This window comes from Periplaneta americana, chromosome 9, assembly GCF_040183065.1.
Source record: "Periplaneta americana isolate PAMFEO1 chromosome 9, P.americana_PAMFEO1_priV1, whole genome shotgun sequence".
NCBI lineage: Eukaryota > Metazoa > Arthropoda > Insecta > Blattodea > Blattidae > Periplaneta > Periplaneta americana.
Window position 1 is genome coordinate 154165187 of NC_091125.1, and position 144179 is coordinate 154309365.

The 144179-nt window shown below is 36.2% G+C and overlaps 3 protein-coding genes across 6 annotated transcripts in view; 1 reads left to right on the forward strand and 2 right to left on the reverse strand.

The window, feature by feature from the left end:
- Positions 1-28694: 28694 nt before the first annotated feature.
- Positions 28695-57700, forward strand: LOC138706627 (uncharacterized). Of its 2 annotated transcripts, none has more exons than XM_069836156.1 (4): positions 28695-28804; positions 43544-43846; positions 47180-47360; positions 53359-57700. In XM_069836156.1, the coding sequence occupies exons 2-4, from the start codon at positions 43545-43547 to the stop codon at positions 53530-53532; spliced, it is 657 nt and encodes a 218-aa protein (XP_069692257.1). In that variant the 5' UTR covers positions 28695-28804; position 43544; the 3' UTR covers positions 53533-57700. The 2 variants fall into 2 exon arrangements, with proteins under 2 accessions (XP_069692257.1, XP_069692258.1); XM_069836157.1 differs by having other exon boundaries at positions 43544-43840.
- Positions 57701-59394: 1694 nt separating this feature from the next.
- LOC138706628 (kinesin-like protein KIF18A) lies at positions 59395-112429 on the reverse strand. Of its 3 annotated transcripts, none has more exons than XM_069836158.1 (12): positions 112280-112429; positions 111746-111947; positions 106218-106453; positions 102683-102840; positions 95398-95770; positions 94075-94274; positions 82537-82860; positions 78141-78329; positions 76987-77193; positions 72900-73422; positions 64036-64260; positions 59395-60577 (listed from the first exon to the last, which is right to left on the reverse strand). In XM_069836158.1, exons 2-11 carry the CDS (start codon positions 111931-111933, stop codon positions 64037-64039), a joined length of 2622 nt encoding a protein of 873 aa, XP_069692259.1. In that variant the 5' UTR covers positions 111934-111947; positions 112280-112429; the 3' UTR covers positions 59395-60577; position 64036. The 3 variants fall into 3 exon arrangements, with proteins under 3 accessions (XP_069692259.1, XP_069692261.1, XP_069692260.1); XM_069836160.1 differs by having other exon boundaries at positions 59395-60608; XM_069836159.1 differs by lacking the exon at positions 112280-112429 and adding an exon at positions 112112-112234.
- A 24363-nt stretch (positions 112430-136792) lies between these two features.
- Positions 136793-144179, reverse strand: part of LOC138706630 (cytokine receptor-like factor 3) — a 17098-nt gene continuing 9711 nt past the window's right edge. Inside the window, exons 5-8 of the mRNA XM_069836161.1 lie at positions 143095-143347; positions 140946-141076; positions 139518-139626; positions 136793-137497 (exon numbers count right to left, since the gene is read on the reverse strand). Coding sequence (XP_069692262.1) covers positions 137271-137497; positions 139518-139626; positions 140946-141076; positions 143095-143347 — 720 coding nt within the window. The 3' untranslated portion in view covers positions 136793-137270. The remainder of the gene's footprint in view (positions 137498-139517; positions 139627-140945; positions 141077-143094; positions 143348-144179) is intronic.

Sequence of the window (144179 nt, forward strand, 5' to 3'; positions counted from 1 at the left end):
ATAATAATTTAGTTGGTAAGTAGGTGTAAAGCCGCTTTTATGTTGTAGTTTCTCGGGCAGTGATAACATGTAGCACAATTAATAAATAGTTTACTTTCCTTGTTCCCTACTAACACAGTCCAATTATTTCGTATCTGATCAGTTTCAACCATTGTCCCTTTTCTGCAGTTGTTACTGGAGGGTGTGCTTCGTGTTTATTTACAGTTCACCAGTTCAGCAGGTAAATTATGCACATTGAGTACTTGACAAATTGCGACTATGACGTCATTTCTGTCCTTATGTTTCGCATCAAAAGAAGTGCAAATCTTCTCTACAGATCCTGCCAGACTTTTCAATTCTCTCCACATACTCCCTCCATGTCTAGACGCACAAGGTGCAGCTCCTTGGTGAATCCAATCTGATGAGAAACGACATTAACATTTTTCAAAGCTCAATCATCATATCGAACTACAAGATCCGCGTAGAAAGCTTATACTCGTACAACTTGAACATTCAAGAGTCTTTAAAAAAAAATTGTTTCTAGCAACTACAAATTAATGCAGCTCTACCTATTTAACAGTGCGCAAATCTTTCTCAATAGCATTGTCGCCTTCGAGATAAGCCGTAATTAAAGTCATCACATCTTACTGTGAAGACTGTAACAGCATAAAACCCTCCTCGTGTCTCAAGAAGTGCTCTTACTAATATAGCTGAAGGTCGTCGCCTTAGCATATGTTTACTGCAGTGTAATGAGATCTCTCGCTTTCTAAAATTGCATAAATGGCGGAATTATAGCAAAGGAAACGGACGCAGTACTAGAAGACTTTGCTCCAATACAGCTTTAGATAATTACAAAATATTCCATTCAGACATTGAGCATTCAGGCAACAATACTTTCAAGAACTTACAATACCCGTCTCATTTTCATGGTAAGAGGGATGAGTATGTGGGTGAGTTGGTGAATACGTAAGAATGTAGGCCTAAGTACATAGGTCTCCTTATTCCACGTCTCTTCTAGACAATAAAAACTATTTAGAGTTGATGATACTGAAATATAGCGATTAAAAAGAGTAACCCAAAGTACTCGAAAATAGCATAACAGACGCTTTGTGAATAAAAGATCTGAGAGCAACAGTCGGTAAAGTAATCGGTAGGGCTGGGATTGTGACGATTTTGCATCTTTTTCCTCTCTAGACAGAATGTTGCTCGATTTAATAAGTCACCGGCGGGGCTCAATCAGTTAAGGCGCTTGCCTTCCGGTCTGAAGTTGCGTTCGGGCGCGGGTTCGATCCCCGCTTGGCCTGATTACCTGGTTGGGTTTTTTCCGAGGTTTTGTCCAACCGTAAGATGAATGCCAGGTAATCTACGGCGAATCCTCGCCCTCAAGTCGCCAAATACCATCTCGCTATCACCAACCTCATCGACGCTAAATAACCTCGTAGTTGATGCAGCGTCGTTAAATAACCAACTAAAAAAATCGATTTAATATTACACAATTCATTAAAAAAATGAAATGAATTAAATCTCAGAGAGTAATGATACATTATCTGTTTGCATTTGGAAATAAAATTCAATACAAATAAAAGAAATAAAAAAGATTAAAATAAAAAAATACAGAATTAATATCACAACCAAAAAAAAATAATATAAAATAATATACTTATAAACAAAATGCTAGCACACTCAACCAAAAAAATTTAAAGCAAATCCACCTCTTCTATATTCAATATTAAAACCACTTTTGTGATTTGAGTGAATTTTTGTATCAATCATATAGGAACTCTCAACAAGGAAATGTACACATTGTCTTTACAGTTCATAATATTTTTAAATTTCATTTTTTAAAATACTCCACAACAAACAAAAATTGAATTATCCTGAAAGTGTGATTTTATCTAACTGAAGCGAACTAAAATAAACATTCGGCGAAAAAGGCACCTTCCGGTATGTAGAAAAGTAAACCCACATAGCTCCCCTGTTGAGGGCTGAGTGGGAAGAATGGCTTACTGTTAGACCACGACGCCACGGCGCGGGACTATTGTTTATATATATATATATATATATATATATATATATATATATATATGTATATATATATTATTTTATTGGGTTATTTTACGACGCTGTATCAACATCTAGGTTATTTAGCGTCTGAATTAAATTAAGGTGATAATGCCGGTGAAATGAGTCCGGGGTCCAGCACCGAAAGTTACGCAGCATTTGCTCGTATTGGGATGAGGGAAAACCCCGGAAAAAACCTCAGCCAGGTAACTTGCCCCGACCGGGATTCGAACCGGAACCACTTGGTTTCGCAGCCAGACGCGCTGACCGTTACTCCACAGGTGTGGACACTATTGTTTACATCTTAGGGATTTATTACATTGTTGAATTTTTGCCATTTTTGTTTATGAGGTCTTTTTTTTTTTTTGCAATTTTATGTGATTTTAGTGTTTTTTCGGTCCTTATAAGGCATCTTTTTATATTTACCTGGTAATTTTATCTCAGTGACAGTGACGATGACTACTGTGAAGTAGAAACGAGTTTTTCAGGGAAGAAATCTTTTTTCACGATAACAGACAATTCAAGATAAAAATATTTGTTGGCTGACAACAGACACTCATTCCCATTAAAAAAAAAATTAAATGAAAGATAACAATGCATAGGCTACCATTATTGTATAAGATATTTGATTTACTTACTGAAAATATTTCTTTACAAATTCGAGCAAAGTCATCTAGTGTTAATTGTCCTAACTACACATGAATGAGAGAAACGACGGAATAATGGAAATATCCATTTTTATTAATAAGCACAATGAAATTTATAGAAGATTGAAATTTAATTGAATATATATTTATGGAAGTGACAATCCGTAAAAGTAAATTCATTGGGCGTACTCGGTGCTGAGGAAATTGATGTCGATTGATTATTTACGAGTTTATTGATAATTACGTTGTGATGTTCCTTATTGATTTTAGAAACAATTATGAATCAATCTTCATCATCTACAAAAGGAAAGTGACAATATGAAATAGACAATATTGGCTTTGATTACCTGAAATTCGACGTATTCTTACACTTTATTGGTGAATTCGTACATGAGTGAAGCTGTGTATGAAACCTTTCCCTAACATTGTTACCTTACTTACTTACTTACTTACTTACTTACTTACTTACTTACTTACTTACTAGCTTTTAAGGAACCCGGAGGTTCATTTCCGCCCTCACATAAGTCCGCCATGGGTCCCTATCCTGAGCAAGATTAATCCATTCTCTATCATCATATCCCACCTCCCTCAAATCCATGATTTTTTTTTTTAATTTTTCCGAGGCTTATTTGAAGGATTCGTAACAAGCTGTTTTTTTATGGTGATGGGTTGTTAGCCCTTCGCCCAACCCCCAAGCTGGAGGACCACCCCTCATCGGCTGTCCGCGACTGCTTATTCAATATATTCACAGCTACCCTCCATATCTGGAGGCCGTATCCTCGATCCGCAACCTGAGGACGCGCCATGCCGTGGTGATAGGGACCCACAATACATGGAATTGTTACCTACAAGAATTAAATAATATATATTTATATTTTATGCCCTCTTCACTGTTGTATGATTTTTTGGCCATAATATTAAATTATTACTTTGTTTTTGGCCAATTTTATAGGTGATTAAAATCCCAGCCTGCGTTATTAAGTACGCGAAGGTCGACAGAGCAGAGTTCTCTCTGTATTCCTTAATTCAGCTTATTAGTTTGCCAAGTTGTCCAGCCCTGGTACAAAGAATACGTTGACATGTGATGAGGAGTAAGATCGATGGCCAAATTACTGCATCATAATGGCGGAGTTGCTAGAAATTTGTCTTACTTATCTCCTTGCATCAGGCCGTTTGCCAAATTAGAGCATGAAAATGTCAGTCATCATGTGAATATACAGTTGAACTGTAATCGCCTCATGTTTGCTCAAACTGCCTGTTATAATAATAGGCACTTTGCCTGTCCACAAAAGCGTTGACAAGGCAGTTCTCTCCGTTCATGAGTAAATTTGCCTAGTCAGTCATCGTTAAGATCGCTATCCTCCGCCTCTCCACAGTTTTTCTACCCCTGCACCGAACTCTCGTGACATGATGTCGACACGGCGCAGGACATCTTATTAATTATACATTCTTCTCCCCGATGGGATTCAAACTACTAACGCAACAAGTAAGTTTTGTTGTAATTAACACCGACTAGTCCACACCTGTGGAGTAACGGTCAGCGCGTCTGTCCGCGAACCAGATGGCCGGGTTCGATTCCCGGTAGGGGCAAGTTATCTGGTTGAGGTTTTTTCCGGGGTTTTCCCTCAACCCAATATGAGAAAATGCTGGGTAACTTTCGGTGCTGGACCCCGGACTCATTTCACAGGCATTTTCACCTCCATCTCATTCAGACGCTAAATAACCGAAGATGTTGATAAAGCGTCGTAAAATAACCTACAAAAAAACCGACTAGAAATATATTAACTATTGCATCTCTTTATGGGGGACGGAGTTTAAAAGTTCCGGCAGGGAAGTGGAAATTTACCCACCTGCCACAGAAATCGGGTGTGTATCTCTTGTCTTAAGAGGTGTTGATAACACGACCAGAGAGTCCTGTCTAAGCAACGTGAATATTTAATATTGCTGTGGAGTAACGGTTAGCATATCTGACCATGAAACAAGCGGGCCCGGATTCAAATCTTGGTTGGGGCAAGTTACCTGGTAGAAATTTTCCGGGATTTTCCCTCAACTCATTAACAGCAAATGCCGTAAAATAAACCAATTAAAAAAAGACAACGGATCAGAAACTAATTTTCATTGATGGTGATGATGATGATGATGATGATTGTGGTGGAAGTGATGGCGATAATGAAGATACTAATGGTATCATGACCGTGGCGATGATGGTGTAAGTGATGGTGACAATAATGGTGATTATAGTCGTGCTGATGATGTTTATTTCATTTTTATTTTAGTAGGTTATTTTACGACTCTGTATCAACATCTTAGGTTATTTAGCGTCTGAATGAGATGAAGGTGATAATGCCGTGAAATCAGTAGCGGCTGCTCCCTACGTGCTAACGTGCTGTAGCACGCCATAAAATTATCGTCGAAATAATATTGTTAAAAAAACGCACATAATACAAATTCTACTTATAATAGTTCACTATTTTCGATAATTTGGTGCTATAGACTCAATGGAATCTATCCTTACTCTACGTGCTAATTCCCAATTTAGCCCGGCTAGCAGTGTCTGCTCATGCGCAGAAAAGCATTCACCTCGCCCCTCCTTGATATTTTGTCCTGCTTTTTCACACAACACCGTGCTCACTATTGTGCAGCGCGGTACGCTCTTCTTCACTTTGTTTTGCTGAAACTTTCTCTCTTCACTTCTATATTCTTTGGTTCGTAGCAGTCGACGGAACAGTGCTGCCTAGACACCGCTAAAGATATAACTTTGAAATAAAGAAAATACGTTTTATATATGTAGCTTATTTTTGCTTTTTGTTTTTTCATAAATATATTGAAATACATTTTTGAACGTTTGTGTAAACAGGTTTACTTTTATATAATCTCAGCAGAAATTTTGAGTTTATTATCTATGTGTTACGGGGTCTATGTTGGCATACCTTTTCGCGGGAGTCCGTTAAAATAGGGATTATTTTCCACTTTCAAAACAGTTTGTGCAAGTTTATGGGATTCATTGTAGTTATATACTCCATCGATTCATTACTCAAAACTGCTTTCTCGAAGCAGCCGTAGAAGATAAAATTAGAATTAAAAATCTAGGGCGGCCAACACCAATATTGTGCAGAAAGTAAAGGATGGTAAAAACTATGTGTACACTAGGAAATGTAACAGAAGAGTTTATGACAACAGTGACTGGATATGTGGATGCGAAATACGAAATGCTCTGTTCTACTTCCCTTGCCTCCTACTTAGTAGCGGTGATTCGTGTCAAAGATCTTAATAATAATAATAATAATAATAATAATAATAATAATAATAATAATGATTTATTTTAGCTGGCAGAGTTAAGGCCGTAAGGCCTTCTCTTCCACACAACCAGCAAAAAGTGTATATACATATGCATGAACTTACAAAGAATTCAACAATTTGATTTAGATGAGAGTTACATGTATACAAGAGTTATTTACGAATTAAACAACAAAATACTATGAACTATTAATTAAACACTGAAATAAACTGTGTAGCAGAATTAAACTAAAATACATAGAATGTTAATATATTTCAAATTATATTAGATAATAGAAAGAGATTATTATGAGACAATTTTGAAAATGCAGCACAATCAGGATGATGTCTAAAGAAAAAAAGCAACAGTGTAGTCTGTAATATTTTAAATCAGTATGATTGGAGTGAAATGCTAATAAGGTTATCTTTTAAGCTGTTCTTAAAGGTGTTTGTTGTCTTGCAGCCCCTAATACTTTGTGACAAGGAATTCCATTGACGCGAGGTGGATATTGTAAAAGATGAGGAATAACAAGATGTTCTATGAAGAGGTATATTTAGCGTGCCACAGATAAGTGATCTGGTATTTACGTCGTGGTTAGAGTATAGATAAGAGAAACGAGACGAAAGGTAATTTGGTGTTGAGGTGTGCAGAATTCGAAAGAGTAAAGACAAAGAGTGTAAAGTTCTGCGTTCTTTAAGTCGGAGCCACGAGAGACTTGCGAAGGACGGTGATATGTGATCATATCGTCGGATGTTGCACACGTATCTGATGCACACATTCTGAGCTCGCTGTAACTTGACTGACAGTTCAGAACTTAGATCACTTAACAAAACGTCACAATAATCGAAGTGGTCTCTGAATGAATATATAAAGAAACATTCACATAGCAAGAAACATAAACTCGTTTGATCTTTGTACGATTTGCACCGCAGCTAATAGAGCTTATCAAGAATCAGCACAGAAACATGAGAAAGTCGAAAAAATCGATATATTTGATCGAAAATAATTGATTGTATTAAATTTTGTGGGAAATTTGAACTAGCGCTACGTGGCCACGATGAGACGGAAACGTCAGATAATCTCGATATGTTCATAGGTCTTACTAATCTGATAAGCAGCGTGCACAGTGTAGTGAGAGATTACTGTACATTGAAAATAGCAAACTGTTTAAAGGCAATTCTAAGTCGATTCAAATTGTCAACGGATGGATTTAACCTTAAAAAAATTAGGAAAGTCTAAAAATATTTTTAGCACGCTATTATTTTCAGGTGCGAGCCGCCACTGCGTGAAATGAGTCCGGAGTCCAGCACCGAAAGTTACCCAGCATTTGCTCATATTGGTTGAGGGGAAACCCCTGAAAAAACCTCAACCAGGTAACTTGCCCCGACCGGGAATCGAACCCGACGGTGAAAGTGATAGTGATAATGAAGATAGTGACCATGATATGATGGTGGTGTAACTTACGGTGATTATGATCGTGGTGATGATGTAAGTAATGGTAGTAATGAAGATCCTGATGGCGATTCTGATTATCGCTTGTGGAAGTAATGGTGATAATGAAGATGGTGATGCTGATTCTGGTTATGACTGAGATAATGATAATGTTGGAAATTTATTTTATTAGGTTATTTTACGACGCTGTATCAACATCTAGGTTATTTAGCGTCTGAATGAGATGAAGGTGATAATGCCGGTTAAATGAGTCCGGGGTCCAGCGCCGAAAGTTACCCAGCATTTGCTCATATTGGGTTGAGGGAAAACCCCGGAAAAGACCTCAACCAGGTAACTTATCCCGACCGGGAATCGAACCCGGGCCACCTGGTTTCACGGCCAGACGCGCTAACCGTTACTCCACAGATGTGGACAGTGATGATGATGGTGAAAGTGATGGTGATAATGACGATTGTGACCATGATGATGGTGGTGTAACTTACGGTGATTATGATCGTGGTGATGATGTAAGTAATGGTAGTAATGAAGATCCTGATGGCGATTCTGATTATCGCTTGTGGAAGTAATGGTGATAATGAAGATGGTGATGCTGATTCTGGTTATGATTGTGATAACGATAACGTTGGAAATGAAGATCGAATTGGTAGTAGTAATGATGTTTATTTCGTGGCGATAATAATGGTGGAAGTGAGAGTGGTAATAGCCACCGGCGTAGCTCAGTCGGCTAAGGTGCTTGCCTGTCGATCCGGAGTTGCGTTCGGGCGAGGGGTCCGAATCTCGCTTGGGTTGACTGCCTAGTTGGGTTTTTCCCGAGGTTCTCCCCAACCATAAGGCAAATTTCAAGTAATCTATGACGAATCCTCGGTCTCACCTCGCGATCACCAATCCCATCGACGCTAAACAACTTCGTATTTCAAGGGAAGAATTGTTCCGGGGCCGGGTATCGATCCCGGGACCTCTGGTTCAACGTACCAGCGCTCAACCAACTGAGCTACCCGGGAACTCCACCCGACACCGTCTCAACTTTTCCCTTTAATATCCACACAACTCGCGTGGGCTGACGAAACGCCAGAGACCCACATCGAGTGCACACAATCTCTGTGTGACTTGGAATTGTGGTTTTCTGTTAACGTACTCAGTGACGTATATATTATGCAAATCTAGTCTTTCAGGTAAAGCTCCCTGTAAAGCAGATTTGAACAATTTTTTCCCTTGAAATTATTCAAATCTGCTTTACAGGGAGCTTTACCTGAAAGACTAGATTTGCATAACTTCGTAGTTGATATAGCGTCGCTAAATAACCAAGTAAAAAGTGATAATGGTAATGAAAATAATTATGGTAATAAGGGTTACAATGATGCTGGTAGTGATGTTGGTTATTTTGGCATTGATGGCGATGGTAGTCATGGTGGTGGCAATGTTGGTGATGATGATGATGATGATGATGATGATGATGATGATGATGATGATGATGATGATGATGATGGTGGTGGTGGTGGTGGTGGTGGTGGTAGTAGCGGTTATGATTGTGAGGATGTCAACAGTGTAGAATGTAGATGATAATCGTTTGGTGCTGGTGACAATTATGACAATGATGTAGGAACAGGATTACGATTATGACTGGGAACTGAAAATTGCTATAGGCTACAGTTGTGGCCCATTTTATAAATTCTACCCTTGTATTCTCCTTATGCATATTCTAAAACCGGCTTTTAAATTCTATACTTAAGGGGCGAAAAGACTATACAGACGGAAATGGTACATAAATAGTAATTTTAATGAACACTGGTAACAGTTTAATCTCCGCAGTGCATATGAAGAGAAGGCATATGTCACTCTTGATAGTAATTCGTCCGTCGGATGGGGACGTTAAGCGTGGCGGCCCTCTTGGTGCTATTCGACAGGAGTAGGCTACGTGCCGGCACCGGGTTTTCCCTTCTCCCTTACTCACTTTCATCATCATCCTCACTCATTCCCTACACTACATTTACACGAACACTTAACATACACTCACCCTAGTACACGAAAATAACTCTTCATACAGATACACATCATGCACAACGTGGCCCGCCGAAGTGGTGTGCAATTTGAATATGGGTCACAGTTCTGCCATCTATCCGCAGTATGCGGAACCCGAATCACGCAAGTGAAGTGGGTAGGCATTGGAAACACATACACACACTTTTGTAATCCATAAGTGTCTAATATTAATTCACTATAGGCTACAATATGCAAAATCGTATGACTGGAAAAGTGAAAAGGGGTGACGCGACGGAATAAGCCTGTAAATCTACTAAGCATTAAAATACTCTGATGTTTTACCTGACAGTTTCCAATAGAAGTGTTCGTAGATCGATCCTCGACAGAACCTATGACAATGTGTGACGGGCAAGTGACTGAAGAATGGGTTTTCTCGAGAAACTTCGGGTTCTGGTGACATTCTTTCCCCATCAGCACATCGATTCTGAATAATGAAAGTAGTTCAAAGTGATAAGCGAAGGACTTCTAACTTGTGCGTAACACAGTGAATTCCTCGACCGAGAAAATCGAGTAATTTAAGTAACATCGAAAGATTTCTTTTCTTCTTTGAGGGGTAAAACGTTATTCTCTAGCTCAAAATATGTTGTATTAAGTTATTTAAAAATAGACCCTAATGTCTTATTAAAATCGAATTCACCAGAAAGAAAATAAAATTTTTGCTAACAGCCAAGTTTCTCAAAAAAAGTCAGTTGATTCTTTCTTAAAAGAAAGAAAGAAAGAAAGAAAGAAAGAAAGAAAGAAAGAAAGAAAGAAAGAAAGGAAAGAAAGAAAGAAAGAAAGAAAGAAAGAAAGAAAGAAAGAACCATTACATTTCTTTGCAGGCACAACAGTGATACAGCATAACTTATTTACTATAAATTGATTGATGCATTATGGCCGTGTTAAATCACAGACTAGACGGAAAAACAACTGCTTAATACAGAATAACGCTATCTATAAAAATATATAGATTTTATTTAAAAAAAATGTGTTTCCATTTATTTTGTTACAGATTAATTCAAGAATTGCTTTTAATATTTAATTCGTTATAAAATTACTGACTTTTACGGTAAGTAAGCACCAGAACGTGTCAGACTTAATAACTTTAATAAGCTACAAAGAGGTTTTCCATATGGCGAATTAAGATGAAAGAGTTTTTTTGTGAAAATTTCATGAGAAAAGTTCCAAGTCTGCTCAAAAAGCATACAAATGGTGATCAGGTTTGAAAGTGTTTAATATGTTTGAGGATAAATTAAGAAGTGGGCGACCACACACTGGCGACAAAAGCATTCTTTCCACAAAACAACCCATTGTAAAAAGTCAAAAGTCAGTACGTAGTACTTCAAAAGAGCTAAATATTCAGTCACTGGCGTAGCTCAGGTGGTAGGCAAGTTTACCTATTGATACAGAGCTGCTTTCGGGCGTTGGATTTTTATCCAAGGCTTTCCCTGACTGTAAGGCAGATGTCAGGGAATCAAATGGCCAGTCTTAGGTTTCATCTTGCCATCACCAATTTCACCGACGTTAAATAAGCTAGTAGTTGATAAACTGCAAACCCAGATTCCTCAAATTTTTCCTATTTTCCGCCTTTCTCTTTGTCTCCTCATATGATAAATATATCTTAATGTTGTCTATCATCTGATATCTTCTTCTACCTCGAACTCTTCTCCAGTTCTCCATTCCTTCCAGTGCATCCTTCAGAAGCCAGTTTCTTCTCAGCCAGTGACCTTACCAATTTCTTTTCTTCTTCCTGATCAGTTTCAGCATCATTATTTCTTCACCCACTCTTTCCAATATAGCTTCATTTCTTATTGTCTCTGTACACTTCTTCGTATCAACATTTCAAATGCTTCTATTCGCTTCTATTCACTTCGTCGTAATGTCCACATTTCTACCTTATACAATGCCACACTTCATACAAAGTACTATTGATTAGACTATATGAATATGTTTTAATTTCTTGTTAAATTAATTGCTATTAACATTATAGGATATGTATATTACTGGTATTGTTACAGTCGCCAATTGCGAAAAGCGAAATACAAGTTTAACAATGTTAATTACATGTACTGCACTTTTTTCTTATTATTATAACATAAATACATTTTCATCATCTGCTGAAATCATAATTTAATTTAACAGTAACAGTGGGGACAGCTACATATATACCAATGCTTATGTATTCACAGCGAGACATGTTGCTACACAGTGAAGCCACGTCTGTATAGATAGGCCTAATTAAAATACGAATTTTATTACGCCATATGGAAGGCAGTTTGATCAAAGACCTTATTATTACTATGCAAGGTGTTTGGGTTTGATATGCGATGATGTTACATAAATTTGAACATCAGACTTTCTATTAATTGTTTCACTTCATTCACAAAATACAAATTTTATCGACTACAATTATAGGTTAAGTTACCTGTGGGAGCTGGACCAATGTCAGCTGTGCCTTATTTCGACCATTACTTACAATCAGTGCTACACGAAAGCATTTTTTATAGCTCGACAAACGCATTCTCGCTGTAGTGTGTAACGGAACTAAAGCTGCATCTACACAGTTCAATATTCCAATCGCGTATGCGTGCGATGTGGGAAGAATATTGCAAGAATCAAGTTTAAAAGGTACGTTCAATTAAGATGCATGAAGATTTTTGTCTACATGGTGCGCCGTTTTGAACGTCGTCTTCACTGCGTAAATATATTAATTAATATTAAATATCAATCTTACATTCATTGCTTTAAAGTTGAAAGAAAAGCTTAACCGTGTAGTTGCATCTTAATGTATTCATGATCATCAATTTACGGGGAAACAGTTGGCGGCAACGACTAAACAAAAGAACGACCATGTGATAAATTGATAGTGATAAATCTAGCTGTAAAAATTATCGCAAAGTGTGACTGTGATTGATTGGAATTCAAAATTTCATTACACTTCATTGGTCGAAAATGGAATGACGTCATATAAACGAAATTGTCAACTTAATTATTACTATTATTATTATTATTATTATTATTATTATTATTATTATTATTATTATTATTTTATTGGTGTTTGACTTATTATTTGTTGTTATTTTTTAATATTGGTTATTATTATGTAATTATTATTTTTGTCTCTATAATATCACTAGCATCATGTTCACTGTGAAACCGTACTTATTGCACTGAACATAATTACTATATTGTGAATTTTATTAGTAACAACAATGTAATTTATTCGTCACAACAATAATTCCTTTCTACAATTCGCCTTAAACGCTCTCGTCAACAATTGGATTTTCACTCAACACAGTATTCGTTATAGCACTCCACCGACGACAATGACAATTTACTCGACTATTACGAACAACAATGAACTGTTAATCTTAACTAATATTTACAAAGCACTATTTACAAATCAGAACTATCAGTTCTCAGTTCACAGTTCTTCTAGCTCAGTCACTCGAGTTCACAGTATCTCGAACCACAGACCTCCAGAGACAGTTCACGGTACTCGAACTCAGGTCCCTCCAACTGCGGTCCACTGCACTCGAACTCAGGTCCCTCCAACTGCGGTCCACTGCACTCGAACTCAGGCTTTCGGATGCTGACGCAGATGCGGACGCACACTCGAGTCGAACTCCGGTTGGCTTGACTGGCTTGCTTGCTCTGGCTTACTCACTGACTGAATAACTGAAAAACTCTCTCAAGTTCGCTGGCGCTTCTTCTTTTATAGCAAAATCATAGTTGCCAGAAATTTCTACAGGTGTGTAGAGAATTATCTGGGTATCTCCACTTCGACGGACTTCTCGAAGAGTCGGGAAGGTCCGTTCCCCATTCGCTGCGTACGCAGCAGTTGCGCGCGCACTCTCGCTCCACTCTCTCGCCGCGTTGGCCCTTTCCCCTCTCCGCCGCGCGCCTTCCTCCGTGCTACGCGCGATCTGCTTTCTTGCGGGACGCTGGTCGTGAGTTCGAATCTCACGTCGCTGTCACAATATGTATGCAATTGGAGTAACTTTTTCTAATTTACAATGAAATTTAGAACTCTTTGCAGCGGACTTGGACGAGAACTTTGCGTCTAATATAAAGTTTTTATTTTTTTATGTTTGTAAGTGACGTCTTCGTGCAATACACATTATTACGTGTATAGTAGTGCATACGACCAGAGTGCAGCACTTCACGTTCCTAGCAGTGAACATAAACTCACGTTGATACTGCAATTTCGTTAGAAAGCTCGCCAAGAGCATCACCGTGAACTGCGTAGTTACTACGGCACTGATGTATGAAATAAGACAGCCATTAATTTTGATTTCTACACAACGAAATGAAACCTTCCAATAAGAAATGTGCTGACATCTAGCGTCAATCCTAAAGATGTGTTGTCTTGTACGGACAAATGACTGATATATGGAAGATTAAAAAAAAAATTATTGTTTTCGTTTTGTTGCATTTATTCTTGTTCTTTCCTCGTTTCAGTCATCTTTCATTAGACTGTCTTCTAAAGCTTGATAATTGTAAGCTACCTTAGTGTGTCCTCTATGATTTCCTTTATATCAGAGATTGCGGATTAAAACTTGAACTGATTTCACTTGACTTTTTTGAGTATGCTCAAAAAATAATCCTCGCATTACAATCTACGAAAGGAAAGAGAGGCGTGGTGGTCTGTACTCAGGCACGTAAAATAATTATGCTTCTGACTGACTGCATTTCAACCTAATTTCACTGGCAATTTCTCGCCCATGCCATTTTCGCCTATTATCGTATCACTGGGAGCAATTAATTAAGACTATAATTTTTTGTAGACCTGTATTATAAGTAGTCTTTATTGTTGTTCAAAATCATCCATAAAATAACAATTTATGTTTATGGCACGCGTGCAATAAAATTGCTATTGCAACAATTACGGCAGTAACTAGTTTGTATTTATAACAATGCTTTCAATAATATCAATATTAATTAAGACAAAGATGTTCTATAAGAGAATAATTATTGTATTAATCAATAACGCAATTTTACTTCTGAATAATAAAAATTAAACGTAAAATTTAATCAAGTAACCTATTCTGATAATCTATACTAATAATAAATCTGTAGCCGAAATTTTTCTGGTAATTTTCGATTTTCCAAAAATAATTGGTCCTAACATATATAATTAACCACCCTGAAACCGAAAATCGCTTTTTTGAAATTTCTGTTTGTATGTCAGTCTATCTGTCTGTCTGTCTGTTTGTTACCTTTTCACGCGATAATGGCTGAACGGATTTCGATGAAAATTGGAATATAAATTAAGTTCGTTGTAACTTAGATTTTAGGCTATATGGCATTCAAAATACATTATTTAAAAGGGGGGTTATAAGGGGACCTGAATTAATTAAATCGAAGTATCTCGCGTATTATTGATTTTTGTGAAAAATGTTACATAACAAAAGTTTCTTTAAAAATAATTTTCGATAAGTTGTATTCTTTGAAAAATTTTGATAGAACTGATATTTAATGAGATAAATGAGTTTTAAAATTAAAATAACTGCCATCTAAGGCCATGTAACGAAATAAAAAACAAATGACTTGGTCTATAAGGGGCCTTGGACAACAACAATCGAAAGCTATGAAAGACAGCCTACAGAGAATGTTTCTGTGTTTGTATGAAGTAATATCGGAAGCTAAATTAACCGATTTGTATAATTAATTATTATTTCACCATTGGAAAGTGTAGTTTCTCTAGATGGACATAATACTATAATGTTATTACAGTAACTTCTGATATAATAATATAATATAATATAATGTAATACTATATAATATAATTTAACTTATTTGAAGGGTTCAGAACCATAGTGGGCCAAGCGCCATTTACTGAATACGTAGAAAACAACAAGGGTTAAAATTAAGTTATTACCATAATTCAATGGAAATATATAGCAAGTAAAATAAAGCATACACATTAAATCTAAATGATGTCAATGTTCATTAAACTATGGTCGCATGTAATAACAATTAAGAAACATGTTAAAGAAATTGTCATTGCACCAAATGAGTGCTTTCTGGACCAAAATGATCGCATTTTAATTATTTAAATACAATTTAAATTAAGTAACATATTAAACGATTTATCCTTCTATCAAACACGAATGTTCCCTGGATCAAACGTCCTATTTTAATTATGTAATTACTTTATATTTATTTCTAACGGGTGCAGCGGAGCGCACGGGTACGGCTAGTATAAAATAAAACTAGCCACCAAGTGAATTTAATCAATTGACATGTTCCAATAGATATGTTACCAAAACCACCAATTATCAAGGGAAATTGAAGACCTCCCTCGAATAAGGATATAACCAACAAATCTGTAATACACGTTGCGGGATAAAGGAAAATAATTTCAGGAAATATTTCAGTAGACCTTATTTACTGCTCTCAAAAATGCTGAAAGTTAGAATTTATAAAACATTTATAGGCTAGAATAACTTTTCTTGGGTTCTCAGCCAGGTGAGTTGGATATTTGCTTGAATCCAACCCTAGATCATTATATACCCCAGATAGATCGGCCTTATAGATATTGAAGTTAACAACTTTTGTCAGGTTTACTACGCTGCCATCTAGTTGTTACATAAGGAGTCACGTCATAATTCCCATTTGAATTGCATTTGCGACTGTACTGCCATCTCGTGTTCTTTTACGGCGGACGGGTGGTGATCCTGGCGGTTGTTCTCTTCAAAGTGCAAACGATTTTAACATAGCGATGACCTATCTGTTACATATATGATCTAGGATCCCTCACCTGGCTGAGAACCCGAGAAGAATTTATTCTACATCAAACGCCGGGAAAGCCTCAAGTCATACATTTATAGGCTATTACCAATAATTATGTATGGTTGTGAAACTTGAACACTCACTTTGAGAGAGGAACAGAGGCTGAGGATATTTGAGAATAAGGTCCTTAGGAAAATAGGCCTCTTTGGGGCTAAGAGGGATGAAGTTACAAGAAAACGAAGAAAGTTACACAACGCAGGACTACAAGCATTGTATTTTTCACCTGACATAATTAGGAACATTAAATCCAGACTTTTGAGATGGGCATGGCATATAGTACGTATGGGCGAATTCAAAGTGTTAGTTGGAAGGCCGGAGGGAAAAAGACCTTTGGAGACGTAGATGGGAAGATAATATTAAAATGGATTTGAGGGAGATGGGATATGATGGCAGAGAATGGATTAATCTTGCTCAGGATAGAGACCGATGGCGGACTTATATGAGGGCGGCAATGAACCTCCGGGTTCTCTAAAAGTAATAAGTATTGTTATAAATGAATACTTCTAAATTACTTTTTGCACCGAATTCATTTATTTAATTAATTTGATGTTACAACCTTTTTCGAGGGAGGTCTTCAAATATGGTGATACTATAAAACATTGATTCCGAAATTTTCACGAAAACACGTCTGCAGTTTCCCTTCAACCGCAAAGCGGCAACATTCCTATAAGCAAGAGATGACTGGCCTAAATCGCAGATCCGCTCGGAGTCTCGGGGAAAGTTTAAGTGAAATGCAAGTTGTAACTCGTAAGTAAAACTAATTATAGTCTAAAATGACACAGAAGCGTTCATTAATATGCCCGGACGAAGTCAACATCGACTTGAATTGTTACCGCCTTAAGAGGACTTCGGTTAGGAAACAAAACACATACCGGTACCGATGTAAAGAAGGCATTGTAAATCCTGATTCTCAGCGACTGATCAATGTTTTTCGGTCAGTGTATGTATGGGTCACAGATACATTGGTCTCTGACATTTGGGTCACGTTTTTTCGCTCAAAGTTATATTTCGGTCACTAGATATTGGTCAGAAATTTTAGGTCACTCAGAACATTTGGGTCACGATTTTTTGGTCACTGAAATCGGTAACTCATTTCTTACGTCAGAATGAAAGAAGACAAAATTTATTTACTGCATTTTATTTTCGTTGTTTGAATACGTAGCACTTATATGGCATAAGCACAAGTTATTCGTGATCGTCTTCGCTATCAGTTTTTTCACAGTTCTTGCTTGGATTGAATTTCAGTGTGTACGCTACATCTGTTAGGTAAATATCTATCTGTCCGCCATCTTTATACTTTTCATATCTTTGCACTACAGTTAGTAGTCGCTTCTGTTGTTAATATACTTCTTGTTCAGACTGGTCTCACATTCCTCTGTCCTCCAAGGAGCCTTGTAATACCTTGTTCATTGTCATGTTGTTCTGCTTTGAGCTTATCTATAAATTTTCAGAGTGAAGGTTGAAGTGTAGAAACTGCTTTCTGGAACTTATTGTGTCAGCCTTCAACAGCATTGTTGGACTGAATTATTTTTGCCATTTTCACTATAGTAATCTATATATATAATTTGAACTGGTAATGGAAATTACGGGAAAACGGCTGAACGGATTTTAATGAGTGACCCCTCATTTTCATGCCTGGCATCCAAAGTTTTTCGGAAAAGTAGTAGTTTTTAGTTAAATGTCAATTTTCCTACATAATTTTCCTATTTTCCAAAATCCATCTGTTGTCAGTTTTGAGAACTAATTTTATGGAATCACGGCCGACTTGATTGAATTTCAGAACAAAACACACACTACAATGAACAATAGGCTATTACACGAAGGCCATGACCTGCAGGATTGCCGACATATTTAGAGCTCAATTCAATTTGTTATTAAAAACTGATTCTGCAGTGTATAATTTTCTGAGTAGAGCTGTGTATTGGATATTAAAATCTACGAAAATTGATGTGGTTTGATGACATTATTATCATTAGAAATTAAATATTATTATAGTTAATATCATGATGCATATATTTTTCATTAATTGTACATAATATTGATGCTATATTGATGACATGAAAGTGAAACGTTTTGAGGTTATGTAAGTAAATGTGGAGAATATCTTAATTTAGATCTTCATTTCTATAATTTACAGAGTGGCTGCTATATCATATAACTACAAAACTTAAGTAAGATAATAATATTGTTATTAAAAATCAAATTTTTTATACTTATTGACCCAGTGGGGTTGGGTCTTTTTCATATACTTAATGGCGGTGTAGTGTAGATATTGATCTTTGTCATTGTCTTCAGTATTGGCTCGAGAGAGCGCAGAAATTACAGTTCCTAAGGAAAGATCAAAAGATATTACTTACTGATAAAATAGGAGGCCTAGAAAATTTTGTACTCTCCAGATCATTTCAGCCAGATCTCTTAGTAGGATAAAATGATTTTACCCTCTACATTTCAAGTTCTACATGCAGCAGCTATACGAAAATGCTATTGTTCGAAAGCTTAGCAAACCTGACATTTTTTTAACTTTTGCCTACAATCCACAATTACCTGAAATAGCTACTGCTATCGTCCTGACATTGATACTTGCGTTTTCGCGTTGAAACTCAAAAACTGAAGATGGATAGGTTCAAGAAAAAGTATTTGGCCTAAAAAAATCCATTCAGAGGGAGTATGTTTCATTATTATGGAAGCAAATAACTATCAAAATGACAAGTATTCTTAATTGAAAATAAATCTGAAAAATTTTTTGATTTGAACGTCTAACGAACTTATTTTGCAGCAGTATTTGCTGCACAAGCCACTAGTTTACTTATAAATCAGGATTTTTTAAAGTAGAGACGGAATGAAAATCAAAGTGACTCTAAACCGAATACGAACGATGTAATTGAGAGTGTTATCACAGTCTAGTATATACAGTCACGAAGCTTGAGTTTATGAGGGTACTAGGAACAATAGACTGTGCAGGTACCATTTCGCATTGTCTGTGATGAGGCGATAGTAGTGATCCTAGTGGTTAGCAACTACCTATGGATGCATATTTACTACGTGTTGAGCTTCGTGACTGTATATACTAGACTGTGGTGTTATGATATAGCCAACACAATCGGATGACCATTATGTCCGTGATACCGAAATGTCGCATTATCCGAGTATCGTTGTACCGTAATGTCGTATTGACCGAAATGTCTTATTGGCCGAAATGTCGTATGACCGAAAAGATTGGTGGCCTAAAAAGAGAGACAAAACTGCCTGAAACGGTAAACCCTACTATAGGCCTATTTATGTGTCATGATTCATCACTGCGTCAACCAGCAACATCATAAACATTAATCAAACCCTAGAATCTTGATCATAACCCATCTACAACACACAATAGAAACAGGAACTCAACAATAGTGAAAAATGGCCTACTTTTATACTCACAGATCCTAAACAAGCGATATGACCACAGACGTTATAGTGAGTCTAAACAGACTTAAGGAAAAAATCCTACAATTGTTGTATAATCATAAGAAGATTTAGCTTGTTTGGCTAGGCTTTGAGTAAGATATTTACTAAAAATAAAACCATCGGCATAGCTCAGTCGGCTGAGGCGCTTGCCTACCGATCTGAAGTTGCGCTCTGGCCTGGGTTGAATTCCCGCTTGGGCTAATTATCTAGTTGGGTTTTTTCCGAGGTTTTCCTCAACCGTAAGGCGAATATCAGGTAATTTCTGGAGAATTCTCGGCCTCATCTCGCCAAATATCATCTCGCTATGATCAATCCCATCGACGCTAAATAACTTAATAGTTGATACAGCGTCGTTAAATAATCAACTAAAAAAATTGAGAATAAATTGAATCAGGAATTTGCAAAAGGGACCAAGTCCGAAAAAGTAAATTTTAAGAAAACAACAAAAAACTTTTTGTATGGATCTAGATGTATGACAGTCCAAACATGTTGATACACAACTTAAATGTGTAGATTCTATAGGACTTTGTTCCATGAGAAGTAATCCAGTAAGAGTGTATGGAGAGCCAGAAACGGGTATAAACTCAATTTGCAAAAAATATGGACTTGGTCCCTTTTGCAAATTCCTGATTCAATTCGAGAAAATGTTATGCCTTATAGGCTACAAAGTTTCCACCGTAAGCCTCCAAGAGTAAAAATTTACTTTTGATATAATGTCAGGATATACATATAGCTGTGATTCTGGTTGGAAAATAATCACAGTCTCAAAACGTTTATGTAACAATTTCGTAGTACACAACAAAGCCATAGTAACGTCTGAAATGTTGAAGGTTCAGGGTGGACATTCTGTACGTCTGAGGTGACATTAATGGATTGGACATGAATTTGGTGCTCCTTGCACCAAAACAAAATTCAAATATCCTAACAGTTTTACGCATTTTTCCTGACTTAGTAGGTAAGTATGAATGACAACCACCACATTTGTACTATTTTCATTTAAGATAAGCCCACGTGCAATAGGCTTAGAAAACTTAATTTAATTTTAATTTAAAACGTGTAGTTGAATATAACTTATGAGAATTTAAGTTTTGCATCTATACTAGCCATTGCGTGCATAACGGCAAGAGGCTTAGTATAAAAATAAAGTGAATGAATAAATTCTTGCAGCAACTGAACCTAGCTGCAAATTCAGTGGACCCGGGTTCGATTTGCGGTAAGAAAATGGAAATTTATTTTCCTTCTACATGTCTGGGTGTTTGTGCTTCATATTGTTTATATCCTTTTTTATCTTAAGCGATGGCCTCACGCGATGCTCACCACTACTTTTGACAGACTAACGTTTGTTTACGGAGTACTCATGTGAGTGAGGAGATGCAGATGATGATAATGATAATAATGACGACGACAATAATGGATAAGATTTTATACTACATGGAAACGATTTGCCAGTTGCATGTGCATCATCATTTGAATGGGATTAAGCCGAAACTGTATCATTTCTCTTCGTACATGGAACTCATCTTCATGAAATTATGTGCAGATAGATATAATGCTGTATAAGAGACAGATATCTTACTTTTTTCCAATGATCTATTCCGACAAAAGAAATTGGAATTAAGTTTCATTATATGAGTTTCGATTTGACCTTTTGCTATCATTTGTATTAAAACTTTGTCCCCCACGGTGACTCTGAGATAGAGTATACGTTGCTCATTCAAGCGGTCAGTGCTTCGATTCCCGGCGTAAAGATATTTGTCGTCCGTCTACGTGACTGGATGATTGTCCTTTGTCTTGTAATTGTCCTGTGATGTCTATGTAGTGGCCCTGCGTCATGCTAATTCTACATCCAGGGAGACCCAAATTTTTGTGTTAATGTGTCTAACGTCGATTCATAGATAATTATCTTCCGTCACCTACACCGTATGCATAAACTTATAAGTCAGCAACATAGGAGAAGTAAAACAGGCAATCCGTTCATTCATAGTTTTCTGCCCAAGGGCAGGTCTTCCACTGCAAACCTAACATTCTCCAATCTTTCGTATTTCCTGCCTTCCTCTTTGTCTCAGCATATGATCCATATAGGGCCTATCTTAATGTCGCCTATCATCTGATGTCTTCTTCTCCCCCGAACTCTTCTGACGTTTACCATTCCTTCTAGTGAATCCTTCAGCAGTTTCTTCTCAGCCAGTGACGCAACCAATTCTTCTTTCTCTTTCTGAACAGTCTCAGCATAATTCTCTGACCACGAAACCAGGTGGCGCGGGTTCGATTCCCGGTCGGGGCAAGTTACCTGGTTGAGGTTTTTTCCGGGGTTTTCCCTCAACCCAATATGAGCAAATGCTGGGTAACTTTCAGTGTTGGACCCCGGACTCATTTCACCGGCATTATCACCTTCATCTCATTCAGACGCGAAATAACCAAAGATGTTGATAAAGCGTCGTAAAATAACCTATTAAAATAAAAAAAAAAATTTCCAGAGGTCCGCAGAAGATGCTCCTTTTTCTATCAAAAGCTTCCTTTCCCATTGCTATCCTCCTTTTGACTCTCTAGCAGCAGCTCATGTTACTGCTTGTAGTACACCCCAAGTATTTAAAGTTGTCCATTTGTTCTACTGCCTCATTTCGAATTCGAACGTTTACCTTCTTTATTTTTCTTCCGATAACCATGGTCTTCGTCTTGTTTGCATTTATCTTCATCACAGCTGTCATTTAGCTCCAGTAGCATATCCCTTAGTATCATCTCCTCTTCTGATAAAATACCTTAGAGGTAAATAAGAAGTATCTAACCGTATCATCCTCGATACATTGCCCAAACAAGTTATAGGCCTACTCGATTATTTTAAGGGGAGAGGACGGTATTTTGATGAAAAATTACTAAATTTAAAAAAAAAAATATATATATATATATATATTCTTTAAAATACTCTGTGATATGTGTGGATCGCCATTTTTAAACTTCCTGCGTTATGGATTTTTAAATCACTCGCCCACTTTTATTGTTGTTTCCGGTAAATTAAATTAAAAAAACATGTTTTTCTTTAAAACACCCTTTGATATGTGTGGAATGCATTGCATAACATTTTGTGGGTATTTGTGCCCTTATTGGATGTTGAGACGTCATTTTTAAACTTCCTGCGCTATGGATTTTTAAATCACACGCCCGCTTTTATCGGTTTCCAGTAACTTCATTTTTTTTTTTTTGCTACATTGCCAGACAAAATGAATATAATTTCTGAACTATTAAAGATACATGCATGAAATTTAGAACACACATTCTTTAGACTATTAGGAAACTTTTCTCTGTAACAGAATTTTGTTAATTGATTTCATTTTAAAAATACGTCCGTTTGTTTGCAAGAAAGGAAATCAGAAAATTGTTACTAAATTTTAATTGTTTATTTTAAAAACGTAGGGACTAATATGGAAATTCTGTTACAGACAGTTTGTAGAACATACTTTTGCAAGTACATTGCAAAAACTGTTTGAATCTATCTTTAAAAACGGTTTAGATATATCGGTTTTAGTACAATCCTGGATTGGGTATTTTTTTTTTCAAATTTGGGCCCCCAAATATATATATATATATTTTTTTATATTTTATTTGGTTGAGTTGCCACAGCTATGAGCTCTCTACACACAAAAAATTAATAATTTACACCAAATAGGAAAAAAGTTTTAAAAAATACCATCCTCTCCCCTTAAGTTCGGCATACTCAAATTTTATCATTAAATTACGTAAAGGAAAAGAAAATTTAAATGTCTATGAACATTAAAGTCAACACAATCTTACTAAGAAAGTGTCTGAGCTCAGCGCTAACAAGTTCGCTGGTTTCATTGAATAACGCATAGAACTTTAACGTCTAGCTAAGACGAATTGAGATTATTATTATTATTATTATTATTATTATTATTATTATTATTATTATTATTATTATTATTATTATTATTATTATTATTATTTAGTAGCAGTAGTAGTCATTCAAATTCAAATTCAAATTTATTTACAATTTACATTTGAATTGAATACATGTGTATATATACCCGAAATGAGCATAATGCTCGTGCTCGGGTACAGTCCAGTAGTCTACATAAATTTTACAGGGTTCAAATAATAATGCTGATGATATAAATAATAATAATAATAATAATAATAATAATAATAATAATAATAATAATAATAGAATAATCGTGACAGAAATGATACAAAGATTGTAATACAAAATAATTCATTAATAATAATAATAATAATAATAATAATAATAATAATGATAAAACAAAAATATTTACAATAATAAAATAAATACTAAGACGGATAAAATAAAATATAAAACCACTAGCGAGAGTTAACACAACTTAAATAAGCATATAATAAACCGGAAAAAATGCCAAACTCGAAAATCAACAGAAAAGTTCGTTGTATCGCAGACGACAGCAACCGCCGTATTGACATTATGTTGTGCATTAATGGTAGTAGTGGGGAGCTGAAAGTCTACGTATCTGCCGTTCTCTTCGAATCTTCTCGTAAAATCATGGGAAGTTAATGCTGAAAAACAAGTGTCTACGAGTCAAACTGTTCATTATTACCAGTATAAATACAAATAATACTGAAATATATTAATCAAGTTTCAGTTATAGATCTCCCCTTTTGTGCAAGAGGTATCATATCAAAATATTTTATGAATGGCGGGGAAAATATAAATTTCAAGAACAAGATATAGTGACAAGTACAATCAAGTGTATCTGTGGCGATGCTAAGGTATCATTTATTGGAGATATACACTGTTATTAATTAAGAAAATGATCTATTTATATTTATTACAATGTTTTATCTTATAGGGTACATGCATCAGATAAATACAATAAAAATTAGTACCATATAATGCTAGTAATTGTATTAGTAAGGTAAAGATAAAGATATTCCATGAGGCAGAGCTCCACGTATTCTTTGACCTCGGCACTAGAATGAGGTGATTTGGTCGTTAACACGTTCCGACCGCCCTTTTCCCCGCCAGGAAAGACCCTGTACTCAATTTGATAGGAGGCTGAGTGAACCTCAGAGCCGTTCTGGAAATTTGGTCATGGGAAAATTTCCATTACCACCGGGGATCGAACCCCGGACCTTCCAGTCTGTAGCCAGCTGCTCTACCAACTGAGCTACTGGAACGCCGCATCGCGACACCAATACTAGTATTTTATTTAATGAAGCTTTCAACCTTAGACCACATGGTCTCTCAAAATCTGAATTCAGCATTCTTGGTTTACCCAGGTTGTGGCGTTCTCATAGTCATGAAATAAATGAATAAATTATGTTAAAACTATGTGCTTATTGTAGGGATTCTTGAATTTGGTATTCCCAAGAAACTAGTTCGAGTAATTAAAATGTGTCTTAGTGAAACATACAGCAGAGTCCGTATAGGTCAGTTTCTATCTGATGCTTTTCCAATTCACTGCGGCCTAAAGCAGGGAGATGCACTATCACCTTTACTTTTTAACTTCGCTTTAGAATATGCCATTAGGAAAGTGCAGGATAACAGGCAGGGTTTGGAATTGAACGGGTTACATCAGCTTCTTGTCTATGCGGATGACGTGAATATGTTAGGAGAAAATCCACAAACGATTAGGGAAAACATGGAAATTTTACTTGAAGCAAGTAAAGCGATCGGTTTGGAAGTAAATCCCGAAAAGACAAAGTATATGATTATGTCTCGTGACGAGAATATTGTACGAAATGGAAATATAAAAATTGGAGATTTATCCTTCGAAGGGGTGGGAAAATTCAAATATCTTGGAGCAACAGTAACAAATATAAATGACACTCGGGAGGAAATTAAACGCAGAATAAATATGGGAAATGCCTGTTATTATTCGGTTGAGAAGCTTTTATCATCTAGTCTGCTGTCAAAAAATCTGAAAGTTAGAATTTATAAAACAGTTATATTACCGGTTGTTCTTTATGGTTGTGAAACTTGGACTCTCACTCTGAGAGAGGAACATAGGTTAAGGATGTTTGAGAATAAGGTGCTAAGGAAAATATTTGGGGCTAAGCGGGATGAAGTTAGAGGAGAGTGGAGAAAGCTACACAACGCAGAACTGCACGCATTGTATTCTTCACCTGACATAATTAGGAACATTAAATCCAGACGTTTGAGATGGGCAGGGCATGTAGCACGTATGGGCGAATCCAGAAGTGCATATAGAGTGTTAGTTGGGAGACCGGAGGGAAAAAGGCCTTTGAGGAGGCCGAGACGTAGATGGGAGGATAATATTAAAATGGATTTGAGGGAAGTGGGATATGATGATAGAGACTGGATTAATCTTGCACAGGATAGGGACCGATGGCGGGCTTATGTGAGGGCGGCAATGCACCTTCGGGTTCCTTAAAAGGCATTTGTAAGTAAGTAAGTAAGTAAGTAAGTAAGTAAGTAAAACTATGTGCTGTCTGTTTTTTTAAAGATACATTCTTATTATATGCGTTGCTTATTCCGAATGAAACAAAACAAATAAATTAACGTGATAGATTGGAGGTAACTTACGTATTAAGATTATGATATTGTCGGAAGTATAATAAAAGAGTAAATGAAGCCACCGGCGTAGCTCAGTCGGCCAAGGCACTTGCCTGCTGGTCCGGAGTTGCGCTCGGGAGCGGGTTCGTCCCTACTTGGGCTGATTACCTGATTTTTTTCGAGGTTTTCCCCAACCGTAAGACGAATGTCAGGTAATCTGTGGCGAATCCTCGGCCTTATCACGCCAAATACCATGTCGCTATCACCAATCCCATCGACGCTAAATAACTGAGTAGTTGATACGGCGTTGTTAAATAACAAACTAAAAAAAATAGCAAATGACTCAATAAAACTCTATCCAACGATACATGTGACTACAAAAAACATTTGAACCGAAAAGAAATATATAATTAACATATCAGATTGACTGCACATGTTTAACATAAAATTATCACATGAACACTAAAATTCGTAACATTCTCTGACGATGTCAGCAGACGTTATAGTCCAGCGATAGGGAACAGCCTCTCTCAGAAAGTTTAGCTTCTGTCGCTATCTTAGTTGCTGTTGTATGTAGGTACTCATGCTGGTTGAACCGTTTACAATAAGAGTTCCTCGTCCTTGTAAGTCTACTCACCCCTGATTCCGCCTGAGAAATCGTAAAATACTTCTCATATATCTCGAGTGGTATTTGGGCTGCCTAAACAAAAATGAACGGCTTAAATCAAATATCCTGTAAATTTAAAAAAAAAAAATCAGGTGGGAAGTTGTCATACAATGATGCAGACTAGATTATATAGTAATAATATTAATAATAATAATAATAATAATAATAATAATAATAATAATAATAATAATAATAATAATACTTACTTACTGGCTTGTAAGGAACCCGGAGGTTCGTTGCCGCCCTCACATAAGCCCGGCATTGATCCCCATCCTGAGCAAGATTAATCCAGTCTCTACCATCATATCCTACCTCCCTCAAATCCATTTTAATATTATCCTCCCACCTACGTCTCGGCCCCCCCAAAAGTCTTTTTCCCGCCGGCCTCCCAACTAACACTCTATATGCATTTCTGGATTCGCCCATACGTGCTACATGCCCTGCCCATCTCAAACGTCTGGATTTAATGTTCCTGATTATGTCAGGTGAAGAATACAACGCGTGCAGCTCTGCGTTGTGTAACTTTCTCCATTCCCCTGTAACTTCATCCCTCTTAGCCCCAAATATTTTCCTAAGAACCTTATTCTCAAATACCCTTCATCTCTGTTCCTCTCTCAAAGTGAGAGTCCAAGTTTCACAACCATACAGAACAACCGGTAATATAACTGTTTTATAAATTCTAACTTTCAGAAATAATAATAATAATAATAATAATAATAATAATAATAATAATAATAATAATAATAATAATAATAATTTGGAACGAAAAACCTAATATTTTAATATTACGATGTACCGAAGTACATACGATATTTCAGTGTAGAAATTCTGCGTCATCATATGATGATGGAAGAGTGGAACAGAGAAAAATTCTCTCCGGCACCGGGATTTGAACCCGGGTGTGGCTTAGTGGATAAACCGTCAGCACGTAGAGCTGAAAACCTGGGTTCAAATCCCGGTGCCGGAGAGAATTTTTCTCTGTTCCACTCTTCCATCATCTAATATTTTAAGGTAACTAAATTTCTTTGTCTGCTTAGAGATATATGTATATATATATATATATATATATATATATATATATATATATATATTTCCCTGGGGGTGAACTTCCCTGCCGGTCATGTCATTTATTGTATTCCATAGATTCTACATTAACAATGAACCTTTAAGATGTGGAACAAGTCAAAATTTTACAAGATTACAATTAAAATTTTTACAATTTCAATTTTTTACAATTTTTGGCGAGATGTAGTGAGATGAGGTGAGGCCGAGGATTCGCCAACAGATTACCTGGCATTTGCCTTATGGTTGGGGAAAACCTCGGAAATAATCCAACCAGGTAATCAGACCAAACGGGAGTCTTGACTTCGGGTAAACGTACGCGAGCTCATGCTTATTTCTGGATTGTCTGTTTATTTACGAGGAAGAAGAAGAAGAAGAAGAAGAAGAAGAAGAAGAAGCCTTGACTCCATCACTGCTCATCAAGCTACGTACAGAATAATTAGCAACACGTGCACGCAGGAAATTCTAGTAATGAGTAAGTTACAAAGTGAATTTGCTCCAGGAAGACTGAGAAGGTATCGATGGGAAAGCGATGTCAAGAAAGTGGATTCTTCTAGGAAGCCGACTGCTAAACGGAGCTGCAGCTAATTTCGCAAAATAGGAGAAATCGAATAATAAGCAAAACATGGAATTGTTGGAAAGTGGTGCGAATATTAGGGTCAAATGTGTATCGAGCAAGATCAGATCGCTGTGATCATGAGGGCCTGTCACGGGGCGGTGGGCACGCCCCGATGTCATGTGGAGCGTAATAATAGTCTATATATAAGCCCGGAGGACAGCTTCTGGCCGTAGTGACATTGACACATGTGAGACGGGAGTCTGGGGTTCAGCTACGGAGGATATTCGCCAAGTACGCCAAGAGTGTCGACTCTACATGCTGTGTGTCGTGTGTCAAGGTGATGTGAAGAACTGCAACAACATTACTATCATTGTTATTATTATTATTATTATTATTATTATTATTATTATTATTATTATTATTTCTGCTGTCCAAAAATCTGAAAGTTAGAATTTATAAAACAGTTATATTACCGGTTGTTCTGTATGGTTGTGAAACTTGGACACTCACTCTGAGAGAGGAACATAGGTTAAGGGTGTTTGAGAATAAGGTGCTAAGGAAAATATTTGGGGCTAAGCGGGATGAAGTTACAGGAGAATGGAGAAAGTTACACAACGCAGAACTGCACGCATTGTATTCTTCACCTGACATAATTAGGAACATTAAATCCAGACGTTTGAGATGGGCAGGGCATGTAGAACGTATGGGCGAATCCAGAAATGCATATAGAGTGTTAGTTGGGAGACCGGAGGGAAAAAGACCTTTAGGGAGGTCGAGACGTAGATGGGAGGATAATATTAAAATGGATTTGAGGGAAGTGGGATATGATGATAGAGACTGGATTAATCTTGCACAGGATAGGGACCGATGGCGGGCTTACGTGAGGGCGGCAATGAACCTTCGGGTTCCTTATAAGCCATTTGTAAGTAAGTAAGTATTATTATTATTATTATTATTATTATTATTATTATTATTATTATTATTATTATTATTACTTTAACAAGTGTCAAACTATTACGATATGTTTGAGAGGGGAATAGCGGTTAAGGGTGTTTGAGAATAAGGTGCTTAGGAAAATATTCGGGGCTAAGATGGATGAAGTTAGAGAAGAATGGAGAAAGCTACACAAAGCACAACTGCACGCATTGTATTCTTCACCTAACATAATTAGGAACATAAATCCAAACGTTTGAGATGGTCAGGGCATGTAGCATGTATGGGTGAATTCAGAAATGTACATAGAGTGTTAGGGGTCGCCGGGTAGCTCAGTTGATAGAGCAGCTGGCTACGGAGTGGAAGGCCCGGGGTTCGATCCCAGGTGGTGACAGAATTTTTTCTCGTTGCCAAACTTCCAGAACGGCCCCGAGGTTCACTCAGCCTCTTATAAAATTGAGTACCGGGCCTTTCCCGGGGGTAAAATGCGGTCAGAGCGTGGTGCCGACCACACCACCTCATTCTAGTGCCGAGGGGGCTCTACCTCCATGCCCCCCAAGTGCCTTCATGGCATATTACGGTGATGCCTTTTACCTTTACATAGAGTGTTAGTTTGAAGACTTGAGGGGAAAAGATCTTTGGGGAGGCCGAGATGTAGATGCTCATGATAGGGACCGATGGTGGGCTTATGTGAGAGCGGCAACGAACCTCAGGGCTCTCTAAAATCCATTTGTAAGTAATTAAGTAACAAATAGTTAAGCCAGCCTCAGATTAGAAGAGAGGGGATTCGATCTCGGAAGGAATCGGAAACTTTTCCTGTAATCATAACTTTCAAAATGGTTTTAGGACCAATTTAGGTTCTTTAAAATCTTACAGAACTCGGAATTAAATTTTTTATAGATTATTTACCTACGCTGTAACAATTGCGAGTTTATCTAACATCCATGGACTTGGTGATAGATAGGTGATAGGCTACTTTTGCAAGACTTTTTTTTTCTAATGGCGGGTACTTGACTATTCGTCATTCACACGTCATGTGAAGTCAGTTGTGTAGACCAATTTCCCAACAGACTGCGCCATAAGTGGCTGGTCTACGCTACATCAGCGATAAGATTAGGTGATGATGGAGATTTGTTAGAATGCAATAGGGGAAACGGAGCCCCGGAGAAAACCCCTGTGTTACGTGGACCACGGGCTTGTCCAACACAAGTTATAAATCGGGGGTACACCGGGGATCGAACCCGGGTCCACAGGATTATAAGTCCTGCGCTCTAGCCACTAGATAGCCGTAGCGGCATTTTTGCAAGATGAAATAGAGGATTCAACAAATTATTGAATATTTTAGCACATGATGGTATTCCAAATCAATTAATAACATCTATTTACAATATACTTACTTACTTACTTACAAATGGCTTTTAAGGAACCCGAAGGTTCATTGCCGCCCTCACATAAGCCCGCCAGCGGTCCCTATCCTGTGCAAAATTAATCCATTCTCTATCATCATACCCCACCTCCCTCAAATCCATTTTAATATTATCCTCCCATCTACGTCTCGGCCTCCCTAAAGGTCTTTTTCCCTCCGGTCTCCCAACTAACACTCTATTTGCATTTCTGGATTCGCCCATACGTGCTACATGCCCTGCCCATCTCAAACGTCTGGATTTAATGTTCCTAATTATGTCAGGTGAAGAACACAATGCGTGCAGTTCTGTGTTGTGTAACTTCCTCCATTCTCCTGTAACTTCATCCCGCTTAGCCCCAAATATTTTCCTTAGCACCTTATTCTCAAACACCCTGAACCTATGTTCCTCTCTCAAAGTGAGAGTCCAAGTTTCACAACCATACAGAAGAACCGGTAATATAACTGTTTTATAAATTCTAACTTTCAGATTTTTCGACAGCAGACTGGATGATAAGAGCTTCTCAACCGAATAATAACACGCATTTCCCATATTTATTCTGCGTTTAATTTCCTCCCTAGTGTCATTTATATTTGTTACTGTTGCTTCAAGATATTTGAATTTTTCCACCTCTTCGAAGGATAAATCTCCAATTTTTATATTTCCATTTCGTACAATATTCTGGTCACGAGACATAATCATATACTTTGTCTTTTCGGGATTTACTTCCAAACCGATCGCTCTACTTGCTTCAAGTAAAATTTCCGTGTTTTCCCTAATCGTTTGTGTATTTTCTCCTAACATATTCACGTCATCCGCATAGACAAGAAGCTGATGTAACCCGTTCAATTCCAAACCCTGCCTGTTAACCTGAACTTTCCTAATGGCATATTCTAGAGCGAAGTTAAAAAGTAAAGGTGATAGTGCATCTCCTTGCTTTAGCCCGCAGTGAATTGGAAAAGCATCAGATAGAAACTGACCTATACGGACTCTGCTGTATGTTTCACTGAGACACATTTTAATTAATCGAACTAGTTTCTTGGGAATACCAAATTCAATAAGAATATCATATAATACTTCCCTCTTAACCGAGTCATAAGCCTTTTTGAAATCTATGAATAACTGATGTACTGTACCCTTATACTCCCATTTTTTCTCCATTATCTGTCGAATACAAAAAATCTGATCAATAGTCGGTCTATTACGCCGAAAATCGCACTGATGATCCCCAATAATTTCATCTACGTACATTTATAATAATAATCATATACAGGTTAGAATTGAAAACAAATATTCAGAATGGAAACGAATAAATCAAGGAGTGAGGCAGGATTGTAGTTTATCTCCTCTATTATTTATAATATACATGAATCACATTATTAAGGAATGGAGATTGAAACCACATGGAAGTATACCGATAAGTCGTTTGTCCAAAATAGATACTTTATTATTTGCTGATGATATTGTGTTCATGGCAACTTCAGAAGATAATTTACAACGTCTGGTTTACAGCTTTAATCAAATGGCAGAAAGTTTCAATATGGAAATTTCATCTGACAAATCTAAAGTGATAGCTTTTTTTAGGAAAGGAATCAGTCCGTAGCATAATTTGCATCAATAATAAGATCATCGAACAAGTTAATAATTTTAGTTATCTCGGTTACCAAATTTCATGTGAAGAAGAAAAGGATTTGAATGAGAAAATTATTAAATTCAACAGAGCAATGGGGATAATTAATCAGATATTCAAACCAACCTTAGTACAAAAACACACGCGCACCAGAATTTATAAAACTTTGGCCAGACCTATACTCTGTTTTGGTAGTGAAGCTTGGACGATTCGTAATAATGATTAACAAAGATTAACGGCGGCAGAAATGAGATTCATGCGTCGTACAGCGGGATACACGAGAATGGATCACATTAGAAATTTTGACATTATGAAAGAACTGCAGATTGAACCGATTACGAAATACCTATAGAAATACAGACAAAACTGGAGATCACATGTCATCAGAATGCCTCGTTCTAGAATTCCACGTCAAATTTTAAATTACCATCCTGTGGGCAAGAGATCCTTGGGCAGACCGTTCAAGCGTTGGCAAGAGACCGTAACGGGCCACTAGGCCCAATACATGCAAGGATGATAAAAAAAATAGAGGATTCGCCGTAGATTGTCTTACAGTTTAAACATGGAGACGGAGATCCTGTCTAGGTGATGTCAAAGAATTAGAAAGAAAATGACATTCAAACCATCCCCATGCTCATGGGCTTGAGTGAGTCATATGGACTCGGAACATATCTGTTAGTGCAGCTTCTGTCAGAGGTGCACAATGCTTTGTTTGAGAGTACAGGTAAGTTCTACAGAGTTTTCGCATATATTGCTATACTTTCTTTTAGTGAAACAACTGATGGCATAGAACTTAGCAGTACAAAATTGAAATGTAACTTAACACCTCCAATAAAATAAAGAAATAAAGCAATTACTAGCGAGCGAAAGTTCATGCTGTGAACCGTAAAATTCAATGGATATCGACTATAGAAGTCCTTCACACATCCAAACAAGTCATATATTCTCAAGTACTGTCGGGTTCAAAAATAGTTGAATCTGACTGAAATAAATACTTACTCGTAGAAGATGCAAATTTAAAGGCATGGTAATAAAGTTATTTGTTGTGTTCAATGAATTCATTTAACGTGTACAAGGACTTTATTTACAATTTACATAGTCTTACATCAATAACTTGATGAGGAACGTGATCAGTACGTGCTCTGTATTATCGATAAAACAGCGACACAGTCGCAAATGAGGCACAAGAAGGACCACTCAAATTACACTAGAGAAAAAAGAAAAAACCTTGTCGATTTCCACCGAACTTTATGGTTTACAGCCTGAAATTCAACTTCACAGTTTCGCTATTATAGGTCATGGAGGCCCACAGGATAGCGGCAGGTTAAGGCTGTCGTCTTCACAAAAATCGATATTAATAGCAGAAGCAATATCAGTCCTACGTGCTTGCCGCCTTTATCCCCAAGGACAACTCCCTGGTACTCATTTATATTAGAGACTGAGCCGAACTCAGGATCAATAATGTAGCCGGAAATAATAGGTCATATAGGAAAATTCATGTTTCTATCTGGAATTGAACCCGTGACCTTCGACTTTGTAACTTAGCACCTTAATAGCTAAGATTTAAAATACATGAAAATGTTATCTTAAAAAATTTTGTATAAAAATGGCAGAATAACCGCTTATTAAAATAAATAATATATGCAAGTTCAATCTAAGGGCTTTTATTAAATTTTTATGAATAGTGAGGCAGTAGTGTTGATAGCAAGTTTTTAAGTATAGTACCTATATATGAAATTGAATATATCGGGTGAGCAAATTATCTCCCGACCGGCCAAAAACTACCAACTTTGGTTACCGGTGGAGTCGTTCCCATACACTGGTTACAGAGACAGTGTACTAGGATAGGTGATTTGATATACAAGGCTCCTACAAAAGTCCTTTCAGGTTTCGAACACATGTAACTTACGTTCTATGAATCCGAAGTGCATGAAAATAGCACCAATGGAAAGATAAACTTAAAACGGTTAGTTGTGGCAACATTGTTTTCCTAGTTTGCCTCATAATAGCGCACATAAACAAATTTGTTCATTGTTGAGATGAAATGGCTGCTATAGAGGACAGAAAAGCTTGATTTCATGTGAACCAGTCGGTTATTAATGTACAACGGCATTACAGAACAAAGTTTGGTGCAGATCCACCCAGTGGGCCTACAATCCGTAATTGGTACACTGATTTTAAGGCAAGATTCTTCGCAAGCGGTTGCAATTTCATCCGTACCGACTGCAGTTGCTGCAAGCCCTAAAACTAGAGGACAAAGTGATACGAAGAAATTCCTGCATATTATGCAGAATTTAATTGAAAACGATGATGAATTTATTCGTTCCGTGGCGTTTTCTGACGAAACCGCTTTTCATCTTTCTGAAAAATTCAAGATACATAACTTCAAAATTTGGGGGTCGGAAAACCCGTGTACTTAACTTGGAACTTTACTATAGGCTTGATGTGTGCCGTGTTGAACATCTTTAAGGGAACATTGAGTTTCTCTTTCCATTGGTACTATTTTTATGCACCTTAGATTCATAGAATGTAAATTGCATGTGTTCGAAATCGGAAAGATCTTTTGTAAGAGCCCTGTATTACTGTAAATTATTACTATCGTTGTTGTTATTATTAAGTCCTGCGCCGTAGCGTAGTTGTCTAAGAGACCATCTCTGGACTCACGTTACGGAATGAGCGCTAGTTCGAGTCTCATAAGGAAGGAATTTTCTCATAAAATGTTGGCTAGTATATGGGATCGGTGTCTACCCAGTATCGTTATGAATTTGGGAACTACGGTAGGTAGCGAAATCCGGTTTCGAAAATGAGCTATAACTGCTGTGAATATCGTCGTGCTAACCACATGTTACTCCCGTACTCCCGTACTGGTAGAATGATCGTTCAGCTCTGCTAAGATATGTGGACGTAAGGCAGCTGGTCGACCTTGACCTTTCATAGGCTGTCGTGTCACGATTATTATTATTATTATTATTATTATTATTATTATTATTATTATTATTATTATTACTTACAAATGACTTTGAAGGAACCCGGAGGTTCATTGCAGCCCTCACATAAGCCGCCATCGTTCCCTATCCAGTCTCTACCATCATATCCCACCTCCCTCAAATCCATTTTAATATTATCCTCCCATCTACGTCTCGGGCTCCTCAAAGATCTTTTCCCCTTAGGTCTTCCAACTAACACTCTACATGCATTTCTGGATTCATCCATACGTGCTACACGCCCTGTCCATCTCTAACGTTTGAATTTAATGTTCCTAATTATGTCAGGTGAAGAATACAATGCGTGCAATTCTGCGTTGTGTAATTTTCTCCATTCTTCTCTAACTTCATCCCTCGTAGCCTCAAATATTTTTCTAAACACCTTACTCTCGAACACCCTTAAACTCTGTTTCTCTCTCAAAGTGAGAGTCCAAGTTTCACAACCATACAGAATAACCGGTAATATAACTGTTTTATAAATTCTAACTTTCAGCATTTTCGAGAGCAGAATGAATGATAAAAGCTTCTGAACCGAATGATAACAGGCATTTGCCATATTTTTTCTGCGTTTAATTTCCTCCCGAGTGTCATTTATATTTGTTACTGTTGCTCCAAGGTATTTGAATTTGCAAGTAAAATTTCCGTGTTTTCCCTAATCGTTTGTGGATTTTCTTCTAACATATTCACGTCATCCGCATAAGCAAGGAGCTGCTGTAGTCCGTTCAATTCCAAACCTTCTATGTTTTCCTGGACTTTCCTAATGGCATAATCTAGATTCTAAAGTAAAGTTAAAAAGTAAAGGTGAGAGTGCATCTCCTTTGTTTTAGCCCGCAGTGAATAGGAAAAGTATCTGACAGAAACTGACCTATACGGACTCTGCCGTACGTTTCACTGAGACACATTTTAATTAATCGAACTAGTTTCTTGGGAATACCAAATTTAATAAGAATATTACATAAAACTTCTCTCTTAACCCAGTCATATGTCTTTTTTTAAATCTATGAATAACTGGTGTACTGTGCCCTTATACTCCCATTTTTCTCCAATATCTGTCGAATACAAAAAGTTTGATTAATAGTCGAACTATTACGCCTAAAACCACACTGGTGATCCCCAATAATTATATCTACATAAGGAGTTAATGTTCTTAAAAGAATATTAGACAAAATTTTGTATGACGTCAATAAAAGTGATATTCCTGGAAAGTTACTACAGTTAGTCTTTTCTCCCTTCTTAAAGATAGGAACAATTATGGACTCCTTCCATTGCTCTGGTACAATTTCCTTTTCCCATTACAGTACCGGTATGTACAAGCTTATAAATTTTACTAGATAATGCGTTTCCACTCTCTTATATTAATTCTGCTGGAATATGATCAATACCTGGAGACTTGTATTTCTTCAGATTTTCTATCGCAATCTCGACTTCGTGAAATGTGGGTTCTGGTAGAAATGGCTCAGCAATTTGTACTTTAATATCGTCCAAATCATTTCTATTTGGGCTATGTACATTTAATACTGGGTGTTCATTTCAAAGTGTGTCATGACGTCACTGTTGTGAGTCAGCGATTTGAAGCGAATTTTAGCTTTTATGTCAGAGAAGTTGCCTATTAATCAAGGCGTTCAATCTGAACTTGAGAGCGTTTATGGTATAACTTGAACGTCGTAGCAACAGATGGCGGTCTGTAAGGTCTGTGTGCTACCATAACCTCTTTCGAACTTTGTTTTGCCCGGGCAAGTCGTACGCAGGGTATTTGTTATTATCGGTTGCGTACGGCAACATTCCACAACACAAATCAAATGCTCCGTGTCCATGTTGACAGTCGAAGTTAATGTCAACAAATACTATACGTAAGTAAACGTCTTAACCATCTCCCTACATCCCGACAGTAAGAAAAAAACTCACCCAGTACGTGTTTCCAAACAGTTCACATTCCTGCCACTACTGGAGTTACCGTACGTATCGGTAAGTACTCTTCAGAATGAACGCCGTACTTGCTAGGCAACTTCTCTGGCACCTAGGTAATACGCCTCTGCGGAAGTGCAGGAAGATTGAATTGTCTAGGCTCATCGGCTAGCAACATGACGGCATACGGCGGGCCATGACACACTTTGAACTGAACACGCAGTAGTTGCCCAAAACAGTTTTTCCATCTATGGAATGAGAGTCTGCAGCAGGTCAATATTCTCATCCTTGATCATGATATCCTTTCTACGACAATCAACTCATAACGTCTGAGGTGATCAACTGATCATAGTGCTGACCACACGATACCTTCATTATGGATGGATGATCGTTCACCTCTGCTGAGGCATGTGGACGTGAGGCCAACAGCCGGCTGGTAGGCCTGGCCCTTCCTTGGCTGTCATGCCACGATTATCATTATTATTATTATTATTATTATTATTATTATTATTATTATTATTACTGCATTTTACTGTAGTGTGACAGTATTGCACATGTTGTGGAGATGACCTTAAAGTTCTGTAGATAAATAAAAAAGTCCAACGCTGCGGAGTAACGGTTAGCATGCCTGACCGTGTAACGAGCGGGCTCGAATTCAAATTCTGATTGGGACAAATTACCTGGTTGGTGAGATATTTTCCGGGGTTTTCCCTCAACCCATTAGTTACGAACAAATGCTTGGGTAGGCCTAACTTTCACCGCTGGACGCTCTCATTTTCATCTCATTCAGACGCTAGATAACCATAGCAGTTAATAAAGTGTCGTAAAACAACGAATTAAAAATAAACATATTATTCTGTAAAAACAGGAAAACCCTGCGGTCTATAATCATATTTCTTACAATGGGCGTTTTAAAAATTGTGACAAGTTCATTTGCACTGCAATACTCCTGTGCACGCTCCATCACTGATCAACTCACTATGCTCAATGTTTCTGAAGCTATTGCAGTAGGCCTACATGCAGCGACAATAGTCTTTTCACTGTAGTTTGAATCTGCTGGTACACCACATTTTTTACAGTCCCCAGAGAAAGAAATCTAACAGCGTTATATTGTGGTTATATCATGCGATCGCGCTGGAAACCTGTGAACAGAACTACCTCTTCCCACCCATCAATTTGGAATAGCAGGTTTAGTGCATTCTGGCCACTAGAGCATTATAAGGACATTACGTCAGAGATTGTTTTTATGTTTACTTTCCCCAGTGACAAACAGCCAGTAAACTACTGGGTGTTCAGTTCAAAGTGTGTCATGGCTCGCTATATGCCGTCATGTGGCTAGCCGATGAGCCTAGAGAATTCAATCTTCCTACATTTCCGCAAAGGTGATTATCTAGGAGGCAGAGAAGTTGCCTAGCAAGTACGGCGTTCATTCTGAAGAGTACATACCGATGCGTACGATAACGCCGGTAGTGGCAGGAATGTGAACTGTTTGGAAATACGTACTGTCGGGATATGGGGAGAGGGTTAAGACGATTACTTACGTATTTGTTGACATTAACTTCGACGGTCAACATGGACACGGAGTATTTGATTTGTGTTGTGGAATGTTACCGTACGCAACCGTTTATAACAAATACCCTGCGTACGACTTACCGGCGCAAAACACAGTTGGAAAGAGGTTATGGTAGCACACAGACCGTACAGACCGCCATTTGTTGCTACGACGTTCAAGTTATACCGTACACGTTCTCAAGTTCAGATTGAAGAACGCCTTGAATAATAGGCAACTTCTCTGACATATAAGCTGAAACTCGCTTCAAATCGGTGACTGAACAACAGTGACGTCATGACACACTTTGAAATGAACACCCAGTAGTCAGTAGTTTTTAGGCATAGCTAACCCAACAATTGCAATGAAAAACATACTGGGTTCCCATGAATCTCATATTCATATCTCGAACATTATTTACGTAAGAAATATTTCGTTAGGTGCATAAGATGCCACATTCGATATAATTTAACCACTATTTGTTGCATTGTGTACAGGAACAACAGTTAAAACGTTATCAGAGGTGAAAAAGTTAAGCGAACTACCCAGTAGGCCTATATTTCAAAATAATTAGATATTGAGGACATGGATTATCCAAAATTACTCCTTAAGGGGGGGAAATATGAAGTGTCAAGTTTGATAAAAGACTAATTTGTGTTAATATTGCTACAATAATCGAAATAAATAAAAATTGTCGTAGGTATATTTAATATTTAATAAATTTTACCTGCTTAATTCCTGGATAAATCAACTCATTTAAGGTTCATCTAGTTATCATCTCGTCTTGAATCCATTTTGTGCGTGCTTGTCACGATTAGAAAGAATGTCAGACATTCCTTCATCATTGCATCTAGTGTCGAGAAATCAAAATTGTGTATGAGAATCAGGGACGTCGCTAGGGGGGTGCAAAAGGATGCGCAAGCACCCCATAAAAAATCGGAGCACCCCTCTCCGCACCCCAAAGGGCAATTTGTTAAAAAAATACTAGGCATAAGTTATTTTGAAGAACAAAAACAAACAAACAATTTCTTGGATGTGAAAAAACTACGTCCCTTAGTGTATCGTTATGGATGTGATGAACAATAACAATAATAATAATAGTAATAATAATAATAATGCATAATAATATTAATAAACAGTATGAGCGCAAGTGCACGAGAGAACACTTTGGATCTTTTATGTACCACATTTTTACAACTCGCACCCCATTTTTAAATCTCAGACCCCATCCGCACCCTTTGCTCTGATCCTGGCGACGTCACTGATGAGAATTAATAAATAGGCCTATTTATATATAAATTAACTTATTATGAATGTATTCAGTGAAACTACACGCCGAATGAAATCTAGGCCTAAATTTAATCAACTGAACTAACTGTTCCACTCTCCAACTGTTTAATAAATTTCTCGTGCTCTTTTCCATAGTTTTAACGAGATTTTTTTGTGAATTAAACGCAGTTCTGCTTTATAAGCTTCTTCTCAAATATATTCTGGTAAATTGATTTCCATTTTAGCAACAATGTCAATAAATTCAACAAACCTAACAATGACGTCACGAGTATACTGCAAGTATTTGTTTCAGAGTAACTAATTATAGATACTTGATATTATCACAGTCCAGTATATATAGTTACGAAGCTTGAGTTGTGAGGTTGCTAGGAACAATAGACTGTGCAGGTGCTATTTCTCATTGTCTGTAATGAGGCAATAGTAGCGATCCTAGTGGTTAGCAACTATCTATGGATATATATTTATTACATATTGAGCTTCGTGACTGTATATACTAGACTGTGATATTATCTTATTTACCTATTTCATTCTTATTATTCTATTACAATGCTGTTGCACAAAAAAAAATTGGTAAGTTATGAAATTGGGTCATAATCTTATTCAGATATTGCGTTCGTAAAATGTTTTTTTTTCTAAACATCAGCTCATGCGATACAGTATAACATTGTAAACTAATTTCATAATAATTATACTACTAAACAATGGGGCTTGCTATATGTACACACAGTAACTTACACTACCTTTGCTACACCAAGTTATGTTAGAACCTCGGTCAATGCAAGGCCGAGCTAGCACCTAGCACCTTTCCAAATGAGACACCAGAGATTTTGTTTTTATTTGGAGCAATCAATTTTGTCTCCAGTAGTTTCGTTGCATCCGGTGTGTTCCTAGCCTTAGCGAACTACCCTTCTTAATAAATCTTTAAATCTGGGAATGATCATCCATAATTACCAAAATTCTTATTTAGCATTGTTTTAGATTTCGCCCATAAAGCATATTATGTTAAATGCAGAAAAAATGGTTCTGGTAAGAAAGATTTTAGTCTAATGTAGAATTAATAAAGACTGCTTTTTCTGTATTAGATAATCTGAGAACGTCTAATTTCGGAAATATATTGAGGAAGTTTTTTTCCCTGCAGAATTACATTTCTTCTACAGACTTAACTTTAACAATGAAAAAGTAAATTTTTTTCTCACAATTGAAACGTTGATTAAAAAGAATCAACCCTGTCAGAAAGGATAATGTCAGTATTAAATTGTATAGCCGTTTAAAAGTGCGATATAAAAATAAATTCGGTCATTATAATTAAGATTTAGGACTTAATAATTTAAATAAAGATAGTAGACTTCTAAATTAAAAATGAGGAACAACCTTCTAAAATTTACGGAAAAAACACTCTAGTTTTATTTTCTTTCTGTAGTAGGAATATGATCTAAACTCTCACGCTAACCATGCGTTTCTGAGAGATACATTTTATATTCGCACCTCAAAAGAAATTATTTATTTACTTTCTTTTTTTGCTATCTTTGATTAACCATGCATAATATTAGCTTTAAATACAAACTTTCCTACAATCATAATGTGATTTAAATAATTTCATACTCCTCAAGTATTTTCATCATTGAGTTCATGCACAGCTGGCTGGACGCCACATAATCAGGAGGTCATTACCTCCAACCAAGCATGATGCAATTATTTGTGCTATGCTCGTATTATTTAAGACTGTGTTAAATGACATGTGAAGACATGCTGCAACACAGCAGCTGTGTCCACAATTGACAGAAAATACAATGACCTACCTTTAGCTATCAATTAAACAATGTGATTTCCTTAGTGATTTCCATATAATTGATTTCATTGTATTGTATTGTTGCCAAGTTAAACAGAACATAACCTAATTTAAAAAGAAGCAGTAATGAAGTACGTATAACATTGAAAACATGTCAGACCTTCTAGCATAGAACAATCTTTCATTAAGAATTCAATGCAGAATGTAAAAATATCAGAACAGAAAATACACATATCATTTTAATAAGCTACGTATCATAAAAAGTTTCGTAATGACGGCAATAATAGTGGCCTCACATATGTCACAGACATACAGTATTTTAATTGGCCAGTTACATAGTTTCAATTTAAAACACAGCTCAAATGAAAGAAAAAGAACGTATTATAATATTACGGATACTAAAATACTTCACAAGTGCATTCTTTTACTCGCTAGTTTATGCTGCATCAGCAAAGCAAAAATATTTAGGTATGTAAGTTACCTGGTAATTCGATCCTCTTAATACATGTAACCTATGTCTCATGTATAATCGAATTCTACAACTTTATACATCATGTGCAATTTCTCTGATACAGTAATTTATTTTGCTTCATATAATAACCTGTGTAATAACTACACGTATTATTCATATTGTTCAAACAAAATGAGTGAATTGAATTCCATTATTAAATAAATGAAAGTCTACAGTAAAAAATAAAACATTACCTGCACAATATTAATGTATCGAATTGAGTATGAAAAAAAAAAAACCTTCAAATGTGAACTTCAGAGCCATCTATATAACTGAAGATGGCTCTAGTGAATGCTCGTGGGATATTGAGATATCTTACGGAAAAGCAATGTTAAATTAGAACACTGTAAAATTCCTTTCCAGAACGAAAAGTTACATTCGTTCAGAACAAATTTCTGCACAAGGACAAAACTAAAATTCTTTTAATCATTTATTATCATAATACACTGCTCTCTTAAATAATTGAGCGTATTGGGAATTAAAACAATGGCTTTCCCAAAACAAGCTATGAAATGTTTCATTTCAAACAATTTTTACCTCGAAGAGGAAGCAAAATTGTATTTAACCTTTTTTTTTTTAAATATCTCAAAGAATAACCCCCTGAAATTAATGACATTACTTTCGGTTTACTCTGTATATGCAGGTGTATATATGTATATACACATGTATATGTATATGGTGTGTGTGTGTGTGTGCATGGTCGTTGATTTAGGCCTATTTATTTTATTTAATGGTGTCTTTAATCCTTAACTACAGACCTTACTCAACACAAGGAGATAAGAAAATTGTTATGAATTCGGGGCATGAAAGAACGTGGTCTGTAAGATATTTCAACTGAGAAAAACCACTTAAATTCCTAGCCAGGTAAACCTCTAAAACTGTACTGTAAAGTGGACTACATGAATACCAAACCAGCAAACTACTTACTAGTTACTTTGATACATATATAAAAAATTCTGTTCGTCCCACAAAAATAAACTCTCAAATAAATTTTTATGGTACTATAAATGACAAAAGCTATGAATTATTCACAACTAATAAATTCAATATACATTAATGATATTTTTTTTATTTTATTTCAGAATGATGCTACATGACAAATGGCCAATTCTAACTATGTTGGCAACTGCATATTTATCAGGGGCATCTGCCAGCGAAGAAGCATCAACAGAACTGCCCCATGTAAACCCACTGCAGACTTTTGGTGTAGGTCTGAAAGACATGGTCCTGAGAACTTTCAGTCTGTGCGGCTCAGAGCTGCTAGGACTGAGGAGAGATGCGAGTGAAGGCAGCCAAGTTCGCAAAACACTCTGCACGTACTTACTCAAACCACACACAGAGACAGGAAGGGGCCACTACGGGGCTCCTGCATACAACACGTATGTGTAAGTCTTTTATCCCTCTGCATGTGCAATATGTCCTCGTCACAATGGAAGATAAGGTTGTCTTTCACTGTCGCTCGTTTGGAAGCTTTTCCAGCTGCAAATCAAACGAACTTGGGTTCAATTCCCATCAAGGAAGAGCTTTACGCCATGCTGACAATATGACTAGAAGTCCCACTACTTCTGAATGTCTAATGTTGGTTCATACTCTTCATAAGAATGAGGACATAACAGGCAAAAGCCATTAGTCTTTATTATTATTATTATTATTATTATTATTATTATTAGTCGACCTGGTTGGCGAGTTGGTATAGCGCTGGCCTTCTATGCCCAAGGTTGCAGGTTCGATCCCGGGCTAGGTTGATGGCATTTAAGTGTGCTTAAATGCGACAGGTTCATATCAGTAGATTTACTGGTATGTAAAAGAACTCCTGCGAGACAAAATTCCGGCACATCCGGCGACGCTGATATAACCTCCGCAGTTGCAAGAGTCGTTAAATAAAATATAACATTTATTATTATTATTATTATTATTATTATTATTATTATTATTATTATTATTATTATTATTATTATTAGAATAAGGACATAACAGGCAAAAGCCATTAGTTTTTATCATTATTATTATTATTATTATTATTATTATTATTATTATTATTATTATTATTATTACTATTATTATTATTACTAAAATGTTGATAATTATGACGAATATATATATGAATACTGGTATCTATTTAGTATAGTCCACATTTGTTGAAAAGATGAAATTAAATAAACAACAAACAATATTTGTGTACAACATATTTTTAAAATATCCAAAATACTCTGTAGCATTAGGAAGGGTAAAAATGAGACAACATTAATTTTTTAGAATATCAAGAAGGTAATTAAAATTATGATAAATTACTAAATTGATGCTAAAATTCGAACTAAATGTGGTTTTTAGTAGTTTTACTCCAATAAATTATTAAATGTGCCTTTATTGAAGAAAGCGAAACTTCGTCTTCATTTCGCTCTTCAAATAGTCTTAAAAGGACACTGTAGGGTAAATTAAAGAGAATGTTTTGTTTCCATAACGAAAACAACTTACGAGAATTAAAAAAATTAGACTGAGCAACAATTTTTACAAATATTATGTAGAACACAATTTTAATTTTCACTGAAATGTAATTTGTTTTGCAAAAAAAAAAAAAAAAAAAAAAAAAAAACCTGGCTATGAATATTAAGCATTAATTTGAAAATATTATATTGAGTTTAAGCATGAAAAACACTTAAGATTTTTTTCTTTATAAACATGGTAACAGTGATCGCGCCAGAGATACACTATTTGATGGAACTGATACCTATATTTGGAGAGAAGATACGAAGTATTTTTATTACAGTTAGCTATTAACCTTACATATTTACTTATTTACAAATGGCTTTTTAAGGAACCCGAAAAAATTCATTGCTGCCCTCACATAAGCCCGCTATCAGTCCCTATTCTGAGCAAGGTTAATCCAGTCCTAGCATCATATTCCATCTCCCTCAAATCCATTTTAATGTTATCCTCCCATCTACGTCTCGGCCTCCCCAAAAGTCTTTTTCCCTCCGGCCTCCCAACTAACACTTTATTAATGCATTTCTGGATTCACCCATACATGTATTTTCTTTTTTTTAAATTGTTACCATGCGTAGTTCTTTTATTTCCAAAAATGCATATATGCACTTCTAGTATACAGCTGTCCGGTGTTATTATAATAAGGTATTTGATATTAGCATGAAGGAATTAAATAAGATTCACTAAAATATAGTAACATGTTTTTGAATTGAAATAATAATCCAACTTAACCAGGAATTTGAGTGAAAAATAAATATCAATGGATGCTGACTGAACATGTATAACAATATCGAATGTTCAATATTGGTATTTCTTTTGTATATTTGCCAAAGTCCCCGTTAATCTATAAGAATTTGCTCAGATATAAAAATATACTGGATTTTTAATGAAAGTCAGTGCACTTGATGGACTACCCAAAAGTTTACTTCTAAACACATTTACGTGAAATGAAAGTAATATTTCAATAAAGAAATGTTTTCATTTTGTTAACATTAAGACCTCGTCCACCCTACCCCAATATTTCCTGGCCTAGCTGTCTCATAAGTCAAGCCTTGTTGGTGTCATTTGTGGGGTCCAGACCTATCTTCGGACAGTTGACTGAACAACAACAAGATCTCGTTGTGCATTTAAATATTTTACACTAAAAAATGTTTGTTTTGTATTCGAATTTGGCGTAGCTCTGTCTTATTGACTTCAAAAGCATTTTCATACTATATGTTGTTTCTGTGGTTGAATTTTATTCATTTCGTACCAATTGAAAAATCTAATTACAGTTTTACAATTATGATACGTATCAATCAAATAGGACTCATGTGTGACGTGAATATGTTAGGAGAAAATCCACAAACGATTAGGGAAAACGCGGAAATTCTACTTGAAGCAAGTAAAACAATAGGGTTGGAAGTAAATCCCGAAAAGACAAAGTATATGATTATGTCTCGTGACGAGAATATTGTACGAAATGGAACTATAAAAATTGGAGATTTATCCTTCGAAGAGGTGGAAAAATTCAAATATCTTGGAGCAACAGTAACAAATATAAATAACACTCGGGAGGAAATTAAACGCAGAATAAATATGGGAAATGCCTGTTATTATTCGGTTGAGAAGCTTTTGTCATCTAGTCTGCTGTCAAAAAATCTGAAAGTTAGAATTTATAAAACAGTTATATTACCGGTTGTTCTGTATGGCTGTGAAACTTGGACTCTCACTTTGAGAGAGGAACAGAGATTAAGGGTGTTTGAGAATAAGGTTCTTAAGAAAATATCTCGGGCTAAGAGGGATGAAGTTACAGGAGAATGGAGAAAGTTACAAAACGCAGAGCTGCACGCATTGTATTCTTCACCTGATATAATTAGGAACATTAAATCCAGATGTTTGAGATGGGCAGGGCATGTAGCAAGTATGGGCGAATCCAGAAATGCATATAGAGTGTTAGTTGGGAGGCCGGAGGGAAAAAGACCTTTAGGGAGGCCGAGACGTAGATGGGAGGATAATATTAAAATGGATTTGAGGGAGGTGGGATATGATGATAAAGAGTGGATTAATCTTGCTCAGGATAGGGACCAATGGGGACTTATATGAGGGCGGCAATGAACCTCCGGGTTCCTTAAAAGCCAGTAAGTAAGTAAGGACTCATGTGTTTCAAAATCAGCATTAAACACTCTTCAGATAAATGATGCCATATGTAAGACTGCATTTCCATCAATACTGAAGTTAATCCTCTGTTTCAGATCTGGATTTGATCCCTTGACCCTTCTTGCGGGTCTTGCATTCTTAGCCTTTCTGCTTCAGACTCTCCATGCTCTTCTATATCGACAGACAACAAGTGTCAATTCAGTTGGTCTCTCCCGGAAAATGCCAGAAACTCCTGCAGATTTGGAACATAGCGTCAAAACAGCATTTGACAAATATGTAAGTACAAGCCTTGACCAGCAAACCTTCAGAAACTTTACCTCAATCAAGACAAGACTGATTTATTTTAACGGTTGTAATATATACATGCCAAAAAAATGTTATGAGCCTGATATCACATTCGGCGAAGATTCTCCTGCTAGTACTGAATTGACGTTATCAGGCAGTACATATCACTTGACATTATGTGTAAGAGGAACAACAATTGTTTGTCTGCATCCGAAGTCTGACTATGGAGGGGGAAAGGAACTGGCCACCCTACCCCATTATCTTCTGGCCTAGTTGCTTCATAAGTGGTGCCTTCTTGGTATCATTTGTGAGCAGGGTTGCCAGATTTTAGATATACCAAAGAGGGACATCTTTTATCCATCACATAATACAGCACTTATATTTATCTTTTAAAAAAAGAATAAAAATTATCCCTCTACGTATGTGCAGTTAGTGACTAGTATGAATAGCAATTTTAATAAGTCAAATTGTTGTTGTTGTTGCTTTCTAATGCCAGGCGTTTGACAATAAATTCATTTGACCTCTTGCACTCCAATATTTTTCAAAGATATTATCATGGCCAGCCACTGAAGCACAGATTTTGAGGTGTTCCGAATCCATTTCTTGGTTTGAGTTGCACAATGGGCAGTTAGGGGACTGATATATTCCAATTCTATGCAGGTGTGGCCAAACAATCATGGCCTGTTGCCAATCCACTCCAATAAGTCAAATTGTAGATACAGGTTTCCAAGTACAAAACAATATTTATCTGGCTGTAAGTTACATTACGTTTCTCTGGCATCTTTCCGAAGGGCTTGTGGCAATAATATGTTATGCAAAATTATTAACTTAATGGTTTAATAGTAGTTCCGTCTGATAGTTTTCACCAGCTGTTTATTGTTAACAATAAAGCACAAATTCCAAAAGATGGATCACGTGTGACAAAATATTTAATTTTCAGTGTTTATTAATTGATTACAGTGACATAAAATTTATTGATATCTAAATTGACATTTTAATTTGTGCCTTGGCATACTACTTCTCAAAACCCATCATTTAACATACAGTATACATTTACAGAGTTTACATAGGCCCTACATATTTATCACTGGAGTTTAGCATTTTCAACAAGCTTTTTTCCATTCCCTGTGCCACGCATTTCTGCTGAACGTCTCTTTTTAAATGTTTAGAAATATCATATTCACCACTGAATTCACTGCTACAAACCTTACATTTGCCAAAATATTCATTTTTTCCAATGTTAAAAAACAAAAATTTTTAATGTAATTTAATTATTTAGGCCTAGAAGAAAATAGTTACTAGGTAACCATACGATCATACAAGTGATGTTAATTTTCTAAAGGAGGGACTTTTTGCATCCCGCCTCGAATCGAAGCGGGACTCGGGATTTTTATATGAAAATCGGGACATGTCCCGCCAAATTGGGACATCTGGCAACCCTGTTTGTGAGGTTTAGACTTGTCTTCGGACAGTTGACTAAACAACAACTCTAAGATGGAAGGAGACTTGGAAAGAGAGCAATTTAGCTTCAGGAAGGGAAAAGGTACAACACATGCAATTGGACTGCTACAAAAAATCGGTGAAATATACATAAAGAAAAATAGAAGTGTAGGGCCTATGTAGTATTTGTGGTCCTGGAAAAGGCTTTGGACAGAATGGATTGGAATAAACTTATGGGGATCCTGAAGAAAATTGGTGTGGAATGAAAAGAGAGGAGCTGTTCAGTAATCTTTATATGAAACAAGTCAAAGTCAGGATAGGAAAGTGGAATAGGGATAGGGACACGACAAGGAAGCCCTTTATCACCTAAACTGTTCAACATCTACTTGGAGGAATTAGTGAATTTATTTTTATTGGGTTATTTTACGACGCTGTATCAACATCTAGGTTATTTAGCGTCTGAATGAAATGAAGGTGATAATGCCGGTGAAATGAGTCCGGGGTCCAGCACCGAAAGTTACCCAGCATTTGCTCGTATTGGGTTGAGGGAAAACCCCGGAAAAAACCTCAACCAGGTAACTTGTCCCGACCGGGATTCGAACCCGGGCCACCTGGTTTCGCGGCCAGACGCGCTGACCGTTACTCCACAGGTGTGGACCGGAATTAGTGAATAACTGTTTTCAGAACAAGGAGGGGTGACAGTAGAAGGAAGAAGGTTAAAGTACTTAAGGGGAGAGGATGGTATTTTTTAAAACTTTTTTCCTATTTGGTGTAAAATATTAATTTTTTGTATGTAGAGAGCTCATAGCTGTGGCAACTCAACCAAATAAAAATATTTTGGAAAAAAAAATTATTTGGGGGCCCAAATTTGAAAAACAAATATACCCAATGCAGGATTGTACTAAAACTGATATATCTAAACTGTTTTTAAAGATAGATTCAAACAGTTTTTTGCAATGTATTTGCAAATGCAGGTTCTACAAACTGTCTGTAACAGAATTTTGATATTAGTCCCTACGTTTGTAAAATAAACAATTAAAATTTAATAACAATTTTCTGATTTCCTTCCTTGCAAACAAACGGACGTATTTTTAAAATGAAATCATTAACAAAATTCTGTTACAGAGAAAAGTTTCCTAATAGTCTAAAGAATATGTGTTCTAAATTTTATGCATGTATCTTTAATAGTTCAGAAATTATATCCATTTTTGTTTGGCAATGTAGCAAAAAGATGAAGTTACTGGAAACCGATAAAAGCGGGCGTGTGATTTAAAACTCCATAGCGCAGGAAGTATAAAAATGACGTCTCAACATGATGGTACAAATACCCACAAAATGTTACGCAATGCATTCCATACATATCAAAGGGTATTTTAAAGAAAAAAAAAATTTTTTTTTTTGAAAATTTAATTTACCGGAAACAACAATAAAAGTGGGTGAGTGATTTAAAAATCAATAACACAGGAAGTTTAAAAATGGCGACTCAACATCTGATAAGGGCACAAATACCCACAAAATGTTATGCTATGCATTCCACACATATCACAGAGTATTTTAATGATTTTTTTTTTTTAATTTACTAATTTTTCACCAAAAAAATACCATCCTCTCCCCTTAAGATTTGCTGCTGATATGACATTATTAGCAGAAGAGAAGACGATACTAAGGAATATGCTATTGGAGCTAAATGACAGTATGGGCTGAAGATAAACTTGCGAAATCGAAATGGGGCAGTAAAACAAGTGGACAGCTTTAAATACTTGGCGTATACTGCAAAGTAATAACATGAGCTGCTGCTAGGAAGACAAAAGGATAGCAATGACAAAGGAAGCTTTCAATAGAAAAAGGAGTATCTTCTGCAGACCTCAGGAAAAAGAACTAAGGAAGAGATCTGTGTGGAGTGTGGCACTGTAGAAGGCAGACAATGGACATTATGACGAAGTAACGACAAACGACCGGAAATATTTGAAATGTGGATATGGAGAAGAATGGGACATGTGAAATGGACAAGCAAAATAAAAAATAAAGTGAATTTAAATACTATTATAGTCACAATTATGCCATGGTATGAAAGAAAAATTTCACAACTTCGAGCGGGAATCGAACCTGCGACTTCCTGTTCTCAGGTCAGGCGCTCTACCACTGAGCTATCGAATTCGTCTCACGCCAATTTTTTTAAATTTTTCTTTCATACCATGGCATGATTGTGACCATAATAGTATTTAAATTCATTAATATGTCACATCAACGGCCTTATACACGTCATCCAACATCGTAAGATGAAGATTACATTTGTAGTTTCTTCTCATCCATAAGCAGTGCTGACTAGATCAGACACTATGGACAGTACTCTACAACAGAGTCGCCAGTATGAAAGGATAATTCCAAGCCTTTGGCTTAAGACGAACTGGATAGCTCAGTGGTACAGTGCCTGACCGGAGAACAGGAAGTTGCAGGTTCGATTCCCGCTCGAGGTTGTGAAATTTTTCTTTCATACCATGGCATAATTGTGACTATAATAGTATTTAAATTCATTAATATGTCACATCAACGGACGTATACATGTCATCCAACATCGTAAGATGAAGAAAAAATAAAGCTGGGCTAGAAAGAGTGGGTGAAGAAAGAATAATGCTGAAACTGATCAGGAAGAGAAAAAGGAATTGGCTATTGGCTGGGCCACTGGCTAAGAATAAACTGCCCACTGAAAAACACACTGAGGATGTGTCGACATGAGCCCATTAACAGTTCCTTGGTAAATCTTGCTTTTCCCAACTGATCTCGATTTAATTGATACTGGTACCCATTTTCAATTTGTGCACCTTTTCCTAGTACACTGATAGGATTATTATTTACTAGCTTAAATTACCCGGCGTTGCCCGGGTTTTAAATTTTGGTCTATTTCTAAATAAACTGTTTGTTAGACTTATCGGAGACCTCGGCAAGGGAACTATATAAAACCAAAACGAACCATATTTACTTATATTTTCTCCTCCCTAGTGACGAATATTAAAGAAAGTGCCACTAATATCCAAAGAAACTAACTAATCGAAATAATTCCATCTCACCTATGAATAGAGTTTTAACAACATTAAGACCTTATGCTACAGGGATATTTAAGATATTTAACATTGTGATTGATGGTAATATTTATCGTACCACGGCATTATGCATTATTAAGCCTTTCTGCCCACAATATATTTAATTTCCTTCAAGGCCAAACTACAATCTGTAACGGATGGATTCTATCAAATACATGGATTTCAGGGTGTTTTGCAGTAACGGAGACTATACTCATCAGAATTCACTCTCCTGGAGAAGGCAATGTAGAACACTACCACAACAGAAAATCATATTTTTCTATAAACGGCCAAGTCATTAGTGACCATAACTTATTAATAAGAGCCGGGTTAACAGTAACAGTAAAATAGGCTCTATATTATTATTGTAATATTATGACAAATATTACTATAACTTATAATAATTGCTTAAAATCGAATGGCTATAATAGCAATACGTGGGATAAAAACATTATCTTCTTTCGTTTTTCCAGTTAATATTGCCACTCATATTACGTTTCGCATGAGTTTTTGACACAAATTCTTGTTAGTGCATAATTTTGGTGAGTCAATATTTCGCAACAGTAGGTCTACTATGGCTAATCAATATTAAGTAAATTATGTGGTAGCAATCCTTGTAGTTTGAAAGAATTCTAGAATTCAATTGGATAAAACAGTCTGCTCACTATCTACAAAACTGCATCGAGGAATTCATAATACGGTCCTGGACTGCGTAAAGATACTTATTGCATGATTATCTAGTTTTAGCCTTCATGATGTATAACAACAATGTAATTTAATTTCGTGTTAAAATTTCCAAGGCCTCGTGAAAGTTTATGTTGATTACAACAAACAATAATAAACAACAATTGACTGTAGAAGATTTTGCAATTTAATATAATACATGAATATTTGACCTATTTATTTTTATTTTTTATATATTTAATTAATTTAACTTCCATTTGCACAATTTTAATGTAGCCTATGTTCTTCTCCTGGTTATGAAGGTTAAATGTGCAAACTTTGGCACATATCGGTCAAAGCGTGTAGATTTGTATATAAAACATACACACCCACATACATACATACATACATACATACATACCCACATTCAATTTTATATATTAAGATTAAGGATTAATGATTGATAAATTGGCAACTTATTAATATTAATTATATAAGCACTTGTGGCTGTTTCGGTGTATACTGTACACCATTATCAGAGTAGGCTCTGTACACCATCATCAGAGTAGGCTCTGATGATGGTGTATCATATACACTGAAACAGCTGTAAGCCACACGTGCTTATATAATTAACACTAGTAAGTTGCCAATTTGTCAATCATTTGTAATGAAGTGTTAAAAGTAGTGTACGCAAGACTCAAGATGTATTATTTATTACACAGATAGTTCCTCTCTAATACCGAAAACTTGATAAACGAAAGGTTCAATTTGTTATAAAACAAGTTAAATACTCTTTCTCATTTCAGGAAATGCTCAACTCTGAAGGAAGAATGATTGATAATACTCCTTGGCAATGGCCTTCACTCCCAGCAGCAATGAGGAATCTTGTCTCCAGTTATTGGGGGCTAAGAGATCATGTGCCCTGTTACAACGACCCCTTGTGCAGTTCCATGTACAACGAACAACGGCACAAGAGTTGAACTTCGCTCATAATATTGTGATGTTCCTAGAAATGCAGTTGATAAAAGAATATGTTCCAACTCAAGTAAATTATTACATGAATGGGTGTTTCCAGCATATGATTGTTACATTTTCCTCTTGAAATCCAGTGACTGCTTGTGGGTTATTAATTACCAGTATATGGAAATGAAACTGGAGACCTATAAGAATAAGACTTCTACAAATCCAGTGATTGACAAACTTTTCAAATCTGAAGTGAGGTACAGCACAGTGCGTGGGATTTTAGTTCTCAATTAGTTCCCTTTCTCAACTTCCAACTCTTCTACTTCTTGATGGCTGGCAGTGTTGATATATGACGTCAGCACCACCATGAAATTTATACTATTTGATAATCTGAACAAAGCAGCATTGTAGTTTGAGATCCAATATATTCTGGTTCTATTTTTCCAGGAAAGTGAAAATTTTACTCTCTGATATTGGTATTGTATTGTATTTATTCACATTCCATGGTATTCATACATTGCTTACAGCTAGAATATGGAACAAGTCTAAAAGCTTAATACTATTATAAAATCTTAATTTATAGTCACAGTCTATATGAAATATATACAGATGAGATTTACAATATAGTTTACTAGTACAACACAAAGTTTTAGTATCATTTTCATGAAGTGTTATTGAATGTCATGAATTCACCTACAGAATAGAAGGCGTGAGAAATTAGGTACTTCTTCAATTTGGCTCTAAATAATTTTATGTTTTGAGTTTCATTTTTTATATCGATAGGGAGGCTGTTAAAAATTTTTACTGCCATATAACGCACTCCTTTTTGACAGCATGATACACTTGTGGATGGAGTATGAAAGTCATTTTTGACGTGTATTTATGCTATGAACTGTTGAATTAGTTACAAAGTTTTCACGATTACATACGACGAAGATTATTAATGAAAAGATATACTGACAAGCCATGGGCATTATTTGTAATTTTTTGAAAATAGTCCTGCAAGATTCCCTAGATTTGGCATCTACTATTATTCTAATTACTCTTTTTTTGTAATAGAAATATATTGTTACTATCTGTGGAATTTCCCCAGAATATTATTCCAAAACTCATTACCGAGTGGAAGTATGCAAAGTATATTGTTTTTAAGGTATTGATATTTACTATCTTTTGCATAGATCTAATAGCAAAACAAGCTGAATTTAGTTTGGGGGTAATTTCTTTAATATGATTTTTCCATTTTAACACATTATCGATTTTTAAGCCAAGAAATTTGGTTGTCGTTGTTTCTAATAGGGATCTATTATTAATTATTGTGCTAGAAATTTGCGAGGTTGAATTTGGACAGGATTCAAATTGAATTATGTTACTTTTGTTACAATTTAATACCAATTTATTGACTGAGAACCAGTCACATATTTTGAAGAGAATTTCCTCTGTTGAAGATTGGAATGTGTTGGAGTTATTGGCTGTAATTACTATACTTGTGTCATCTGCAAATAATATGGGATGACCTACATCTTTTAATAGGGGGGCAAGATCATTTATAAACACTAGAAAAAGTAGGGGATATTGCAAGAGCATCCTCTGTCGTGTGTTTATATTGTTATAAGGAATAAAACTGCGACATGATGACCACATGACCAGGAAGTCCATTCCTTGTAAATGGCTAATCTTCCCAAATGTTAGGGTGGGACAATGGAACAAGCCAAAGGGCAAAATACTTGAAGGCATACAGTGCCCCAGGAGGAATATAAAATATTTCAGGATAATGTATGTAGTTTAGGTTAAAATATCAGTACATCGCTTTAACCCTATACAGTAGGGCTGGGCACCAAGAGCGAATTCTACTCTCTCACGGGGATCCATACAACTTCTTTTCAACCCCTTTCTTTCCCGCCGAACACAGCGCAGTGTTGATGCCGTGACGGATGAATATTAAGTGTCCCCGTTTAGAGTTTGGATTCGCTCCCGATGCCCAGCCCTCCTATACAGGGTGTTTCAGAAATACTTTGACAAACCTTGGGGCATGTTCATCAACCAAAACAAGAAAAAAAGTTCATATAAACATATGTCCGAAAATTCTTAGTTTTTTAGTTATTAATGAAAGAACATAATGAAACATGTTAGATATTGTCAGCTTGGTAGCAAATGTTGCAACTTTAATCAATTCTCTAGTATGAAATCAAGGCTTCGAGCATGGAAAGCTGATATTCTGTATGTGTTGATACAATGAAAAGCCATCATAACAAACTCGTTCAAAGTTATAAATATAACACAGCACACATGTGGGGAGGTGGGAGTAATTATTTTCTGATTTCCGCCAGTTGACCTTGGAATTGGAATTAAACTGAGGGGGGCACGGATGGCACGCAACTCATTCCATATCGAGGGTTGGCACAATAAATCTCAATAGGTCGCAGTGAATTGTGTTAATATATGAACTTCAGGTATCCCGTAATGCAAGAACTACGAATGGATCTATGCAAGCGTAGTGCCTATAGCTGGACAATTACAAATGTTGCCTAATAATCATAGTTTATACACACCATTAAAATGTCGACACATATTTAACATATATACAGTAGAACTTGGTTATAACGACATCCATGGGACCTTAAAAATTACGTTGTTATAAACGAGTGTCATAGTAACCGAGATTCATATTATGAGTCTAGTAAGGTGAAAAATGGAAAATAACAAACTTAAAATAGCCCTATTTTAGATTTATGTATTCACTTTTAAGCCTATCATGAACACAATAAAATAAATGTACAATTATAAATTCAGTATTTTGTATTAAAACAGTTTGTTCAGAACTCACCAAACTTCTTTAGTCTACTTTGGAGTGAAGTAATCAATCATTTTACTCTGTTGTCTCATACTTACCCAATATACACTTTCTAAATTACGTTCTATATTCATTATTTCAGTTGCAATTTCATTGCTCCCTCCCCTAGCTTGATCAATTTTGTTCAAATGCAACAATTTCATCCTTGCTCTCCCAAATCGTTTGGACTGTGGAATTAACTAGGCCAAACTCACAACACACGTCAGCTTTTTAAATTCCATTCTCAACTTAATGAATTGCTTTAACTTTTTCTTCCAACGTTAAAACTTTTCTTTTAGTGGCCATATTGCATTACAATGTGTGCACTTATGATGGGATATGATGATAGAGACTGGATTAATCTTGAATAGGATCGGGACCGATGGCGGGCTTATGTGAGGGCGGCAATGAACCTGCGGGTTCCTTAAAAGCCATTTGTAAGTAAGTATTTCTTAAAATACTTTGGTTCTTAGAAAATCTTATTCCAAACTGAGGTTGAAAATGACATATGCGAGCTAGACGCATATACGTTTGTTGTATTAAGCAAGGTAGAAAAGGATTTGTCTTATAGGGAATTATTTGGGACCACAGAATATTTGACGTTATAGGTTAGATGTCGCACAAAACGAGGTCGTTATAACCAAGTTCTACTGTACAATCAAAATCAGCAAAACGATGTAGGAACAAATAAATGCAGTCAATGAATTAACTATTAATTACAATATTCGTAAGTTTACATTCTTACTGCCGAATTGATCATTTCGTTACTTAGGCATTCATTGTAATAACACTTTTCTTTATTGCTAATACTGTATAGCAAACCAGTTTTGGTGTTACTCCATTTTCTGCTGTGGTAGGAAATTTGATCCAGTGCAGTGACCTGCTTTATTGCCAATGACAGCTAACACTTGAGGAAATGTTCTTGATATGTATATTAATTTACTCAGAGATCTCCCATTCGTCTGAAATTCTTGATTTCCTAGATATCGCAAAAAGATTCTCATCCTTTGTGCATTGTTAAGTGCTTCACCACAAGTTTCGTTGATTTCTCCTAAAAAATGATTGGCCATCCAATCCACGAGATATATATATATATTTTTTTATATAAAGAGCTCTGTAATCACGCTTGATAAGTTTTTTCTAATTTTACGAATCTGTCTTTGCTTTGAAACTCCTCTATATTCTTCTCTAACTTCAAATGTCACATTTACTCGCTACTAACTGACCAACCTACTGAGGTAACTCCAAAATATTTTAGTAGTTACTCCCCTCTGGTCAATTACTCATGCTTTTATTCATTCAAAGAAACAAGAAATAATACTTTCATCGGACCAATTACTCTGGTTGTCAGCAACTACTTGTGATTGAGCAGAGTATGAAATATTTAAAAAATAGAAAGTAAATTCGTGGTGCTACAGCCCATGAAGAGCCAAGAGCGATCAGCTGGCTGCTGGCCTCATGTCCACATGCCGAAGCAGAGGTGGAGGATCACCTAACCAGAATGGAGGTATCATGTGATTAGCACAATGATCCCTCCAGCCATTATAGCTGGTTTTCAAAACCAGGTTTTCGCTACCTATCGTAGCTTCCCAATATTCGTATAGAATTGAGCAATTCCTCCAAAATTGCGAATGAGTGCTTATCTTTATGCATTGTACTAAATATCATCTGAGCTATACTGCGGGCCCAAAGTCAGGGGTCATAGGATTGAGAAGTGGGGCATTGTACTTTGTAATAGTACTATCCCAATATTCACCTGGATACACTTGGGAAACTATTAAAAAAAAAACGGACGTCAGGTGAGCTGATCCTTGGGATCGAACTCTGAGCCTTTCCAAATACAAGGAATAGTACTCATTACACCGTGTTTGGTCCTGCATTATCTGTTGATTTGAAGTCTCTCCATGATTAAACTCCATGAGCCATCAAGGATATTATAAATCAGATATGACTTTAAAAATACATTTCCAACCCTTATCACGCTACTCATATGTTTCCTTATACAGAATGTTTCCGGGCTGATGTTACAAACTTTCAGGGATGATGGTGAAGGGCACATGTATAAATTTGAGATAAGGAACCATGGTCCAGAAATGACTGAGTCGAAAGTTATAAGCAAAAATAGTTGTGTGGAAATAGAATTGTAATTTGGCACCACGTGCCCTCCTTCCCTTAACTTTTGGAACAGTCGTGGAAAGATGGTATGGGCCGGATGTCTCCTATGAGGGTACTTGAACCCGATAAAATCTGTAAGCTTGTTTACTGTTCCCATTGGCTCATCCGTATTCGAAAATCAGGTCTGCATATTCCGCTCTCGTGTATTCCTCCATTTCACTAGGACTGATCAACTCGACACTGCAACTCTTACACATACACTACTGTCTACAGACGTGCATATCAGGACCGACCATGTCCATTACACATTACGCTATCTGCATTGCTTTAGTGTAGTTTCCTGTCCCCACCCCTCAGACAGGGCACTGAATGGAATAATGTAAGTAGACAATGTAAACAACGTCAGATGAATACAGTATGTGTAAGATGTACAGATAAATACACATAAATAAGGTGTACAGAGGAATAAAATTATTTCATTTACACACAACTATTTTTGCTTGTAACTTTCGACTCAGTCATTTCCGGACCATGGTTCCTTATCTCAAATTGATATATGTGCCCTTCCCCACCATCCCTGAAAGTTTGTAACACTAGCCCGGAAACACCCTGTATTTCATAAATTTTTAGTACTGATTCTTAATTCGGCGAAAGCCTTCAGAATTTTTGACCAAACCTTCAAATGTTCTTTTACAGTGCCCAAAAGTTGCAGTATGTTAATGAATCATTCAGAAGGCAAAATATAAAACTGCAGTCATTACAAATCAGAAGACATGTTAACTTTCTTAGTGCTGTAGCAGATTCAAATTCTCCATGATCAATTTGCTCAATTCAGCTAAAACAAGCCGAAGTTACAAGAAGTTTGTGTTGGTAATCAAAATTAAATTAACTTACGTAAGACATACTTTTACATTAAAAATGATGGAACAACAAGTTATACTTTCATAACTCTTTATTGTTAAAATAAAACTCTCACATTTCCAAGTAAATATTCAGCAGGGATATCAGAATTCAGAGAAGCCATTTCCATTACAAAAGTATTAAATTTATAACAATATTTATCAAGTGTCGTCAAATATTTCGAAAAATAATATTCAGTACCAAATTTACATTCGACCATATGAAGTTCTGATATCCCTGGTATACATGCAATTTATAAAAAACTTTTCTAAGGTAAGCATATGTTAGAGTATGGATTCACTCCACAAAAGTCAATGAAGGTATGAAGAAACACTCCTCTAACAAAACTTACCAAAATTAATACACGTCTATACAAAAATAGAGTAAAACCTCGTTATAAAGTCAGTCTCTCTATACAAAGTAGTCTTTCTCCATAAATAAGAATCAGAAATACTTCAAATCAATATAATTATATTTAATATAAATTTAAGTGCTTCAAATTTGTGGCTCAAGTCCTAAATTTTACAAATAAAATTTCTTTCTTCTCAAGGGACGCATTTTAATACACAAAGATTTCCTGATGTTTCATTACAAGACCAACATGTGAGAAATGTTGAATTTCTCGTTTGAGAAAGCAAGGGAGAATACTGGACAACTTGCATGATGTCAACCACCGATAATTTCTAGTCTTGTTGTAACCTCACAGTTGCCACTAGTCACAAAAATGTTTCATTGGCGAAATGCATTACTCACGTGAGAAGCAAGAAATTATTCATGACAGTTCTTGCCAACACTTGTAACCAAGCAGTATGTTACAGGCTAAGATCTGTCTCATGATGGACTAATATTTTATAAAATGTAGAAATTTACAATTACTGGCTCTACAATATAAAGAGGTTTTTGTAAAAGAATTTCTGACACAAAAGATAAGCTTATGTTACTCACACCTTAATTATATTGCTATGTGTACTGTATGTCATCTAAGAAGTCTGTTTAAAATTACCAAAAGTCCATTTACATAGGAGTATCAGAAGTTTATAGAGAACTTTCAAGTGACATTACACTGTTCTTTATTCACAGAATTAAGTTATATTACTCCATACTGATAGCCTGCTTTCACAAGCAACAAGACAGAACTTTATACAAATCCAATGCCTTCGGATACACTACCTCTGCTAGCTACAATGGTTGTCTATGAAGTGAAGTTTCCCCAAGCTCTGAAAAACACCAAAAGCACAAGGAATTAACCTGGAACATTCAAAATTCAAAGGAATAAATAAAAATTACTGAAATTTCAACAGTTCTCGGTTTGATCTAAATGAGGGGTTGGAAAGCAATGGTGGATTATTAATGTTTAGGTGAGGGGTTTGGACTTTTTCCATTGCTGGTTGTCACAATAAAAAATTAAGACAACATTTCGAAGGGTGGTTCTCCCTTCGTCTTCAGGTGGAAGGAAGGAGAGAAAGGAAAAAACCTACTGTTGGGATCGTTACGTACAGCTATTCTGTATGACTGATCACTGATTCCTGGCTTCAGTGGAGATTCTAATTAAGAAAACCCGAAGTCATTAGCAGTATGTTGACACTAAACCAAACGGAATAAAGAAGATGGGCGTGAAGTGGTTTAGTGCCAACATACTGCTAATGACTTCGGGTTTTTCTTAATTAGAATCTCCACTGAAGCCAGGAATCAACGATCAGTCATACAGAATAGCTGTACGTAACAATCCCAACAGTAGGTTTTTTCCTTTCTCTCCTTCCTTCTACCTGAAGACAAGGGAGAACCACCCTTCGAAACGTTGTGTCTTAATTTTTGATTGTGACAACCAGCAATGGAAAAAGTCCAAACCCCTCACCTAAACAGTTCTCGGTTTCTAAGTACAAAACAAAATAGTACACACTGAAGGATTTTTTTCCTTCTTCTTCCCCTCCCCCCCATTAAACTGAAATATGAGCATAGTAGTTGTAAGTGGGTGGCAAGAAGATTGTTTTAACATCTCCGAAACTAAAAGCTGGAAACTGATCCCTTTTCATACATACATATATACAGAACAATTCACTTGCTTCTTTTTTCAGTTTTATGCAACTTTTATTGCCCTCGAAATTGAGATACCGTAGTTTCCCCTAACTATGGTCCACATTTTTTCACATTTTTCTTTGTATATTCAGTACTATTCATCCAGATTTAGTGAAATTTTGGCTTTGGACTCTTGTAAGTGTATATTAAATAAATACTGACATGTGTTTGAAATTAATTACAAGTGTTAAAAAAATAATAAACATTGGTATATAGTTGTATTCTGAGTTGCCCAACTATGGTCCACTCATATATTCATGCTTGAAAGCATGAATGGACTATAGCTGGAGCTGTAATTATTCGTAAATCAATACATTGAGTTTCTAATTTAAGTGTAGAAACATAATCTAGCACAGAAATATTAAAAATAAATGAAAAGTATATGGATTCTTTTTATTACTACACACTGCATAAACACACAATATATAAATTATATCTGAAAGTAATTTTCCTGCAATAATGACAATAAGCCTCTATGGGGAACGTAATTGGTGCCTCAAATGGCAAACACCAAACTCTTGGGGGACTAAGTAGTACATAATGTGTTTTGGACCATAGTTGTGGGAAATGACGGTACCTGTTTATAAGCGACTCCAATGCAGGGTTAAGTATGGAACATCTACACCTCTTGGAAGAGTCATCTGCGCCTTTTTTACTAATAATAGTCAACTCTGCATTTTATTGACTGACAATGGAATGTTAACATACTGAAAGACATTCGGTTGCTTTTTTCATATATGCACACATATTATATTCTCTCATATATGTATATCCATTCACACTGTTAGGTAGTAAATTATTTAGTAACATATTAATTGAAAATGTTTACATTGAAGGAAACATGCAGGGGACTTAATCCTTTTATTTCAGATTTATATAACATTTTGAAAACTGTATAAAAATTAATAACTTTGTGGCATGGTAGTAGAAAAAACACACTAAGAAAAAAGTGTGATTTATGGTGTTTTTGTGTGAAATAAAATTCGGTTTAAACAATCAGGAAAGTGTATACAGAATTTTTAACTAACTCAGGGGCACTTATGTTCGTAACAAAAAAAAAAAAAAAAGAAAAAAATTTACATGAGAATCTGCTCCCTACCTATACGTAGTAATAATCAGGGTTGTGCAATTACGTGTTAAAAATTGTTTATACATAACACGTAAATTAAGCATAAAATACTTAGAAAACTTGAAGTACCAGTACGTAAAAATAAAACCTTTAAAAAACATGTTTTTTTTTTATCATCATCATTAGGGCTAGGATTTTGATGAAATTGCATCTTTTTTCTAGTAAGCCAGAAACATATCTGCTTTAGTATTTATGTGTTATGTGATAAACTGAGTGTTTTAAGACATATTTGTTAGGCATTTTTTTTTGCATTTTTTGCCTGTTTCAACTCATAAGAGCATCTTTTGTCTTATTTGGTCATTTTTTTAGGCATTTTCATTTAATTTAGGCCATAAATACCCATTATTAATATAAAAGAATGTTTATTTCCTTTGATATTTTCTTTACATATTTTGTCCATTAATACCCATTATTTTATATAATATTTTAATCGTTTTTCTACACAAATATTTCGACTTTAACGTAGTACACTCCATACAATGGATCAGTCCAACTACACCTTCAATATAGACACCTCTATACCTGCTAATTCCGGATAAGAGTGGCCTTGTGGTAGACTACACGGAAACTAAATCCATGGCGCTATAGCCCAAGAAGGGCCAAGATCGACCAGCTGACTGTTGAACTCACGTCCACATGCCGAAGCAGAAGTGAACGATCATACATGGAAACTACATCAGGTAAAATAATTAAAGTGTACTACTTAGAAAAAATTATGTAAAATTTAATTTAATTACTAGTCTGAATATTATTTAGTACAAAATCTCTTTTCCTACTAAGCCAATTATGTAAGATCAATTTTTAGGGCATTTTTGAATGTTTTTAGGTAATAAATGCATTATTTTTAGGACATTTTTTCATGATTTATAGGTCATCAAAATCCTAGTCCTAATCATTATTATTATTATTATTATTATTATTATTATTATTACTACTACTACTACTGCTGTATTATTAAAAAAAAAAAAAAAGGACTTTAAAAACAAACGTTTCTTTCGAAATTTTTAAGTGTACTTAACATTTACAAACTGTGATATCCACATTATAATTATTAATTACTTAAGTATGACAATTCGTGTGCTTGTAGGTTATATTCTGTTTTAATTTCAGCCTTTATATTCACATAGAAAAATACTTTTTTTTTATAATAGAATTGGCAAAGAAAATCTGAACTCAGCAGCCACAATCCCATGGTTTGTTGAAATGAGGCCATTGAAACAATCAAAATAAACATTCCTCATAACCACTATCGGGAAAAATGTGGGAAGTTTGGAGAACTTGCAAAGGGGATTAGATCAACACGAACATTCTGGTACTTCACTACTCGGTAACATATGGACTTGTCAACTAGTTGCTTAAGTTCTACTTATAATCCCAGCATCTTCTGCCCAACTTGGAAGGCTATTGTCTAACAAGAACTACAGTACAATGAACAAACAATTCTTTACATTCCTTGCAGACTTAATTCACCTTAATTAACACGAGGATCCCGTAATGGCCGGAGGATTGCAGACTGATTTATGGAAGGACGTGCTGTTCTGAACTGTGGGAGCTGAGGCACTTTGAACTCTCTGACTGTTTTCGTTGACATCTGCTTCAGCTTCATGGGAGTTATTCTATTCTCTTTGTCATGAAGTTCATTCATGCGCACCTGCTGGAGACTGTATGCAGTCCTCACTTTTCCAGGAGTAATTGCTACACAAAATAAAACACATGTTTATCATCATTACTGTTATTATTGGAGAGTGGTTTTCTTTGATCTCATCAACTAGCCATAGATTCCTTTTTCCTTAATTAAAGATGGAAATAGAGCCAAGCTTAGAGATGCAAGTGTATTGGAGATAATTATTTCACTGATAAGAATCCAAAGAAACCCCTTCCTCTCAATGATAAGTCAACAAGATACAGTCAACTCTGGATATAGTGAACTCTGTTATAGTGAACCTAAATCGTTGGTCCCAACCCGCATACATTAAAAAGTACATTAATATTTTCGTTTATAGTGAACCTTGTATCCTGACAAATTCTTATTAGAAGTCAGACCTCATTCTATAAAACTGAAAGAATGTGTTGAGAACAACATTATAAGTTTCTTAATTCTTTAGGACAAAGGACAAAAGTAGAATTTGTGATTCCTAGACATTTCAGGCAACACGTGACGACCTTGCCTCACTCCACCGTTGACATTCTGTTTTCAGGCACTCTACTCTACTGTTATTTCTAATTCCCCACTGTGAAAGGGTTGCCTTTTGTTCTCAGAAACATTTCCATTATGACGGATAGTACCGAAACAACGGAAAATGAAATTTCCTTCTTTTATTAAAAGGGGACAGACATTATGTCCCGAGCATAAATGAAGGTAAGATTCTGATGGCTTTCAAACTCCATTAACCTCCTCCCAGTTTCCATTAAGTGACCCGGGAAATTCCAAGGCTGAGTATGCAGTCACTCCATAACAGCATTTATCATTTCTACCTGATCACTCTGTTTCTAGTGTTCTAACGGTGAATGTACTGTATAAAAATGTCAAAGCGTAAAGTGTTTTCTTTGGAAGATAAGGCGAATATTATAAGTGACATTGAACGTGGTCTTTCGCAATTAGACGTGGGTTGACAGCATAGTTTAAGTAAATCAACTGTGAATAACAGTATACAGTGTAATCCATTCTACAAAAATGAAATGTTTTATTTTTTTATTCAGTTTCATTCATTTGTCATTTAAGGTTAGGGAAGAGACACTTCGGATTTAGTGAGCCTCTGACATTGTGAACGAAAAATGCAAGCCGGCAGAGGTTCACTATATCTGAAGTTGACTGTACCTCTTTTAAAATTCTTACTAAGTATGTCTAACTACTAAACAACCCGCATAAATACTTTATATGATAGGTCCGCCAAGTCAGCTCTGTGGTAGTGCGTCTGCCTCCAGACTAGCTGGCCCAGGTTCGATTCCCGGCGGGGTCAAAAATCTTCATGTAAAATTTCTACCTCGGGACTAGGAGAAATGGTGGCGCACAACTTCTAATCACTAAATTGTGCACCAATATGCCTGGGTTAAATCCCAAATCTCTCCACAGTGCATATGAAGAGAAGGCATATGTCACTGTTGATAGTGATTCATCCGTCAGATGGGGACGTTAAGCCTGGCAGCCCCCTTGGTGCTATTCAACAGGAGTAGGCTATGTGCCTGCACTGGGTTTCCCCTTCTCCCTTCCTCACCCATTCCCTATACACTTACACGAACACAACATACACTCGCCCTAGTACATGACATAACTCTTCACAGATACACATCATGCATAACGTGGCCAGCTGAAGTGGTGTGCAACTTGAAAATGAGTCACAGTCCTGCCATCTATCTGCAGTATGCGGAACTCGAATCATGCAAAGTGAAGTGGGTAGGCATAGAGACACACACACTTTATATAATAGCAGCTAATGCGTCCGCTCTTATTACAAAGTAAAACACTGAAAGACACATGTGAGTCATTCCACATCAGACCGGACACATTTTTGACCTCATATTTTTAGAATTGTTTGAAAATTTTTTTATGCTTTCTCAGGGTAAAAATAAGAGGCTTATATTTTTTTGTTGGCCCCAATTCTGATTATTTTGAGATGTATACAGCATCAAAATTATTGAAAAATTGCACACATTGACATATATAAATATTCATTTCTTCCATTACGTGTATCGTATGAAATCGAGGTTAGTCTCTTTTGGAAGGTTAAATATATGGCTTTTAGCCTGTGTATATTCACTTTCCATTTTTATGTATTCACAGTACTTTATGCCATAATTATTATATAAATCTTGATATTCATAATGTTCGGACACTTAGAATACCATTTTTAAATTATCACCGTATTCTCCATTTAATTATCCGTAAGTATGCCAAATTTCGTAGTGGGAAAGCAATAAATGACTAAAAAAAATACTAAACAAATACGCGCACAGAGCTCTGCTGCGCTAATCTTAATCCATTGCAGCACCACGCCTCCACACCGTTAAACTGCTGAAGCCTATAAACTGTCAATTGCTGCCTTTGTCTGTTATCACCACACTGGCAACTGCCAGTCATCTTTGTTTACGTCTGCAGAAGCTTAGCTGGGATATATAACTTAAACTAGGTCCAAGGCAGAATGAATTCTCTTCAGTTTGTTCCGAGATTTTCAAACATTCGGGCATTAATAACAAAGTACTATAATATTGCTGTGAATGTGTATGGCATAGTTTCTCTCATTGTTTTTAGATGGTGCAATTACTGTGTAACCTAATCACAATGGGTAATGTAACACAACCTAGACATTATCAGTGTTTTATTCTTTCAAAATAAGCAACCACAGTCGTAGGTTTAAGAAAGGGAATTTAAGGTGCGTGACTTTCAACATGCTTAAAAAATTGAACATGCAACACATTAGGTTGTCATAAAATCTTAGGATTTGTGAAAATTGTCGTAAGAAAATTTCGTTAATGTCAGATGTTGGTGAATCAAGTGACGTTCAAATCAGCAGTGTTGATATCTTAGCCGGTTCTAGTGTCCAGAACATTGAACAAGAAATAACAGGCAATTCGGAAATTGATAAATGTAGTGCATCAAGTAATTCAGAGGTGTCAGTGACGGACATTGATAAGTTGAATGGAAGTTTGGTGTCAATGGGGAAAACACCAATTCAGAAGAAGAAATTATCACAGAAGACATATTCCCAACAGAAATATCAGAAAATAAAACAAACGCTTAAGGAAAAGATTTTTCGCGTTGAGAAAAAGTAGAAACAACACCAGATGAGAAGAGTAGCAGTGACATAATTAATAAGCTAGCAGTGTTTTTCAGGAAAACTATTCACCGAACACTTAAAATTCAGATTTTAACTATATTTAAGGACTGGCCATACAGTCAAGTTCGGAAACACTTTGTGTGTGTGTGCTCATCATGAGAATATAAAGTTGTTAATTGATGGTGGAAACATTGCGAAATTGACAGCCAATCTAGAACTGCCACTGAGAAATTACAAAGATCTGATTTCACAGATTGTATGTAACCCTGCGTCCTCTGATTGTTATTTCAGAAAGTATAAAAATTGTCCATCAACAGCAGACTTAATTCAATATTTACAGGAAGGATTTGAAACAGAAATAATAGATGTAGTCAATTACAAACAACGGGTAACTATTGAACGAACTAATTTAGAAGTGTTGCACTCTTTAGTAGAAGAATTTTTAGATAAACTTTCGACCAAGTTAGAAGTTCTATCTCCTCACGCATTTATTACTCAGTAGTAAGCTGCGTTTCTGGCGGAAAAGAAAGAAGCTCTCCAGGACGGTGAATACCTTTTAATTTGTGACTTTTCCGAAAACTATGCCTGTGTGATTCAAGACTCAGTACAGGGTGTTCATTGGAATAAAAATCAGGTCACACTCCATCGCTTTGTAATTTATTTTAAAGACAGAAGTGAATTAAAACTTAAAAACTTTGTACCAATTTCAGAGTGTCTTAAACACGAAACAAATGCTGTTCACCTTTTCGAACGACAATTAATACGGTTTCTGAACAACGAAATAGGAAATATAGAAAGAGTTATTTATTTTTCTGATGGAGCTAGTGCCCAATACAAAACTGAAAAAAAAAAAAAAAATTGTAAATCTGTGTTTTCACGAAGATTTTGGCGCAAGTGCTGAATGGCATTTTTTTGGAACTTCACATGGGAAGGGCCCTTGTGATGGGATTGGCAGCACCACTAAAAGACTAGCAACAACAGCAAGTTTTCAGCCACATCAAGACCCCATTACGACACCAAGAAAATTGTTTGAGTGGGCTGAAAAGAATATTAGTGGAATTGATTTTCTATTTTTCACCAATGATGAACATAAAAATGAATGTGACTTACTGCAGTCTCGATATGAGAGGGCAAAAGAAATAAGTGCACGAGAACATTACATGCTTTCATACCAGTCTCAAAATCTGAAGCACTAGTTAAAGATTATTCTTTGTCCCACGAAAGTAAACGTGTATTTATCTGAGTTGCTTAAAAGTATATTTCAGTTATCCAACACGGTTGCAGTGTTTTTGTGTGTTTTAACTTAGTTTTGTGGAATTTTATGTTAATAATTGTGCTTCAAAAGTGTTTTCATATTTCGTAAGACGACTTTGTGGTGTATAACATACAGACACTGTGTGTGCACACGTATCCATACATAGCGACGCGGTCTTGCAGTGACGCTCCTACTCAACAGCGTGCGCCCGGCTGGGTAAGTTAATTTATTGCAAATTCATTTACGTACGAGGCCTGTCTAAAAACTATCCGATCTTTAGCCAGAAAAAATATTTCAAATACCTGACGGGGTTGGGACCCTAATCCCCTTCAAAGTAGGCCCCTTGTGCTTGCACACACTTAGCCCACCGATCCTTCCAGTGCCGGAAACACCTCTGGAAGTCTTCTTTTGGAATGATGTTCAGCTCCGTCGTCGCGTTCCGCATTATTTCTTCTCTACTCTCAAAACGGGATCCTTTCAGTGGTGTCTTCAATTTTGGAAACAACCAGAAGTCGCAAGGAGCCAGGTCTGGAGAGTAGGGAGGTTGGCGAACGGTTGTAATTCCATGTTTGGCCAAGAAAGTGTGGATCAATTGGGATGAATGTGCGGGGGCGTTGTCGTGATGCAAGTGCCAGTTGTTCGCCGTCCACATGTCTGGTCTTTTGCGCCGAACTGCATCACGGAGTCACCGGAGAACATCGTGATAGTACTCCTTTGTCACCGTTTGTCCTTGTGGTGCGTATTCGTGATGCACAATTCCACGGACATCAAAGAAAACAGTCAGCATCACCTTGATTTTGCTTCGCACCTGCCACGCTTTCTTCGGCCTTGGAGACTCAGGATGCTTCCATTGCGACGACTGTCTTTTTGTTTCTGGGTCGTACCCGTACACCCATGACTCATCTCCAGAAACCCAGGATCAGTGTTGGCGATGTCCAGAAGGTCCTGTGCAATGTCACGACGGAGGTCTTTTTGTTCCGGGGACAACAACTTGGGCACGAATTTCGCAGCTACTCGGTTCATGTTCAAATCATCACGCAAAATTGCATGTGCAGAATCTTTACTCACGCCAACCTCTTCGGCAATCTCCCGCACAGTCAAACGACGATCTGCCATCACCAAATTTCGCACTCTCTCAACAACAGCTGCACTCCGAGCAGTTTGGGGCCTGCCACAATGCTGCTCACGCTCCACTGATGTGCGGCCATCTTTGAATCGGTTGAACCACTCCTTAATTTGTGTTACACCCATCGCATCTTCCCCAAATACCTGCTGAATCTTACGAATTGTTTGACTTTGAGAATCACCAAGCTTTTGACAAAATTTGATGCAGTATCTTTGCTCAATTCGTTCAGTCATCTTGCGAGAAAACTAAATCCGACAAACACTTAGAACAGCACCTTACTTGGCGACCACCAGCCAGTGACTGGCACAAGCGAATGCGGTGAAAAAATTCAAGCATGCGCATTACGGTTCCTCCTTCCACCATGCACAGTGGCGCCGTCTTAGAATCACTACTTTGCGCGGGAAAATTAAAGGTCGGATACTTTTTAGACAGGCCTCGTATATCCCATTCTGAAATTTTGTACACATATAGTTGAGAAACTAAGGAATGCAGTGATATTTTTTATATTTCGAAAAAAGTTTCCGAACTTTAAAAAAAGGCATTTTAAAAATATATTTTCGAGAAAAAAAATACAACATAAATTTTTATGTAATCGAAGGCCAGATGTGCTAAAAGTATATGTTATGAGCTTTAATATGAGCAATTTGAATAAATTGCGTTAATTAGTAACGGAGATATTACTATTTATATATAACAGTGCGCGCGCTATTACATAAATTTTGAATTTAAATACTTTTCGAAAGAATCAAGTTTTATGAAAATAAAATTATACGTATAGTTTATTTTTGTTCTTTCAATCGAATAAAGTTTGACAAAAATAAAAAACTTCAAGGTTAAATTTCCTTTAAATTTGTCCGGTTTGACATGGAATGACTCATGTATCCACTACATAGACTAGCCAACATTATATTGGTCACTTCAGGTACACAGCCAAGCAATGCAATATTGTCCCCCACTAAATGTAGCTCCTTGAAACGTTAGCCTAACAGCAAGAACTTATCCATGCCAAACTCTTTTTCTTCCCTTATCGAAGAGAACATCAGACTATGCCAAAATTATCAGTAGTTGATAAAATGTATTAAGATATGTGTATACATTTTTTTATAACAGGCAAGTTACGTGCATCCTTGCATGTAGTTGTGATTTTTCATGTTATAGCTCTAGCTGTGTTGTTGAACTTGACACGCACAAACCAATTTATATAAAACTGTACTAATAAACACATATTCAAATTTTTGTATTATTCATTTAATATATCTGTGGCGACGACATTTCTGAAACTGATCCATCACTCTGCATGACTGCAGTTGGTCATCATAGAAACAGACTAATGCCACCTCCATCAGAAAACTGTACTAATATCAAATGACTGATACAAACCGTATTTGTTTTGCATTAAATCTTATATATAGACAGCTGAACATACAACAGTGCATAACTGTTGAAACCCAAGGTTAATACATAGACTGACCAATAAGTGGCTAAAGATCGATTGCAGAGCTATCTCACACACAGAATATACAATGGCTTAAAAAAACCCAACAGTGAACTATTATATTTGAAATATCAATATAACATCTCACAAGTTTTATGGACCTTTAGAATACTCTAAGAATTATTGTAAAAACATGGACATGGACTCTTTACATACATTTTCACCATAGACATGTTTTTGCAGCTTATTCTGGAATTAAAAGCATTTCACGTGTCGCAAGTTAGTTTACAAGCGACTCAAAAATCTAAACAACAAATTTCACCAAACAACAAGAAGGAATATAATGATTAGAGTTAAGAACGAAATCGTTAGTAAGCCATAAACTTCAATACTGAAAGAACAATATATATTGCAGAGGACAGTGTGAGTATGTACTGAGGAATGGGAAAGTCATAAATTATTCATTGCGTAAAAAATTTCCCAAGATGAAGAAGAGCAGAAAAATGTGTGACAAAAGTCGGAAAATCTTTTAAAGAGACGTTATGTTGCCGTCATAGATCTCCACAGTACAGATATTTTGCACCAATTGCATGTATCATCTACATAAATAAAATTTGCACAGTATATTACGTATGCAATCATCACATGATTGTAGCATGTTCGTTGAAAGAGAACTTTATTAATCATTAACACTTCTCAACACACATTTATTACTATTTTGCTGTTATTTAGGACTACAAAGATTTCTGAAACGAATGTAACTAAATGAAAATAATTCAATTATAAATAATTAATCGCCATCACACAGAGACACCAAGCTTATTTTTTATGGATATCATACGATTTCAAATGCCATGTAATGGGATCGATCAGAAACCAATTGGCAACACTGGTCAGCCAAACAGCCAATCAGTAACACAGTGAGCTCAGTCAGCCAATTTTTTTTTTATAGATTACCAGGCATGATGAAAAACTATTTCCAATTAAATCTAGAGCTTTTCAAATCGTTTAATAACAGAATGTTGCATCAACTACGCAGTTATATAGTGTCAATGAGTGTAATGAGTCCCTCAGTGTAAAATTCTCCGGAGGTAAAATAGTCCCTCAATCGGAGCCAGAACAGGTCACATTGTCACTCAATTGTACCTACACCGATTTCACGTTTCTGATAATCCTACTTGTCTGTGGTGTAATAATCATGATGAAGATCTGGAACACATTCTATACTGTCCATCCCTAAACCACAAAAGAAGTAAATTAAAATCATCAGTACCAGTTACAGAAGACACAGCCCTGCAGTATATATTGACTACACCCCACCTCTGGCTACTAGCAACAGGCATCTATAATGAACACCGATCAAAATACCCCTCATTTCTCGTGAAAAACAACAACTGAATAGACTACAGTGGACTATAGTGGACTTTATGTTGTCAGCAAACAGCTGGATACATTAAGAAGATTGATAGTGTCAATGAAACCGGTGACAGTGAGATATTGTCAGGATGAGTTCGCGCAAGAATTCACTATGGAATTATATAACATTCGCATTACAGTTGTGGAAAACTCTGGAAAGGAAGCAGGATTCGAACACATACCAAAAATGAGTTCATCTCACTATCCCCTAAGCTCCTCCAGTAACTATCTCGAAATTGATCTCATTTTCAGCATTGCAATGCTTCCTTTATATCATTTATTAAGAGGAGAAGAAAGAAAAAAAGTGAATGTCAAATAAAAACTTACGTCTTTTCTGCACTTTCGGCTGTATACGGCTGTTGCTTGGCAGTTTCTGAGAAGCGATGGGCTTCTTCATAACAAATGTACTGTTCAATGGAGGAGCAACTCTGACACTTTCTTCTGACACATCTGCAACACCATTTTCTAGGTTGCAAGATTGCACTAAACTGCGGTTGCTTGCTGCCACAGTGACGTCATTCTTCAGAGCAACATAACTGATTGCAGCTGGGTCAACCCTGGTGCTTGCTGGCACAGAAGGGGTGGTGGTGTTTGTCTCTTTCATTAACAGTGATTCTTCAAGAGTAGACCTACTGGATATGCAATTTACAGCTGAACTATCGGCACAATTGTCAACTTTTTGTGCATCAGAAATGCAGCAGTCTGCTTTTGATACATTCTCTGAAATCAGAGTTTTCAAAGAGATATCTGCAATACTCTGAATGTTGGGTAAACTGCTGAAGTCCTCAGCTTCTTCCTGGTCGCTCTCCCATGTTATGCTCTTGATACCTTCCAGCTTGCGAACAAGAGACTACAGAGAAGAGAAAAAATTAGTAGAGTGGAGCTTAGCTCATTACAGTCAAATCAATTCACAAAACTGTGATGGTTGTCAAAACACCGATAATAGGATCAATTATTTATACTCATGTTTCAAAAAATAAAACCTAGCCACATAGAAACATCTTTCTTTTAGTTTACAACTCTGAACGAAATTGTGTGTTACTAAAAATATCATCTCTTAACACTATCACAATGAATAATTTCGAGGGAAAAATTGTTCCGGGGCCAGGTATCGTACCCGGGACCTTTGGTTAAACGTACCAACGCTCTCCCACTGAGCTACCCGGGAACTCTACCCGACACCAATCCAATTTTTCCCTCTATATCCACAGACCTCAAAGTGGGCTGACAACAGTCAAGCAACCAACATTTGAGTGCACACTAACTCTGTGTGATACCCGGCCCCAGAACAATTTTTCCCTCGAAATTATTCAAATTAACTTTACAGGGAGTTATTCCTGAAAGCTTAATTTGCATAATACACGTCACTGTACGTAACAGAAAACCACAATTTAAAGTCACACAGAGTTAGTGTGCACTCAAATGTTGGTTGCTTGACTGTTGTCAGCCCACTTTGAGGTCTGTGGATATAGAGGGAAAAATTGGATCGGTGTCGGGTAGAGTTCCTGGGTAGCTCAGTGGGAGAGCGTTGGTACATTTAACCAAGGTCCCGGGTTCGATACCCGGCCCCGGAACAATTTTTCCCTCGAAATTATTCAAATTAACTTTACAGGGAGTTATTCCTGAAAGCTTAATTTGCACTATCACAATGGTTTCATTTAATAAAACATAGCCTCGGAATATGTGTGATAAGAACTTTCTTGTGTTAAATTTTAACGTACCTTGTTAACATGTTTCGACCTATTTTCGGTAATCTTCGGAACTCGAGTTCCGAAGATTACCGAAAATAGGTCGAAACATGTTAACAAGGTGGAACTCGAGTTCCGAAGATGACCGAAAATAGGTCGAAACATGTTAACAAGGTACGTTAAAATTTAACACAAGAAAGTTCTTATCATACATATTCCGAAGTGATACAGTGTTAAAAGTTGTGTAATCAAGATGTATAAAAACATAGCCATTACATTTCTTATAGGCAGGGATGTGATCTTTTGGCATTAATGATTACAGTACACTAAATGTGATAGAAACTTAATGGAAAATGCAAATCCCTTAATGAGAGTCCAAAAGTAAACGAAATGTATCAGCGAATTTTCGCAAAATTAATGGAAATCCACGAAATTATTTCATAATCACGATATTTTCAACAAAAATTCAAATTTTATGGAGAATTCGCATGAAAAATGACTCTTTTCTAAATAAAATGTGAAAATTGTCTTAGTTATGAAATACACATGAACATTTCTATATATTTGATCATTCAGCATTACACACGTGTGACATTTGGCAATAAACTTGCAACTTTAATAATTTCAATATCCCATTTTAATAATGACATTCACCTTAAAACTGAAACACTTCCACATAATGTGAGCTAATATTGTCCGATTGTTTCTCGCTTAAAGTACTGTAAATATTTGTTTACTGTTCAAATAAACAATGAACAACTCATGCTAATATTTTATTACTTTCCCTGTCTTGCTCTCCATCTTTGTATCTCTCTAATGAATTATCAAGAGGCTGCTGGAAAGCACATTGGGCAAATCGTAAAACAGCGAACGCTAAGCTCTGCCCATGACCCCTTTCCACTCTTCCCCTACAAACTCACCACACACTATAGCGGGAAAGAGTGGAAATAGGGGTTTAGGGTAGGGGTGACATCTGGTGGAGGAAAGTGGAACAAAAAAGAGTGAATGCAGCATCTACGAAGCAAAAGAGGACCTTCGTCCTGTCTCCATCTCTCTCTCTCTTAAGCCTCTCCTTCTCTGTTCCTTGCTTCATGTCTCTCTCTCTTTTTTCTTTTTCTTATGACTTTGCAGAGGGTAGTATTCGATCCAGATATCTTCCTAACGAAACACACGCACGCTTTTTGGTCACGCTTTAGATCTCTCGGCTACAGAGGCGAGTTGGAGGTAGAAGGGAAAATGAATCTATTTATGTTCAAGGGATCTGCCATAACGTGTTACAGAAATGCAATGTGTGTCATTGGATGTGTCTTAGTACGTATTTTTTTTTTTGCCCTGAAAAGGGCAGTTTGATGTTGGAGCATGATGTACTCCTAACTGTAATAGCGAGCATATTACATGTGGCTGTTGTCTAATGCGCCCTAATTTGGTTTTATTGTGTATTAGTACATGTGGCTGTTGTCTAATGCGCCCTAATTTGGTTTTATTGTGTATTAGTACATGTGGCTGTTGTCTAATGCGCCCTAATTTGGTTTTATTGTGTATTAGTACATGTGGCTGTTGTCTAATGCGCCCTAATTTGGTTTTATTGTGTATTAGTACATGTGGCTGTTGTCTAATGCGCCCTAATTTGGTTTTATTGTGTATTAGTACAGGTGGCTGTTGTCTAATGCGCCCTAATTTGGTTTTATTGTGTATTAGTACATGTGGCTGTTGTCTAATGCGCCCTAATTTGGTTTTATTGTGTATTAGTACATGTGGCTGTTGTCTAATGCGCCCTAATTTGGTTTTATTGTGTATTAGTACATGTGGCTGTTGTCTAATGCGCCCTAATTTGGTTTTATTGTGTATTAGTACATGTGGCTGTTGTCTAATGCGCCCTAATTTGGTTTTATTGTGTATTAGTACAGGTGGCTGTTGTCTAATGCGCCCTAATTTGGTTTTATTGTGTATTACTACATGTGGTCGTCTAATGCTTCCTAATTTGGTTGTATTGTGTATTAGTACATGTGGTTGTTTTCTAATGCGCCCTAATTTGGTTGTATTGTGTATTAGTACATGTGGCTGTTGTCTAATGCGCCCAATTTCGTTGTATTGTGTATTAGTACATGTGGTTGTCTAATGCGCCCTAATTTGGTTGTATTGTGTATTAGTACATGTGGTTGTTGTCTAATGCGCCCTAATTTGGTTGTATTATGTATTAGTACATGTGGTTGTTGTCTAATGCGCCCTAATTTGGTTGTATTGTATATTAGTACAGGTGGCTGTTGTCTAATGCGCCCTAATTTGGTTGTATTGTGTATTAGTACATGTGGTTGTCTAATGCTTCCTAATTTGGTTGTATTGTGTATTAGTACATGTGGTTGTTGTCTAATGCGACCTAATTTCGTTGTATTGTGTATCAGTACATGTGGTTGTTGTCTAATGCGCCCTAATTTGGTTGCATTGCGTATTAGTACATGTGGCTGTTGTCTAATGCGCCCTAATTTGGTTGTATTGTGTTAGTTCGAGGAAAAAACGTACTGTGTTGTAAAATATTACGTGCGAGGCAGTAGGTAGTGATCCACCGAAGTGGGACAGATAGTAGAGAGAGAGAGAGAGAGAGAGAGAGAGAGCAGGCCAAGCGGTGCCAAGTGGCGTTCGCTGTTTTACGATTTATCCAGCACACTCTAAGAAATCAGTTGTCAGACACTTTTCCCCCTACAAACTGTACACAGAGCAATACATACTTCATATTGCGAACTGATGTTGTCAGTAACAAGGCTATTGCCACACAGGATGAAGTAGCACTGCTTGAGGAAGGAGCTCATCTCTCTGAAGATCAATTCATGGTTCTCCAGTTTGTTCTCCTGCAACAGTACCAGCTGCTGGCTGTGCTCAGACTGTATGGTCCTCTCTTGTATTTGCAGGGCTTGCTGGTGGAGTTGCAGTTGCACCTGTCACATCCAATAACATATAAAACTGAAATCTGTTTAGCCAATCTTACTTCCTTCTGTGAAATTATCTCTGAAACTTATCTACTAAAGGTCTTACTAATAAAAACTCTATATACAGACGTTTAACTGTCTTATACTTATACAATGAGTAGCTCGTTTATAAGTCGTGTGTAAATTTCTTACTAATAATCACTACATACATCGCGTAAAACAGTATAAGTGTTACACAGCTACGTCATAGTTTCGTCATTACTTCGTTACGAAAGGCAATAGAATATCTGAGGTTCTCTATTGCATTCGGTAGAGCGCTCTAGTGTGGCATGTTAAGTATCGATAGTACAACTGGCTCTAATCGATTACCACACTATATTTTGGTCAAAGTGTACAAGCTACAGCAATATTATTCTAATTATTCTGTGCTCTTTGGTTTGTTCTTCTGTGGTTACAAGACAACCATCATCATAAAATGACAGTCGATATGAACAGCTGTTAGAGGGGTGGCCATTTTTTCTCTATATACAACTCTTAAACAAGGGGTTTCGTGTATATAACTACTACAAAGCAATTCCCACTGTATAGTTACAGACTGTTTATACATCCATTGCTTGTGCATGGTTTATTAGTAAAGTTTTCTGTCTCAACTCTGCATAAGTCTCATATAAAAACTATACACGGTTTATTAGTAAGACTGTAAATAACTTAAATCGGCTACAACTTGCCATTTTCACTCCAAAACTAAGAAATGGATTTGGAACACCTCAAAATCTGTGCTTCAGTGGCTGACCATGATAATATCTTTGAAAAATATTGAAGTGCAAGAGGTCAAATGACTTTATTGTCAAACGCCTGCATTAGAAAACAATAACTAAATAACCACTACCTGATATCATATTTCTCACAATAGTTACTTACTTGTATAAAGTTCATGTTCACATGCTCTTGCCTACCTGTAATGGACAACTAACAACAGCATCCTTGAAATTGGTGACTTCATCTTCATTACGCAACTGATTCAACAAGTTTTCTGCTTTTGTACAAATTGCATTCCATTTTGTCAGTGCCACCTGCAAGTTCTGCTGCAAGCTTGCTTCCCGACCTTCCAGTTGCTTTCTTGATGATTCAATGCGATGAAGACGCTGAAATAAAACATGTTAATTTGTTTGTAATAGCAGACATTTGAGCAATCTTATATTTTCTATCCAAGGTGACTGATTTTAATGCAGTCTACTTTTGGGGTGCGTGAACTGTTATGCAGGCATTATCTTAATTCCAACAAAGTCAGATTTCTACAGAATATATCTGCAGGATGTTAACCTGTAGACATCTAACTACACTGTAAGAAACTACGTAAATTATGCCAAATAAAAATTTCGTTTAAAATGTTAATTGAAGGGGTAAGAATGAGATAGTCCAAAAGCCACACTTTTAACAAAAACCGTTTTTTATGCAAGTTCACTTCTTACACATAATTCGATCGTCTAGTTCAAAAGTGTGACAACTCAAAAAAACAAGTTTTGAGATCTCTTCAGTTGAAAGTTTCAAATAAATCACTCAGAAAGGAACAGAGTTCTGGTTCATAACCACGACAATTAGAAATGAGTCAGTATTCAGGACGAGTTTATCACAATCTTCCAGTTCATTATTAATGCATTTCGAAGTGTACTAACAATGAATTAGTAAAGTCCATAATTATAATTACTTCTAAAGTAGTTTATTTAGTTTTTTTTTTCTTTTTGGTTGTTAATATGACTTATCTCAATACTGAATCGGAAAGAGCTCCGAAAGGGGCTTTGAGTAGTATAAATAACTAAAAAATGGCAATTTTTGAGTTGTAAAAGTGTGACAATCGAATGAGGAAGCTGCTAGTAAAAATAATATAAAAATTCCTCAACAAATTATGTAAGTATACGCTGAAGAAATTATGATACCGCACCTAATAATATTGGACTCTAAACCTTCAATACACTCTCCTGTAAAATTTTGCCTGTGTGGCTTAGGACTATATCATTTTCACACCTTCAACTATTTGGAACTCTTGACTACATAAAAGCATTAAAGTGCACGGGTCAGGTATACAGGAACACCACAGTAAGGTTGCAGTGTCTCTAATGCAACAAATGAGGAACAAGCATGAATATAATTTTTTCATCAAAAGTAGGTTCTTTCAGTGGGAAAAATTGCACACGCTAAGAATCAAACTTGAGTTATTGGCATTCTTACCAAGACACAAAGTTGCTTTTTAACTGGTGGCATATTGGGTTTTCTCACTCCTGTTTCTTTATACAAAATTATGCAATTGTATACATTTAGTCTGTTTTATAAACATTTGAAATGCAAAAGGTAATAGTGTGTTGACACATTAGTTTAGTTGTGGCATGCAATTAATAATAGTAAGGTTGCAGGTTCGAGTGTCTCACATGTTTCAACGAGTGTTTTAATGTTGCAATCCACAAATTCTTTTGTTCATAATTCTACAGCCATTCTGTGCTACCCTAGAAATTCCGAACATCCTATCAATTCAACCACTGGCTGAAATAAAATTTATCAAGTTCGAAGAATAGGCATATTTAGCAATGAAAAATATCAAAGCCCAAACTATGGTACTTTTGAAAGAAGAAAAACACCGTACCTTGCAATTTTATTGGGGATCGATATTTTGTGTCGTATTAGGTTTTATATGCTAGCTTAATCATAAATGCATTGCAGGAGGATTCCTGCAATTTTGAGCACATATTACACATATTTTCAATACTAACATCCTAAATATATAATCTAATTTCATCATCTTCTGTGGACCTCTGGAAAAAGAACTAAGGAAGAGACTAGTGAAGTGCTTTATATGGAATGTCGCATTGTATGGGGTAGAAACATGGACATTACGACGAAGTACAGAGAAGTGAATAGAAGCATCTGAAATGTGGATATGGAGAAGAATGGAACATGTGAAATGGACAGACAGAATAAGAAATGAAGCTGTGTTGGAAAGAGTGGGTGATGAAAGAATGATGCTGAAATTGATCAGGAAGAGGAAGAGAAATTGGTTGGTCACTGGCTGAGAAGAAACTGCCTACTGGAAGATGCACTGGAAGGAATGGTGAATGGGAGAAGAGTTCAGGGCAGAAGAAATCAGATGATAGACGACATTAACATGTATGGATCATATGAAGAGATAAAAAGGAAGGCAGAAAATAGGAAAGATTGAAGAAAGCTGGGTTTGCAGTGAAAAACCTGCCGTTGGGCAGAACACTGAATGAATGAATGAATTAATTAATTTCATCAGAATAACCTAACAAATATATTAACTTTTTTTTTTACATATAGATCCTTAGCTCAGTTAGTTTGTAAACACTTCCATGTTTATCAATAATGAATACAAAATCTGTGCTGCTACCTGCAATGCCATATATTGGCCCTGTACCTTCCACGTGCTTTACTAGAAATATCAGAAGCCATAACCTTGCATTGAAACCTTTTAGAAAAAGACACTGATACCGCAATTTTGAGGGCATACTAAAAATGCAGAATTATATATGGTAAAACCGAAAAAGACAAGTATTAATTAAGGGAATATACACTGTGTCCGGGACAAAATTTACCAATAAGAAAGTTTAATAACTCGCGTAATAATGGAGATAGGAAAATGAAATTTGCGGCAAATGAAAGAGGGACATTTTAAGTTTTATGTGTGATGTTGACAACATTTGGTCATTGTTGTTGACATAGCTGTAATTAAAATGGCGTTCACAGTGCAACAAAAAGTTCAATGCTGCTATTGGCTTGACGAATTCAAGTATCCGAAGAGAGTGGAGAGAAGATTTAGACAACGGTGGCCTGAGAAGCAACCACCAGATAGGCACACAATAACAGCTTGGCATAGAAAGCTTCTTGAGACCGGTTCTCTTGTAGAGAAAACACCACGCAGGAAGAAAGTGACAGAAGCGCAAGTCGACAGAATTCCAATGGAGCCCGTGTAAGTCTGTTCGCCGTGCCAGCAGGGAACTTGCAATTCCAAAGTCAACTATCCACGATGTTCTGCACAAGAGGTTACGTCTGCATGCATACAAGATTCAATTGGTTCAAAAGTTGAAACCAAACGACTTGCCTGCACGATATTTCACTAGTGACATGCTGTTGAAAATTGATATTGAAAATGGATATCTGCAGAAGGTCGTGTTTAGTGATGAGTCCACCTTCCACGTCTGTGGGATCGTCAACAGGCATAATTGTCGCATATGGGGATCAGAAAATCCGCATGTAGTGAGGGAATTGGAAAGAGACAGCCCTAAGATTAATGTTTTGTGCGGACTTACACATGAAACTGTGATTGGACCATTCTTTTTTTGCGGAAAACACTATCAATGAAAATGTGTATCTTGATATGCTGCAAAATTACGCCATTCCTCAAATTCCACAGGGATATGTTTTCCAACAAGACGGAGCTCCGCCTCATTATGCATTACATGTTACAGATCACTTGAATGAATGCTTTCCTCAGCGATGGATTGGTCGAGGTGGAACTACAGCATGGCCTCCCAGATCCCCAGACCTAACCCCACTGGACTTCTTTTTTTGGGGATACATAAAAGACATTGTGTACAAGACTGTAGTGGCAGATTTGAAGGATCTGCGTCAGAGAATTGTCGCTGCTTGTGCAACTGTCACTCCAGAGATGTTACGAAACACATGGCAAGAACTTTAATATCGCCTGGACATCTGTCTGCTACAAGAGGTGCACACATAGAAGTTTATTAGTGGTCATTCGAAACTTTGGAAGTCCCTTTGTCAATTCCCGCAAACAGCATTTTCATCCATCAATTATTTGGCGAGTTATTAAACTTTCTTATTGGTAAATTTTGTCCCGGACACCCTGTATTATACTTCTCACTAAAAGAACCACTTTTGAAGGAAACTAAAATTCTCGCATATTCCCCCATTAGCAAACTGATCATAAGACAGTTTGTACTGAATGTCTCCACTTCGTAATCAGAGACATCCCTGGACTCAGCTAATCTAGCAGTGACTAATCCTAATTTTTTTAATTAGAAGCACCTACAACAATAGAATAGAAGAGAATGATGAATAGCAGTTAGATTTTGATATTTCCTGGAATCCTCTCAACCTCGTACAGCATTCCTTTACGTGCTGTAAATCTGTAACATGATATTCTCAGATTTACTTCCCTCCCAAAAAAAGCCAAGCTATTTTTTTTTTTTTACCAATTTGAATTCGCAATAAAAGTCTGGGGCAAAAAAGATTCCAAAAAACACATTCTCTTCCATTAAGAGTAAAAGAAAAATCCTAGCTGACACCACTAGCAATAAACATGTTGATCTTAGTGAGTACCTTGTTGAGGGTGTTGGAATCGATGGACAGGTATGGCAATCTGTCAGCAGTCTTCTGTTTCATTTGGTTCCTCCACTGTAGAGTCTTGATATCCTTGCCCAGCTTAAGGATCTCCTTGCTTGCTACCTCCAGTTCCTGGTGCAGATCATACAGCTCCTTCCTCTCTGGAGCCACAGGAGCTGCTTGAACACTCCTCTGATCAACAGCCTGGGTCTCACAGTTCCGCAGCTTCTGTTGCAGGCTCTCCACCTCTGCAGTCAGCGTCTCCACCATTTTGGAGTACTGCGAAACACTCAGATACCCAGTGATGATGTTCTTCTTCATCTGCAAAGATCCAAGTAACATAATAATAATAATAATAATAATAATAATAATAATAGCCATATTTAACCTGGCAGAGTTAAGACCGTAAGGCCTTCTCTTACACTCAACCAGGATTAAAACTTGCTTACAAAATTGAACATACAACTGAATCGGAATTCAGTAATTACATACTGATACAATTTAGGTACATAATGAGATCAAAAGAGGTATTTACGTAAAAATTTACCTCATAAAATAAAAATAAACATAGTGGAATACATATTAATGTTGTTATATTACCGGTTCTTCTGTATGGTTGTGAAACTTGGACTCTCACTCAGAGAGGAACATAGGTTAAGGGTGTTTGAGAATAAGGTGCTTAGGAAAATATTTGGGGCTAAGCGGGATGAAGTTACAGGAGAATGGAGAAAGTTACACAACACAGAACTGCACGCATTGTATTCTTCACCTAACATAATTAGGAACTTAAAATCCAGACGTTTGAGATGGGCAGGGCATGTAGCACATATGGGCGAATCCAGAAATGCATATAGAGTGTTAGTTGGTAGACCGGAGGGAAAAAGACCTTTAGGGAGGCCGAGACGTAGATGGGAGGATAATATTAAAATGGATTTGAGGGAGGTGGGGTATGATGATAGAGACTGGATTAATCTTGCACAGGATAGGGACCGATGGCGGGCTTATGTGAGGGCGGCAATGAACCTTCGGGTTCCTTAAAAGCCATTTGTAAGTAAGTAAGTAAGAATCAAATACGAATCACATAAAAACAGAAGCCGATAATTTAATAAAAAATGTACACAGTAAAAATAAAAATAAACACATTAGTATACATATTAGTATTAGATTACAATTAAGTAGGATTTACATAATTAAACCAGAAACCGACAACTGAATAAAATGTACAAAAAAAAATAGATTAATAAATTTAAAAAAAAAACAACACAGTTGGATACATATTGGTGTTGAGTGATAAATAAACATGATTTACATGATTACACAATAAAAATAAAAAAAAAATAATAATAAATAAAGTGGAATACGTTCCATTAAATATTTGCAATGTGTTAGGTCTGGCAACTCATCATAAAATATTTTTTTAATTTACATTTAAAAGAAATTAAAGTTCGGCAGCCCTTAACTTCAGGCGACAGAGAATTCCAGTGACGAGAAGTAGTAACAGTGAAAGATGAAGAATAAAGAGATGATGTGTGCAGTGGTATTTCTAGCGTGTTATCATATTGTGACCGAGTATTTAAGTTATGATACAGAGAAAGACAGAAACATTAAATAAATAACACACCATGCAGGAATCTTGTAGTCAATAGTTCAGATAAATAGTCTTAGAAATTTTATCGTAAGTAGCAGTAAGTCTATTCAGTTTATGTAAATAAAAGGAATTGGGATATTTCTACAGAAAATATTAAATTACAGAAAAATAAATGAAATGGAGAAATAAAAAATACACACAAAAATCGTCGCCATGAAGATGAAAAAATCATCATCATGAAGAGCATAGTGGACCAAAGATCTGTTTTAATCTCGAATTTTGCATCTTGGAATGCATATTTCTGCAGCATCAAAAAGAATATCGATAAATTCTTTGCAGTTGTTATTGTATGATTTTTCGAACCTGAACTCAAAATTTTCACATTTTGCTTAAACTGCTTCTTGATATTTTTTTTCAGTTTGCTTTTTAAAATTCCAAGAGCATCTCTGCTAGATAGGCATACATTGTTCTCGTTTATTCTGAAGATTAATAGTATTAATAATGATTCTATGGCCACTACCAACATAAGAAATAATTTTTCTTGCTATTTATTCAGTGATATCTGAAGATGCTAAAGTCAAATCAGGATCAGTTTGAGATCCATTAAAATGGAGAAAGGCGGAAGTATCTATGTTCCTATAAATTAGTTCCACTGTTAATAAAGTCTAATTTTTTCTCCTGCAGAATTTATGTGATTATACCTCCATAATGGACACACTCCAATTTTTCGCGTTTAAAAAAAAAAAAAATCCCAACATAATAGACGCATCTCATTTTAAACAAAGATCGTTTTAATAATATGACATATAATATAATGAGCTGACAGTGAATGAGGTAAGGCTAGTGTTAATAACAACAATAAAGTGCCTTGTCTTATTATCACTGTATTCACTGTTACAAGTTATCATCTGTTTACACAACTGCTGCTAACATCAATCGTCTTAAGTGCAAAGCAAAATCAATATATTAGTTGCAGCCCATATATCGTTATGTATTCTATAGATTATTTCAGCATTCGAGCTGGTACACCTTTCATACTGTACGCGTTTTTTTTAACAATTTTTTTTCCTCGCATAAAGGACGCATCCTAGTTTTTTTGTTATAAAAATCGGAAAAAAAAAGTGCGTCTATTACGTGGATAAATACGGTAACTTTGGGAAAGTGTGCATTAAAACATAAAATAATAACAGTTTGAAATATCCAAAATATTTAAAGCAGAATAACTATTTGGGAGGTTATATATATATCTTACAAATTTATGTGAATGTTGTTTTCCCATACATCAGTTTCAATTGCCTCCAATTTATCTATAGGATTCATTAACAAGGATTCCACCATATTCCACATAGCAAAACAGTGTGCCACGAACCCCTGGTGTAGTGAACTGTCTATTTCATACTTCTTACATGGTGATATTTATATATGGCAAAATTACAATGCGTGGGACAATTAAAAATAATGAAAATGAAGCATTGCCCACTGAAACACCTTATTCAGTGTTTATGGAATTTTGCAACATTTATCAATCTTTATTGTTAAAACTCCTATAAGAAATGTAATTATGTTTAATAAATTTTCACTAAATTAATTCTGTGTATAGTATTGTTGTTTAGTCAGTTTTCCAAAGACAGTTCTGAACCTCATAAGTGACATCACTCATGAGACAACTAAGCCAAGAGGTAATGGGGTAAGTGGGTCAGTTCCTTTCCTCTTCCATTGTCCTTCCCCTTCGCTGACTAGTAATATAGTACACTAATCACGTAAATGTTAAGGAATGATATTTCTAGTAATATTTCTGTTCAAAATTATAACCCAAAAGAAAATAAATATGTTTATAAATGTGCCTACGTATTACTTTTTAAAGAAATTGTTGCTGTAATGAGAGTTCAAATGATTAAATTACAGTAGAACCTCAATAAGACGCGCCTGCTTATTACGCTATTCCGCGTAATACACTTTTTTGTCGGGTCCCTGCACATTTCATATATAACACTTTTATAAAATACTTCATTTCTTGCGCTCAAGTCCTGCATAAAACGCTATTTTTGTAGAATATTTTCGATGTAATTTTCAGCAATTTACTGTAACAGAAATGAAACATTTTGGCCATTGAACTCAGTGGTGCTATTATTACCTGCGCACTTAACCTTCATACTAGACAATACCCCACCCTCTTGTTACACTCTCTTATTAGACTCTTTACCTGTGCGCTTAAAGCTTACATACAGTTACAATACCCCACCCTCTTGTTACGCTCTCTTATTCGACTCTTTACCTGCGCGCTTAAAGCTTACATACAGTTACAATACCCCACCCTCTTGTTACACTCTCTTATTCGACTCTTTACCTGTGCGCTTAAAGCTTACATACAGTTACAATACCCCACCCTCTTGTTACGCTCTCTTATTCGACTCTTTACCTGCGCGCTTAAAGCTTACATACAATTACAATACCCCACCCTCTTGTTACACTCTCTTATTCGACTCTTTACCTGTGCACTTAAAGCTTACATACAGTTACAATACCCCACCCTCTTGTTACACTCTCTTATTCGACTCTTTACCTGTGCGCTTAAAGCTTACATACAGTTACAATACCCCACCCTCTTGTTACGCTCTCTTATTCGACTCTTTACCTGTGCGCTTAAAGCTTACATACAGTTACAATACCCCACCCTCTTGTTACACTCTCTTATTCGACTCTTTACCTGTGCGCTTAAAGCTTACATACAGTTACAATACCCCACCCTCTTGTTACGCTCTCTTATTCGACTCTTTACCTGTGCGCTTAAAGCTTACATACAGTTACAATACCCCACCCTCTTGTTACGCTCTCTTATTCGACTCTTTACCTGTGTGCTTAAAGCTTACATACAGTTACAATACCCCACCCTCTTGTTACGCTCTCTTATTCGACTCTTTACCTGTGCGCTTAAAGCTTACATACAGTTACAATACCCCACCCTCTTGTTACACTCTCTTATTCGACTCTTTACCTGTGTGCTTAAAGCTTACATACAGTTACAATACCCCACCCTCTTGTTACGCTCTCTTATTCGACTCTTTACCTGTGCGCTTAAAGCTTACATACAGTTACAATACCCCACCCTCTTGTTACGCTCTCTTATTCGACTCTTTACCTGTGCGCTTAAAGCTTACATACAGTTACAATACCCCACCCTCTTGTTACGCTCTCTTATTCGACTCTTTACCTGTGCGCTTAAAGCTTACATACAGTTACAATACCCCACCCTCTTGTTACGCTCTCTTATTCGACTCTTTACCTGTGTGCTTAAAGCTTACATACAGTTACAATACCCCACCCTCTTGTTACGCTCTCTTATTCGACTCTTTACCTGTGTGCTTAAAGCTTACATACAGTTACAATACCCCACCCTCTTGTTACACTCTCTTATTCGACTCTTTACCTGTGCACTTAAAGCTTACATACAGTTACAATACCCCACCCTCTTGTTACGCTCTCTTATTCGACTCTTTACCTGTGTGCTTAAAGCTTACATACAGTTACAATACCCCACCCTCTTGTTACACTCTCTTATTCGACTCTTTACCTGTGCACTTAAAGCTTACATACAGTTACAATACCCCACCCTCTTGTTACGCTCTCTTATTCGACTCTTTACCTGTGCACTTAAAGCTTACATACAGTTACAATACCCCACCCTCTTGTTACACTCTCTTATTCGACTCTTTACCTGTGCACTTAAAGCTTACATACAGTTACAATACCCCACCCTCTTGTTACACTCTCTTATTCGACTCTTTACCTGTGTGCTTAAAGCTTACATACAGTTACAATACCCCACCCTCTTGTTACACTCTCTTATTCGACTCTTTACCTGTGCACTTAAAGCTTACATACAGTTACAATACCCCACCCTCTTGTTACACTCTCTTATTCGACTCTTTACCTGTGTGCTTAAAGCTTACATACAGTTACAATACCCCACCCTCTTGTTATGCTCTCTTATTCGACTCTTTACCTGTGCGCTTAAAGCTTACATACAGTTACAATACCCCACCCTCTTGTTACACTCTCTTATTCGACTCTTTACCTGTGTGCTTAAAGCTTACATACAGTTACAATACCCCACCCTCTTGTTACACTCTCTTATTCGACTCTTTACCTGTGTGCTTAAAGCTTACATACAGTTACAATACCCCACCCTCTTGTTACACTCTCTTATTCGACTCTTTACCTGTGTGCTTAAAGCTTACATACAGTTACAATACCCCACCCTCTTGTTACACTCTCTTATTCGACTCTTTACCTGTGTGCTTAAAGCTTACATACAGTTACAATACCCCACCCTCTTGTTACACTCTCTTATTCGACTCTTTACCTGTGTGCTTAAAGCTTACATACAGTTACAATACCCCACCCTCTTGTTACACTCTCTTATTCGACTCTTTACCTGTGCGCTTAAAGCTTACATACAGTTACAATACCCCACCCTCTTGTTACACTCTCTTATTCGACTCTTTACATGTGTGCTTAAAGCTTACATACAGTTACAATACCCCACCCTCTTGTTACACTCTCTTATTCGACTCTTTACCTGTGTGCTTAAAGCTTACATACAGTTACAATACCCCACCCTCTTGTTACACTCTCTTATTCGACTCTTTACCTGTGTGCTTAAAGCTTACATACAGTTACAATACCCCACCCTCTTGTTACACTCTCTTATTCGACTCTTTACCTGTGTGCTTAAAGCTTACATACAGTTACAATACCCCACCCTCTTGTTACACTCTCTTATTCGACTCTTTACCTGTGTGCTTAAAGCTTACATACAGTTACAATACCCCACCCTCTTGTTACACTCTCTTATTCGACTCTTTACCTGTGCGCTTAAAGCTTACATACAGTTACAATACCCCACCCTCTTGTTACACTCTCTTATTCGACTCTTTACCTGTGTGCTTAAAGCTTACATACAGTTACAATACCCCACCCTCTTGTTACACTCTCTTATTCGACTCTTTACCTGTGTGCTTAAAGCTTACATACAGTTACAATACCCCACCCTCTTGTTACACTCTCTTATTCGACTCTTTACCTGTGCACTTAAAGCTTACATACAGTTACAATACCCCACCCTCTTGTTACACTCTCTTATTCGACTCTTTACCTGTGCACTTAAAGCTTACATACAGTTACAATACCCCACCCTCTTGTTACACTCTCTTATTCGACTCTTTACCTGTGTGCTTAAAGCTTACATACAGTTACAATACCCCACCCTCTTGTTATGCTCTCTTATTCGACTCTTTACCTGTGCGCTTAAAGCTTACATACAGTTACAATACCCCACCCTCTTGTTACGCTCTCTTATTCGACTCTTTACCTGTGCGCTTAAAGCTTACATACAGTTACAATACCCCACCCTCTTGTTACACTCTCTTATTCGACTCTTTACCTGTGCGCTTAAAGCTTACATACAGTTACAATACCCCACCCTCTTGTTACACTCTCTTATTCGACTCTTTACCTGTGCGCTTAAAGCTTACATACAGTTACAATACCCCACCCTCTTGTTACGCTCTCTTATTCGACTCTTTACCTGTGCGCTTAAAGCTTACATACAGTTACAATACCCCACCCTCTTGTTACACTCTCTTATTAGACTCTTTACCTGTGTGCTTAAAGCTTACATACAGTTACAATACCCCACCCTCTTGTTACACTCTCTTATTCGACTCTTTACCTGTGCGCTTAAAGCTTACATACAGTTACAATACCCCACCATCTTGTTACGCTCTCTTATTCGACTCTTTACCTGTGCGCTTAAAGCTTACATACAGTTACAATACCCCACCCTCTTGTTACACTCTCTTATTCGACTCTTTACCTGTGTGCTTAAAGCTTACATACAGTTACAATACCCCACCCTCTTGTTATGCTCTCTTATTCGACTCTTTACCTGTGCGCTTAAAGCTTACATACAGTTACAATACCCCACCCTCTTGTTACGCTCTCTTATTCGACTCTTTACCTGTGCGCTTAAAGCTTACATACAGTTACAATACCCCACCCTCTTGTTACGCTCTCTTATTCGACTCTTTACCTGTGCGCTTAAAGCTTACATACAGTTACAATACCCCACCCTCTTGTTACACTCTCTTATTCGACTCTTTACCTGTGCGCTTAAAGCTTACATACAGTTACAATACCCCACCCTCTTGTTATGCTCTCTTATTCGACTCTTTACCTGTGCGCTTAAAGCTTACATACAGTTACAATACCCCACCCTCTTGTTATGCTCTCTTATTCGACTCTTTACCTGTGCGCTTAAAGCTTACATACAGTTACAATACCCCACCCTCTTGTTACACTCTCTTATTAGACTCTTTACCTGTGTGCTTAAAGCTTACATACAGTTACAATACCCCACCCTCTTGTTACGCTCTCTTATTCGACTCTTTACCTGTGCACTTAAAGCTTACATACAGTTACAATACCCCACCCTCTTGTTACACTCTCTTATTCGACTCTTTACCTGTGCACTTAAAGCTTACATACAGTTACAATACCCCACCCTCTTGTTACGCTCTCTTATTCGACTCTTTACCTGTGCACTTAAAGCTTACATACAGTTACAATACCCCACCCTCTTGTTACACTCTCTTATTCGACTCTTTACCTGTGCGCTTAAAGCTTACATACAGTTACAATACCCCACCCTCTTGTTACACTCTCTTATTCGACTCTTTACCTGTGTGCTTAAAGCTTACATACAGTTACAATACCCCACCCTCTTGTTATGCTCTCTTATTCGACTCTTTACCTGTGTGCTTAAAGCTTACATACAGTTACAATACCCCACCCTCTTGTTACACTCTCTTATTCGACTCTTTACCTGTGTGCTTAAAGCTTACATACAGTTACAATACCCCACCCTCTTGTTACACTCTCTTATTCGACTCTTTACCTGTGTGCTTAAAGCTTACATACAGTTACAATACCCCACCCTCTTGTTACACTCTCTTATTCGACTCTTTACCTGTGTGCTTAAAGCTTACATACAGTTACAATACCCCACCCTCTTGTTACACTCTCTTATTCGACTCTTTACCTGTGCACTTAAAGCTTACATACAGTTACAATACCCCACCCTCTTGTTACACTCTCTTATTCGACTCTTTACCTGTGTGCTTAAAGCTTACATACAGTTACAATACCCCACCCTCTTGTTACACTCTCTTATTCGACTCTTTACCTGTGCACTTAAAGCTTACATACAGTTACAATACCCCACCCTCTTGTTACACTCTCTTATTCGACTCTTTACCTGTGTGCTTAAAGCTTACATACAGTTACAATACCCCACCCTCTTGTTATGCTCTCTTATTCGACTCTTTACCTGTGCGCTTAAAGCTTACATACAGTTACAATACCCCACCCTCTTGTTACGCTCTCTTATTCGACTCTTTACCTGTGCGCTTAAAGCTTACATACAGTTACAATACCCCACCCTCTTGTTACACTCTCTTATTCGACTCTTTACCTGTGCGCTTAAAGCTTACATACAGTTACAATACCCCACCCTCTTGTTACACTCTCTTATTCGACTCTTTACCTGTGCGCTTAAAGCTTACATACAGTTACAATACCCCACCCTCTTGTTACGCTCTCTTATTCGACTCTTTACCTGTGCGTTTAAAGCTTACATACAGTTACAATACCCCACCCTCTTGTTACACTCTCTTATTAGACTCTTTACCTGTGTGCTTAAAGCTTACATACAGTTACAATACCCCACCCTCTTGTTACACTCTCTTATTCGACTCTTTACCTGTGCGCTTAAAGCTTACATACAGTTACAATACCCCACCCTCTTGTTACTCTCTCTTATTCGACTCTTTACCTGTGCGCTTAAAGCTTACATACAGTTACAATACCCCACCCTCTTGTTACACTCTCTTATTCGACTCTTTACCTGTGCGCTTAAAGCTTACATACAGTTACAATACCCCACCCTCTTGTTACACTCTCTTATTCGACTCTTTACCTGTGCGCTTAAAGCTTACATACAGTTACAATACCCCACCCTCTTGTTATGCTCTCTTATTCGACTCTTTACCTGTGCGCTTAAAGCTTACATACAGTTACAATACCCCACCCTCTTGTTACGCTCTCTTATTCGACTCTTTACCTGTGCGCTTAAAGCTTACATACAGTTACAATACCCCACCCTCTTGTTACGCTCTCTTATTCGACTCTTTACCTGTGCGCTTAAAGCTTACATACAGTTACAATACCCCACCCTCTTGTTACACTCTCTTATTCGACTCTTTACCTGTGCGCTTAAAGCTTACATACAGCTACAATACCCCACCCTCTTGTTATGCTCTCTTATTCGACTCTTTACCTGTGTGCTTAAAGCTTACATACAGTTACAATACCCCACCCTCTTGTTATGCTCTCTTATTCGACTCTTTACCTGTGCGCTTAAAGCTTACATACAGTTACAATACCCCACCCTCTTGTTACACTCTCTTATTAGACTCTTTACCTGTGCGCTTAAAGCTTACATACAGTTACAATACCCCACCCTCTTGTTACGCTCTCTTATTCGACTCTTTACCTGTGCGCTTAAAGCTTACATACAGTTACAATACCCCACCCTCTTGTTACACTCTCTTATTCGACTCTTTACCTGTGCGCTTAAAGCTTACATACAGTTACAATACCCCACCCTCTTGTTACACTCTCTTATTCGACTCTTTATCTGTGCGCTTAAAGCTTACATACAGTTACAATACCCCACCCTCTTGTTACACTCTCTTATTCGACTCTTTACCTGTGCGCTTAAAGCTTACATACAGTTACAATACCCCACCCTCTTGTTACACTCTCTTATTCGACTCTTTACCTGTGCGCTTAAAGCTTACATACAGTTACAATACCCCACCCTCTTGCTAACACACTCTCTCTCGAACTCCTCACTCAGCCATAATAATGTTACTAAATCTACGCATTACTCTGTGAAGAGATTTATTAAATCTACATACTTAGACTTCAACAAACAAAATTTGATAACACAATCCCAAGGGAAAAAATGGAACTCTCTGCATCAAAATCCACAGTTAATTCCCGATTTACCACGAAAATCGTCTGTAGCTGCATTTAGATTGGCAACAGGCCATGACTGTTTCGCCAAACACCTGCATAGAATTGGAATATATCAGTCCCCTAACTGCCCATTGTGCAACTCAAACCAAGAAATGGATTCGGAACACCTCAAAATCTGTGCTTCAGTGGCTAGTCATAATAATATCTTTGAAAAATATTGGAGTGCAAGAGGTCAAATGACTTTATTGTCAAACGCCTGGCATTAGAAAACAACAACATAATAAAATTCTGGAAATTTTTGCTGGTCAGTTTGTTGTACTTAGTGTATTGAAGTGTCTATGAGTGTGATTACGAGTGTTAAACGAAAAGTGCTTTCTGTGTCGGAAAAATTGAAAATCTTACGAAAGTACGATGAGAACAGTACTCTTAATCAGAAACAACTCTCTGATTCATTTGGAATCCCATCATCGACATTAAGAACGATAATAAAAAATCGCGATTCAATCACTGCAGCTGCGACGTCAGCAGGATGTAAGCTTAGGAAAGTGAAGGACTTGGAGAACACGCACATGGCAAACAACTATAAATTACTTTTTTTTCCGAAAGAATTAAGTACAGTGCATATTGTAAATGTCTTTGACGTACAGTACAGTAATTACATAATGGAGTAATACTGTATTACCTTTCATGAATCATGTACTTCAATAAAGAAAAATTTTGATACTGTACATAAGTCAAATTAATATACCCACCTAATACGTGGTCCCGGTTAATATGCGATTTACACGCTGTCCCTTGAACAGTGTCTTATCGGGGTTTTACTGTAATTATTTGTGTATTTTACTTACCATTTGTTTTATTTTTTTGGCACGAGTTGCATAATTCAAGGTATTGTAGGTGTCTTCGTAAGAACTGCTTGAGGGCGAGACATTTGCTATCATCACTGTCTGGCAGTTGCCTCCTAGACTGTCCTTCAGCAGCCTGGTCAGCTTGGAATCACGGTATGGTATATGCTTCAGGCCATCAGCCAAGCTCTTGATGCAGTTTCCTACACAGAAAGTTAAACATTAGCACAAGCAGATTATTTATGCCACCCTGCACCACTGTTGCCAACACATCGCGCTACAATCTCGCTAACTTTTCAACAAAAAGTAGCTAAATCTCTCCAAAGTTTGTTAAAAAATCCCCAGAAATGTCGCTAAAAATTAATAATAAATATCTCAAAATAAAAATAAGAAAAGCATACATATGCGGAGAAAAATATAATTTCTTCGTAGTCACCCTCTTCTGCGGAGTCTGGTTGTGTTGTTGATGGCTGTGATGTTGAGGCGAAAGATGTGGAAACAGCTGATTGTGAATACACTGCACTTGAGCCAATCATTGATGCTACACTTTCTGGCAAATTGTAAGTGTGGAAATTTTCACCTAAGCCTTTGACCACAATTTTTTTGTGAAATCTAACACTTTTGAAAGAGATGGATTCGGAACACCTCAAAATCTGTGCTTCAGTGGCTGGCCATGATAATATCATTGAAAAGTATTGGAATGCAAGAGGTCAAATGACTTTATTGTCAAACTTCTGGCATTAGAAAACAACAATAACAACACTTTTGAAATATAGCCTACCGATATATTAAAATATACTAAAACCAGCAAACACTACAGTCTCATTTGGTTCACACAAACTGTCTGCACAAAATTCCAAAACTCAATTGCCTCGGGTCGGTTCGGAGTGGAAAACCTCCGCGTTGCGGGAAAGAACCAAGATTACATTAGCTGCAACTCGCGACTAGTCAAGTGTCAATCAAAGTTGCCACCATTTATGGGTGTTGGAGCAGTAGCATTGAAAGAGAAACCTAACCTGTGAGAATCATTGAATCAGCATCTTTCATCACTGATTACAAATATAAGAGATCAAGGCTTTCACGTATGAATCATTAGACTACTCAGTTATGCACCCATGCCTCTTCTAATACTAAGAAGTGCATTACTTCAGTTGAATGTTTTAACTTAAAAGAAAGGAAAAAGTGGAAGAGTACAAAAATCAGCAGAAAAGTCGCTAATCGTATTTTACAAAATTTGTCACCGACACTGATTCAAAATTCCTTAGATTTAGCAACTTATTGCTAAATATGGCAACACTGACTTGTATTAGTAGAAGTGGAACGCACCCAGAGCCAAGAGGGACTTGTTGATGTTGGCACCCTCAGCAAAGCGCACCCCCTTGCAGCCAGTGGCAGAACCACGTTCAGATCCAGCCAGGTCGATCATGGACAACTTCATGAGCTTTATGTGTCGGTTCAGCCTGTTGGTCATTCGAATGTACAGCTGGAAGACTGAATGCGAGCGGGAGGACTCAGCATTCGCGTCTGTTGGATGCTGAGTTCGGTTCTTGTTGCCTCGAGCCATCAGCATGAACAACTCCTCGGCATCCTTTATGCGATGGACTGAAAGACCAGGGATCATCATGCCATTGCTCCCATCATCGCGGAGGTGGAGGGGGCCCGATGGTTGCAGCAAGTCTTGCACATTTTCGTTATAAACCTGTAAACAAATATCAATCAACCAAATCAATCTCTCTATCAGTCTCCATATTATTATTATTATTATTATTATTATTATTATTATTATTATTATTATTACTACTATTATTTACAGACCAATGAACATATTTTTAAACTTGAATGTAATAAAGTTGTGACACTTGGACTCTCATTTTAAGAGAGGAACAGAGAGTAAGGGTGTTTGAGAATAAGGTTCTTAGGAAAATATTTGGGGCTAAGAGGGATGAAGTTACAGGAGAATGGAGAAAGTTATACAACGCAGAACTGCACGCATTGTATTCTTCACCTGACATAATTAGGAACATTAAATCCAGACATTTGAGATGGGCAGGGCATGTAGCACATATGAGTGAATCCAAAAATGCATATAGTGTGTTAGTTGGGAGGCCAGAGGGAAAAAGACCTTTGGGAAGGCCAAGACGGAGATGGAAGGATAATATTAAAATGGATTTGAGGGAGGTGGCATATGATGGTAGAGACTGGATTAATCTTGCTCAGGATAGGGACCGATGGCAGGCTTATGTGAGGGCGGCAATGAACCTTCGGGTTCCTTAAAAGCCATTTGCAAGTAAGTAAGTATTATTATTATTATTATTATTTACAGACCAATGAACATATTTTTAAACTTGAATGTAATAAAGTTGTGAAACTTGGACTCTCATTTTAAGAGAGGAACAGAGAGTAAGGGTGTTTGAGAATAAGGTTCTTAGGAAAATATTTGGGGCTAAGAGGGATGAAGTTACAGGAGAATGGAGAAAGTTACACAACGCAGAACTGCACGCATTGTATTCTTCGCCTGACATAATTAGGAACATTAAATCCAGACATTTGAGATGGGCAGGGCATGTAGCACATATGAGTGAATCCAAAAATGCATATAGTGTGTTAGTTGGGAGGCCGGAGGGAAAAAGACCTTTGGGGAGGCCAAGACGTAGATGGAAGGATAATATTAAAATGGATTTGAGGGAGGTGGGATATGATGGTAGAGACTGGATTAATCTTGCACAGGATAGGGACCGATGGTGGGCTTATGGAGAGTGGCAATAAACCTCGGGTTCCTTAAAAGCCATAAGTAAGTAAGTAATGTAATAAAGTGTCCCCAGGAAGATTACAGGCCTGCCATTAGTGAAGAGGAAGCTGCTACTGTTCATCTCGCAAACATTCGACTAATTGACTTTAAACACAGGGACAAATTTCATTATTGAAAATTTGTACCAGTAATCTATATTTCGCATGTCTACACTGAGTGTTTGTACTTCATTTCTGTTGCCGTTTATATCAATTGGCACATTAAAAAGTTAGTGAGAGCAGAAGATAAAGGTTTTCTTCACTGCTAGTTCCTACACTAAACATACACAAAGAAACAACCTGTACTGTGCTGCGCCCCCTGACTTCTCAACACAAACCAACATTCCTTATTTAATTATTAATTAGTTTAATATATTGTAACAACTGCATTAAATTATACTGAATCTTGTCAAACATCTGTGTGGCTGTATTTTATATTCCCCTGTTACTTTATTTAATACTAGCCGTACCTGTGCGCTCCGCTGCACCCGTTAGAAATAAATATAAAGTAATTACATAATTAAAATAAGACATTTGATCCAGGGAACATTCGTGTTTGATAGAAGGATAAATTGTTTAATATGTTACTTAATTTAAATTGTATTTAAAATATTAAAATGCGATCATTCTGATCCAGAGACCACTCATTGGTGCAATGACAATTCCTTTAACATGTTTCTTAATTGTTATTACCAATTATTTTTGGAAAAGCGAGAAGCCCGAGAAAATTTCGAATTATCACGTCGCCAGGAAAGCTTCAGTAGTTAATAATTATACAAATCGGTTAATTTAGCTTCTGATATTACTTCATACAAACACAGAAACATTGTCTGTAGGCTATGTTTCATAGCTTTCGATTGTTGTGTCCAAGGCCCCTTAGAGACGAAGTCATTTGTTTTTTTTTTTCAATACACCGCCTTAGATGGCAGTTATTTTAATTTTAAAACTCATTTATCTCATTAAATATCAGTCCTATCAAAATTTTTCAGAGAATAAAACTTATCAGAAATCATTTTTAAAGAAACTTTTGTTATGTAACATATTTCACAAAAATCAATAATAAGCGAGATATTTCGATTTATTTAATTCAGGCCCCCTTATAACCCCCCTTTTAAATAACGTATTTTGAATTCCATATAGCCTATAATCTAAGTTACAACGAACTTAATTTATATTCCAATTTTCATCGAAATCGGTTCAGCCATTATCGCGTGAAAAGGTAACAGACAGACAGACATACATACAAACAAAAATTTCAAAAAAGCTATTTTCGGTTTCAGGGTGGTTAATTATATATGTTAGGACCAATTATTTTTGGAAAATCGAAAATTACCAGAAAAATTTCGGCTACAGATTTATTATTAGTATAGATTTTATTTTCTTGTGTATACCACTTGGATGGATGAAGGTATTTTTAATTTTTTAATCCATGGTGCTACAGTCCTTGAAGGGCCCCAGATCGACCAGCTGGCTGCTGGCCTCACATTCACATTCCAAAGCAGAGGTGGACGATCATCCAACCAGAATGAAGGTCTCGTGTGGTTAGCATGATAATCTCCCCCAGCTGTTATAACTGGCTTTCAGAACTGCATTTCGCTACCTATCATAGCTCTCCAAGTGCATAACGATGCTGGGTGGGCACTGGTCCCATACAATGGCTGAAATTTAATGAGAGAATTTCTTCCCCCCATGAGGAGTCGAACCAGCACGCATTCCATAATGCGAGACCTAGACAGGATGCCTTAGACCACGAAGCCACAGCGCAGAATGGATGAAAGTATAAGAGGTTATAACTACTGCTCAGTCATGACGGATTCATGGCAAGGGAAAGAAATGCCTTCGAATCCTCAACTTCTGTGACTTGCCACTTTAAAGCTTCTAGATAGGCATGCACTTCTACAGCATACTAGGACTTATGAATCCAAATATCTTGGAGTTATTTTCGATAGTAAGTTAACATGGAGCAACCATTTGAAATACATTTCTGAAAAAGCTCGTAAAAGATTCTCCCTTCCAAAAACACTAGCAGGAAAGAAATGGGGATGCTCTAGGAATACTTTGAACACTACATACAAAATGTTTATACAGCCAGTGCTGACATACTGCGGAGAAATTTTAATTACTTTACCTATCATAAACGACATAGAATATGTTCAAAACCAAGCTCTCAGACTCATTACTGGTGGAATCAAAACAACTCCAATAGATTCTATGAGATTCCTCACTAATATTAACAGCATCAAAATGACAATAGAAGAAAAAGCACTGATTCAATATGAAAAACTTATCAGATTACCAGGAAACAATTGGCATTCATACAGTCCTCTCTGTAGATTGAAACTCAAAAAAGTTTCATATCCATTGTTCAAGAATTAAAACAGTAAATCAATATCCCGAATTTAAAAGAAAACTTACAAATTAAACCAAACCCTTTAACTATATTAAATATAGAGTATAATCTAAATTTAACAGAAGAAATATCGAAATCAGAAGTAAACACTGGAATACTGAAACAATTGTCTTTAGAGACAATTAATATTAGGCATCCTCCACAAAACTGGCTTCATTTATACACCGACGGATCCTTGATCTCCAGAGAACAAGGTGCCGGTGCAGGTGTTATGTGCTGTCTCTTCTCACTTTATAGATCTCTTGGATATGGAACAACAAGTTTTGATGATGAAATCATTGCAATAAGTGAAAGTCTCAGGAATCTTCTATGCCACATCAATAAATTTAGGAATGCAGTTATATTGTCAGACTCCAAAGCAGCTATTCTATCAATAGTCTCTAAACACACACCTTCATCTCAAACAGCAGAAATAACCAAAATGTTCTCTCAATTAATATCACTCAATAAAAGAATTGTATTCCAATGGATACCATCCCATTGTGGAATCCTGGGAAATGAGAATGCGGATGCTTTAGCAAAGAAGGGCAGCACTGCTACTTACAGACCTGTTACTAAATCTATGTATTACTCTGTGAAAAGATTTATTAAATCTACATACAGTGGAACCTCGTTAATCTGGACCAATTGGGGCTGAGAATTGTCCGGATTAGCAAAAGTCCGGATTAACAGAAATAAGAGAAAAAATTATATTTCCTGACTAAGAACAAATAATTGTATACATTAATAACATAATAAAGAACAGTACCTGTGTAATTATTAAAAGTTATCCATTATACTGTTGTTACTTTGGTTTAAAAAAACTGTCAATTTTCTTTTGAGGTTTCTCGCACATTTCTTTCACTACAAGTTCACGCAGGTGCCTCATGTGACAGTAGTAGGCAGATATTTGTTTATTGTCACTTCGTTGAATGAAATTAATCACTGAATTCAAATGTTCTTTCACCTCACTTAATTTCATTTTTGGCAGTTCCATATCTGGATCCTCATCTTCAGATTCATAGTCTCGATCGTCGTTTACGCTATCCACTATTTCGTCTTCATTCATTATGTGGTAGCCGGGATCACCTTCATCATTGTCTAACCAGTCCTCAATCTCTTCTACTGTGACGGATTTCTCACCACCCCTTACGAGTGCTTCATGATAGTCCTTTAATTCAATGACTTTGCTCTCGAGTTCAACACTGTTGTCACACAAAATTTTATTCCATGCATTGGCCAAAGTAGAAGGTGCTATATCTTTCACTGCAGCCGCAAAATTGAAAATCATAGACCTGAAGTTGTATGACTTGATATTTTGCAGTGTTTTTTCTGCTCTTCTGTCTTCGCCATCTGTAGATTCTTCAACTTCAAAGACTTCAGACAGAAATCTCTTTCTATACAACCTCTTTGCAGTATAGATGACGCCTTGGTCCATTGGTTGCATTAGCGATGTTGTATTGGGAGGTAAGAATAGACATCTGATTTTACCGTCTGCACTACAAAGCTTTTTTTCATCGGGATGAGCAGGTGCATTATCCAATAAGATTATGGCTTTCACTTCAGTATTTGACTTCTCCATTTGATGTCTTCTTATTTCTGGCACAGCGTAGTTATGGAACCAATCAGATGTGATATTTGCTGTGAACCAAGCATTTTTAGAATGGTAGTAATGGACAGGCAAATTAGACATAATGTTTTTAATAGCCCTTGGCTGTTTACTCTTGCCTACAATGACAGTCTTTAGGATATGGCTTCCATCGGCGTTAGCACACAACAATGCAGAGACACGTTCTTTACTGATCTTGCGACCAGGTGTATTTCTTATGGATTTTGATGCTTGTGTATTAGCAGGCAGAGCGCGCCAACACAGGCCTGTTTCGTCGGCATTATGCACCTGATTTAAACGTAACCCTTCTTCCTTCATGATAGAATGCAGTTTTTTCTTGAATGGCTCTACAGCACTTGCATCTGCACTTAGACTCTCCCCACACATTTTTCTGTTCACTATGTTGTGGCGTTTGCGAAATCTAAACAGCCAGCCGGCACTAGCCGTAAACCCATTTACACCAAGTTGTTTTGCCAGGCGTTCGGCTGCAGCTTGAATTTCTACTCCTCTCACTGCTATTCCACTTGCACGAAATTGTTCGTACCACTTGTACACTGCATCGTCCAATTTTTGGTCCGCTGGCGCCCGCATTCGCTTAACTCGACAAGTTTCTTTATCCACATTACACTTCAAAGCAAATGACAACAGTTCACTTTTTTTCTTTCGTATATCGGAAACTGTTTGTTTAGCAATTCCGTACTCTGCACAAACACTGGCAACAGTGGCACCATTTTCAAGATTTTCAATGATCTTTAATTTCTCATGCAAAGATATAGCTTTATGTTTTCGCTTTCCGGACGAAGCAGCTGGTTTACTGAATGACATTGTCCACCTTGAATTGATTCACCAATTTAAATTAACACTGTATAGAGGAGAGAATACTGTACCGGTACTGTACTACTGTAGTGTTAAACTGAGTCGAAGTCTTACAGGGTTTGCAATAGCACAAGGGTGGAGGGTGAAAGTTGCATTCCAGGCGGATGAGGGTGGCAGTGATGGTCAAGGACAAGGTCATTGGATACATTTACAACTCTGGAAATACGAATATAGTATGCCGAAACTTAAGCTGCGCCATGCGAGAATATTTTCATTTATTTTCCACTTTTTTTCAACAAATATAATTTTTTAAGAATACTTGTCCGGATTAAGCGATATCCGGTTTAACGAGGTCCGGATTAACGAGGTTTTACTGTACTTAGACTACAACAAACAAAATTTGATAACACAATCCCAAGGGAAAAAATGGAACTCTCTGCATCATAATCCACAGTTAATTCCCGATTTACCACGAGAATCGTCTGTAGCTGTATTTAGATTGGCAACAGGCCATGATTGTTTGGCATATATCAGTCCCCTAACTGTCCATTGTGCAACTCAAACCAAGAAATGGATTCGGAACACCTCAAAATCTGTGCTTCAGTGGCTGGTCATGATAATATCTTTGAAAAATATTGGAGTGCAAGAGGTCAAATGACTTTATTGTCAAACGCCTGGCATTAGAAAACAACAACATTTCTACAGCATAACCTCTGCAGATTATTAAACATTTATACTACTGTGACTCCATTCCTATTGCCTTACCTATAAAAACAGGATGTACTACATGAAGGTGAGGTTAGAAACTGGATAGGAGAGGCTTTTACTACAGAAGTATAGCTATCCCTTAAGTAATGGATCACAGGATACCCAAACAGTTTCTACACTCTTAATCTAAAGGAAAGAATTTTCGAATGATCAAATAAGCAAGTCATGAGACTGCATGTATGATTTATACTTTTCTTCTTTGCCTACAAAACACGCATATTATGTACGACTTAACTACTTACCTCCAAATGAGAAACACCCAATTCAAATTCCTTCTCGTTGAAAAGGTCTTCCATCTGCCTGTACAACTCCACAATCGTCAAATATGTGATTCCAGGCGTCTCCTTGCTGCCAAGCATCGTGAATGTCTTTCCAGCACCAGTAGCTCCATATGCAAACACTAGATAAGATTCAGTTAAGCTTATTTAAGAGTGAGCACCGTGTCCGAATATTCTGTGTGAATATGGAAAACTGTGAGGGGATGACTGGAAGATGCTTTAAGGATATCACTAAGCAAATGTTGATACTGAAAAGGATGTAACTGAAGATTGTGATAGGATTATTGGAGCATTATTGTCTTAGAAAACATAACCGGATGAGATATTATAGGCTTTGTGACCTAAACGAGAGACCCTTCATGTAAATGTTATGTTTTATTTAACGACTCTCGTAACTGCAGAGGATATATCAGCGTCGCCAGATGTGCTGGAATTTTGTCCCACAGGAGTTCTTTTACATGCCAGTAAATCTATTGACAGAAGCCTGTCGCATTTAAGCACACTTAAATGCCATCAGCCTGGCCCGGGATCGAACCTGCAACCTTGGGCATAGAAGGCTAGCCCTGTTATGTAATCCACATATTCATAAACTGTTTGTTATCATCACAGCTGAGACAGATAATATAACCAAGAGGAACTACCTATGACATGAGTTGGTTTCTGAAACCAATGAAGATTTCAGGGTTGTTTATTTAACTTTGCACTTTGGTGTTACATTTTTTTTATCATCCCCCAATCATGAGTTTTTTTCTGTTTTTTCACGAGCAGTACTTGTTTCAGAAATGTCCTGCACTGAACTACTCAGGTTCTCACTAATTAATCTAGGTCTAAATATACTTACAACACTACTAAAACAACCTATCTTCATGATATCAAATAGCCTACTGGACTTGCTACAACATACATTCTAAGTACCTAGTGAGTCAGCCAGGGCTGGATCGGCGTCAGCAGAAAGTTGCATGCATAGTATACCTGGTAAGGTTTATCTTGTCTCAGTAGCAATAAAATCAAGTCCCTTCAATTGAGGGTGGAGATTATAGGAGGGCTGTAAATTTTCAGGATTCCTTTCAAAACCTTGTTATTGTACAGACTACCGGAACTCAATCTCTTGAAAGACAAGCTCAGTGACGGAACTACACAGTACGAAGAGATATTTTGTTAATGTATCAACTAGTCCCTTCCGCCACTGGATGGATGGACAGCATTGCTCCACTCCCCCATCGTCATAACAATACAGACGAGGTAAGATATCTCCTTTCTCTCTCTTTTCACAGTGAGACAAGATACATCACACAGACTTTAACTGCTGTGCCATCGCAGTGCTCAGACCTATTGCTCGTGTACATTTAGTGTTTAGTTACTTAAACACGTTCACACAGTGAGGGTACAGCTGTATACCGTACCTTTAGAGTTCAATAGTGTGTCCCTTGTGAAATATGGCCCTGAACAACGAGTGTTTATTTACGACAACTTTGTAACATACAAATTTTAGAAAACAGTTGTAACAAACTTCCGTCAGTCATTCACTGATTCGTCAGAGCCTTCTAAAGCAATGATTTACAATTTAGTGAAGAAATTCCGTACAACTGGATCAGTATATTGGAAAGAAACGAACATGTGTGAAGCATGTTCTCACTGAGGAAACGTTAGATGAAATTGGCCACCGACTACAGAGAAGTCCTACGACATCATCCCGTCATGTAGCTCAGCAGGTAGAGGTGTCACAGTCTTCAGTGATAAGAAGTACGAAACAATTTAAATTAAAACCTTACAAAATGTGTGTAGTTCAGAGGTTAACGGAACCCGATTATCAAAGCAGACAGGTTTTGCATGTCAGTGCATGAACATGGGATCGATCAGAAATTGGAATGCAGGAGGATTTTGTGCTGTTTGTTGACATGTAGAGTCTTCTTGTATGGAATGATAATCATATTTTACATACACTTCCTCCTGCACACAAAAATGGACAGTGCGCCAAGATTCAGGAGCCAATCTATAACAATTTATATCTCTACATCACAAAGTACACTCAACACAACCTACAACACATATATAAAGCCTATCTTAACGTACTGTGGTGAAGCACAAATAACCTCATCAACCACAAATAAACAGATATTAGAACGAACTCAAAACCAAGCTTTACATCTCATCACTGGTGCAATCAAAACTACTCCAATTGAAGCCATGCAAATAATCACATCTAATAAACCAGTTGTAACAGACCTTGAAACACAAGCCCTTTTAACCTATGAAAAATTAAGAAGGCTTCCAAATTGGGATAAATGGAGTAGATACAAAGATTCTAAATTTATATTGAGGACCCAAAATGGTTACATACAAGAGGTAGAAAAGCAACAAAGTCTAGAAATACCAAGTGAAAAGGAAAACTTGATGTCTCGATATAATCCACTTAATAACTTCAAAGTAGACTGCTGCCTTGATCTTGATGAAGTCTTCAACAAAAAAGATATAAGTCCAGAAGTAGCAAAAGCCATTGCCCTACAAACAATTAATAGAAAATATTCACAAACGGACTGGTTGTACATTTACACTGATGGATCTCTCATGGATCAGAATGAAGGAGATGGAGCAGGACCTACGGTACTCGTCAATACTTTTCTCTTTATAAAAATGTTGGCAAGTACACAACAAATTTTGATGGCGAAGTTGAAGCCATTTATACATCACTTCAAAATGTATTTGTTTGGCTAAACCAGTGCAAAAACAGTCATCCTGTCTGACTCCAAAGTTGCAATCCAGTCCATCAGCTAAACTACATCCCCTAAAATGGAAAAAGTAAAAGAAATTCATTGCATGGTAAAACAAATTCAAATGCTAAATAAAAAAGTGGTCTTCCAATGGATCCCGGCCCACTGTGGACTGAACGGTAATGAGAAAGCAGATATGTTAGCAAAGAAAGGAACTAAAATCAACTTAAAAACAAATTTCAAGTTCCCATATGAATCAATAAAACGAGTCATAAAAAGAATAAGTTACAGCGAACAGGCAAAACATCAAAATTCAAAATGGAAAGAATCAATCAAAGATCCCAAACTAATTCTTGATCTACCTCGAAAATCTGCCGTGGCCATGTTTAGATTGATTACTGGTCATGATTGCCTCAGTAAACACCTCCATCGTATTGGAGTACTGAATTCACCTAAATGCTTACTGTGCACCAGAGAAGAGGACATGGAGATGGAGCACCTGGCTAATTGTGAAACTCTTACGACATTTGTGGACCTTCCATCAAAATATTGGGAAGCAAGAAGGATGATGACTTCATTGTTAAATCCAGATCATTAGATACACACACACACACACATCACAAATGGATTCCACATTGTCAGAGAAGCACAAACTAAAAACATCTAAACACACACGGTAGCATATGTAATCAATCAAACTAATCACATTAATATGTTAATTTCCTACGTTATCAATTTAAAATTTACTAATAATTATCTTACACGAGACAGAAATGCTTCAGATTTACCTGAGCAGTTGTAGCCGTCCAGAAGACATGCAACTATATCCTTCGTAGAGCCCTCAAACACAGAATTGTTCGAGGCACCACAATCAAACACACGATCAAATGAAAACTCCAGCTCCTTGCGTTGCTTCTTTCCAATGTCTCTGAAGTTCTGCTTGGTACCATGGAAGAAGAAAGACTCTTCATTTTCTTTAGGGTCAAATATTATAGTGTTGTCATCTAGGTATTTTATGACAGATCTGAAATTAAAATAAACATCTGCAGTCACAAGACGTTACTTTGGAGAGAGTGGGAATGTTTGATACACATGGATAAAAAATTAATATTGTGGCCTTAAATATGCTTCCTGTGGCTTTCTTTACACAACTTAGTTACACGGAGCTTATTGATAACATAAACAAAACACACAATTTAAAAACTTTTTTGAACACACAAAAAAAAAACAATCCATTTTTATCTGTATGCAAAGTGTATCAATTCTCCCTATCATGGGGATATGTGATACACTCCTAGAGGATGTATGATATAGTTATTTTATATTCAAAATTCACAAAATTTAAACGAGATTTTGGTTTACAATGCTAATAATCCATTTTGAAAAGGTATTTTAAAGTTGTTGTTGTTGTTTTCTAATGCCAGGCGTTTGACAAAGTCATTTGACCTCTTGCACTCCAATATTTTTCAAAGATATTGTCATGGTCAGCACAGATTTTGAAGTGTTCCGAATCCATTTCTTGGTTTGAGTTGCACAATGGGCAGTTAGGGGACTGATATATTCCAATTCTATGCAGGTGTTTGGCCAAACAATCATGGCCTGTTGCCAATCTAAATGCAGCTACAGACGATTTGCATGGTAAATCGGGAATTAACTCTGGGTTATGATGCAAGAGTTCCATTTTTTCCCTTGAGGTTTGTGTTATCAAATTTTGTTTGTTGAAGTCTAAGTATGTAGATTTAATAAATCTTTTCACAGAGTAATATGTAGATTTAGTAACAGGTCTGTAAGTAGCAATGCTGCCCTTCTTTGCTGAAGCATCCGCATTCTCGTTTCCCAGGATTCCACAATGGGATGGTATCCATTGGAATACAATTCTTTTATTGAGTGATATTAATTGAGAGAGCATTTTAGTTATTTCTGCTCTTTGAGATGAAGGTGTGTGTTTAGAGACTATTGATAGAATAGCTGCTTTGGAGTCTGACAATATAACTGCATTCTTAAATTTATTGATGTGAAATAGAAGATTCCTGAGACTTTCACTTATTGCAACGATTTCTCCATCAAAACTTGTTGTTCCATATCCAAGAGATCTATAAAGTGAGAAGAGACAGCACGTAACATCTGCACCGGCACCTTGTTCTCTGGAGATCAAGGATCCGTCGGTGTATAAATGAAGCCAGTTTTGTGGAGGGTACCTAATTGTCTCTAAAGATAATTGTTTCATGATTTCAGTGCTTACTTCTGATTTCAGTATTTCTTCTGTTAAATTTAGATTATATTATTTTAAAGTTGTACAATGGATTATCAATAACATTTTTGCTAAAGCTATTCACAATACCTTTTAACATCTTACATTTATTCCACAGACAGTCCTTCAAAACTTTCATTAAAATAAAAACAAATTCAACATTCATTTTATCTATAAATGTAGGTTTTGAAAGTATACAGTATATCAATTTGAGAACTGTCAATCACAGAAATATCATCTTTTGTGGCCATTTAAATGTCGTGCAAATTTCATAGTCTATTCTTCTACAGGTCCTGACTCTATACAATGCATCCAACAAATCTACTAATCGTTCTTTTACCTTTGCATGAAACTGCGATCCAATCACTTACTTTCACCTTCTCTTTAAATGGTTCTTCAGTTTATTCCACATCATCATCACTCCTATCAGACCTCATTGACGCAACATCCTCCCCTGAACTTGTGTCATATTTTTTAGAAAATTTCAGCCAGTGACCCAACAAATTCCTTTTTCTCTTCCTGATCAGTTTCAGCGTCATTCTTTCTTAGCCCACCTTTTCTAGCACAGCTTAATTTCTTATTTTGTCTGTCCATTTCACATGCTCCAGCCTTCCTCCATATCCACATTTCAAGTGATTCTAGTTGCTTCTTTTCACTTCGTCGTAATGTCCATGTTTCTGCCACACACAATGCTACATTCCACACAAAGAACTTCACTAGTATCTTCCTTAGTTCTTTTTCTAGAAGTCCGTAGAAATGTAGAACTACGTTTTTAGGTGAAGGCAGTTCTATTCAAAATTGGTGAAAGAAATGTTTTGAATGTTCACAACTGTTCAGTCTCATGGGTATGGTAGCCTCGTTTAATTATTAGGCAGTGACATTCCTTTTAAGATTTGTAGGTCTTTATTGCATGCAGCGATAATAAAATGAAAATGCGACGTTGTCACGTCTTGTTTGTTGCTGTTATATATTAATAGAACATGGAACAAGACACACTGCTAAAATTTGCAACTCTGGTTTATATATACACTCCGCGTGAAGTATTGGAGCGGCCTTCAAAAGACTTGACAACAATGGACAGTGCGACATAATTAAAATTATTGAAACTACAAAGCTTCCGTCCATACACTCTGTGTGGAATATTGGAGCAGCCTTCAAAAGACTTGACGACAATGGACAGCGCGACATAATTAAACTTATTAAAACTACAAAGCTTCCGTCCTCTTTGACACGGCTAGCCTACTAATTGAACGTGGCTACTTTACCAATAGAACTTGGTGGCCATCTTGCCCCAACTAGTGTTGTACAGGATCTGGATTCACTCTTTCCGTCAATGCAGATGGCTGTGGTGACACATCTCGCTGTTCTTCAGCCACAGAGTCCACAGAGCTCATATTGTATGCGTACATTCTTAAGCAGTCCCTTGTACTCCACAGTAGTGGCCTTGGGCTTGTTTGATTTGTCATGGAATGCGCTTTTCTCTTGTTTTGCTCGTTTCCACTTAAGCATTCTCTCAACATTTGAATTTTGAGAAATTGAAACTTCACAAATTTTCAGAAGTATTTTTTGAAAGTTGAAGGTTCAATTTACTCTGGACCACGATCTTGTCGTGCTCGATCAATTGACACCTCAAATGTCCAGATCGGTTCATATTTCATGGAGTTATGCGTATAAAATGGCTCCCAGAGCGCAGTTTTCGAGGCATGTTTTGCCCTATTTGTTTCACAGGACTTGAAAGTCTGACCTGTTTCGAGAAGACATTTATAAATTATTCTAATGGACATCGTTACAGACTGGTCAGCAACTTACTGTATCTCATACAAACACAGTACCTATTACATCAGATTTCTGATATTGCCATTCTCGACAAGACCACAATAGCCTACACAGATTTATAAATGAAAGACGCAGAGAATCTTGTTTTTTCTTGAAGGGGGACCCAAAAGCTAGCACCTCAGCCTGAGGTTTATTGTGCAACCTCCTTATATTGTGGGATGATTGTTGAAGTCCTTAGGACCACATAATGGCAAAAACTACTGCAAAGAGATGGACTTGTCGATACCTAGAAACTGGGGGGGGGGGGGGGGTGTTGAAAGACGCTATGGATCTGGGCGTCTGAGAGTTTCAACGGTAAGAGAGGACACGGCATTGCTCTGAATTCGTGAATGTAATCCTTTTATGTCTGCAAGTCAATTACGAACTACCTCTCGATTCCCTGGAGGCCATAAGACAGTTGGCAATCGCCTTAAGGCTGCGGGTATTAGGAACTATAGGGCTGCTAGTAATCAAACTCTTACAGAGGAGCAAGCCATAGATCACCTGGCATATGCTAACAGTCTAGATGAGGTCGATTGGGGAAGAGTCATCTTCACCGACGAATCCCAGATCTCGACTAGTTATGCAGGACCTGTTCGTGTCTATCGCAAGGCTGGCCGATGGCACAGTCGTGCTTATGTGGTTCCAAACCCAAAGCAGGAGCGCATTAGCGTCAAGTTCTGGGGGTGGATGTCTCGAGACTGAGCAGGAATGCTACAGCGGATAGATGGGACTCTGCGCACGAATCAGTATATTCATATTTTGCAGCACGTGTTTTACCCTTCTGCCCTTGAACGTTATCCAGATGGACCATTATTGTTCCTGCAGGATAATTACGCAGTACACAAACCGAGGGGTGTTCAGAGATGGTTGTTGGAGAGGCCAGAGATCGAAGAGATTGCTCTGCCTCCCCTTTCACCTGATATGAACGTTATCGAAACTGTGTGGGCCAGACTAAAAGGAAGGACGCGCAAACTGATTGCAGACTGACCACCTCGGAATCGTGACGAGCTCTGGGAACATGTTCTTGATGCCTGGGAGGACATTGCTCAGGATCTTGACTATTTTCGGAGACTCGTCGATTCCATACCTAGGCGAGCAGAAGCTGTCAGAGAAGCTGAAGGCTATTGGACAAAATATTAGCTCAATAGCCTATTTTATTTCATTATTTTCTGTAAAATTTATTTTTAATAATTTTTTTGTTTTGTTAGAAGAAGACCAGATGCATCTTCCAAATAAATCTTTATTTTTTTTAGGCCAAATAATAATCCACATTTTGTTTTACTAAAATGAAATTAGGTCCATAAGCTGTGACAATGAATATTACTGTCGTATACTTAAAAAAAAAAAATTGCCTGCCACGGGAATCGAACCTGCGACCGTTTGCACGACAGCGACGCGCCCCAAGCACCTGAGCCATTCAATGAAGACGAAAACAGTAACCAGCTGCGTGGCTGTTGTTCAACTGCACAGATGGTTTCGGGTCCAAGGAATATGCACCAACACTCTGGAGTGACCAAAGCTCTGAAATCAGCTACAAGGGTCGGTCCGGTTTTCTCTGCCACTACTGTACATTTGTGGACACATTAAGACTGTCTTCTCTCACATCACTGTCCTTCAATCCCAAGTTATTCTTTCCCAGAAACCTCAAGCAGGCTATAAAGGAATCACTTTCATCCTTTCCTTTCAGTATAAACACTGCTATGATTTGCATTTCCGTCTCTCTCTCTCTCTCTCTCAATTTATGACAGCTCAAATATAGTAAAAATAATAATAGTAAAAAAAGAATAAAGATAAAATATTTAACGAAATAATATGTACAGGAAAGACTATACTAACAATATTAACGTTTTTGTAAATGGTAAAAGATTTCTTGTAGCTAGTTTTATTTTCTTATTTGTTATTAAAATAGAAAGAAATGATGGCCTAAATTCGGCCCATCTTCGATATCTCCCCACATCACACATGACGTCTGATTTTCTTTTCGTTACGAGTTAAATGAAGGGATAGCTAAGTGAATGAGGCCGAGGTACGTGACAAGGTTAGTGGATTAGTTGAGCGGATATCTAAGTGAGATCAAGCCGAAGAACGTGAAAAGGTTTCGAGCTCCCGTGTGTAGAATGGGGAGATATCGAAGTTTCACCTCAATTTCTTTTTGAAAATCTAAGTTAAATAGCTAGTAGAGGGATGCAGAAAATCTGATCCAAAAACATGCAGCATGCAAAAGCAATGAACTGTCATATTACTTACCGACAGTTGTTCTGTAGTTCCTTTTCACTCTGTGGTCGTATCCTGACAACAACCCGCATGCTACATGCTGTAACATTGTCACCATTTTTTCCCGGTTGGGGCTTAATCGCAACTTTTCTCACTCCCGATAATCTCTTATGCCTATGTGGGGAAAATGCCCTTTCCAAAGTACGCCTGTTTAGTACCATGTTGCATTAGTTTCCTGGAACAAAACAAGAAGGTATTAAAACAAGAAAGTGCACATGCGGGTTTATTGGCTTATTGGTGATGGACTTTACGATTGCCGAAACATGTTTTAACTAACACGAGTTTAAGCTCTCCTACTATTTTTTAAGACTATTACAATTCACTAGAATATCTACGTACAAAGATTACACACAGCCAAGAAGCCTATACCAAATTAATTTCGATTATTTCGCTCACATCAGTTTAAACACAAAGTACATTGTAAACCACGGCCACATTTTAAAATGTTCAGTATAAAAAATGTTTTATAAATCTAAACACGATATTCCATTTGAAGAATACCCTTACTTCGGTAACCTTCATATATCGAGTCCACTCAAATACTGCAAGTTTTTCTGTAATTAGATTACACTTTCGTACAGCTCAACTCTCAATTTCTTGTGCCGGTTAGAATTTAAATACAGTTCTCTATATATCCGCTATGAGGCGTCATAATTGTGCTTCGTGACATCATTGCAGAGAGATTGTAAAAAGAGAGACGAATATCAAGGTATCTTGAATGTGATCATGCATAGTTTAGTGGACTGTGCCGGTACTATTTCGCATTGACTGTAATGAGGCCATATAGCAGCGATCGTAGTGGTTAGCAACTATCTATGGATGCATATTTAGCACATATTGAGCTTTGTGACTGTGGTTATACAGAGATGAAGGCTGTTCAAAGACGTCCGGCTCACAATAACTACATCTTTGAGCTCACATTAAACTGCGCATGCGCGGTAGTAATAAATTAAATTATTTTATTTTTTCTCATGAATTCTACAAAGATGGAATTCTGAAATTTTTTAATCTTTGATTACACTCTTTTAACTTCGCAAAATTGTGATTGAACATCTCATATACCAGTTTTTTTAAGCTGGGACATGACCAGAGGCCGAGCTTGGAATTACAACGAAATGTTGGCAATACTGATGGGCAAAGTTGTTCTTTTCTCGGAACAGTTCCGACTGTTCCGGTCCCGAAAAATACTATGTTCCAAACAACAGTTCCGAAATAACAGTTACAACTTTCCAAGTCATAGACAAATCCAAGTAGAGATGAATCGTAATCGTTCATTGATGTGAGCCATTTCTTTGACTCTCGCTCCTTTTGAGGAGTCGTTCAAAAGAGTAGGCCTACCCGTCCTCTTTCCCAAGCAGTTCCCACATAGCGTTGGAGCATTTATCACACGCTCTTGAAATACGTTATCGGCATGATATAGCTTTTATTTTATTTTATTGGGTTATTTTACGACGCTGTATCAACACCTAGGTTATTTAGCGTCTGAATGAAATGAAGGTGATAATGCCAGTGAAATGAGTTCGAAAGTTACCCAGCGTTTGCCTGTATTGGGTTGAGGGGAAAACCCCGGAAAAAACCTCAACCTTGCCCCGACCGGGATTCGAACCCAGGCCACCTGGTTCCGCGGCCAGACGCGCTGACCGTTACTCCACAGGTGTGGACCTGACATAGTTCACATGCTTCTCAATAGATGACATTCCAACGCACATTTGAATCGGTTTTGGAAACTTGCCGTGTATGCGGGCAGAAGCTTCATGTTTAGTACATATACTGGGTGTTCATTTCAAAGTGTGTCATGACGTCACTGTTGTTGGGTCACCGATTTGAAGCGAGTTTCAGCTGATATGTTACAGAAGTTGCCTATTATTTAAGGCGTTCTTCAATCTGAACTTGAGAACGTGTACGGTATAACTTGAACATCGTAGCAACAGATGGCGGTCTGTACGGTCTGTGTGCTACCATAACCTCTTTCGAACTGTGTTTTGCGCCGGCAAGTCGTACGCAGGGTATTTGTTATCATCGGTTGCGTACGGTACATTCCACAACACAAATCAAATGCTCCGTGTCCATGTTGACCGTCGAAGTTAATGTCAACAAATACGTAAGTAATCGTCTTAACCCTCTCCCCATATCCCGACAGTACGTATTTCCAAACAGTTCACATTCCTGCCACTACCGGCGTTATTGTACGTATCGGTACGTACTCTTCAGAATGAACGCCGTACTTGCTAGGCAACTTCTCTGCCTCTTAGGTTATACACCTGAGCTGCGGAAGTGTAGGAAGATTGAATTCTCTAGGCTCATCAACTAGCCACATGACGGCATACAGCGAGCCAAGACACATTTTGAACTGAACACCCAGTAGAGCTGTTGAATACAAGGTCAGAATGCACTTTTCAACAATGTGGCCTCCACGAACTCCAGTTTTCAATCCGGCCGACTTTTGGTTGTGGAGTGACCTTATAGAATGAGTTTTCCTGACACATCCAACAACCCTACTGTAACTGAAAGATGCCATCTCGCAAGAAATTACCAATATTCCAAGACATTATCTGCAAAATGCTGTGCATGGTGTCACAGACAAAATACTGTACATTGCCCAACACTATGAAGTTTTTGTTTTTTTCCCTATCTCAAATATTATAATATTTATAGCGGTTTAATGTTTGAACTGACTTTTGAAAAAACACACGCGCGCACACACACGAGTTTGCCAATAATGAACAAAAGGACGACTACGAGATCTGCTATGTTAGCTTGCAGCCCAGATCACATATAATATGATCTAGGCTTGCAGTTGACGTTAGTTGGCTGACGTTAAAACATTCATTGAAAACTGACGCGAAGGTAATAAAATAATACAAGAATCTATAGACAATGAAATACAAAACATTAATGCTGACATTGTGTGCACAACAAATAGCGCCAAGAGAGCTATTTAGCACTCACCACGTGGGAACTGTAACTTTGGCACTAGTATTTGCGATACCGGTAATTTTCAATAAAGCTAATCGTACTTGTCGCCATTTCCAGTTTAAAATGCTTGCCATCACCAAACGAAACAACTTTCATTTTATTCAAAACCACCTACAGTAGAATAATCAGGTGCTCACTACATAATGCTGTTGAAAGAAATACGCACAAGCTACCCACCAGCACCAGAAATGGGTAGCTTTCAATTGCTGCATGCATTCTCACTTTAATGGAAAAAGCATGCACAATTGAATGTGTTTCGTTCACTCTTGCATGCATTGCTTGAATCAGTAAAAGGTGAAAGAAAAGTTTAACCATGTAGAAGCACCTTAAAAAAAACTACTGTTTAAATGTTGTCCTTTGCTTACATACAGTCAACTCTGGATATAATGAACTCAGTTATAATGAACATTCGGCTATAGTGAACCTAAATTGTTGGTCCCGATTCGCACACATTGAAAACTACATTAATATTTCCGTTTATAGTGAACCCTTGCTTTGGTTATAGTGAACCTTGTATCCTAACAAATTCTTATTTGAAGTTATACCTTCTTGTATAAAATTGAAAGACTGTGTTGAGAACAACATTCTAAGTTTCTTACTCATTTAGTCAAAGGACAAAGGTAGGATTAGTGATTCCTAGACAATGAGCTGTACTGTAAATTCAGGTAATGCTCACTCCACCGTCGAAGGGTTGACATTCTGTTCTCAGGCACTCTACTCTACTGTTATTTCTAATCTTCCACCATCAAAGGGTTGCCTTTTGCTCTCAGAAACATTTCCATTATGAATGATAGCATTGAAACAACGGAAAATGAAATTGCCTTCTTGTATTAAAAGGGGACGGACATTATGTCCAGAGCATAAATGAAGGTAAGATTTCGATGGCTTTCAAACTCCATCAACCTGTCCCAGTTTTCATTAAGTGACCCGGGAAATTCCAAGGCTGAGTACGCAGTCACACCATAACGGTATTTGTCATTCTACCTGATCTTTTCAACAGTACTGTATAAAAATGTCGAAGCATAAAGATAAGGCGAATATTATAAGTGACATTGAATGTGGTCTTTTGCAAGCACACGTGGTTGATAGCATAGTTTCAGTAAATCAACTTTGAGTAATAGTATACAGTGTAATCCATTCCACAAAAATGAAATATTTTATTTTCTTGTTCACAATTTCATTCATTTCTGTCATTTTATGTTAGGGGAGAGACACTTCGGATATAGTGAACGAAATATGCAAGTCTGCAGAAGTTCACTATATCCGGAGTTGACTGTACCTTTAATTGCCAATAATTTAAAACAAATATTTTCAAAATACTGGAAATTAAACTCATTTTGAAAAAGTCTGAACTAAATTCAAATCATAAATATGAAGACTACTACAGGGAAAAATCAAATTATTGTAGTAGGCCCTAACAAAGTGCAAAAGCTTGTAAGTTTCTGAAAATGTATTTTGTAAGCTGTTTTCTATGAGTAACTGCAAAAGACCGATTGCGCCACTCATATTCTTATAATCTGATGATAGCACTGGTAAAGTAGTCCCCAGTCACCGGTGTAGCTCAGTCGGCAAAGGTGCTTGCCTTCTGATCCATAGCTTCGCTTGGGTATGGGTTCGATTCCCGCATGATCTAATTAACTGACTGGAATTTTTTTCCGAGGTTTTCCCCAAACGTAAGGCGAATGTCAGGTAATCTATAGCGAATTCTCGGCCTAATCTCGCCAAATACCATGTCTCTATTATCAGCAATTACATTGATGCTAAATAACCCAGTAGTTGATACAGTGTCGTTAAATAAACAACTAAAAAAAAAAGATGGTCCATTAAAGAAGCATCTAACTCTGCCGAGAACATAAAAGAACTAAAAGCCATACGATTTTTCAGAAGAAAATAATTAAAACATAATTAAAATTACAATTATTAGCACCAATGTAAACCCACACTTATTTCAGCTATTGTAGGGATGGAGGTTTGTTAAAATTATGTTGATGTACTGTATCTTTTAAAACATCTTGAATCATTCATATTTTTTATTTGATCAGGTAAACCATTATATTTTTAAGCCAGAGACCACATAGGTTTTATTGAAACTTGCTAAATGATGTGTTGGAATATTAAAATTATCCTTAAAACGAGTGTTGTAATAATGAAAATAAACCATTTCGATAAAAAAAATCGTTTCTATTAGTATGTATTAATTCCATAAGCTTAAAAACATGTAAAGCATAAACTGTTAAAGTATTAAAACTCTTAAAATATTCCCTACATGATGTACGATTATCAACACCTGCCATACATCTTATAACATGCTTCTGAGCAATTAAATCATTACTCATCTTATGACTTGACACCCAGAAGCATATTAGTACTGGTATTACATATGATAATCTGGCATTCATACAGTCCTCTCTGTAGATTGAAAACTCAAAAAAGTTTCATATCCATTGTTCAAGAATTAAAACAGAAAATCAATATCCCGAATTTAAAAGAAAACTTACAAATTAAACCAAACCCTTTAACTCTATTAAATATAGAATATAATCTAAATTTAACAGAAGAAATACTGAAATCAGAAGTAAACACTGAAATACTGAAACAATTGTCTTTAGAGACAATTAATATTAGGTACCCTCCACAAAACTGTCTTCATTTATACACCGACGGATCCTTGATCTCCAGAGAACAAGGTGCTGGTGCAGGTGTTACGTGCTGTCTCTTCTCACTTTATAGATCTCTTGGATATGGAACAACAAGTTTTGATGGTGAAATCATTGCAATAGGGGAAAGTCTCAGGAATCTTCTATGCCACATCAATAAATTTAGGAATGCAGTTATAGTGTCAGACTCCAAAGCAGCTATTCTATCAATAGTCTCTAAACACACACCTTCATCTCAAACAGCAGAAATAACTAAAATGCTCTCTCAATTAATATCACTCAATAAAAGAATTGTATTCCAATGGATACCATCCCATTGTAGAATCCTGGGAAATGAGAATGTGGATGCTTTAGTAAAGAAGGGCAGCACTGCTACTTACAGACCTGTTACTAAATCGACATATTACTCTGTGAAAAGATTTATTAAATCTACATACTTAGACTTCAACAAACAAAATTTAATAACACAATCCCAAGGGAAAAAAATGGAACTCTCTGCATCAAAATCCACAGTTAATTCCCGATTTACCACGAAAATCGTCTGTAGCTGCATTTAGATTGGCAACAGGCCATGATTGTTTGGCCAAACACCTGCATGGAATTGGAATATATCAGTCCCCTAACTGTCCATTGTGCAACTCAAACCAAGAAATGGATTCGGAACATCTCAAAATCTGTGCTTCAGTGGCTGGTCATGATAATATCTTTGAAAAATATTGGAGTGCAAGAGGTCAAATGACTTCACTGTCAAACGCCTGGCATTAGAAAACAACAACATATGATAATCTCGATTCACTTCAACATAATAAAAAGACCGAATGATTCTATGACAAAGACAAGATCTCAAATTTATAATTTGGTAATAACCAACATTCATTTTCTGAATTAGATGCGAACAATGTAATTTCCAATTCAAATGTTCGTCAAAAAGTATGCCAAGAAATTTCGTTGAATGTGACTGGCACACTTGGTGCTCGTTAATACTAATATTACAAATCGTGGGCTCAAAATGACAAGTTCTATCTGACATTTTAGTAAAACTGAGATTTTTGTTGCATTGAATTCTGCTACTTCACAACTATCTACCACATAAATTATAATATGTTGATATCTCAATTATTTTGCGTGATAAAGTTAGTTTGAAAAGGTTCTTATCTGCATTTATTTTATTAACAACCAAACATTTAAAATACTCTTCTGTAAAATTTAGTGAGCACTAGATAGAACCTAGTCATTCTGAACCCTCAAAATATTTTCACTTTTGTTTTAAATATTGTGAAATTAAATAAAACAGTTTTTAATACTATTCAAATAAAGCATATTGTCTGTAAACCATAATTTAAGATCCTTCAACAACTCATTACACTTATGTCGTAAAGTTTAATAACCTCAATGCTATGCCTATACCTCCAAAACTCAAGACGCTTATAACATCGCTTTTAATAGGAAATTCTACTACTATCACTATTAATAAAACTACAAAGACAGCCCCTATAATGATCAAGCAAGGAGTTGCACAGGGGGCTCCACTCTCACCAATTCTATTCAATGTTGCCATTGACTTCTTGATGAAGGAATTAAGCGAAAGTAATATCTCTGGAGAATATGGATACAATATATCACCTCAATTAAATAATCTTTCCATTCTTGCATTTGCGGATGATCTAGTATTATTGTGTAAAAATAAATCTGCCGCTCAATATTCAACATCGCTGACTATGAATTCCTTAGCTAGAATTGGTCTTGAAGTAAACCCGCATAAAAGTAATGTTATACACCTACATAAAGGATGTCTCTGCTCTGATTCCCTCACCTTGATCGATGGACAAGAAATATCTTGCATCAAATCGGATGAAGTTATAAGATATCTTGGCATTACTTTTAATGATGAAATAAAATTTAATGCAGCGCAACTAATTGAAAAACTGACAAAAAATCTTAATCAGCTGGTCACTTCACCCTTACTCATGCCTAACCAAAAGATAAATATATTAAATCAATATATCTGGCCTCAGTTGGTTTACCCCTTCCAATGTGCTCCTTTAAAAGATCTTAAAGTGAAATTTCTATCTGATATTGACAAATTAATTCGCAGCGCTGTTAAGGAAATAATTAACATTCCTACTGACACCCCGGATGCTATGTTGTATGCACCAAGAAGATTGCGAGGTTTAGGAGTATTTAAAGCCCAGTGGGAAGCTTACCTTCAGCACTTAAATATTTGTCAAAGACTTTTACACGTTGACAACCCTCATGTAGCAGCCACTCGAAATCTTCCAAACGAAATTGAACATTGCATCAAACAATTACCTTCGATTGCTCTGAACGTATTTCTTCTCAAAAACTAAGAAAAGCATTGCGTGAAGATTCTTTTCATCAATGGAGCAAATTGAAAAGTAAAGGTTTGGGAGTTGTTTTCTATTCTCACTTGAAGAAAGGTAATTCGTGGATCTCAACCAAAAAGGGACTTTCGAGCAGTCAGTGGACGGCCATCATGGAGAATTGCTCCGAATCAACAGACATGATACGGTTCGTTCTCTCATCGCAGCTTCAATCCATCAGAATGCTTCCTATGAGGTTTATGAGGAGGCTGGTTGCGTCTCTTCTGATGGTTCTACTAGACAGGCTGATATCATCATAATTGATCGGCAGAAGGATAAGGGTGTCATTCTGGATCCCACAATCCGTTTTGAGATGCATGAGCAACAGCCACAAGAGGTGTGTCGTGAAAAACAAGTCATATATGAGCCTTGTTGTCAGCATCTTGAAGCACAATACGACATCACACATTGGACAGTTTTTGGGCTCATGTTCGGTGCCCGTGGCACGATCCCACGTGAAACTTTAAATCAACTTAAACAATATAAAATTTCTGATGCAATGATTGATGCCATAGGATCTCACGTGTTAAAATCATCCTTAGCTATAATTAGTAATCATTTGTACCCAACAAAATTTTTATTGTAAATGATTTCCTACGTTTTCTTATCTTAATGTTTTTTTCTTTTTCTTTCCAAGTGTCACAAAATTGTTTTGTTTACTTATTATTCTTTATGAATTGATTAGTAGGCCGATCTATCGAACCCTTATTTAGGGCGGCTTTTGTTTCTACAAATTATCTCTCTTGTGAGTGTATCCCTTAATTGGTCATGTTACCAAACGACTATGGAACAATCCTGTTGGAGATAAGTACTGCTGCACGCCCTGCTATCATGTAGGTTATAATCTCCCGGTCATAGAGCCAATTTCATTACATTCCATGTAATTAAAGAGAAAAATCACATAATATTTATATAGTTTATTCAATTTTACCAGTATAAAAGCAGTAAGGTTGGGTAGTTACAAAAATGAAATTAACATAACTGGCAAGTTGGGATTACAAAGCAGAAAATTATACCCTTTTTCCAAAAACATGTAATATTCAGCTGACAACAGTTCTGCTTTGAATTACATTGATTGAAGTCTACACTTTCAGGAATTATTACGGTAATAAAATTATACATATACCAACAACATCAGACTGTTGCACAAACAGATATTTTATCATTAGAACCGAAAGTGATTATATTTTTCTTACAACTCAATAAACAGATCTGTACATGTGAATAAAATATAAATTAAATATCCATTTAAGTAAAACCTAAGTTACATGTCCTCAAGTTAAGTTGTACATTTTTTCTTATTTTTACAGTTTGCAATAGCACCTATACAAGAATAAAATGATTATAAAGATCATTATTTCAGGCTCATTAAATTGTGCGTTCATAATCTCTTGGTGATTGAAAATACTGTAACTCAGGTTTCACTGTATATAAGCGCAAATTAAAGCAAAAAATAGAGATTCTTTTGTTCCTAGGAACTTTTGAGTGGAAGTGTAATATATATAACATACATCAACAAATTAACACATAGCTTAAACACATAACTTTAATTCCTATTTATATGAAGATCAAATGGATCATTCTCATGGTAATTATCAGCTGTAATGTTTGAATATTCATATCTTAATATTCTCGGCTAATCACAAACTTAAAAAAAAAAATTAAAAGAAAAATACAAAAGCTACTTCATACATTATCTTAATTATTATTACTACATTCACTTTCAATTCATGTCACAAAACTCTCTCTTCAGAATAATAAAATGTAGTTTTAAAAATGTTTCTGCAGAACAACTGCTAACTGAATAATAATTAATATAATATTAACGTATCAAAACAAATTACTCTACAAAGATTTAGCAAACTCTATTTTTTGAATAATAATTATTCGTTTATTATCACTAAGCAATTCTAATACATTAGCAGCATCTTTAGCTTTAAATTTCTGTTGAAAAATGTAGTTGATATAAATACAGAATAAAAAATTAAATGATAAAAATATGTAAATGCTTTCTTAGACCAACTACAAATAACAAAACACAAAATTAAGTTTAGTGAGTGTGGTCAAGTTACTGCCTGCTGGATCACATCCTATGGCTGCTTAGACTGCCTGCCCAATCAATGCTTATGCGCGAGTAGCCGCTAGGTACCAGGTAGTGACTTTGCATTATTGTTAATGTTAGGTTTGTTCTAGCACGGTTCGGAATTGATTCTGAACTGTCTGCTCTTGCTAGTAGCTCAATGTGTATTCCAACAATACTTGAACTGATTCTGAACCAATACTGAACTCCCAGTTCCTGTTCCAATGTGCTTTAGAATGAGTGAAACTGGTTCTCGATTAAGAGCAGAACTGGGAATTCTGAACTGTTGACACATGCGCAGATGGTTTAATCTAAAGTTATGATTAAAATGCTTCGAGACTACGCAGGTTAAAATAAAGAAAATAGTCGATCATGAGTGATGTGGAAGGTGATAGTGATATATCTTATAATGAATTAAGTTCGGAAGATGAATATAATTTTAATATGAGAAGAAACTCCGAAGGCCGTGAAAGAAGAGTTCAAGAAATGTTCCAACAATGTAAATCCCAAACAAGTTCTGACACCATACACAACTGGCGCATGCATCAAAAGAAGTTCGGAACGCATTCTGAATGGCTTGCTGGAACAAATCTGTTAATTGTGGAAACTACCTCAAGAGATCTTTCTTAACGATACTGACGACTCTTCATAAATTTAACACAGAAAATCATCATCATAGTTTTATTCTCATAGTTCACAAAAATTATTAATTAATTAATTTAAAATTTAATTAGAGGAGCCTTTACAGCCAACCTCAGCATGATATTCTGTATGGGATATTCCATAATTTAACAGTGGTCTGTATAGCAAGTTTGCTGGGCGACCAATAAATAAATTAAAAAAAAAAATCTGTTAATAGTAGTGGGCACTGCCTGCCATCTAGCGACAAAATAACTTTGATTGACCAAGCAGTTTATGCAGCTACAGGATGCAATCCAGCAGGCAGTGGTTCAAGAAGTTAAGTATTATTGATCCCTTGTTGTATGCACTATGCTAAATGACACAACTACTAACTACTAACTTAATCTTCTTTTTTACTAATTTAAGTAAAGGAGAAGACAAATTGTACACGTTTATGGAAGACGAATACTAGTATAAATAGGATTTGAATATATAATGGGAAGAACTGCCCAAGCCATCTTTGTTTCTTGTACTTACGTATCACTGAAATAACTCAAATGTTTATTGAGTACTTACTGGTTTCATGTAAAAGATAATTTACTGTATTTAACTTAATCAAAATCTCTTCACGCAGAAGTAAATTAGTTGAAATAAATTAATATACAAATATTATGTGAGTAAGTCAGAAATAAGGGGAAGTAAATAGAAATAAAAGTAGGAGAAAGAAACAGAAGTGAATACAAATTATTGATAACCAGCTGATCATGGAAGTTCTTACTACATAAACACAAATCACATTGTACTTGAAAATCATTAGCTTGTGTGACAGCAAAGAATTTTTAATGCTATTATAGATGGTTGCAAATATTCCCAGTGAGCCTTCCAAGGGAACAACATTTCATGTGATTTAATTCCTATTAGATAAATGATAATCAAATTTCAGTACTGAAATTAAAGGCAAGTATTAATACCCAATTAAACTGACATACATGTAAATATTAAAATTATACTTATTTAACTGGTAACATACTCTCACCAGCATTGCATTTCAGATAGTTACCATTTTACTATTTTTAACTATATACACTTACACAACCTGTATGGTAACATGTCTTCACTGTTTATTAAATATATATACAATGCATATACAACAAGGGTCAATATTTATACATATCACGCACAGACAGCCTTCTTCAAGCCAAACAATTTTGGTATCGGTATTCCTTTCTTGATTGAAGATGGGCAACAGTTCACAAGGATTTTATTTAAATGTTTTTATTTAATTTTAAGAGTCCCATATATCCAAAGATTTACTTCGAAGTAAGTCTGCACAAAGCTAAATCCACAGACAAATCCCCTTGTGATTGCATGAATTATTAAAACAGGTACGTAATTTTCCAGAGTTCAATAGCTGCTTGAATTTTTCCAATTGTGGTACTCTCCAAACTAAGCGAGAGGAAAAGTAAACAAAGAAACGAACGATACTGCATGCATGTGGTCGAGGTTACGTCATTGTTTTATTTTAAGCAGTTAATAAATATCATACTTCATTATTTAATATTCTGTTGTACTAGCTTGCAACACATGTATTTCACTTGTCCAGAAAATTAAAAGTTCTTTCACAAAGACAGTATAATATGTAATAAGAGTTATTTCTTCTACATTAAGCTACAAAAATGGTTAGGATTTTAAATGGTAGAAAGCTGTCTGTGAGCTACTAAGGCAATCATTATTTTGAAATTGTGTATAATTTAAATAGTTTGTGATACCCATATAAAAATCTGTGCAAGATTTAAGAAATGCTTCGAATCTGATATGTAGAAATGATGTATGCAAAAGTGTATAAATAGCATTATAGTAATGCATTGGTGCCTATCTATTATAATTAAGTAGTTACAATAACCAACCCATAGAATAGGCACAAATGCGGTTAATTATAAAATTGAATTAATAGATTGTACTTTACTTTTTTCTAAACTACAAGATTATTTCAAGTTCATATATATGTATAAAGTATGAATCTTCCTAAACTTCACATTTAAAGTGGCATATTTTGTATATAAACATTTTTATAAGCTATGTAGATATCTCTATACCAATAACATTTGAGTATTACACACTTGCAACTTATTCTGTGGTAATGTAGCAGACAGAGAAATCTTCCAAACTGCACCTTGTTAAACTTATATATATATATTTTTTTTTTCCATCTTGTATGTATAAAGTAATATTCAACAAAAGTAAATTCTTAGCCATAATAGACAAGTTTTCTCCCTTCTCAAAATTTCTAGAATACGAGTTTTTACACCCTCATGGTAATTGAACTTTGACAAAGCTTTTTAATGTTTCAACAATGTGTTGGTTGAATTTTAATTTTTCCAAAGTTATGTAAGTACTTCTTGATTCCATCTTCGAGGTAATATTGCTTGAAATCGGAAAGATTTGATCAGGCAGGTTATGCTTTGTTAAACGAAACAACTGGTTTAGGAGTATAAGAGGTAAAACTGTGTCCTTTTCTACTTCCTTTTTCAAGATCTGTTATGGAAATCATTAGTTTTTTCTTCCCCAAAGATCTTGCATTTCTGTTAGCTCTTTGTAGACTGGAATCCCTTGAGAAAAGTCCGATGAAGTTTGATGCATTATTTCTTTTTCTTTTTTCTTTTTTTTTTAATTTCGAACTTCTGGTTAAGGGGCACATATACTCCATTTTGGCAAATTCTGAGATATTAGTTTTCACTCTTCATAAATTCGCGAAGGTTTTAGAAATTAGCAAATAATGATTCTAAAAACTGAGGTTAGTTTCAGTCTAGTTGTCATTTCATTCTTCTGTAAAATAAATTACACTTTAATTGCCTACTTTTGAAAACATACAGTTACAGTATGTCTAGCTTTTAAAGATATTTACTATTACTATAATAAAGCCGATATAATGTATGAATGTTTTAAATGCACCACAAATATTATTAACAAAACAATAATAAGAAAGTGAGATGGTCATGTAGAAAGAATTAAAAACCTTCACTTTCCTAATATTAAGTTCATTTAACCATAAGAGGACACAAAAATAAAGGAAGACCGATTGCTATTTGGCACAGACGTGTTCTATTGCTGGAATAGGCCAATCAGACTAGATATGACATATTTCTGTTATTATACTGAAAACTTCCGATAATTTGACAATACTGTCAGTCTCTAGACTGATAAATCTCTTTGACTGTAGGCCAGTCCTCAAGACCGTGCAGATATTTGAACTAACATAAATAATAAATATTTTAGTTAGGCCTAAGTGTGAAAATACTTGATTAATTACGCTAAAATACCGGCGGAACAAATGCATTATAGGGGCCACCCATCACACATTATATGCAAAAAAAGGTCAGCGGAAGTAATGGTTCGATTAGCATTTTTACCATTCGATATTTGATAAGCATTAACTGCTACCAAATTAAAAAATTGAATAAAATTTAAACAGTTTGTTATTACTGATATAATTTTAGTCACTTTGTATTATATTTTTGGTCCAGGGAAGATAAATTTCACTATTACTGCCGTTATTTCCATTTTGAAGTAGCCTACAAGTCAACAATATAAAATTGACTGTTAATTTAGAACTTGGCAACATATTTTATGTCGATTATAACAACAATACATATCGATAGCAGCATTCATACCATTCAACCAATAAGGAGATTGGCCACTATAATGCATCTGTGCCATACCGGCATTTCAAATATATTATGACCCAACCTTAATCAGAAAATGATTACTACAGTTTAATTAATTAATTTACAGATTTTTGGAAAAAAAAAAATTTCATTATAAAATGATATTCAAAACATAATTTTTTTTCTGGCCAAAGAAACCGAAAACATGTGTATCTTATTTCCATATTTTAGGTTTGAGTTCCCTCGAAATAAGTTATCATTTATGTAAAAACGTTCAAATATATAATGTCTCGTAAAAAAAAGACATAAATTGCTGTGACATAACTCCTTTTATTTAATATACCTTAATTGTAAAGTCTAATCACAAACCTTATTAATTACTTTCATTAAGTGGAACTTCGATGTAAATATATCTAATAAAAATCTGTCACTGGCACAATAGAGCACGTATTATTATGTTCCTATACCGCAGTTAATATACTTTCATCAAAGAGGTATAAGTAGAGAAACTTAAAAACAATCAGATGTTAAAGTTATTTCTTAACATGTTTAAACTGAAGATTTAACATTACTATTTTAAACTGTCACTATATCGGTAACATAACATACACAGTAGAAAATAATAACAAACAGAATTATTAATAATGATGGGAAATGAATAAGAACCCTTAATTTGAAAATAAAGTTATTAAATGACCTTAACAGAAAATGTCGTATGGATCTTGGTAGTTTTTCAATCCTTAGAACAAGTAAATATCGTGCTATCCTTGCATCTGTACCACATATGCGAAGAATTTATATTATTTCTATAGTATATACAGTAGTTTCGTTTCCCAGTCCATTTAAAAGCTACAGCAATACATGTAATTCAATGAGAAAGTTTCAGTGAAGAGTAAAGAAGAAGTGAACCATTTTTGTTGTAATAACAAAACAACAATTACTTAATAGCAACAAATTACGGAAAACTTCATAGTAAAAAAAAAACAATTATAACACATATCTGAAGGATGGTTATTGTAAGACATTATTAAAAATTCGTAGACAAGATGCAGTTTCGATAAAGAGATACTCTTGAGGTTGACAATATACAAAAAAGAAACAGTATAAAGAACTTGTACAATTACATGATACTCCTGCAAGACACTAGCTTTGTAATACCAGTACAGTATATCAACATTTCACAGAATAATCTTACCAAGAGCTAACAGATTGATTATCATTACTGTTAATATAACACATATTAAAATCAATGTCATTCACTATCATTACAACAAAGCTTCATAAATACTACTTTTTCCTCTGGATTTACTGCATCCCACCACAACTGATTCTTCAACATATCACTAAACTCCCATATCATAAAAACTTTCTTCTCTTATTGACGTCACAGACTGAAGCACTTCAAAAAACTCTCTTAAGGAGGCTACTCAAAACAGTTGTCCTTTCTTTAAGGAAGTCACATAAGAAGCAAAAGCAATAAGTCTTCTTTCAGTATGCTCTTTAAGTATATGTCACATGGTCTAACTGACAAGACACCCATCTGAATGAATTTGTATTTGTTGGAGTATTCATCTGTGATTACAATACTGGGTTGGGTCGTGATAGTGTTGACAATGCTTTATAGAAAATTAGAAGGAAACGGTTGTCTTATGATTTGTCTGATGGTACAATTATTGCATTTCCTTGAAATACTTAAAAGGAGAAAAGTTAAGATAATACTTCACGTGAAATTAATCCTAAACTTCCCAAATACTAAGATAGATTTTTTAGCCAATATGTATTTGCATAATTTTGCCTTTATAAGAAAATAAAAAGCAAAACAAATGAGAAAAATTGTTATATGCTGAAAAGGAATCTAAATTAAAATTGAATCTTAAATTGAAATTAATGTTACTTCATGTACGTCCAAATTTGAATAAATTTGACATACTTCAGTATCGATGGATTTCAAGACCATTTACCAGGCAGTAAAGATTTTATCTGACCACATTAATTCCTTTTCAAGAAACAGAAAGAGGACAAGTAGGTATCAGTTAATTATTTGGTATCTGTTAGGCAGTGCTTGAAGGTTTCAGGAATTGATTTTGTGTTGTAACAAATCAACAAATCACACAAAAATCAGTCTGAGATAAATGATAAGATATTAGTCTTACAATTTCGCATGTCATGAAGTTACGTAACTTTTTATAAATAATTAGCTAAAAGTCCCAAACAATTACGGCATATTTTAATTTAAACAAAAGTAGTTCTTTATCATTAAAGTAAACAAAAATAAACAACTGCTACTGAATTTAATTTATTTTCACAATATTCAGTTGCTCCTTAGATATAAGCTATTTACAGGAATAATAATAATAATAATAATAATAATAATAATAATAATAATAATAATAATAATAATAATCTATAAGTAGCCACCCAAAAGTACTTATTTAAACAGAGAACATTAATAAAATTAAAGAAAAGCATAGAAATACAAAAAATACTGATACGTTTATATAATTGTTCATATTAATAGTACATCAATGGAGTACATTAACATTTTAAATTATTTACCAACAGTCCAAAGAAGACTGGATAACTGGTCCTGGGCAATAAAGTTTAGATCAATTGACGTCCCTTATCATTCTCGAATTATAGGCTATAGGCAATGACATCGCTGATTATATGGGCTAGAATCTGTCTTTCCACATCAGTACAAAATGCACGGTGGATGATTGATCAATAGAAGTCCACTCAACATTAAACATACTAAATGAAACTAGTGACAGATTCAGGAACTTACGAAGCCCAGAAATAAACATGTCGTCCAACAAAAGTAAAATCAGGAAGAATATCTGATATCTCTACTCTTTATAGACACTTACACAGTATAATGGAACTCATAAAAGATTCAAGTTATACGAAAATGCAATATCAATCCATATTCAGTGGTGATGTGATGTCTTAAGAATACTAGAATGTCAAAAACTGAGTTCTATTAGATTGGACACAGAAGATATTAAATAGGTGGACTCAGGAATCATCTGGCACTTCTCAAAGAAGACAGATCTCAAGTTATTAGCAGGTAAATGGGAAACAATGAGGCCTGCACGTGGCAGAACAAATGTGTATTCAGCCCTATTGAAGGGTATTAAAACACACTTCTGAATAACATAAGAATGAAAACTTTTAAGAATTTCGTGTAATTGTTACTTAATAGTTTTTTTTTAAATATATATATATATATATATGTATATATATATATATATATATATATATATATATATATATATTTTAACTGATGCTAGAGAAAAGAATTCTTCTCTCTCTTAACCTTTTTCAATTCAAATGACCAGTTTGATATGAAGCTTGTACTTGCAGCAGCTACAATATGGTTGCCAAGATGGACATTTTCTCATAGGGTGATAATAATCCACCTCGCGTCAATGGAATTCCTTGTCACAAAGTATTAGGGGCTGCAAGACAACAAACACCTTTAAGAACAGCTTAAAAGATAACCTTATTAGCATTTCACTCCAATCATACTGATTTAAACTATCACTGACTACACTGTTACTTTTTTCTTTAGACATCATCCTGATTGTGCTGTATTTTCAAAATGTCTCATAATAATCTCTTTCTATTATCTAATATCATTTGAAATATATTAACATTCTGTGTATTTTAGTTTAATTCTGCTACCAGTTTATTTCAGTGTTTAATTAATAGTTCATAGTATTTTGTTGTTTAATTCGTAAATAACTCTTGTATACATGTAACTTTCATCTAAATCAAATTGTTGAATTCTTTGCAAGTTCATGCATATGTATATACACTTTTTGCTGGTTGAGTGGAAGAGAAGGCCTTACGGCCTTAACTCTGCCAGCTAAAATAAATCATTATTATTATTATTATTATAATGTGGTATTTTGTTAAGTATCTATGGATCAGAAGTAATTATTCCTAATGACATTACAGAGCATTAAAGTCTTTATACATAAAAATGTAATTTATAATACCCAATAACTACTGAAGAAATATATTTGAAGACTTGAAGTAAATCGCCGCTGCACCTCCAAAATCCACTGTTTCTTTAAAAAGATTTTGCAGGAGAAGGAAAAAAGCATTGTCACTTTTAATTATCTTGATTTTCAAAGCTATACTTTCGATATAACTTCAATGATTACATGATAAATTATGGAATTATACCGAAAGTAGCTTTGAAAATCAAGGGAATTAAAAGTGACAATACCTTTTCTTTTTGGAAAACGTATTATATGTCTTTCACCTGTTAAATTTTATGTTACCTTGTTAACATGTTTCGGCCTGCTATTGGCCATCATCAGAACTCTGATGATAACAAGGTAATTGATGGCTAATAGCAGGCCGAAACATGTTAACAAGGTAACATAAAATTTAACACGTGAAAGACATATAATACGTTTTCCAAAGTGATACAGTGTTAAAAGTTGTGTAATCAAGATGTATAATACTTTTTCCTCTCTCCTGCAAAATCTTTTTAAAAACACATAGTGAATTTTGAAGGCGCAGCAACAAGATAACGATTAAAGTGCCATTTTCAAACTTTCTAGGAAAATGAGTCATAATATACATTCCAGCCATTGGCACTGGAGTCCCTCGATAATAACAGCACATATTTAATTATTATCGAGGGACTGTAAATTGGCACCAGAGTCCGTGGATATCCAGAGTACCGCAATCCTTTGCGCAGGAAATGCTGACAAATCAGCCATTGTTATTCCAATGTGGGCTATTTGCCATATACAGTTGTATAGGGAATGAATGTAGCCTAAAACAGAGACAAATATTTTTAATTTTAAGGGCCATGAACACTGGCCTAAATTGAGTTTTACTATAAAAGTTCCTATCCCAAGTGTATTGAAATGGAATAACAATAGCGGCCGACTAGCTGATCGTGCTACCCTGGGTATCCACGGACTCTGGTTGGTATATACAAGTCCTGCAAAAGCAATCACCTACTAAAACATCTATGAACACCTACTAAAACAACAAAGGAAAGAGTATAGACTTTCATTCTTATTTACATAATTGTTATTCCAGTAAAGACACAATTTTTACGAAAATGGCACTTAGCGCCTTTTTTTACTTTAAGTCTTCAACGCTCCGGTTAACTACTTCGATGCAAAGCTGTAAATAGCATGGCAGTTTATCTTAAACACTCGAAAATGCTGACATATCCTCTGATGATTGTGTTTCTTCAATATGAGCAACAAAATCTATTTCGTCCACTACTGATATAATCTAAATTATACTTATCATGTATTCCCATAGGCAGAAATCCAACAGTGTCAGATCTGTTGACCTTGGAGGACAAAACAAAGGTTCAATTCAATGCTCTGTAACTTCATGTTAAGACACTTCCAACCCATGGTTACATAACAAAATATGCTTGTTCTGATGTCACCTATCACCCCAAGAAGTTGGTTCAGCTAGTCTTTCTTCACCATGTCCAGAACAAGTGATTCAAGATATAAGGAAAAGCCTCTTGAGAGAGTTTTTCTGTACCTCAGTTTACTAAAACATTCTTCAGAAACACATACAGTGTAACCAGTACATTATTTGTCACATCATTTCGTCAATTTAGCAGTGTCATCAACTAACATGGTTCATAAGAATAATTGCATTAATCATAAAATCTTAAGACTGGGTACCATTTTCATACTCCAATCATTAAAATGAAATTATTTATTTCTCTATGATGTTATTTAAATGTAAGTGTTCAAAATTCCGAAGTGAACTGTATACCTTGGATGGTAATCTTTATCTACTTCATGATTTAGCTATTGTTACCATTCTGATATTTAGAGATCTTTTCATTCCTTTTAATCTAATCTCGTCTTTCTTCTCATTTGCCTTCAGTTGTAGAGCTCTTTTCTCATTTTTGTGATTGGCATATTTCTTCCATCTCATTAACAGTCTTCTCTTTTGTAATTCTTACATATTTATTATCCTTTCTTAATTTTACTCCACATCATTTCACCTCGATGTTCTAATCCCTATGATTCATAATCCAACTCCAATTGTGCCATGAATATTTAAATGAAATATTTATTATTTTCAGAATTCTTGTTTTAAGAATTTTAATATGCTTCTTGGAGAACAAATATAGTGCATTTATTTTGCTATGGCCTGCTCATGGAAGCACTGAACAGTCGGTTGTGAGTCAAGAACACGTGAAATAAACTGTAGAATAGACAGGTTTTTTCCAATTGTATATTGTAAAAAATGCTTATCTTTTTAAAGATGATGTTGAAAGTGTTCCCCATTTGCTATGAGACAATTGTTGTAGCATCTAAACATATTTTGATTTACATGTTACACCTCTGCTTGTTTTACAGTCCATCCAATATTCGTGTATTTTACTTATACACACTGTGTTTTAAACTGCCCCATAAATAAAAATCGCAGGGCGTGAAGTCTGGGGATCGAGCTGGCCACAATCCTTCACTAATTACTCTCTCACCAAAGATGTCAGCAATTGCATGCAATGAAGTTGTAGCTGTATGAACTCTAACCTTGTCATGCTGGAACACACAGTACCTTTGCTCTTCTTCAGTTAACTGAGGGGAAAAAACCAATCCAAACATAAGGCTTGGTCTCAGTCATTATTAACTGTTTCATGGAGAAAATAGGGCCGATCATTCATTTCACACTTATAGCACACCACACACAAGTAGAATCATATAGTAGACTTTCGTGTATAAGTCTTTGGTTATCAACTAACCAGTACTGATTATTTTGAGTGTTAACTCGTCCATACAAGTGAAATCATGCCTCATTACTAAACATCACTAATTGTGGGTCTAAATAGCCATCATTTACAGACTGAAGAAATCGGTTACAAAAATTGATTCTCCTGTATCGATTCTCAGGCTCTAAGGCATGAACTGAAATGTTAGTAATTTTGTAGTGTTGTATGCTGAGGAACGATTCATCTCCATTTGTTGTGTTAACTTTGTGAGAGGTTTTCGCGGAGATTGCTCTAATCGAGAACTGATATCATAAAGTGTTTCCTATGTTAAAATGTAATATCTTCGATTTGATTTTTTGTCTAATACTGATCCCGTAATTTCGAATTTATTCACTATTTTATGAACTGTTCTAGTAGGTGGATCCAGCTCAGGAAATCGTTCCTGAAATTCTCTACAACACCGGGCAGGCAATTCATTTCTTTTAAATGTTAGAACAAATGAAAATGATTTTGTTTGGTAGTAAATCTTAGAACTGTCGCAAACAGTAGACACAAACAGAAAAATGAAACTACATTAGACACGCCTCTCAAAACAACTGTCTCAGCATTTAGAAAAACCTATTTATCTTCTCAAGAAGTCATGTATGTATATCCAGAAAGTAGGTGACAGAATACACTATTCCTGGTAATACAAATTCTTTCTAAATGGTTAGTCAAGTATGGGTCCAACTTTTTAAACATAAACAGCTGCATTAAAACTTTGTTTAATATCGAAATTATAAGGACTGTTCAATAAAGACATAAGGACATTTTTTATTAGTGCAGTTTTCTTTCAACATTGGAAACTCAGTGATCCATTGTTAAGTACATTCAAAAGCTACTGTCATAATGACATAGCTGTCTTACCTTGCAGCATGCGGTGGTGACAGATGAACCATTCGAATTATGTTCACTTGCAACTCCGGTATGATGGAGGTACAGCATAAGGAGCAACATGTTACAAAACTCATATTATATTTCTGCTTCTATGTAACATCACAGTTAGCAGTGAGGAGGAAGAAAGATAGAAAAAGTTTGTACTAATCTGTCAGAAAAAGTGTGACTTATATTCTCACCTTACAATCAAGCAAGCAATGACCAGAGCATTAGAATGAAGATAACCAGATATCTTTTCTTTTACTTTTTACAGTCAAATGTCGTTTTAACAAATGCCAGTTTAACGAATTCGTCAGTACAACGAAAAAAATTGTATTCCCCTTCCTTACCTGCATAAGATTCCACGTTAAATTATTTCAATTGTACGAACGTCAATATAACGAAAATTTCACTACAACGAAAATAAAAATTCCCCCTTCATGATACATATGATCATTACAACAAAGTAGTTTGTTCATCCCATCAATTTTAGAAGCCATGGAAATGTTCATTTCAGCATGGAGAAGCTTACCCTTAATGATTATAATGAATTGCTAACAGAAGTCTGGAATTTTGCCAGTGATTGAAGAAGAAAAAGAAGAGCCTGACGATGACATTGATGAGTTGGACCCAGAATTCTGAAGACAGATATGTGAGAAGAATAACACACCTACAGACGTGAAACCAGAAGATTTCATTGATATCGACAGTGCAGTGACTTGAAAAGGAGGTTACAGAAGAGGCCATTGTCAATAGTGTAATGCAAGAAGAAGATGGTGTGAGTGAAATTGATGAAGAATCTGTATGCAGTGACAATAATAGTGAAAAAAAAAAAAATCTCTTGCCGAAGTATTGCTATTTTTGGCTGGACAAAAAAAATTACCAGAGGATTGACAAAAAGTGCAAGTGTTATTGTAAATTATCTAGAGGAATCAATTGTAAAACGTTCAGTTCAGAAAAAAATTACAGACTTTTTCTCAAAGTAAAACATACAGTTATGAGTTGACATTTGTGTAAGAAGTAGTATTGATCAATATTACAATACAACGAACTTTCAGTATAACGAAAATGATGACAAGGTCCCTAGAAATTCGTTAAAACGACATATTCCAGTACAACGAACTTTCAGTGTAACGAAAATAATGACAGATTCCCTAGAAATTCGTTAAATGACATTTGACTGTAGTACTCTGACACCCACGACCAAGGTAAGTCACTTCAAACTCAACTGTCAGTCATTGATAGAGATATAACAAAACATCAGTACTTCGTCATTTTGAATACTTTTTTCTAATAAATATCAAGCATGTTTCTCAACCGTCTTACAGCCAGATTTTATCCTACGAGATTTCCATATTTATTTATATATTTATTTTACTGCTAGTAAATTTCATATGAATACAAGTTAATATAATATAATATAAACTATCCCACTCCTGAATGAGTAAACCTAAAAGAGCACTCTATAGACATTAGAAATGATAATAAGCATGAATGATTATTTTCAAGGTCCTGCAGAAAAAAAGGGCTTCTCCTATGGCCGGATCAAAATAATATCTCATGTCCTATTTGAAGCAGTGCATGCACTGAACAATGCTCAAGCAATATACAAACATTTTTTTTTTTTTTTTAACTTTTCGACTAATTCCAGTAAAGATCATTTATGGAGAATATAGGTTACATTAAATAATATAGAATTTTATTGTAAGAAAAAAAAGGCATGATGCTGATGACACCCCTTCACATTCTACAAGCAGTAAATTGTCCCCTCTGTTCCTTACATGATTATTAATCAAGATATGAATGAAAATATGAGCAACAAGCCTGCAAGCATTCCTGTCTGATTCAGGCTCTACACAATACAAGTACATGACAAGTCCAAGTAGGAACGTTACTACACACAAATACATGTTAGTAGCTACAGATTCTGGAAGGACAGTGGCTATTCATACACAATACACATTCATGCAACACTTGAGACATGTTCAGCTTCGATTATTACCATGTTGCACTGAATTGAGTGTGCATTTACCCTTACCTAAGCAGTAGCCTAAAAATACATTCATTTTGAAGTACCATTATCAATATGATAGCTCTGCAAATTAGAGAACCTGCACAGAATCAATTGTCTTTCTAGTGTGGGTGACTAGTGGAGGAGGGCTCTGTTTCACTGAAGAAGTGTCGATGTAAAAAAGATACAATTTACATGTAACAAAATACGATGAAAGAGTAATGGAACGGAGAAAAATTCTCTCTGGCACCGGGATTTGAACCCGGGTTTTCAGCTCTCCGTGCTGATGCTTTATCCACTAAGCCACACCGGTTACCCATCCCGGTGTCGGACAGAATCGTCTCAGTCTAAGTTCCAACTCTTGGGTTCCATCTAGTGGCCGCCCTCTTCACGTCGTCATAGATGTCTATGAACGTATATATGATATGCGTAAATCACTTGTGATTTAAGACGGCGCTTATTCCGTCGGGTCCCGGCCAACTAGTCACTCATAACGTGTGCACCTCAGCACATGTGTGGACTTCAGTCCTACGTTCATAGACATCTATGACGTAGTGCAGAGGGCGACCACTAGAGGGAACCTAAGAGTTGGAACTTAAACTGAGATGATTCTGTCTGACACCAGGATGAGTATCCGGTGTGGCTTAGTGGAAAAAGCATCAGCACATAGAGCTGAAAACCTGGGTTCAAATCCCGGTGCCGGAGAGAATTTTTGTCCGTTCCATTACTCTTTCATCGTACGATGACGCAGAATGTCTGCATGGAAATATCATATGTACTTCGATACATTAAAATACTATATATGTAACAAAATGAGTAAGAGAGTTTCTGGCAGTCTATTGTGAAGCAAAACACGAAATATAGTTGCTACTGTATTTATGCGATTATAATGCGCACCTTTTTTACAAAATGTAGTCTTGAAAACTGTTGTCAGTATCATATTTAATGGCATATTATATTCGAGTAAATATGGTATATCGCAAAACATTTAACAGACACAAAAAAAAAAAAAAAGGCTCAGGTATAATGTTATAGAAGTCTACCAGTGAAGCTACTGAGATTTCAAAGAATTTGTGAAAATGATTAAGTGAGAAGGGGAAAGCTCCCTGACAGAAGCTCTGAACGAAAGAATTTGAACTATAAGCCAGAAACTGTAGCTTGGCAAATGATACATCTTGAGAGCATTCCATCAGTACAGAACAAGGGGAGAACCAAAATTTACCTCAACAAAACACACATTCATAATATATCTAAGTTTCTGAAAATCTGTCTTAATTAATTGTCACTTTTATGTGAAGAATTCTTTGTGAACTATACAGTATTGTGGCCATGTTAAAAAGTTAGAAGAATTGTACTAAAAGTCTGTTACCTTGTTGGAGGATAGAAAGGACAGTATAGTATTGTATGTGAATGACCACTGATCTTCCAGTTAAGTCTTCAAGTATTGGTGTTTGTATGCAATTCATAGTAATACTGGCTACTCTACAAGCACTTTCCATCCACATTCGCCAAAGCAGATGGCGAAGTAGAGTTTGAGATCAGGGCTAGAGATATTCCAGTCATACGTGACTGTTTTATTGTTGCTGTCGATGTTCACTCGAATTTTGTTGTCACGTATATGTTCACACGTGAAGCACACCTTGGAACCTTTTTCTAGCCTTGGCAATTTTGTTGTCTTCTCTCGACCATCGACGAACACACAACCTGCATATAAATAAAATATAAATAACAATAACATTAGCAAATTGCGTCACTGTTGGTGGTCAAAGGGTCAGTATGATCCCACTGGATGTGCAGATGAAGACAAGATTTTGCATAATAATGCTGCAATAGTAACTATAAATTACGGATGTAAGTCACTTTCAAAGGGTAAAAAATTAATTAATTAAATTTTCAATACTATTCTGTACCAGCATGTAGCAAACATTTGATCAATTTAATTTTGTAGTATGAGACTACTGAAAAAGTACAGTAGTATTAAATTGAAAAATAATACCTCCTCAAAAATCGAAATGAGTCTCAAAAATCTAACTTTTAAATCTCCTTATAATAGTCCTTAAAGTAAAGAGGTGTTATTGTAAGCAATCTTGTAGCGTAATGAACAAGGTACTATGCTAGTAATTGTAGAGTTGATAGTCTACCTGTCAGCAATCTGTTTTTATTTTATTTTCATTTTTTAATTGTAAAACTATTCCAAACCAGCAGTTCCAAAACCATTTTTTCGTATAAATAAGGGAGAGATACTAAGGACTCCTAGTCCTATGATAAGCAAAGCAATAGTTAAGAAGTGTGATGGTAGTAAGTGGAGGACACACTGAAGATTAAGCTTCAACGAGTAGTGTGCAATTATAAATCTGTGCTGATGAAAAAGATGATAAATAACATTACATACGGTCTGATGGTATAAAAATATGTTCCGTCACTTATTCCTTTACCCTCTAAAATAAATTTCCTTATATTTTAAGAATGCCTTTTAGGATAAGCTTGTTGTTTTTTGATGCCGCTGAAGTTTGTACATACTCACATAATCATCTTTCCACGAAATTATGATGATAAAACAAATATAAGATTAAAAAGAAATAATCAAATATATGAACTATAAAAGAAACAGTGAAAGTGAAGAATGAGAATCGAAAATAAAAAAAAAAAAATTAAAACTAAACTGTCATCAGGCTCAAATTTTTTATTTTAGTAGGTTATTTTACGACGCTTTATCAACATCTCAGGTTATTTAGCGTCTGAATGAGATGAAGGTGTTAATGCCGGTGAAATGAGTCCGGGATCCAGCACCGAAAGTTATCCAGCATTTGCTCATATTGGGTTGAGGGAAAACCCTGGATAAAACCTCAACCAGGTAACTTGCCCCAACCGGGAATCGAACCTGGGCCATCAGTTCGCGGCTAGACACTCTAACCGTTACTCCACAGGTGTGGATGTCATCAGGCTCAAACTATCCATCCTATGTCTATCATTCCTACACCTTGCCTTCTATGCTACAGGACTATTCCAACTTCATCTCCTCACTTTATGTCTTATATGGACTACAAGGAATTCAAAAGCTAAAATCTTGAAGATTAAAGCCCATTCAACAGGATTTATTAAACTGCACTGTATCAACTACAGTACATGATTATATAGTGTCAGTGGAATTTGTAACAGTGAGAAGATATTCTGCCAAGATCAGTCTGAGAATTCGTCATGGGATTATCTGGTATTCGCCTTAAAGCTAGGGAAAAACTTGCAAAAACCGAACCAAATAATCAGTCCACATGGTATTCAGACAAAGACTTAGGTCAGGAGTCCTATTCACTATCCTAAGACTACAATAATAGACAACTGAATAGTAAAACACATGGAACACATAAAATTGATAATTAAAGAGTCATCTTTGTAAAACGGATGTTCGACAATGCTATCAAAATCACTCATCACAGGAAGTCTGCTATTCAATATTGACATTCTTGAAGAAAATAATAGATTTTCTGCTGTCTCTCAGTAAAGCAACGTTTGTTTGTAAAGTATATCTCTCTCTCCCTCTTTTATTTATGTCAGAAGAGGTTTATAAATTATATAGCCTTACTTAAAGGATATTTACAAAACAAAAGACCATTTTATCGTCAATGACAATTACAAATTTTAGTAACACAATGAAAAGTTTAAATGTATTCACTTTGAAACCATTATCTATTGTCTTGAAATGAACAAAAATCTTGTTATTATTTACCTTTGGTATTGAGGAACAATGCTCCAGATTGCAGCAAGTTTTCACCTTCGACCCTTGTATTCACGAGACCAATTCCTTCATCACTGCAGCCAATTCCGCATTCAAGTATCTATAAAAGTAAAAAGATTTTATTTACAATCAAAAGAGTGGATAACACCTCAGTGAATGAGAAAATATACGAGGTGAACCGTAAGTAATGTCATTAATTTCAGGGAATTTTTGTTTTAGATACTTCAGACAAAAAAGTTTAATATAATTTTGCTCCTTTTCCGAGATAAAAATTGTTGTATATTAAACAATTCATAGTGTGTTTTGGGAAAGCCATTGATTTAATTTCTAATATGCTCAGTCAATTTATGAGAGCAGAACAATATGATAATAAATTATTTGAGCCGAACAAATTTAACTTTTCGTTCTGCAAAGGAATTTTACAATGTCACATTTGTTCGGATCAAATTTCTGCACAATGAAAGAAGAAAACTAAAATTCTTTCAATAATTTATTATCATAATATACTCTACTCTCTTAAATTGATTGAGCATGTGCTATGAAATGTTTCACATGAAACATTTTTTTTTTCTCGAAAAGGAAGCAAACACGAGCAAAATTGTATTAAACGTTTTTGTCTGAAATATCTCAAAGAATAATCCCTTGAAATTAATGACATTACTTACGGTTCATTCTGTATGTATGTATCGCTTTCGTATTCACAATATACAGAGTGATTCAAGAGGAATAGTAAATATTTTATAGAATAATATTAAGGACTATTCCGAGTAAAAAGTTCACATTTATAAATGTGTCCAATTTTCAATGGGTTTGGAAATATAGCTCTTCTGACATCATCTCAGGGCAGCACTGTTCATAATGGATGTAAAGAAATGGCTGTTTGTAGTTTCATTGTCTTCAAGGATGGGCATGTTCTTTCAGCATGACAGAGTCCCATATGTCAGGTGACATATAATCTAAATCTCACATTTCTAGAACGATGAATTGGCCACCAACGTCTCCAGACCTTTATTGCTGTCGATTTTTGTCTCTGGGGGTGGATGAAGGGCGAAGTGTACAAGAACAAAGTAAACACAAGGGATGAATTGGTCGCTTGCATTATGAATAGTGCTGCCCTCATAAAAGAACAACAAGATGACCTTAGAACAGCAACATTTACTGTTGTCAATAGAGCAGAAAAGTGCAATGAACTGTTGAAAAATGAAATGAAGAAATAGGAAGATGACAAAGAAATAAATAAGTAGAAAAAGAATAAATAAACGGCAAAATTACGAAAAGAAAAGGAAAAATGAAGAAGAGAAAGAGCAGAAGAACATGGACATGAGGATGAACGAGAAGAAAAAGAACTAAGACGAGGAAACACGAGAAAAAAGAACGTGTGTGGAAAGGTCAGATATGTCTAGAACATCTATCAAATACCGTGAATTCAATTGAATGGCCTGGTCCAAACTGAGCTGCACTGGAGAACAGGACAGACTGATCGGCTGACGTCTTGGTAGCAATCTTGTTTTCATTGGTAATCATGTAGTTGGGATTCGTCAGGTCCCAGCCTGTAACATTCACATGCCCTTCTGAAAAATCTAACTTTCTTTTATCATTAGTAAATCATAATGACATTAATGCCGGATTGGATTCGAGTTAAGGTTCAAGGCACAATGTAAAATACCATACATCAGTATTTTGGCTATTTATATGCCCACAATGTTGCTACTTATTTCACAATCTCCCAGGAAAAAAAAGAAAAACTATTATTATTATTACCGGTATTATTATTATTATTCTTATTATTATTACTATGCACTGGAAGGTTCGGGGTTCGATCCCAGGTGGTGACAGGATTTTTTTCTCGTTGCCAAACTTTCAGAACGGCCCACGAGGTTCACTCAGCCTCCTATAAAATTGAGTACTGGGACCTTCCCGGGGGTAAAAGGCGGTCAGAGCGTGGTGCCGATCACACCACCTCATTCTAGTGCCGAGGTCATGGAAAGCATGGGGCTCTACCTCCATGCCCCCCAAGTGCCTTCATGGCATGTTACGGGGATACCTTTACCTTTTACCTTTTTACTATAGAATAATAGAGTTTTGCACTACTTCCATAACTGCGATTATATTAATTTTACAAAGCAATTCGTGTAAACATATAATAAATACAACAATTTTTTGTCTCAAGAAGTATTCAAATGGAGGCAAAATTTTACAGACATTAATTTTTTACAGCAAAATAAGTCTCGTTTTGCTTTAGATTGCTGAGATAAGATTAATTTTGTTTTGCAAATCAATTTGTATGGGTATCTTTAAACTCTAATTTCTTTTATTTGAAAAAGTTTTTGATTTAATGCATAATTATGTAAAAAATATTAATTTATCGTATTTTTTTTAAACATCATATATACCATTTTATTTATCAATTTATCCTTTGTGTTTTCCACAACTGACTATGAAAAGTGTGTAGTCTTTTAAAAGCAACCCATTCTGGTCATATGATACAGTATTAGCTAGATTTTAAATTATATATACCAGTATGTTATAGAATAATATTATGTAATTTCAATTTAATTTATTACAACCATTAGCAATATAACTGCAATAGCCTGAGTCAAAAAGAAAGAATTTACACAATAAAAATACGTAAAAACATACACAATATACTATAAAACAGAACTGCTTTGCAATATGCTCTGTTACAGATAAAAACATTTAAATAAAATTATTATCCAAGTACTCTTGCACACTATAAAAAATTTTATTTAACAAAAGTGTTGTTGTTGTTGTCTAGTGCCTTGCATCTGGCAATGAAGCCATTAGCAGTTGTGCTTTCCAATACTTTTGAACTTTAACAAAAGTGTTGTAACACAATGTTTGAAATTCTTCACATTGTGAATTCTCTTAATATTTTCAGGTAGTTTATTATAAAACTTAATTTCCAAAACATCCAACATTTTATTTAATCTGCACACTTGAGAACAACTAAATTCAAATTACCTGCGGGGTTAGGTTTTTGCAAATTAATTCACATAGACATCTTTATGCTCTCTTTCTATATTCAATTCCCTAACCGTTTTAAATGTAAATCATTTTACCTTTTAGGTGTGTTTCCAAAGTATATATAATACGCTTTGTCAAATCTTGCAACCCTTTCATAAAGGAAGCTTAATTTATTATTATGTACATATATTGAATGCATAATTATGTAAATAAAAACTAATTTGTAGTATTTTTTTTGCAAACCCATACTGTATATATCATTTCATTTAACATTTTATCTTATAAAAAAAGAAAATAATAGAAAAATTATTAGATCTAATTTCGTGTAAATCACCATTCTGTCTTACTTTACCAAATGAAGCTACATTATTTTTTTAAGTAAAAGTGATTATACAGTATTTCTATTGGACTGACTCAAAGATACTGATAAATGAATAAAATATATCAAATAATTCAGAATTAATATCGAGTTTTACAGTATCTTTTTCTATTCACTTTTCTTTCTGTATGCTTGAATTATTGAGAAAGTTTAAATGTAGATTGCAATACAAGCTACTTAAGTTGGAAGATTTGACGAACTTACAAAATGGATCATAACTGGTTGTGGCAACACGAGGTAGTGACCAAGCACTCCACTCTGTGTCACCCTCCACCCTACAGCAGACACGGAATGTATATGGCACTCCTGGGCGCAGATCTCGCACCAAGTGCTGGCACTCAGGACCAAAGTACACATCATGGAAGTTGCTCTCCATAAGATTCATCTGACCTCGCACATCATCATATGCCATCTGCAGGCGGAAACTGTGCACATCCACCATTCGCTCGAAGTCCACCTGTAATTGCAATACTTTCTTACATTATGGACACCATTCAGAGATGATGACAAAGAAGGCTCCTTCAGACTGAAGCAAGTTTTTGCTACATCCAAAAATTTTTGAAGCCATAAACTGCTTAAAATATGAGTTAAAGTAATTCACTTCTGTCCACTAGATCATAGGAACATGAGTACCAGTAACCTGCTTCAGAAAATCGTGCGAGCAGGAGCTTCTTCGTTGACATGCCGGAGTAAACAAACGTGCTTATTATGGGGACAAAATGGATGTTAGGACTCTCCCCGGAGTGAAGAGAAGAGTGGGGGTATATAGGACACGAGGCAGTAGCTATCAACCAGGTTAGGGACTTGGGGTGATGGGGAGTGAGAGACAGAAAATAACACCCTCACTCACTCTTGTTCTCTGGATAGAGAAACAGCTTTCCCTTCATTTGATCTTGGTGGTGTGAATATCTTCCATCTTACTTCAAGTATTTTCTTCAGTTCTGATTTTTTATGAGTACAACAAATGGTGTGCGCTTCCACATAAAGGAAAAGGTGTTATTTTATTTCAAGAATATACTCCCGGAAATAAATGGATTTTTTCTAAGGAGGGTCTGTCTTCCTTTGAATGGCGGGACGCAATTAAGATGAATGCTAACGCAGCACCAGTGAGAAGTCTTCATGGGAGATCCTTGGACGGATTCCGTTGCAGATATTGCAACGAGATTGAAACCTTAGCACACGTCCTAGGATCCTGTCAGCATGGAGAACTCCTGAGAAATTCACGCCATCATAACATCCGAAAACTAATAGCACAAGCCCTTAGAAACAAATCCTTCGAGGTCCATGAA

What these genes read in the sequence shown, in the direction of transcription:
- LOC138706628 (XM_069836158.1), bottom strand. Translation starts at nt 111,933, where the DNA reads ATGGTACTAAACAGGCGTACTTTGGAAAGGGCATTTTCCCCACATAGG. An exon ending in CAAGTCCCTCTTGGCTCTGG is followed by an intron (nt 94,275 to 95,397) that starts GTGCGTTCCACT and finishes CTTTCTGTGTAG; the next exon opens with GAAACTGCATCAAGAGCTTG. An exon ending in CCAAAAAAATAAAACAAATG is followed by an intron (nt 82,861 to 94,074) that starts GTAAGTAAAATA and finishes GGATCTTTGCAG; the next exon opens with ATGAAGAAGAACATCATCAC.
- LOC138706627 (XM_069836156.1), top strand. Translation starts at nt 43,545, where the DNA reads ATGATGCTACATGACAAATGGCCAATTCTAACTATGTTGGCAACTGCA. An exon ending in CCTGCATACAACACGTATGT is followed by an intron (nt 43,847 to 47,179) that starts GTAAGTCTTTTA and finishes CCTCTGTTTCAG; the next exon opens with ATCTGGATTTGATCCCTTGA. An exon ending in AAACAGCATTTGACAAATAT is followed by an intron (nt 47,361 to 53,358) that starts GTAAGTACAAGC and finishes TTCTCATTTCAG; the next exon opens with GAAATGCTCAACTCTGAAGG.